The 144,179-nt window shown below is 37.9% G+C and overlaps 3 protein-coding genes across 3 annotated transcripts; 1 reads left to right on the top strand and 2 right to left on the bottom strand.

Moving 5' to 3' along the window:
* Window positions 1-13,546: 13,546 nt before the first annotated feature.
* On the bottom strand, window positions 13,547-15,619 carry LOC149847662 (xyloglucan endotransglucosylase protein 7-like). The gene is made up of 3 exons (XM_090009102.1): window positions 15,275-15,619; window positions 14,835-15,028; window positions 13,547-14,100 (listed from the first exon to the last, which is right to left on the bottom strand). Exons 1-3 carry the CDS (start codon window positions 15,533-15,535, stop codon window positions 13,719-13,721), a joined length of 837 nt encoding a protein of 278 aa, XP_089865228.1. The 5' UTR covers window positions 15,536-15,619; the 3' UTR covers window positions 13,547-13,718.
* Window positions 15,620-33,578: 17,959 nt separating this feature from the next.
* Window positions 33,579-35,439, bottom strand: LOC149847661 (putative xyloglucan endotransglucosylase/hydrolase protein 23). The gene is made up of 3 exons (XM_090009089.1): window positions 35,026-35,439; window positions 34,668-34,861; window positions 33,579-34,170 (listed from the first exon to the last, which is right to left on the bottom strand). Exons 1-3 carry the CDS (start codon window positions 35,305-35,307, stop codon window positions 33,792-33,794), a joined length of 855 nt encoding a protein of 284 aa, XP_089865215.1. The 5' UTR covers window positions 35,308-35,439; the 3' UTR covers window positions 33,579-33,791.
* A 45,789-nt stretch (window positions 35,440-81,228) lies between these two features.
* On the top strand, window positions 81,229-141,001 carry LOC149847660 (hyperosmolality-gated Ca2+ permeable channel 2.1-like). The gene is made up of 11 exons (XM_089985956.1): window positions 81,229-81,348; window positions 82,851-83,293; window positions 86,111-86,266; window positions 87,410-87,473; window positions 87,602-87,811; window positions 100,218-100,409; window positions 126,658-126,956; window positions 127,264-127,540; window positions 133,084-133,356; window positions 140,003-140,236; window positions 140,319-141,001. Exons 2-11 carry the CDS (start codon window positions 83,013-83,015, stop codon window positions 140,589-140,591), a joined length of 2,259 nt encoding a protein of 752 aa, XP_089842082.1. The 5' UTR covers window positions 81,229-81,348; window positions 82,851-83,012; the 3' UTR covers window positions 140,592-141,001.
* Window positions 141,002-144,179: the final 3,178 nt, after the last annotated feature.

Below are 144,179 nucleotides of genomic sequence, written 5' to 3'. Positions count from 1 at the left end.
GTAAAAACTCTGAATCAGGCTCCACAACTCTTCAAGTTGAATGATGCTACCTACGATGGAAGGAGCCCCCAGTCCCCTCTCCCGTAAGGGTAAAAACTCTGAATCAGGATCCACAACTCATCAAGTTGAATGATGCTACCCACGCTAGGAGGAGCCCCCAGACCCCTCCTTCTGTAAGGGTAAAAACTCTGAATCAGGATCCACAACAGTCAATGTGCAGGTCAGTCAGTGCTTGATGGAGCAATGTAGGATCTTCTGCTGGATGTGCACATAAGCAGAAAGAGAAGGGAGAGAGAGAGTGAGAGGGTTGATGTTCATGGCTTCCTCTAGGAGAGATTTCTTTCTCGGATAATCCTGCAGTGCAGAGACTGGGTCTTAAATAATCATCTTTAGGGCACTTAAGTCTTTACAATCACTTCTTTTCTAGAATCGTTGTTTTTTTTTTGCACCAATGGAGGAGAGGGTACTTAAGTCTTTGCAATTGCATTAAACTCCAATGCTAATTAATGCGAACAAACATGGGGATACGAGACACACAAGCTTAAATACGTGGTGCTTTTTGGGACCCCCGAGCATGAGATGCCCTGTTCGGGGGGGGGGGGGTGAACATATAACCTGCTTCAGTCATTCATCACCTTATCATCGTAATCATCATCATCTAGTCATATCGTTGTCCACGTGGGGTCGGCTCTATTTCTGCGTTCAGTCGGTAGGATTACGAGATCATGTTTCCCTGTCTTCTACTGACCTGGCTGAATGCAACATATGCTACTTTGTAGGTACCGTTCATCACTTGCTCCTTTTCTTGTAGAAAAGACGTTATTGTTTTTTTCTTTACTAGATTTTTTATTTTTTTGTGATCATTTCAATTGATTTGATGTGTTTTTTCTTGTGTCAAGGGGCTTCTTAAAATGAATTCATATTCGACCTTGATAAATGTAATTGTTGGCTTAAAATGGATAGTGAAGGAGCCACTTATCATATGTGATTTTTGACGAACGGTGTTTTAATGGATGCAAATGGTCGAGGTTCTCTTCAGTCAATCAACGCCTCAGTTGATCATCTTCTTGAAGCATATATACGAATTCTTAAATATAAAAGAAGGAAGGAACTAGCTAAGAGGGCACGACAATGGAGGATTTAAATTAAATAAAATAATTAAAATAATGAAAAGAGAAGAAGAAAAGCTCACCTTGGATCTTCAATGGAGGCAAAGCATGGGTTGACCCCCCTATGGGGCTCTATTTATATTTTTTCACGGGCCTTAATTAGGGTTAATTAGAGAGTTCCACCTAAGTGGGTTCTCTTAATTAGCTAAGAGATAAGGGAGAGAGAGAGGGGGTCGACCCCCTCTCTTAGAGAGTCCTAAAGTTAAACCAAGTGTTGACTTTGACCTTAATTAAGAAAATAAAAATAAAAGGAAAAAGAAGAGAAAAATCCATGTGGTGCCACTTAGGCGATCCACTTGGAATTTTAAAAAAGATTTTAAAAGCTTGAAAATAAAGAGTTAAAGTCAAGACTTTCAAGAGACTTTGAAAACACTTGAAATTACTAAAATTTTATATTTTTGAAATAGGCAAATAACATAAAATTGGATAAAGATTGAAAAATTAGTGTTGGCACCCCTTGTAGGGTGGGCCTTACTTGAAGAAAATTGGTAAAAATTTGAAAATTAGTTTAAAAATCAAGTTTAAAATGAATCTAGATCATTTTTCTAAAGAAATACATTTGAAATAAGGGGATATAAAGCCCTGGAGGTTGGCCAAATGGCGAAAATTGGTTCTAAAACCCAGGTTTTTGAAATTGATTTTGAAAGAAAGGTTTTAAAATCGAGTCTAAATTTGATATTTTGAAAACAAGAATGTTGGATCTCGAAAATGGTATAGAATGATATTAAATGCAATAAAATGACATGAAATGACTATGAAATGCAAACCCTAGATGAGAGATTTGAAGTCCCAGACCCCTGGCAGAGACAAAGAATTGAAAATTTCTGCCTGAGGACAAAGATTGATATTTAGACTTGAGCCAAAAGGAAGACTGAATTTTGATTGTAAAATGAAATATTGGACTTTGCTTGAAGATTCGGGCTTCGAATGACCCTGGCTCAGGTATCGACCAGCTAGTTCCCTAAAGGATTCAGAGAGTGGGCCCCAGTGGTAAAATTAAGGAAGTTGGGAATGAAGGTGAAAATTTGAGGTGTTTACACTCTTTTATCAATACTACTGAGGCAGAGTTCTACCCAATATGATGCTTTTTTGACATTTAACGAGCCCATTGTTTTATTGTGCACCTAGTTAGTAGCTTTTAAGGTTGGGTCTCATACATGTCAACACTTTGTTATGTCAACTACCATATGTTGTGGGGCTCGCTAAGGGGTTTAAGGTAGGGGTGATGTGTCGTAGTTCTATTTTGATAGGTGATTATTGTTTCAAGACCCAACATTGTGTATGGGAGGTGGTGGTCACGTGGAATGGTAATGTGGTGATCTATATGAGAAGATGTAGTGATTTGGACATGTATAGTGATGTATATGCATGTGAGATGTGGGATGGGATGTGTTGCACATTTGTGTGTGGGTGGTCATAGATACATGGATGGTGGTGTGATGATCTACATATGTATAGTGATGTATGTGTGTGGGATACAATGTGTATATGGGTGTTTACCACAAGACATTGATGAAATAAAAAAAGGGTCAACAATGGGTGTTGTGATGGTATGTCGTGTATGGATGAGCATAATCGCAAGTTAGTTAGCACAAGGCTCTATCATCTCAACCACAAACTGATCACCGACTAATTTGAGTCACACACTATTGCCATATTGTATCACCTCAGCCACAAACGAAACATTGGCCAAACATTGTTGTCACGTTCTATCACCTCAACCACAAACTGATCATCGACTAATTTGAGCCACACATTGTTGCCATGTTGTATCATTTCAACCACAAACAGAATCTTGGCTAAATATTGTTGACATGTTCTATCACCTAAACCACAAACTCATCACTGACTAATTTTAGGCACGCACTACTGCCATGTTGTATTATCTCAATCACAAAGTGATTATATTAATTTGAGCCATATTGATGCAGAGCATCCTGAAGATTCGAGCTTTGAAGACGAATTGAATCCAAATTCAATTCCCAAGATCCAATCTAGGATGCGATCCATGGCAAATCTAATCGAGCAGGATCATCTAGGTCCAATTGGATCTCAGTGTACCCAGATCCATTTTTAATATCGTGCTGCAATATCTGAGATATTTTGTATATTTCTCAGAGATTGTAATTTTATATTTCGATTCTATTTTGTCATATTACATAATCATATTAAATTTATTTTTGTTTTTATTTTTATTTTTATTTTTATTTTTATTTTTATTTTTATTTTTTAGATGTCAGATTCTACGGATCCAGATAGTTCTGGTGCCCTGTAGGATTCCTTTGTGGCACTAGAGGGTTTATAGAGAACGCAGATAATTTTTTTATTTTTCACAATTACATTTTTCTAATGCATTTTTATGCAGGATCCAATTTGTCGCATAATTTAGATTCGGATCTTGATCCATTTCAATGGAGCCCTAGTTGGCGCCATTTGAAGTGGACCATCTTGGCCTTGATCCAAATTTCAACATTGACAAGTCCAAGTCAATATGGTTGTTGGTCACTTAATGCACTTGGCCAAAATAGCCTAGTCAAAATTGTGGGTTGTGCTATGTTTGGGAAGACCATTTTACTCTTTAATGTGACTCTTCCCCAAGCTTCAAGCCTATTAATGAAGGGAGGTCGATCAAGGGAAGGTGGCTTTTGTTTTTGAAATTTTGAAATTTTCTTGGTGGAAAAGAAGTGTTTGAAGGGTGAAGATAGTCTCAGTATTTTGATCGTATCTCCCTAGATACCAATCCAAATTGCATGAACTTTATCCTGTTGGAAAGCTAAGATCTTGTCCTACAAGTTTGTTGTTTACCATTTTGCATGATTCGACTCTGTTAAACTGCTAAAATCCCTGACAAGTTTTCTACTGACAACATTAACCCCTTTGGCTGGTGGAAAGCTCGAGTTTGTGAGTTTTTTTTTTTTAGAATCTCTTTGGTGAAGATCGACCTTGTCGTATTGTGAAAGCTTGAGATTCGTGGTTGCTAGCTCTCAAAGTGATTATTCAAGCTGTTGTTTGTGAATCCTCATTGGTGTCGGTTGCTTCCCAACGACATCCATTACCATCTTCATTCCAAATAAAATTGTTGGTTCACTTGTTCTTACAATTTCAATTTTTTTTCATATGTGTTTCTCTTTAAATATTGCTTGTAAGTTGCAATAGGGTATGTGTTGTTTTTTGATTGAATGAATAGAAGTCTTTCATGTTACGAATTGGTTCTACTGCTCAAAAAATATCAAATTATGTCTTTGATATTATATAACTCAGTTTCCTGTCAAAACCCGAATTCTTGAATCTTGAGTTGTCTAGAATGACTCCAAAGAAATGATCGTATCGGCCTCGATACTAATCATTTTCTGGCATTTTTTAGCTTCCCAAAAAGCTAAGACGATTATCTACAACTTTATAGTTGAGTTCATTGCATGAATCGGCCTTATATACCCTTAAAAAGTGTTGTTAAAGTGTCAAACTGATAGGAATCCACTGTCACATGTTTGGTTCAGAACACACTCGGTGGTGTTCGGTATTTTTTAATTATCTTGAGATTCCTTGCTTAAAAAATTATTTTGTTTGATTATGTGAAAAGCTAGAACCTAGATCTAAAACTTTTATGTTCAGAGTCATAGCTGAATCCTCGTTTAGGTATCTCAAAAATATCAGTCTTTTTACTGGTCTTGAATAGTTGGAAATTCAATTCATTTGATAATATTTCATATAATTTCTAGAATTAAAAAATTTGTAGAGACTCATAGAAAATTCATAAAAATATAAATCTTAGGTCATTGGAAAGGTCTAGATCTGACCTACGTTTTTTTAGTTGATGGTTTTCGCAAACTACATTGTCTGAAGGGTCTAAAACTCCTTCAAACAATCTATTTGCAAAGTTCAAAAGTCTATCATAGGTTGGTTTGTCTGTCCCAGTCCTGAGTCTGTGGAATGAACACCTCTGATCTGAATCCAGTGATTTCAGATTCGTTGGAAAGGCGTGTGAGTCATGCACAACTTTTATTTGGATCACCTCTGTCGAAACAGAGCTCATAAGTCCCGAAAAACCTATTTTTTCGAGTCCTATTCAGTCTCATTTTCGTGAAAAGCTTCTGCGCGAGTTAAGATCCATTTGGATCTTGGATCTTGGATCATGGATCAGAGTTCACCAAGTCCACATCACATACACTGCTGCTACATTGTACCACCTCAACCATAAACTGAACACCGACCAAACATTGTTGACATGTTCTATCACCTCAGCATCAAATTGATCACTCACTAATTTTAGGCACGCACTACTGTCATGTTGTATTATCTCAACTACAAAGTGATCACTGACTAATTTGAGTCACACACTGCTGCCATGTTATATCACCTCAACCACAAACAAAACATCAGCTAAACATTGATGCCACCTCAACCATAAACTGATCACCGACTAATTTGAGCCGCACACCGACAAAACAACCTATAAGGCATATCTACGTGTGTGACCACATGTTCATAACTAGGTATAGAATGGAAAGAGAAAGGTTAAGAAGAGTAGAAGCTCTTCTTTTTTTTAGGCAGTGTGTGGTTCGGATATTACTGAAAGAAAGAAAAGAAGATGAAGGAATTGTATGAAAGTCATGCAGCTTGAGTATTTCTTGGATTTTGAATTATTATATGCTTTGTTATTTTTGGCTACCTTTGTAGATCTATTGGTCTTGTAATCGTTCATTACCTTGATGTATCATTTATTTATGAAGCTTTATTGAGTTCTTGCAAGGTGGGTTTTTGGATTCGAATTATTGTATGTTGTGTTGTTTCTGGAATCATTTTTGGATCTCTTCACGTTTTGTTTGTTTGTTGATTAGTTCAATCTTTTCTTTGTGAAGTTTTATGGGGTTTTAATACGAAGCAGGTTATATGTTCCCCGTCGAATACACAGGTGTATCTTCGAGGGTCTGAATGAGCACCATGTATGTAAGCACGTGGGGCTCGTATATCCCCATGTGTCAGTTAGCATCAGAGTCTGGTGCAGTTGCAAAGACTTAAGTACACTTTCTTGCCATTCTCGCCATAAAATGATTATTCTAGAAAAGGACAAAGTTGTCCTCCATCCAAAAAAGGGAGAATGATCTTAACTTTTTAAAGTCCAAACGTTCTATTTTTGCCCTAAGCACTAAACTCCTCTTATGTAACAGGAGCTCCTCGCAATATTTTGCCCTAAATATTTTAGATCATCCTTTGACAATGCAACATCTCTTGTAACAGGTGCTCCCTTTGATGACACACCGTTTATCGTCGTCTGCTACTGCCAGAACACCCTTAGTCATTGTCTGCTGCCATCGAAGCACCCTTTGTCATCGTCTGTTGTTGCCATCGTCTATTGCCACTGGAGCACCCTTTATCATCGTCTGCTTGTGAGAAATAGTTGAACTACCAGAGGCATCAACATTCTGTCTATTATTCATCATGATACTAGAGTGCAAGCATCGAATTGAGTAGACAAAGAATAATAATTTACAGAAGAGATAATGGTGGCAGTGTCGAACTGAGTAAACAGAGAGCAACGATTTATAAAAGAGATCAGATTATAGAGTAGCGATTTACAATAGAAATCAAATCAAAGAGTAGCGATTTACAGTGAAAATCATATCAGAGAGTAGTGATTTATAGTAAAAATTAGATCAGAGAGTAGCAATTTACAGTAGAAATCAGATTAGAGAGTAGCGATTTACAATAGAGATCATATCAGAGAGTATCGATTTATAGTAGAAAGTAGATCAGAGAGTAGCGTTTACAGTAGAAATCAGATCAGAGAGTAGCGATTTACAGTGGAAATCAGATCCGAGAGTAATGATTTATAGTACAAATCAGATCAGAGAGGAACAATTTATAGTGGAAATCAGATCAGAGAGTAGCGATTTACTGTAAATCGCTACTCTCTGATCTGATTTCTATTGTAAATCGCTACTCTCTAATCTGATTTCTACTGTAAATTGCTACTCTCTGATCTAATTTTTACTATAAATTGCTAATCTCGGATCTGATCTCTGTTGTAAATCGCTACTCTCTTATCTGATTTCTATTATAAATCGCTACTCTCTAATCTGATTTTTATTGTAAATCGCTACTCTCTGATCTGATTGTCATTGTAAATTGTTACTCTGTGATCTGATTTCTACTGTAAATGGCTACTCTATGATCTAATTTATATTGTAAATCGTTACTCTCTGATCTGATTTTCACTGTAAATCGCTACTCTCTGATCTGATTGTCATTGTAAATCGTTACTCTCTGATATGATTTCTACTGTAAATGGTTACTCTCTGATCTGATTTATATTGTAAATCGTTACTATCTGATCTGATTTTCACTGTAAATCGCTACTCTTTGATCTGATTTCTACTGTAAATCGCTACTCTCTAATCTGATCTCTTTTATAAATCATTGTTCTCTATTTACTCAGTTCGACGCTTCCACCGTTATCTCTTTTGTAAATCACTATTCTTTATCTACTCAGTTCGATGCTTGCACTCTAGTATCATGATGAATAATAGACAAAATGCTGATTTTTCTGATAGTTCAACTATTTTTCACGAGCAGGCGATGACAAAGGGTGCTCCAGTGGTAATAGATGACAACAAAGGGTGCATCGTTAAAGGGAGCTCATGTTACAACAGATGGTGCGTTGTCAAAGGGTGATCTAGAACATTCATAGTCGAGTTCATTTCCCGTTGCAAAGCGATTATATGTGCAGTTGAGGATACATCCTCTTCAAGCAAACAAGCTCATTAGTAATGGCAGGCTACTGCACTATTTTTCTTGGACTGAGGCTGATTCTTAGAGACTCTAGCAATGGTGCACTCTTGAAAATATGCTTCACAAACTTCAGCTCAGGCACTGTACTCTTAAAGGAGCTGATGGGCTCCGACTCAGGCAATGATAAGAGTCACGAGAATATGCAAAGCTATTTACGTGAGGACATTTTAGTCAAACGGATATCTATTTTATCAGAGGACATTTCCGTCAAATGCATATTTACCTTTTTCATATGTTATTTTATTATAAAATCATCATGGGTAACATTGGCATATGAATTATCATGGGTCCCAAGATATTTCTCCGTACACACTGGAAGACATGAATTTGTCTTTAGGGGAGAACACACAACACCCTCCCATTTTAATAGGATAACGTCTGTGGTTTAGTGTTTTATATGCATGTTTTGCTTAAGTGAATATTTTATTTATGAACTATTAAGGGGTTTTACTATTGTGGTGCGTATGGTTGGGTGTTTTATGAATAGCTTTATTGGCCAGCATTCTCCTTCGACTATGAAAGATGTTGCTAATGAATAGTCCCTTGGATGTTGTTCCAGCGTTGTGGTATGAGAAGTACCTCTCCAATGAATTCGAATAGAGAGGTAGGTATCTTGGTTTTTTAGGTGATTATTGTGTGTGTTTTCGTGGGTAGTGGAGTTTTGCCATTAAACTGAGCAATGGAGTTTTAGTGTGACGGTTTTGTCAAAAATAGAGATTCGCCTAATGTGTTTCGGTGATTTTTCGTTGTAGTGGAGTTTCACAATTAAAAATGGTATGGATTTCGTTGGTTGTTTTGGGGTGTTCATTTCTGTTTACTTTTTCACTATTTTTATACTACTTTGGGGAATGGTCTACTATTTTTTTCTTATATTTCGTGGCGAATGAAGTTTCGCAATTGGTATATGGAGTTTCATCGTAGTAGTCCTTGTTTGAAAATCAGTAGGTGTATGTGGTGATCCTTTCTGTTTATTGTTTTACTGTTTTCTGTACCACTTTGGGGAATGGTCTACTATTTTTCCTTATATTTCATAGCAAATGCAGTTTCGCTAGTTGTATATAGTTTCACCACATATGTTTTTTGTTTGAAATTCAATAGGTGTTTTGGGGGTGATCTTTTCTTTTTACTGTTTCATTGTTTTATGAACCACTTTGGGAATAGTCTATTGTTTTTTTCCTACATTTCAATGCAAATGAAATTTCACTAGTTGTATGGAATTTCGCCATAGATGTTCTTGTTTGAAATTTTTTTAGTGTTTTGGGGTGATGCTTTCTGCTTACTATTTTACTCTTTTTTGTATCACTTTGTTAAATGGTCTACTGTTAATTGTTGTTGTTTTATGGAACATTGAGTTTCGCCATTGTTCATTAGTGAGGGTGTGAGGTAGACATGACCCGACTAAGGAAGGTCGGCTCTAGCGAATGCGCGTACATGCCAAGTGTACAATGTTAAATGGGAAATAAGCTTTGAAAACGAATATATATTTCTATTGTTTTTCGAAAATAAAGCAAAGACTAACTATGCTAACTCACCTAAGACTAACTATATATATATATATATGCTAAAACTGAATTTTAATTGACTAAACACAAGTAAAAGTTCATTGAGCAAACGCAGTTTATTCACTCGAGTAATCAGTCCGCTCAAGGAGTTCAGTTTGGGTGACCCGTAATGAGCACAAACAGGGTATGCAAGATTGAAATTTCAGATTTATGTATTATCGCATGGACAACAAACAGCACAGAGAATGTGCACAGTACAGACAATAACGTTTTTCGCTTTTTTTTCGAAGGTTGATATTCAAATCGGAACCCAGATTGGTGCAGGTTCGAAACTAAGTTCAAGGGGCGTTAAATCAGACCAGCCCCATGTGCATCAGCCAGCCACATGGTATGGCTGACGCACAATGCTAATAACAGAGTTTTGGCATCAAGGACGCCAAATCAGAATCTTTTTGCACAATGTTTTAAGAACACCAAGGTTTAATATTTCAGAAATTTAGTTCTGAAAATAACAGACAAGAATTTATAGTTAAAGATTCAGTTCACACACTATGTTCTACAATATTTCAACAAGAAAAATGCATGTAGAACAATGGACGGTGCACAATGAAAACAAGGGCTGAAGCAAACACCTTTCATGCTTCAATACTATCGATTTCAGCACTATTCAACGGATCTTCGAAATTTCTAGAGTAATATGTTTGAACAACAAATATTTCTTAGAAAAAAAAATCAAGTTCAACTAGATGAAATCAGTCTAACACAAATTAACAATAGAAATTTCAAATAGTATGGACAAGCTCGGCACAACAATGACTTCAACCACTTAGCATACACACGCAAGATTCAATGAGGACAAGAGAGAAAGTTGTGTATCTTGTAATAACGTTGGTATAAGTGTTGTTCCAGTTGCAACCGTCCACCAACAATGGACAACTCGAGGGCTGGTTCAGCTGGGGTTCGGTCCACACCTAGCCACCAATCCTCCAACACGTCACAAGTTCAGTTTGCACCACCCACAATGGACACGACTGGATCAAAGGACCACGCTCAGCTTCTCCAAGAAGCTCCACTCGGCGGGTTGAAGCAAGGCCACTCCAACACGCAACAATGTTCAAGAGGACAGAAATGACGTCCCAAGCTTTTCAAGCTTGGATGTCTCCAAGGCCATAAAACGTCCACCACGAGCTTCTCGAACTCACCCACAAGGTTCAAACTCTCTCCAAGTTCACGCCTAGCCTCCAAGGCTCACATTGTCCTCTCATTTCTTCATTTTTTTTTCAGAAAAAATTCAAAATAGGCAAAGACCCTCTCAACGTTTTTGCGGGAAACTTGTTTATATGTAGGAGAATAGTAGCATAGCTTCTCATTGGCCACGAGGGAGGCTAATGAGGGGCCATCATTAAAATGTTTGTCTCATTCTCTTCTTGTATGGTCAATGAAGAGCCAAGCCCAAGAGAAGGATGGGTCAAGGTGGGCGGTACTTCCTCTAACGATGCTTGAGGAGAGGTGGCTAGCCATGGTTGACCACTTAGGTGGTTGCCTTCCTGATCACGGCCCAATCGAATTCAACCATTTGTTAAGTAGGGTTCACTCTTAAAATTGGATTCGTATCTGGATTTATAAATAAAAAAACTACCCATGGACCCGCTACACCCTTTGGTACTACAAAATAGATCCTACTAGGTACCAAAACGATTCAGATCCGTAAGATCTGGCCCCTACCAAAAATAAAAATTAAATGAAATGAAATTAATACAATATTGTTCGAGGTTCCAAAATTTGTAAAATAAAGACTAAACATCAAAATAATTATTTTGTAACATATTACGCAAAATTCTCAGAAAATTATAATGGATAAAATTACCAAAATACCTTTTGGTTCTAAATTGACCTAAATAGATCGAAATCAGATCAAGTATGTTTGAATTTGCATTTTGAATCAAAATTTTAGATTTGGATCTCTCTCTCATTCCTCGCAGTGGGGCACGGATCCTGATGCTCCTGTATTAGGGTGTTTCACCATAATAGTTGAAATTTGAAATGAATCGATGGTTTTGTGTGAAGATGTCTCCAAAAGGTTAAGGCAAGGATAAGATGTCTAATAATAAGTTTTACTCTTTAGGAGATATAGCCTCTGGTGCAGTGACAGTTGGGTGAGGATTATAAAGATGAAATAAATAACAACTTAAATGATAACATATTTGTGACTGGATCTAAATGTGATCATTATGAAGAAGAGTTAAAAAAAAAGTGCCAAGAAAATTCCTGAGCAGGTATTTGATATAGAGATTTTGTCCATAGTGAATTTGGGCCCAAGAAAGCTAGATGCTGCTACTTTGAATTTAATCTCACCAGTGGATTTGGGCGACTAGCTATAGATAGTGAGGATATTTGTCCTTCAGACAATGACACTACTTGAACTATAGCTAGTATGGCTTTGGGCCCACTAACTCCAAGTATTCTCCATGTTAACGATGATTGGCTACAATATTTGACCTCCGTAACAGAGGGTGGGGAAAGGACCTCGATTATTATAAAAGGCAAAACCATGGACTTTAAGTACCTTCTAATGGAGTTTGCATGGGTGGAATCAGAGGACATTAAGGTGACCAAGTTGGACAAGGAGAGCTAGCAACAATAGTGGCACAGCCTCAGAAGTCAGAAGGAATACACAGATAGGTACAATGCATCTATGTTAGTGCATACAAGAGAAGATACATCTATGTTGTATCCATCTTTGTATGTGGGTGTGGAGGGGCGATAGTGACACGAGGTGGAGGAATCACCAGAAGATGAGCATACAGGAGGAAAAGATGTTAAGAACATCACGACACTTGTCCGCAAACCACCTAGGTTAAAGAGCATTCAAAGAGAGAAAATAACGTTAAGTTTATCACAACTTTCTATCGTTATTGATTGGCTCATTCTATAATTAGCTAACTAAAATTATCTAACTAATGATGCCAAGCATTGTTATATTTGCAACCACTAAGGGTTCAAATCAAGGCACATAGAAGCATATAGGAAGTAGCCTTTTGGAGTCTTTTTCCATGACAACCCTCGTGACAGGCATGCATGAAAGCAACCCAGCACTGTAAGTTTTGAAGTACTTTCATATTTTTTTAAGATTAAGTTTATATGTTTGTGTTTATTAAGTATGTTACATATTCATGTGATATTCAAATTTCAAATGACAGAAGATTTTCAAGCTTTGATATAAATATAAACGATTGCAATCAATGATGAAGAAAGTCAAAGCTTAACTAAGGCAATTGGGTGACAGTGAGGTGTAAGATCACTCATATGATGCCTTGGAAGACTCTGAAGACTCCAAAGACTCGGAAGACACATCTCACTTCATTTTCAATAAAAAACTGTTGATCCATCTAAACATTTCAATAACTATTGAACATATTATGTGTTTATTATGTATGTATATTTTCATAATTGTTTGTTATGTATGCATGTATGGATGTACATTTTTATATTGAAACATGTTACATGTAGTTTTTTTGTACATAACATAATTTCGCTATTCTGTTGACGAGTTTCGCAGGTTTCAGTTCTATGAACCATTTCCGCAGGTTTCAATTCTGTGAACAGAGTTACATGAAGTTTTTTGCACAAAACTGAGTTTCACTATTTTGTGGGTTCTGCAGGTTTCAACCAAACTAGATTTGCTGTTTCAATTTTAAGTGAAACTCATTTCCACCTAAACGTAGAGTTTGGCTGGTTTTTGACAGTGAAATCCGTTGTTATTTTTCAGTGGAAGGGCGTTATCATCATCAGGACTCTGTCATTGTACTTTTGTTGTTTAGTTATTTGGGAGAATATCAACTATGCCTTAAATTCAGAGTTTAGCTAGAAAGAAGTTTCGCTAGAATATTTGGAAGCGAAAGCCGGTTATTTACGTTTTAGCGGAAGGGTAAAACCGTAAAAAAAACCAAATTCAGCAAAAATCGAGCAGGTGGTTATGTGGGGAATATTGCGATATCTTTGGGCCATTACGTAAAATAGCAATATTTTCAAGGTTAGTATGGTCATTTTCTATAAAAAAATCATGCCTTGTAAGTTAAAAATTAATCAAGATATAAAATACACGAATTAATATAAAAGTTCATACATAATACACGGAAATCAAGCATTTATTCTACATCTTCGACAGTTTATTATTGTATGAGCAAGAACGAGACGTGCTTGGTGACAAGCAATAATGAAAGAATTTCATAAAGATGAATGGTGGACGCGTAGGTGGTCAAGCTAGAGAGCACTCAGGTGGGAGACCCTGCGGGAACCTCTGTGAATCCTTGCAGTAGTTGTAGATCATGTAGTTCTTCTGCACCCAAGCCAGCTTCTTTAGGTCCGAGGTGACCACGGCTTGGTTCATCCAAGTTGAAGATGAAGCACTGCATGAAGAGCTCGAGCCGTTCCACACACAGCCATTGATGCTAACATCACTAAAGGTGGCCGTGAAAGGAGCCAGCGTCCAGTCGGTCTTGACGCGACCACCCTGTGTTGCCCAGTCCTCAGCATCCCACAGGCTCGAGTACATTCGCATGGCTTGCCTGCTTGGGTAGGCCACTCCTGACTTGTCGTGGTTCCTAAAAACTCTTATGAGGGTTCCGTCCACGTAAAACCTTCATCCAATGCAAAATAACATATATAAAAATTAGCACACAAAAAAGCATGAATTACTATCATTTTATCGTTTGATTTAACAACTTTCTTTCCAGCTTCTCCCATCTCTACCATCCATTTGGGAAATGGATTGTTGATACTAATTAGATTGATCATGACATAATACCCACCATCCATTTGGATATATATATTCGATCCACACCAACATCTCACTGAGATGTGTGTGGGCCCCATTCTCATAGTTCCCTAAGTGAGGTGGTGGAAATTGAATATAACCAATGACAGGTTAATTATATATATGCAATATGATCCCTGATCTGTCGCCGAGCTAGGAAGGACAAGCTCGAGCTGGCTCATTTAAGAAAATTAGTTTTTTCACATACAATTTGAATAAGAATTGAACACCTAACTTCATTCCAAGCCACCTATCCCAACTGATCGACCACTACACATTATGGTGACATGTATATGAGATTATATTTCTAATGAGCCTAGACGAGCCGAGCCGATCACACACCCCATGTTCATATACAGCTCCTAAACTTCAAGAGCTGCTTGTGGCTCGGTGTGCCAAGCTCAATTTATGATCCTGAACAAGCCTCTGACGAACTCAGCTGAGCCGAGCCACGAGCTGCTCGTCTGGTTTTTGAGCCCTATTAGCTCAAAAAGCTAAGACATGTATGTATCTATATTTTTCGTTCCGGGCATTTAAGGTATGAGGAGTTTGACTTACATTACTTGGCGAGGGTTCCAAAGAATGGTGTAGGTGTGGAAGTCAGCAGTTGGGTCGAACCACAGACGAAATTGTTGCTCCCGATTGCCCTTACCCTGTGTGTACATGTTTGTGTGCAGGGTGTAGGGCTGCCCACTTGCGTTGCCCAGGAACTCCATGTCTATCTCATCGTGAAGTGGTCCTTGAGAGGATACCTGATCCAAATTTGCGAGCCAAGTCACATGGGTATACGTTAAAGTAACAGATAAACCATGAAGCATCATTCTTCATTTCTAGAATCAATCTCTAGGCATCAAATCTCCACCATTATGATGTATAGAATAGACTATTGCTAGTGCAAAGCAACACATATATATATGGTCATATAGGTGTAGACCATATGCAATATGGCTTCCTTTGAATCACTTTTATGTATAGAAGAGATCGATGTTAGGACTTACATAGTAGGCAGTGACGGTGCCGGCCGAGTTGCCCGGGACTAGCTTTATTTTCATGTCGAACTTGCCAAACAGAAACTCATTCTTTGATTGGAACCCTGAGCCCGACGACTTGTCGAGAGACAGTTGAAGCTGCTGTCCATTGTTGAGGATCATGGCTCGCTGCCCACCCCATGTGATATCAACATCTGACCAGAAGTTGGCCATGGATGCACTGCACAAGCTCAGCAGCAATAGAGCTGCAAGAGTATGAGAGGAAGACATCTTCTAAGGGAAAGAACTCAATTCAACTCAACTAGTAATATTAGAAGTATAAGATAGAGCTCCTAGCAATATATATTGCTTTCGTAGTAGCAATGTCAAATGATGAGAGTGACTCAACCAAGGCCAAGTATTTATAGCTACCGATGAGACTACAATGCCATAATTTTGTATATATAAAGAAAGAAACGTCCAAGCAAGTGTGCAGAGCCAGCTAGGCGTGGGTTGTCATGGGCCCACACGCTCTCATGGTATTTATCTAAATTTCTAGAACCATTTCTTTCTTTTTGCCTGTTTTGTACTAATTGAAAAGTCCAAAGTGGAAAGTTTTGTGTTTGTAGCTTGATATCCAGCTGTTCGTCATGCTAAAAGCCCATAGTATGAGATATTTATTTTGCTGAGCTAAACTTGAACTACTCTTAGTTTTGTTAGGATTACAATTAAAAGGTAAGGACTTATGATGATTTCAGATAAAAGTAAGCGTTTGTGCGGAGTTTGTTGTTTTGCAAAAACTTCTAACAGGAAATAAATCTATAATCATGGAAGCAGCTAGCGAACCCTAATTGATAGACATATGCTGATCGGTTCGGAGCAGTTGATTCGAGTGGAAATTTGTTTATGACAAAGTTCCCCACTGAATCTGGTAATCTTCGGATGAGGACTCCAACAGTGAAAGGCACCTGCACACCTGGTGGGAATCGAACCTGAAACCAAAAGGGTCAGCACCTTTTTCCCAGACCCGCTACCATTCGAGCGACCCGGGCGGGGGAAGTATTCGAGTGGAAAATTGAAACCATCTATCGATGCACCACATTGAAAATGAAATTCATCCTAATTGATACAGTTATTAATTATGTTTCTTAAGTTGATGCATAAAATGGGAAATTATTTAAAGAAATTCTCATTCGTGTGAGAACATTTTAAAATGAAAGATGCATTGTGTTAACGCGTGTTATAGTTCACATTGTTTATATGTGCTTTAGTTTTTTTTAAGTTAGTCTTATCTGAGGGAAGCCTTTGGTCATATTCATCATTAATTAATGTGAAGGCTTCTCCACAACAAAGTCAATTTCCTATACCAAAAGGCCATGCAATCACGAACCTTCCTATTTTTTAATTGTAAGACCACTTTGTATTTGCTTTAACATTTACAATTAGACCTGGAGTAGTAGTATTTGGCCGTTGGGCTCAGGGCCATTGTTTTTTGACTGACAAACTATATATACCAGGTCCGCTACCTCAACTAGACCTTTGAGTCCTGGTCAAAGGCTTTGGGTTAACTCAGTCCTGATCGTAGCTAGTCATAACCTCGGGAGAATCTTGGCAGGGGAAAATATCTTGATATTTTACAAAATCTGGGTTTCCTAAAAAAAAAAAACTTTAGAAATTATCAGCATACAAAAATATATAGAATTATGTAGTAAACCTGTAAATAATCTAAAAAATCTTCAAGAAAAAAGATTTTAATGCAAATTCAACATGTTAAATGTGATATTTTGAAAATACTGTGCTTTTAATGGTAAAATAATGGTCATTGAAAATATTCTGTTAAATTGGCAATATTTTGAATATATAATGATAGCAACTGGCCTGGTCCCTATGGAATTATTCAAAGGCTATGAAACGACTTTTTTCTTAATAATGGCAAGCTAAAGCACACACGGAACCCCAACTAGTTTATCCAAGTATTAAGGATTTCTTTATTGTTGATTTGTCCTTTCTTGGGACCCAGGAACCAAGTGTTAATCTTCATTCGTTTTTTTTTGTTTGTTTGTTATGAGAGGAACCACCCTAAAGACCCTAGGTTACTTGGCCACATGGGTTTTGCTCATCCGGTAAGGGCGAGTTGTGAATGTCACCAAGTTGATGGGACGTCACAAGTTGGAAACCCATGGATGGCGTCCCTTGCTGCAAGGCCGGATCTGAGTCACCCAATGGGAACCAAAAGGGCTTTACCAACTCGAGGCCATCCAATCTGCAGTTGGTGATTTTTTTTTTTGTTGTTGAGGGAAGAGGGGGGGGCTTTGTTCCTTGATGAAGGTAACCCGTATAAGTCCGCCAGGATCCACCACAAGAAAGCAACATGGCAGGCTCCTACCCAGCATTACTCGATCCCAAACTCCTTCAACCTCAGAAGCCCTTCAAGAGATCCCGCTGGCCAGGTGTCGTCAACCTGCGGGAATGTTAATCTTGTTTCGTTACTAAACATTTTAGTAGTGATTCGAATCCTTATAAAGTTTAGGTATTCCTTAAGCATGTAAGCTCTGCTGCTCTTGCCATCATGCAACTTTCTTTTTGCTTCAAGTAATCTGCCAAAGAATATAACATGGTACGTAGTGTTAGCAACTATTTATAAAACAAATTACTAGATAATCCTTAGTAACGCAGTTCTTGAATATAAAAGATCTGATGCTGTTTTCTTATCCAACATGATTACAGCTAGCCATCCTATTTTTGTGAGACACACGCCTCTTATGTATGAGTATTCCTAATTAAATGTAAACAACTACAGTACTACCTTGCGTTTTGGCATCTAATATTTGATCAAATATCAGCTTAGTTTACTCATGAACCACCAAACAAACTGAAATCCCCATAAAAATTCTGTGAAAAAAAGCAAAATCATATGCATTTTTTCTTTTCTCAATGCCATTTCAAGAGATGTTGTCAGAATCTGTTTATGAACTGAATTATTTTCCAAAAAGATTCAGAACATTAGCCTGGACCAGAACTAATCCAATCTATTTGAATCAGTCTATTTAAAAACCTGTTTTTTTTTAAATGAAAAACTTCAGGGAAAATATCAAAGACAAGGAAAATCGTAAATGATGACTTGTAGGATACAATCAAATCATAAAATGCACATTTAATGCCTAAACATTATGATAGCAAATGAATATCATAATTATCACAAAAATTAAATAAAAGAAAGCACTGATTCAAGCCGATTTGCAATTAAATTAGTGAGGTGTTGATTCGAACGGAAGCTGATAACATTGGTTTCAAGCATACACACATTTAGATGGGAGGGTGGTGCATGTTCTCCGCCGATGATTCACTGAATCCCACGTCTGTGTTTGGAGGTCTGAATGAGCACCACGTATACAAGCACATGGGGCTCGTATTCTAGTGTATGTTGACATCACTTAGCATTGGAGTCTGGGGTGGTTGCAAAGACTTAAGTACCCTTTCTTAGTATTCTTTTCATAAAATGACGGTTTAAAAAATGACAAAAATGCCCTTCATTCAAAAAAAAAAAAACAAACGGTTTAAAAAAAGGACAAACATGTCCTCCATCCAGAAAGTCGAGGATGATATTGACTCTTCAAAGTCTACACAGCGAAACAAACATTAATCGTTTCGCCGATGGCGATCCGGCGAAACGATGGTGAGCTGACGATCCGATGGTGAGTCGGCGATCCGATGGTCATCCGGAGAAACGAACCTGAGCCATAAAAAATGTCTGTTTGAACTTTTCATCGTCATCTTCTTCTTCTTCCTTTTCCTTAAAACATTGTAAAACCTTCTCTCTCTCTAGAGAAGAAATCAAGGGAGGCAAAGAGTTCTCCCTGGAGGAGGCCATGAACATCAACCCTCTCACTAACTCTCTCTCTTCTCTTTCTGCTTCTGTGCACATCCAGCAGAAGATCCTGCATTGCTCCATCAAGCACCGACTGACCTGCACATTGACTGTTGTGGAGCCTGATTCAGAGTTTTTACCCTTACAGGAGGAGGGTTTGGGGGCTCCTCTCAGCGTGGGTAGCATCATTCAACTAAATGAGTTGTGGATTCTGATTCAGAGTTTTTACCCTTACAGGAGAGGGGTCTGAGGGCTCCTTTCAGCGTGAGTAGCATCATTCTACATGAAGAGTTGTGGAGCCTGATTAAGAGTTTTTACCCTTACAGAAGAGGGGTCTGAGGGCTCCTCCCAGTGTGGGTAACATCATTCAACTTGATGAGTTGTGGAGCTTGATTCAAAGTTGTTGCCCTTACAGGAGGAGGGTTTGGGGGCTCCTCCCAGCGTGGATAGCATCATTCAACTTGATGAGTTGTGGAGCCTGATTCAGAGTTTTTGCCCTTACAGGAGGAGGGATTGGGGGCTCCTCCCAACGTGGGTAGCATCATTCAACTTGATGAGCTGTGGAGCTTGATTCGTAGTTTTTGCCCTTACAAGAGGGGGTTTGGGGGCTCTTCTCAGCGTGGGTAGCATCATTCAACTTGATGAGTTGTGGAGCTTTATTTAGAGTTTTTACCCTTACAGGAGGGGGGTCCGGGGGCTTCCCCCCCTGGCGGGGGGCTCGGGGGGCAGCGCCCTCCAGACCAAATTTTTTGGGGCCTTGTATATTTTTTTTATTTTCTTTTCCTCTTTTAACTATAAAAAAAAATCAATAAAGTGATTTGTAGTGTCTTTCACAAATCACTATAGCGATTTGTAGTGTTACTCAATAAGCAAATCGCTACCCGAATTAGAACCAAATTGTCATTGTCATATCTCCCTAACCGGAGGTCATATTCCAAATTCGTAAAAAGTGGTGTCTTTGTTATTTAGTTTAGTTTATTCCTATAAATTTTTAACGATTTCTATGGTCATTTCATTCCCTATTTTAACTAAAAACCAGATCCATATTATTCTGTTTTGTGCAACCCAAAAACATTACAAATCGCTATAATGATTTGCGGAAGACAGTACAAATCGTTGTTGGAAGACTAGATAACACTATAAATCGCTGTGAGGCTTGTTGAAGACCCGAAAACACTATAAATCATTGTAGGAAGGCTCGTCAATACTACAAATTGTTGTTGAAAGACCAGATAACACTATAAATCATTGTTGGGCTCGTTGGAGACCTGAAAATACTACAAATTGTTGTATGAAGGCCCGACAATACTACAAATCGTTGTAGGGGAGTCATTGAAAAAATTGTGGCAAAGAAACAGAAAAATTGGTCTTTCAACAGCGATTTGTAGTATTGTCGGGCCTTCCTACAGCGATTTGTAGTGTTTTCAGGTCTTCAACGAGCCCAACAATGATTTATAATGTTATATGGTCTTCCAACAACGATTTGTAGTATTGACGAGCCTTCCTACAACGATTTGTAGTATTTTCGGGTCTCCAACAAGCCCCAAAACAATTTATAGTGTTATTTGGTCTTCCAACAACGATTTGTAGTGTCTTCTGCAAATCATTATAGTGATTTATAATATTTTTGGGTTGCACAACACAGAATAATATGAGTTTGGTTTTTAGTTAAAATAGGGAATGAAATGACCATAGAAATCGCTGAAAATTTACAAAAATAAACTAGACTCAATAACGAAGATACCACTTTTTACGGATTTGGAATATGACCTCCGATTAGGGAGATATGGCCATGACAAGTTGGTCCTAATTCGGGTAGCGATTTACAGCGATTTGCTTACTGAATAACACTACAAATCGCTATAGTAATTTGCATAAGACACTACAAATCGCTTTATTGCTCTTTTTCGATAGTTAAAAGAGGAAAAGAAAATAAAAAAAATTATACAACACCCCAAAAAAAATTAGTCCGGGGGGCGCTGCCCCCCGAGACCCCCGCCAAGGGGGGGGGGAGCCCTCGGACCCCCCTCCTGTAAGGGCAAAAACTCTAAATAAGGTTCCATAACTCATCAAGTTGAATGATGCTACCTACACTGAGAGGAGTTCTCAAACCCTCTCCTGTAAGGGCAAAAACTATGAATCAGGCTCCACAACTCATCAAGTTGAACGATGCTACCCACTCTGGGAGAAGCCCCCAAACCCCCCTCCTATAAGGGCAAAAACTCTGAATCAGGCTCAACAACTCATCAAGTTGAGTGACGCTATCCACGCTGGGAGGAGCCCCCAAACCCTCCTCCTGTAAGGGCAAAAACTCTAAATCAAGCTCCACAACTCATCAAGTTGAATGATGCTACCCACGCTAGGAGGAGCCCTCAGACCCCTCTTCTGTAAGGGTAAAAACTCTTAATCAGGCTCCACAACTCTTCAAGTTGAACGATGCTACCCACGCTGGGAGGAGCCCTCAGACCCCTATTTGGTAAGGGTAAAAACTCTTAATCAGGCTCCACAACTCTTCAAGTTGAATGATGTTACCCACGCTGAGAGGAGCCCCCAGACCCCTCTTCTGTAAGAGTAAAAACTCTGAATCAGGGTCCACAAGTCATTTAGTTGAATGATGCTACCCACGCTCGGAGGAGCCCCCAAACCCTTCTTCTATAAGGGTAAAAACTCTGAATCAGGCTCCACAACAGTCAATGTGCAGGTCAGTTGGTGCTTGATGGAGCAATGTAGGATCTTCTGCTGGATGTGCACAAAAGCAGAAAGAGAAGGGAGAGAGAGAGAGAGGGTTATGTTCATGGCCTCCTCCAGGGGAGATTTCTTTCTCGGATAATCCTGCAGTGCAGAGTCTGGGTCTTAAATAATCATCTTCGGGGCACTTAAGTCTTTACAACCACTCATTTTCTATAATCGTCATTTTGTTTTTGCACCAATGGAGGAGAGGGTACTTAAGTCTTTGCAATCGCATCAAACTCCAACGCTAATTAATGCTAACAAACATGGGGATACGAGACACACATGCTTAAATACGTGGTGCTTTTTGGGACCCTCGAGCATGAGATGCCCTGTTCGGGGGGGTAACATATATATAACCTGCTTAGCATTTAGATGCTCATGGTGCATGTCCAATGTGATAGCTGGAGTAATATCGAGCTTGTTTTGTTCAATTAATAATTAATTTAATCAATTTGTTTAATTTCAAGTTGCAAACTGCAAAGTCCAAAAGTAGTAACCTGATAAGCATTGGAGAACCGTGCTTGCATACGCAAACTCTACCAGTAGTAGGGTTCTGGCGTGTAAGCTATATATACAAATTCTGAGGACAGGGAAAATGACGTGCTTGGAATTGTCCCTGTGTGGAAAGGTTGCCTTTCTTTCTTTCTTTCTATTTTTGTTCTTTTTTCTTGATAGTCAAGCTGGGGGATAATTAACTCTCGTGCGATCGGAACAAGCTGAGACATCTCAGTTTTAATATAGTGACCTAACCATGCAGCAATCGTAGTCAGGGCCGAAATCATGTTCGAGCTAGGCTCAAGGGAGAGCTGAGCTTGAACAGCCTTGTTCAAGCTTGGCTCGCTCGGCTCATGTGGGGGCCGGCTGTTGCTTGGTTAAGGGAATATGTTTATTCTTTTTTATAATAAACAAAGCATGGTCATTAGAGATTAAGCTTCAACCTGGACTAAGGGACGCGTATTTGGTTTTTTTGTAAAAGAGCCGAGCTAGGGTTGTTTGGACTCAGCTCATTAAGGGTGAACCCTTGCTTGTTTTCGGCTAGTGAGCTGGTTGTGTGCCGAGCTGTGCACTATGAGCGGATCATGTGCTGACTCGTTTGTTTTTTAAAATGCTTTTAAAACTTGACAGTACATATATATATATATATATATATATATATATATATATATATATATATATATATATATATATATATATATATATATATATATATATATATATATATATATATATATATATATATATATAGATAGAGAGAGAGAGAGAGAGAGAGAGAGATTGGTTTCTCCTAACCATGCACACGGTATGAATAATGTTGAATTTTGGTTCTGCAATCTATTTGCTAGGAATCATCCATTGGATAATGTTTTTTAATAAAAAATGTTTTTATGAGTTTTTTTAATTTGTAAAAGTTATGAGTCATCTATTTTTTATGCTTTATAAGAACCTGTTCACATGTCATAACCAGATGGTCCAGCAGTCCATATAAATAACATTTGCAAGATCAAATTTCAAAGAAAATTAAGACTGTCCGCACCTTGCTATTTTTAGGAGGAATCAATTTCTTTCTCTCGTAGTCATTTTTCTTTTTAACGAGTGCACAGTGGAAGAAATACTCTTTCACTATTACTCACATCTCTCTCTCTCTCTCTCTCTCTCTCTCTCTCTCTCTCTATATATATATATATATATATATATATATATATATATATATATATATATATATATATATATATTTGAAAAATGGTAGCTATCTACCAGTTTTTTAGCCTACCACCAGCGAATAGGTGTTTTCGGACTGTTTTTCGCAAATCTGACCGTGCAGATGTGTTTGTCATGGTCGATTTACTAGGAAATGATACTTGGATCATGTTTTTCGATAAAAATATGATCTTTTAAGTATTGAATATTTATGAAAATTGATGTGTTGGAATGGGACAATCCAAGAATCAATTCCTATAAAATCAAACAGGATCACATCTATATGGTCGGATTTTTTTAAAAATATAAAGAACCCTTCAAAAGCAGCTGGTGGTAGGCTAGAAAAGTAGTACGCTGCTACCACCAAGGGTAGAGCCACATTAATTAGTGCCAGGGTGGGGAAGTGCCCACCCTGTCCCTGTGAAATGTTGGGTCAAGGTGGTAGTGCCCATCCTAACCCGGACCAGACTTCTAAATGCTCCCTTCCACAACTCTCTCTCTCTCTCTCTCTCTCTCTCTCTCTCTCTCTCTATATATATATATATATATATATATATATATATATATATATATATATATATATATATATATATATGCGTGTGTGTGTGCCTGAGATCCGATGCTCTTGGCTCCCCCTCTTGGATGTTTAAAGAAATAAAAATAAAAATAAAAAGTAACAAAGATAGGAAACTTATAGCTTTTAACAATATTTTTTAATGAAAACATAAAAACAATTAAAATTTTAAATCAAATAAACCAAAATAGAAAATATACTTAAAATATACATAATAAAACTTTTCAATATCATGATATTATTGATATATTTATGTTATAACCACTATTTGAAAATATCATGATATTTTCTATTGAATATAAGTTATTAAGGTTTTTTTCCTTTTTACTGTACATTTGTGCCCTCCCTAATTTTGATTCTTAGCTTCCATCTTCTCTCTTTCTTTTATATATATAGAAAAAGTGACAGCTGCTCAACCTTTAGGTGCGCAACTACCAGCAGACTCACGCTGGCCATCCATCGTGGCCTTGATGGATGAGAGGGTGGTGTATGTTCGCCCCCGATGATTCACTGAATTCCACGTCTGTGTTCAAGGGTCTAAATGAGCACCACGTATACAAGCACATGGGGCTCGTATTCCTGTGTATGTTGACATCACTTAGCATTGGAGTGTGGTGCGGTTGCAAAGACTTAAGTACCCTTTCTTGCTATTCTTCCCATAAAGAGATGGTTTGAAAAAATGACAAACATGCCCTTCATTCAAAAAAGAAAAAACAAACAGTTCAAAAAAAGGACAAACATGTCCTCCATCCAAAAAGTCAAGGATGATGTTGACTCTTCAAAGTCTACCTAGCGAAACGAACCTTAATCGTTTGAGAAAATGAAAAAAATGCCCTTCATTCAAAAAAGAAAAAACAAACAGTTCAAAAAAAGGACAGACATGTCCTTCATCCAGAAAGTCAAGGATGATGTTGACTCTTCAAAGTCTACCCAGCGAAACGAACCTTAATCGTTTCGCCGATGGTAATCCAGCGAAACGATGGTGAGCCGACGATCCGATGGTGAGCAGGCGATCCGATGGTCATCCGACGAAATAAACCTGAGCCATAAAAAATGTCCGTTTGAACTTTTCATCACCATCTTCTTCTTCTTCCTTCTCCGTAAAACACTGTAAAACCCTTTCTCTCTCTAAAGAAGAAATAAAGGGAGGTAAAGAGTTCCCCCTGGAGAAGGCCATGAACATCAACCCTCTCACTCTCTCTTCCTTCTCTCTCTACTTCTGTGCCTGATTTAGAGTTTTTGCCCTTACAGGAGGGGGGTCTGGGGGCTCCCCCCGGCGCGGATTTGTAGTATTATCGGGCTTTCCTACAGCAATTTGTAGTATTTTCGAGGCTCCATTGAAATGCTATATCGATTTGCGGAAGACACTACAAATTGCAAATCGCTATAGCGATTTGTAGTGTCTTCCGTAAATCGCTATAGCGATTTGTAGTGTCTTCCGCAAATCGAGATAGCGATTTGTAGATTCTTCCGCAAATCGCTATAGCGATTTGTAGTGTCTTTCGCAAATCACTATAGCGATTTGTAGTGTTATTCAGTACGCAAATCGCTGTAAATCGTTACCCGAATTAGGACCAACTTGTCAGGGTCATATCTCCCTAAACGGAGGTCATATTTCAAATCCGTAAAAAGTGGTGTCTTCATTATTGAGTCTAGTTTATTTCTGTAAATTTTCAGTGATTGCTATTATCATTTCATTCCTCATTTTAACTAAAAACCAGACCCCTATTATTTTGTGTTACTTGAGTTGCACAACACCATTCTCGCTTGACATCCACATCTTGATTCTAGCATGCTCCTTGGTAGATTTTTCATTGATTTCTTCCAACCTTGCTTGGAAAAAATATGTCTTTCTCACCACGATACCCTGTGCATTTTTTACCACGACACCCGGGACCCGTTCCGGGGGGAGCCCCTGGACCCCCCTCCTGTAAGGGCAAAAACTCTAAATCAGGCTCCACAACGAATCAAGTTGAACGATGCTACCCACGCTGGGAGGAGCCCCCAAACCCTCCTCCTATAAGGGCAAAAACTCTAAATCAAGCTCCACAATGAATCAAGTTGAATGATGCTATCCACGCTGGGAGGAGCCCCCAAACCCTCCTCCTATAAGGGTAAAAACTCTTAATGAGGCTCCACAACTCTTCAAGTTGAACGATGCTACCCACGCTGGGAGGAGCCCTCAGACCCCTCTTCGGTAAGGGTAAAAACTCTTAATCAGACTTCATAACTCTTCAAGTTGAATGATGCTACCCACGCTGAGAGGAGCCCCCAGACCCCTCTCCTGTAAGAGTAAAAACTCTGAATCAGGGTCCACAACTCATTTAGTTGAATGATGCTACCCACGCTGGGAGGAGCCCCCAAACCCTCCTCCTGTAAGGGTAAAAACTCTGAATCAGGCTCCACAACAGTCAATGTGCAGGTCAGTCGGTGCTTGATGAAGCAATGTAGGATCTTCTGCTGGATGTGCACAGAAGCAGAAAGAGAAGGGAGAGAGAGAGTGTGAGAGGGTTGATGTTCATGGCCTCCTTCAGGGAAGATTTCTTTCTCGGATAATCCTGCAGTGCAGAGACTGAGTCTTAAAAAATCATCTTTGGGGCACTTAAGTCTTTACAACCACTCCTTTTCAAGAATCGTCATTTTTTTTTGGCACCAATGGAGGAGAGGGTACTTAAGTCTTTGCAATCGCATCAAACTCCAATGCTAATTATTGCTGACAAACATGGGGATATGAGACGCACATGCTTACATACGTGGTGCTCTTTGGGACCCCCGAACATGAGATGTAGCTAACTCCCCTGTTCGGGGGGGGGGGGGGGGACATATAACCTGCTTCGTTGATGGATGGCCAGCACAAAAAAAAGAAGCTAAAACGCATTTTTTGCGGATTTTAATTAGCATCTTTAGCGGGTCTCAAAGGGAAATGGAACTTTTAGCGCGATCAAAAAGACCTATCACTAAAGGTCTCAGTTTCTGCTGGGACAGTGATAGGTTTTTGACCGCCGCTAAAGGTTTCATTTTTTGCTGGAACGACGGTAAAAAAAAATGTTGCTAAAGCCTAAAAAAGATAAACATTTTTTCAGTGTTTTTTTTACATTTTTTTTAATGGCGATCCTTCAAAGCCGCAATGGATAGCCCGGACTCCACTGGTAGTTGCGCAGCTACTCTCTCTCTCTCTCTCTCTCTCTCTCTCTCTCTATATATATATATATATATATATATATATATATAGGCGTAGTTGTTGTTGTTGTTGTTGTATATATATATATACACACACACACACAAGCTAAGACTAGCTGAACACTCTTTGTTCATGCCCGGCTCATGTCTGCTTTATAAACTGCTCATGGCTCAGCTTGCCGAGCTCACTTTACAAGTCCGAACGAGTTTCGGGCCAGCCAAAAATACTCACGAGCAGCTAATCTCATTTGCCAGCCCTAAGAACGACTCAAGGTTGATGACCCTTAGATGTGTGATCATGTACTTTGCAGCGTTCTCATAGTCGGAACTATGGTTAAGTGAGTTTTAGTTAACTCGATCGATCGTGTGCCAAGTGCCAACTACGCGTACCCTTATGCAACAAAGAGGAGTCAAGTCGAAAACTACCTGCCCCTAGCAGTTAAGGATAAAGATCATAACAAGCTTGAAATATTGAATTCAAGAAAGCATGGATCATTGCCCAAGGAGTTTTCCATTGCAATTAAACTGTAATAAAAAAGGTAAAACTGAAATCTTATCTTGAATCTTTTTAATACATCTTGAGACATATCCTCACCCCTTAGGGCACCACCCCTACCACATAAGCGTAGCCCTAAGGGGCGGTTTTCTCTGAGTTGCCACCTGTCTCTATAAAAAAAAAATCAAGTGTCCCAATTATATGATGCAACTTTAGGCCCATAATCATATATTCTGAATGCAAGGTCACCTTGAAACTTTGGTGGAGATTGATGAAAATGGGCCAACCACACAAGTGAGTTGAACCACATCTGTACACGTTAGCTTATCTTGTTAGCTGTAGCTTGGCATTCAAGTAACAACCAATGACGCGTTTAGCCCTACCCCATGGATTCTCAATCGTTCATGCTTTTTCTTAGCTGTATTCTACTGTTTAGCTATCATCATCTCATGAAACTCTTCTACCCTCCTTTAGGTCAGTGATGTACATCAATAAAACAGCTTCCGTATTGAAATTTAAGAAGCTATTTGTTTGAGTTTGATATTATAGGAAGGGCTATTTTGATGTTGATGCTCAGTGACTTAAGGATTGCTACTTCTAAATGAAGAATACAGGCTAATAAATTCATTACAGAGTTTGAGATCGTTGTTATCATGAATTTTCTGTACTTTATCATGACTTGTCGTCTATACGTGTCATTTTTGCCTTTGACTCCTTTGTTTTTTTTTTAATAACAGGAAGAGTTTAGACGTCTCCTTCCAGGCTGATAAGTGTGATGTCCACAGTTTTAGAGTACTCCCTTGAAACCAATGAAGACAGTTAAACGTAAGCCTTACTGCCAAAGACGCAGACCTCGATGTTGAACTTTTATCATCCTTCAATTTAAAACTTTAAAGCCGACCTACCTGGCCAGGTGTGCAGAGTCTTTGTTGGCTTTTGCCTTTGACTTGATATACGGTATTATTTGATAAAGTTACAGCATTTCATTATTGGAAAGAAGGAAATAGTCTCTTATCTGTACCAACTCATCAGCTAGTAAAATTTTGATCCATTTTAAGCTTCTCTTGGAAACTGCATTCGAAATGAAAGCATGGTTGAATTTGGAGTGATTAATTATGTCTGAAAATTTTAATTGGATGTTGGATAATTTGGAACCAAATGTACTTTTGATTTGCTTTTTCTAATATGCAAAGTGAACTCACTTTTTTTTTAGAGACAATAAAATTTTATTCATCTATAATGATAGGAAATATTAACACACTATCAGTAAGACATGCCGGTGATGAGGCGTCACATGGAGAGAGAGAGAGTAATTTGTCTGTCCAATCCAGTTTATATATTTCTGTTTACACCCAAAATTCTTAATCTACATCAATAAAGCATGGATTTAAGTGCAAATTCTAATGATATTTCTAAATCATTATGGTTAAAAACATCAAATAATAAGCCCAGCTTGAAAAGTGAAATGTAATGCAATCAATGACAAAATTTAAAAGAAAAAATGAAAGCAAATGCAAAATATACAGTCAACATCATAAAAAATAGATGAACTTAGGGACATGGTTGCCGAGTATGCTATGTTTGTCCAATCACTAGAAACTAAAGTCACACAGCCTAGGTAAGTATGCAAGGGCCTAGTCAACCTAGTAGCAAGTAGGAGACTAGGTGAGTGATTTAGTATTTCATATATCATTCTTTCTTCCCCCTGTTGTACCAGACTTCTAGGTGATGCATGCTTAGGTGAGCCAGGTGACTGAGCCCCAACTGCTTATGTATTGCCTGGTGCTTTTGAATATGAAGCTTGTGACTCTGAGGCTCAAAATGAAGCACGAGAAAGGAGGGAAAAGCCGACTATGAAAATGAGATAAGAGCCACAGGGAGAAAAGGAGTCGGAAGTTCTAGTAAGAACGATGGCTCTTTGAGTTATTTTGAATGAATAATTCCAAGATCAACTTCAACTAGAAAGCAATCCTTGATTGTTAAGAAAAAATAGAAAGGGATGACAAAGATGATAGCCCCCAAGGCCTAAACAAAAAAAAGGGGAATATGTGGGACTTCATCCAAGGTTGATCTGCTCCTCCTACTTAATATTTGCCTTGGTTTGAATCTCTTATTGTAACAAATGCATATCCATGAAAGTGAACTCACTTTTCAACTGGTGTACTGGGTGTCTTGAGAAACAGAACCCAACTTTTCCATGATTCTTTATTACTTTAGGAACCATTTATTGGTGACAGCCTAAACGAGTTATGGCGATAGTTGAGCTTGCATAAGGATATTTATTTCTTTACTTAAAAATGATACAACACATGCTTACAAAGCTTTACTCGGTGCAGCTCATAACATCGCCAAGTTGAAGGGATGTCACAAGTTCAAAATCCACGGTATGCAATGTTATTGTACACTTTCAGTGTGCTGTTGCACCTGGTCACCCACCATCTTTGAGATACAACAGTCTGATGGTGGGTGATCAGGTACAGCAGCACACTTAAAGTGTGCAATCACATTGCACCTGATCTCAATTCTACAGCATGGACTAAGCTGCGTGTACTCCCCAGTGGGCAAGGGCGACCTGGGGTTTTATGCTAACAGACGCTGTGAACAAGGCAAAGTCAACTGTTATACTTCACCCAGACAGAAAACCAGCAGCTTTTCTCCAGCTATCAAAAAAATTACAAAATGATAAAAGACTCACCCGGGAATGAATTAGGAATCTAGGTCATAGATCTCATATGTTACTTACTGATAATTATTCCTTCCTCCACTGTAACTATTGATCAAGTTGGCATTCTGAAGACAATCTTGACTGAACCAATGGAAAATGACAAAATCGAGTTGTGCCCATGTCCACCTAGCTTCCTCATTGATAAGGTCTGTCCCAATGTTGTCAGCATGAGTGCCAATCTATCTGAATCGTCCGATTTGCATCATATCGGTCAGAAATCAATGTGATTCGGCTTATTTTTTAAAAATGGTTAAAATTATTTTTTAAATATTTCTGTAACACGTGTCATGTTCCGGTTAACAGTTAGCTTATTCAATTCGATTCAGCTCTTAAATATGGGAATCGGCCGATTCACCTCCCCTTAGGATCCTCCTTATCATGTTCCGTTTGTATGGTTGATGACTTACCTAACGGTAACTTATACTAGGTTAGAAGTACGTATATGAAATTATTAATCCTGGAAATATATATTGGAGGAACTTTTCAATGAGGGACCACTTTTTGCTTCAAATTAATTTGTGCTTTTTGAAATAATATTTAGTACCTAAAGTTTAGGTAAAAGAGATGGTTAGACTTATTCTCCATCGCCTGCCAAGATTTTAAGCCTGGATCTGTTAGGTACCAGGCCGAAACCTGACTTGTTATATATATGGGACGGGGTCGGGCGGTCCAATGGGCCTGAGTTAGTTATTATTTTTTAATAATATATATATTTTTAAAATAAACTTGGTAATTATTACTATTTACCTAATCAGTTGCATTAATTTTATGAAAACTAAAAAGATAACTAGTTGGGTACACGAGAAGTTGGAGACTTGTTAATTATTACGATATATTTACAAATAGATTTAGATTGGGCCAGGCTGGACCCGACCTGCTTCACATTAGCTCGTTGTGCCAATGAGCCGAGCCATGGGCTGCTCTTCAAAACCGTGTCCATTAAGAACTGGACCAAACCCCGGCTCGTTAGTAAACGGGCTACACTTAAAGCCTGGCAGGCCGAGCTCTAAACAGGCTGGGGCCGGGCCAGCCAGATGCCACCCCTAGCCTCTCAGGGTGAATCCATGAAAATACTATTCTGCCCATCATATAGAAGAGATTCATTAATTTACTATTTGATTTTAGGTTTTCCTCTTGGAAAGGAATATGTGCTTTTAGGTTTTGTTGAACTAAAACAAGTAATATGATTCAAAAAGTTGGATACCATGAACCGTTGAATGTAACTGACAATGGTTAATTAATGAGATGGACCTAACGGGTCATTTTTTGCCATTTTCGTTAAACTTCAGGTCCCAATAATTTTCTTCATAATTTATTTCAGGAATTTCAAGGACAAGGTAGGTTCCAAAAAGGAGAGTTCATATTTGCTATATTAACTGGTAATTTAGCTATGGAGGTATCCCTGTGCAGAGTTTGGGGTGTGAGTTCAGTGCTACGGAGCTGTCCTAACTCAAAATTCGTAGGAAGAAAACAAAAACCTCAGGTTGGTTCAGCTAAGACTTTCAAGTTCGACCAAACCGAGTCACCCAGCTTAATTTGAAGTCGGTCCAGTCTAGTTTTTGGTTGAGCCAAAAGGAATGTGCATTCTGCAAAGCTTGTTGTTTAAAATTTTAATTTAGATCATTGGATTGAATGTAATTTAACGGCCCAGATGATGTGACATACGTTGAATGCATTGTATATACTATATAGTGATTGGTAGCAGCTCACACATTAAGTGCTAAATGGGTTTTTCATTTTTTTATTTTATTTATAAATTCTGACCGTACAGATGTGATCTATGTACTTGATTTGATAGGGATCAGCTCTTGAAGTGTTCTATTTCGACACATGGGTGGGTTTTTATAAGGTTCTAAAAATCAACGATCTAAAATCTTTATAAATTTTTGAGGCTCCAAATATCATTTTTTTTTCATCTAAAACACGCTGAAACTAATAGAACTCAGCATAATGAGGGCATCTCAATAGTCAATACCCTCACAATCCCCCCCCCCCCCCCTCACTGTCCATGTGGCGACCCCACGGTAGAGGGCATTTCAAAATTTACCGCTATAACGTTAAGCGTGTAGCACACGATTTGAGGGTATGGTTGGGCATCAGGTCGGGTACCCAAACCAAGATGGGCCACATTTGCAGCCCGTGCCTGATAAGAGACGGGCTCGACCAAGCCTACTACTAAGCAGGTTGTGCCCTGGTAGGGGCAAAGGAAGATCATAATGGAACCCAGTCCTGGCTAGGCCCGTTTCCTAGCTAGTTGGACCTAATCGGACCCACTTAGCCCTCAGCCTAGTAACACTCAAGCCTGACAGGTGGGGCAGTTCTTTGGCGGTCCTGAATCTGGGTTAGGCTTGTCAGGGCTTAACGGGCCTTGGGTCGGATCAGCCCGAGCCGATGCCCACCCTTACTTGGGGAAGGCTGGAATCCTGATTTTAAATGTTACAAGTTGTCCTGAAACTATCTGCTCGTTGAATCAGTCAAAAAAGTTCACTTTACCATCTGGGTAGGCCCACTTTCCCTTTCTCCTTCTTCTTATACGCCCTGTTTGACACTAAACTTGTTGGTGTGTTGGTGGCGGTAGAGACTTCGGTACCAGCACTCATCTCCTACGTCATCCCCCATCTTCATATCCCTCTTAAATCTTATGATCTAATTTGTTTTGATCGAATTCAACCCTTTATATCAATTTATCATTGTTGATTTAATAAGAATCGACCTTTAGATCATATTTTTTCAATGAGAAAAATATGATTCTTTAAATCACAACATTTTTGTGTTTTATCAATAGTTGATTTTTGAATCTCCAAAAAATCCAGAACACAAGTAGATTTCAGCGATTTAAATGCCAATCTTCACTAAATGAATGGTGTAGATCACATGTGGAGTAGGATTTGATCAAAACAACTTGCATCATGAGTAAAATCCCAATGAAGGGTATGAAGATAGGGATGACAGAGCATGAGGGAACCGATTTGGTGGTGGTAGGCAAGCCCATACCAACTTAGGTGCACAACATGTACCAAAAGTGTGAAGGATATTAATTAACAAGCCTTTGTAGCACCCTTATTATCAAAATATCTTCTTATTGATCAACTTTTACAGTCCATATGATGTGGTAATAAGCACAAAGATCCAAGTCAACATCTTTCAATCATTCTTCACCTACTAGCTGAAGCAAAACTATGGGAAATGAACAAAAAGCAACATATCTACTACAAGAACGAATGAAAGAATTCAGCGGACAAAGATTTTTATGTGTAGGTGTGCCCAAGCAGCTTAGAGCGAGCACTCTTGTGGGAGACCTTGTGGGAACCTCTGTGCATCGTTGCAGTAGTTGTAGATCATGTAGTTCTTCTGCACCCAGCCCATCTTTTGTAGGTCCGAGGTGACCGCGGCTTGGTTCATCCAAGCAGAAGTTGAAGCACTGCATGAAGAGCTCGTGCCGGTCCACAAGCAGCCATCGATGTTGACGCTGCTAAAGGTGGCTGTGAATGGGGCCAGGGTCCAGTCGGTCTTGACACGGCCACCCTGTGTTGCCCAGTCTTCTGCATCCCATAGACTTGAGTACATCCTCATGGCTTGCTTGCTTGGATAGGCTATCCCTGACGACTCATGGTTCCTAAACACTCTTATGAGAGCTCCATCCACGTAAAACCTTCATTATGATGCAGAACAATGCGTTAGGTGTAAAAGAATATATATTCAAGATCTTAGACAAACTTGGTTTTGGTTACCCATATCTGTCCAGCCAAACAAGGTCCAGTGCAACATCCCTTTTTTTTTATTTTGATGAAGAGGAACACTCTAAGAACCGGCCGGGTCACTTAATGGGCCTGTCCCCGAGTGGGGTCACCCACACCCAAGTTCTTACAGAGCCCATCAGTTAAAGGCACCCGCACACCCTGTGGGAGTCGAACCCGGGACGAAGGGATCAGCACCTTCTCCCCAGGCCCGCTACCATTTCGACCTAGCTAGGCTGGTGTATTCTGTTAAATCATCTTAAGAAGGGACCGCTCGTGAACAGGGTGATCACCTTGGAAAGTGATCGCTTCAGTTGCTGGATTGTGCTCCCATGGTCCTGTTTGGACCAGGAGAATAGCATATGAACATAAAACTTGAAATTCCTATAGCTCTGTTTGGAGTGTGACTTACATTATCTGTTGAGGGTTCCAAAGAATAGTGTAAGTGTGGAAGTCAGAGGTTGGGTCGAACCACAGGTGGAATTGTTGCTCTCTGTTGCCTTTTCCCTGGGTGTAGACGTTTGTGTGCAGAGTGTAAGGTTGGCCACTGAGGTTGCCTAGGAACTCCATGTCTATCTCATCATGAAGGGGTCCTTGGGAGGATAACTGCAACAAACATTGCAGAAACATCAATACATTGATACATAAAAGAGTAGGTAGACTATACATTTATCTAGCAGGAAATCATCCTGCATCATCATCATCTATATCGTTCAATATACAGAACTTGATCTATATCATTGCATATATAGAAGGAATTAAACACTTACATAGTAGGCAGTGACTGTGCCGGCTGAGTTTCCTGGGACCAGTTTCATTTTCATGTCGAACTTGCCAAAGAGAAACTCCCGTTTTGATTGGAATCCCGAGCCTGAAGCCTTGTCTAGAGAAAGGCTAAGCTGCTGACCATTGTTGGTGATGGCGGCCCGCTGGTCTCCCCACGTGATATCCACATCGGTGGAGAAATCCGCCATGGAAGCAATGAAGAAGCTCAGCAGCAGCAGGGCTGCTAGAGTATGGAAAGAAGACATCTTGTGGGGTGCTCTGAGCATGAACTCAAGTAAACTCTCAACTCAGACTGACCAAAAGTATGGACACGGATACAATGATTTAGGTATCAATTGCAGCGGTTGTAAGGAACCAATGCACAAGGAAATGAGAATGTGTTCTGATGTTGGTGTGAGAGAAATGGTTCCACTGAGACAAGTATTTATAGCCTCTCAGGACACTGAGAATGTCACCCTTCGACAAGAAGCGTCTGAGAAGGCGTGAGGACTAGGAGCCAGCTAGGAGTGTGTTGTCATGGGACCCACGCGCTCACTTACCCAACTTGTAGATCAATTTCTCTGTTTTGGGCATTGTCTTTTTTTTATTTTTCCCTCTTTTCTGTAATAAATAAAGCTACATATTTAAACTGGATTGATGCAACTCTGCTTTGACTTCCAAATTGGTATGCTACTTTTTAAGTCTGTCCATATTCCTTCCCTCCGGCCACTTTTCTGAGAAATGATGAAAATGGGTAGCAGTGTTGCCACATAGTGCCACAAATGTAAATCATTGCATTCTGGTGAGCTCTACATGAACAGCTGTTAGTTTTTTTTTTTTACTTTTTTCTAATCAATCAAGGGAAAACCATTCCTCACCAACCGCACATTGGCAGGCTTCTGTTTGGCAAATTTCTTGAGGTCCTCCCTACCTGCCCAAAATTATGCCTAGTTTCCGCTTTGCAAAAAGGGACTCTCCCAGCAGTTTTCCAATGTTTGACATCCGGTTACAAACCTTTGTGACATTCACTAGTCGCTCCTACCAGATGAGCGGAGCTCTTGTGGGCTGCAGCTGTTGCTACTGTTACTTTCGTTGATGAAGTTACTCTAATATTGTTTATGTTTAAATCATCTTCCAATGTTCTTCTTCTTTTTTAGTTGGATACAGATATTTGCCTGTGCAATTTATGAGATTTGCATGTCTACTTTGTACATTTATCTGCATTTACTTAACCAGTGCAGAAGATGTACACATTTAGACTTTATAGAAAGAAGAAAAAGAAGCAAAAAACACCCACTGTAGATGGTGGATGCAGACCCATAGGAGCCAAAGATATTTTATTACTGATGTTTGCTATTCCTTCTAGGAAATTATTATTTTATGTACATTGGTGTCCTTGGAGGAGCCCATGGCAAGCCTTTGATCATATCTGCTAGGGGAGACGGCTGGACAAAAGAAGTGCAAGAATGGTGATGTAATTTTTTTTTTTATAGTGGTCATGTCACATCATGAGCACCAACAGTTGATGAGAATTTCTAGAGGGCCCTCCATGTTAAGCCAGTTAAATATAGGCCCTTATAAATTAGAAAACTTCTCTTCTGTTTCTAACTTGCAGCATCACTAACCCTCACTCTCTTCCACTTTACCAAGGCAATGGGCCTGATCAATGACTCCATTCCTGAGCTTGACTAGAGCAGGTCATATCATCAGCTATAAATTGAGCCATAAACTAGGCCAGACATGGGGCCAAACAGACAACAACGATGCTCTTTTCCGTTGGCTTCCATGGCGAACAAGTAGTTGATTGGATGGGCTTCATCACCTTGACTAATACTTGAATGTAGAATCCCCTCTGAATCAGATCCAGTGATCGGCCAAGTACCTTGAAAATGCATTAAGCCCAATGATTGGATTGGACCGACGACGTCGCGAGGTATTCGGTCTGGTTCACTGGATCTCCTCTCCTTTTTTAGTAGTAGATAGGTGGCAGTAGACGAGATGGCTGTAAATGAAACTTGGTTCCTAGTCATTGAGCCCAATCAACATGGTAAAGATGTAGAGGACTGAAAAACTTGTTTTTTTTATAGTCTTGTAACCAAATCGTCATTAGCAATGTTGTCAGAATCGGTATCGGCCCTGAATTGATTTTCAGAACAATTCAGGGAATCAGCCGATTCCCACAATTTTAACCAGCAGATGACACAGGTCACAAAAAATATAAAAATAACATTAAAAATATCAAAAATTATTTTGAACCATTCTTAAAAATATTTAAAAATAAGCCGAATCAACTTGGTTTCGTATCGCTTTCTGGACGATACGATAAGACTTAACGATATACTGACAACATTGGTCATTAGAAGTACGGGAATCCTTCTAACTTTGGGTGGTCTTTGTGTGAAACCAATTTTATTGAGTCCCTACTACTAAAATTTTCATATCTTAAAGGGCCTCATCTTAAAAAAAAAACTTTTCTTTTCTTTGTTTTTAAGAATGGAATCCTGAAGCAACACTAGATTCCAAGTTTAGCTAACCATTGGAGATTTATTTATTCTCAACTTCTTCAAAGCCTTAGCTGTCATACTAAGGTAAGTGCTTAGACATGAGTACATGAAGAGCCCAGTTGGGCACTATTGAGTATTATCTCGTTTTAATACGTTTAATTTGTCTTCTCCTTTATGTATGTACTTATTCTTCTACCACTCAGATTTTGCACCTCTCCTGCTAGAATTCACGTGAAGGGAATTTCTTTATAATAGATTGTTGCAGTCGTAGGAGAGCTGTGCTTCTTTCTTTTTCCCCTTATGCTGATGATGGTAGCATGCTAGCTAGAATTAACACATATTCTTGCACAGATCGCTAGATATTCTTTAATTAGTGGCACTGCTTGATCAGAGGGTCTCCAATGGCGTTTTTGGGGCCAACATATGAAGCTTGTTAATTTCTACACCAGCATCTTTGTTGTGATGAAGCCCACACTGATAATTAGGATGATGCTTCACAAAGCTAGCTACCATCTTCCATTATTGAGCTACTAAGAGCAGATTCTAAATATTAATTCTATGAAAATCAAGCGACAAAAAATAGCCTTAATTTTCAGGAAGATGTATCATTGTCACATGTGATAAAAAAAATGGAGATATTAGCACAATACAATTGAACATGGATTGAAACAGAGATTGTTTTTAAATTATCGATCGTTTTACATTATCATGATATTTTTCCCAATATTTTAAATTGTTATTTTATTTTTTTGCATTTTGAATACGTCGTTTATAATTTCTTTTTCTTTCAGTATTTTAATGTTTTAAAATTTTATAAAAACAAGTAATTTTATGTTTTTACTAATTTTTATTTTTAAGCGTCAAGACTTTTGTCAAGATTTTATTAAAAAACCTATAACATCCCAAGATTTCATTGCCAAGATAAATGGTAAGACCGATACATGTGACTACACGTGAGATGCACCAATCATCCTTAATCTTTCTGCTTTTTCACTCTTATGTCGAACCTTTTTCATTCCTACTAATTTTAGCAAATTTCAGCTTGCTAAGTTAGGAAAGGCCATCTAGTAAAATAGAATAAATAAGGGACTTTAACTGATACAAGTTTCGTCTCATCAACTTAACCTTATATCGAGAATTGCTTGATGCAAAGTAAATCATGACATCATTAAAATGTATCCAATCTCTTCATTTTTAGCAAATTTTAGCAGGGGATGGCTACCAACCCCAAGTGGAGCCCTTACTCCTTTTTCCTTTGTTTTTGTTTTTTTTTCTCACTTGTAGAGTCTGCTAAGGCCAAAAGTCTTGGTTCATAGGAAACACATGCTTGCATACCTCGTCAAAGCTTGCTTAAAAAGTAGCATTCAGATTTCAGCACCCAACAAAAAAGGTGGGGCTCATTTATTTGGAAGGAACTGACCGTGTGCATGGGCTAAATAATTAGGTAGAATCATTCTTCTCATGTCCTTTCATGTTTCATGCTTGACTCAGAAGGCACTGGTGTTTGACCATGTCATGTAATATTTGATCCAGTTTTCTTTTCATTCTTCATTTTGTTTTAGTGGGGTTGTGTCTTTTAGGAGAAACTATAGCATAGAGGTACCAGGAAACGAAATGGATACGATCAACCAATGTCAGAATTGGTTTGAATGGGCCTGAATCGGTCGATTCAGACCGAATCAGCACTTGGCCAATTTAAAAAAAGGGCAGATTCGGCTGTCATTTCAACATACAAATTTGTAATATTTTTAAAGGGTTAAATTAATTACTTAATAACACGTGTCAAATTATGGTAAAAAGTTGCTGATTCACACTCGATTCGATTTGATTTGCTTCAGGGGCTTCTTTAGGAAAATGATCACCTAGTGAATCGATTTTAATGGCAATGCAAGAACCAATGCATGAAGCAGAAGCGGGAAAGCAAGTGTTGAAAAAGAAGAATAAAGGGAGAATCTAAATACAGTTATCACTACAAGAAAATTGTTAATTAGCGACGGAAATTTGCGACGGATTTTTTCCGTCGTTAATTAGCGACAGATTAGCTAGAGAAACAATCTGTCGCTAATTCGCGACAGATTAGCGAGGAAACAACTTTTATCGCTAATCCGTCGCTACTTAGCGACTGCAATTTTTTGTCGCTAATTCTTATTACAAGAACACCATTTTAGCGATGGATTTAGAGAGGAAACTCTGCCGTCGCTAATCCGTCGCTAATTAGCGACGGCTTAGCGACAGAATATATTCCGTCGCTTTTTTGGTATTTTGATTTACGATGCCTTAGCGACGGAATTATTCTGTTGCTAAGCCGTCGCTAAATGTCGCGTAAATCACTAATCCCATCCCTCTTTCTCTTTTTCCTGTTTCGTTGTCTTGCGCCCGTCCGCCGCCCTCTCCCTCCCGCCGCCCGTCGGCTCTCGCCACCGCCCGGCCGCCGCCGCTCCCCGTCCACCGCTCTCCAGCTGCCGCTCGCCAGTCGTCCACCGCTCGCCAGCCGCTGCTCCCCGTCAGCCTCCCGCCACCGCCCGGCGACGCGCATGTAATCATTTCCGGTACGGTAAGTCATCTTCATTCTTATTCTTCTCCCGCCCCTTTTAGTTTTTCCGGCAGGGGGTCGGCCCCCCTGCCTCGTTAGTTCCACAGAGCCTGGTGCCAACATTCCCTTTTGTTTCCACAATTAGGAATTTGAATTTTCAGATGAGCCCGTTCCTACTGGATGGTGTTGAATCGAAAAACATGATCATTGTACTGGCATTTACCTTTTACACCGGTGACTTTGATCCTTTGTTGATTTTTTAGAGTGATTAAGGTGTGCTAAAATTATCTTGAATTCCTACTTTGCCAAACATCATTAAGAACGATTGGATTTCATGTCAAATAGATATTCTCTGAAAGCAGAACAACCCATCCATGGTGGTCAGATGCCATTCATTCAGAACTGATCCATGGTTGTTGTTGTTTTCCATATTTTACACGAGGAAACTGCAGTCTTGGGTCTGGAGATGGTCGCTTTCTCGGGGCCATAAAACACCATGGCTAGTACCCTTGAACCCATGGCCTATGCTGGGTTCGGCTTATGCAAAGGAGATAATGGCCACAGGAATTGAATCCAAACTGCCTGTCTAGCAGCTGGTTCTGTTCCAACTCCGCTAACCGCTAGGGTCATTGGTTGTTGATTCATACAATGATGGCATCCATCGCTGAACTGCCTTTCTTAAGCTTCAAAGAATTTTGTTGAGCTCTGGCTGAGAACCAAACAACCCATCCATGGTGGTTGGATGACATTCATTGCATTAAGGAATGACAGCTGAGGGGGATCCTGGCGGTATCATAAAGAGGGCCTCGTTAACAACTAGGCCCATGCACCCTTGTGCCCTAGGCATGCCAGGCAAACCGGCATAAGAACTTGTAGCACAGGAAGCCTTCTAATTTTTTTCCCTGTTTCCCTCCTTTTTTGAGGACTTCTTTTTACGTCCAACACTCGGGTGACTTCACGTTATGCTTCCAATTCTTTCATTCAAACATGGTTACTATACAATATTCAATCAGTCAGACCTTACAAGATGGATCCATTTACTACATTATTTCTATATCAAAGCAAAAGCAACAAAAAACTTATGTTTCCACACCAAGCCACTGACCGTTCTCTTCCAGAAATGGTCTTTAATATCATTTAATTATTGAGAACATGTAAATAAAGCTAACAAAACATCTCAACTATATATATATATATATATATATATATATATATATATATATATATATATATATATATATATATATATATATATATATATATATATATATATATATATCATGAAACATTAAATATTTCAAAAATAAACTATATCAGTTATATATTATGGAGAGAAGATGGCCAAACACATCACAAATATGATATATAAAAAATATTTAATAAGACAATTTAACATTTTTAAAAAATCATTAATTTTTCAAACACAATAGTCACCACATTAAATAAATGATTTAATTACAGAATAAATAAACAAACGACAATACACTAAAACACACACAAAAGAACCTAAAAATACCCATCAATACTCACCACATTGAAAACATCTCTTGTCTACCTACAATGATACTCAAAATAAGTGTATAAGCTACTAGAACAAGAGTATAATTATAATGTCACTTATGAGCTAAACAAAACACACAAAAACATAACTATTATAATGTTAATCTTTTAGTTTTTCATTCTTATAAAAGTTCTGTTTAGTCTTTTTGCTTCCTTTGCATAAGTGTTTGTGTTTCCCTAATTAGCTTCAATATTCATTGTAGTACATTACTTGCACATTTTATTTCATCGCATTTCATCATTAGATATATCATCATCAGTTTAGTTGTTTTTTGCATTGCATAAGTGTTTGTGTTTCTCTAATTAGCTTCAATATTCATTTTAACACAGTGTTTTTTGCAGATTTCTCAACGAAACTCACTTGTGCCCCGCCACCCGTGGTAAGTAAGTGACAAAAACAATGCAAATCGGGTAAATACCTGTGGTGAGTAAGTGATGCAAGCGCATCACATGTTATTTAATTTATTGAATGTAACACTTTATTGTTCACACACTCACTTAGTTGTTGATATCTAGGACTGCTTTGTTGGAGTTCGGAGATCATGCTGAGCATGATTTTAATGTATGAATATGGAAGTATTCTTATTTTTGGAGTACGGAGTCCATGCTAGGCATGGTAGTAGTTAGTGGGATATTGAAGTGTGTTTGCTGCAGGTACATGTTTGACATTTGTTTGATATGAATTATTTCGATGTATTACAATGTTTGATGTGATGGTATTCATACTTACATGTAGTTATTTTCAATTTGATTATGTCTTCCATATGAAATTGTATACTGAAAGCATGCTTCAAATGAATGTATCGTGTCATGAATAGTTTGCACATGAAAATATTAAGTTATCAATGCATGCATCATAATTCTTGTGATTATATGACATCATATATTGCATGATAAATTTGATATTTTCTTCATCATATCATTCTGATGGTTCTCTTTTAACTGCTTAGGATACTATTTGTAACATCATACGACAAAATGACTGCAAACCGTGAATGGATGTACCGTAGAATAGTGGACAATGAGTTATCGCATGAATATATGGATGGTGTTGACAGTTTCATTGAATTTGCAACGGCAAGTGTCAGTACAGTAGATCCCACAGGTCGGATTAGGTGTCCCTGCAAGATTTGTAAGAATAATCGATTTGTAGAACCTCATGGTGTTAGACATCACCTATATAGGAAGGGTTTTGTGAGTGATTATCAGAACTGGACGTTTCATGGAGAAGAATTTAGAAATGATTTTAATGCACGGGTGAATGTGGTGCACGATAATCCATATACGAATTTGATATTTGATGCCGCAGAAACAGAACTGGGTTCTGCTATGAGTTCTAGTGATGTAAGAACTGTCGTAGATGAAGAATCACCAAACGATGCAGCTAGTAGATTTTATGATTTACTTAGAGATGCTGATGAGCCACTTTGGAACGATTGTGAGAGTCACACTATCTTGTCTGCAGTTCTTCAACTAATGAATTTGAAGTCCGAGTATAATTTGATTCAATCATATTTTGACCGTTTGTGCATGATTGTGAAGAGTATGTTGCCCAAAGATGAGAAATTGCCACAAAATTTCTATCGTGCGAAAGTTACGGTCAACGCTCTAGGTATGGGTTACAAAAAGATTGATGTTTATCCAAATCACTGCATGCTGTATTTCAAGGAGCAGGAAAACAACATATCATGCCCGTCATGTGGGCATCCTCAGTTCAAGCCAAAGACAAGAGGCAATGGTAGCACGAGATCAAAGGAAGTTTCATACAAGTCGCTCCGCTACTTTCCTATCACTCCTAGATTGTAGCGATTGTATATGTCTTCAAGGACAGCTAAACACATGAGATGGCATGCAAATAAAGTTCGACACGATGAAAACAAGATCACGCATCCTGTTGACGCTGAAGCTTGGAAGCACTTTGATCGTACTCATCAGAACTTCGCAATGGAAGTGCGAAATGTTAGACTCGGTCTATGTACAGATGGATTTAATCCATTTGGGGGTAGATCAACTCCATACTCATGCTGGCTAGTATTTGTAACTCCATACAACCTTCCACCAAGCTTGTGTATGAAACGTCCAAATCTTTTCTTGTCTCTATTGATCCCTGGTTCGACCTCACCTGGCCAAAATCTTGATGTATATCTAAGGCCATTGATTGATGAACTAAAAGTATTGTGGGATGACGGTGTTACCACGTATGATGCCCACAAAAAACAAAATTTCAACATGAAGGTCGTTGTTCTATAGACAATCAGTGACTTTCCTGTATATGGTATGTTATATAGTTGGAGCACACATGGGAGGTTGGCTTGTCCGTACTGCATGGAGGATTCCAAAGCTTTTAGATTGAAGCATGGAAGGAAGCCTTGCTGGTTTGAGTGCCATCGTCGATTTCTACCCAGCGATCATCTGTTCCGACGTCAAAAGAATGTGTTTAAAGCAGGTACAACTGAAACAGAAGGTTCATCCTCAAGATTGTCCGGCATAGAGATTCTAAGAAGATTGCGATACTTTCCAGATGTATTAACAGATGCCCGCAGTCCTACACCCTTCTGTGGATTTGGGAAGGATCACAATTGGACAAAAAAATCTATTTTTGGGGAACTACCATATTGGCCGACCCTATTGATACGACATAATTTGGATGTGATGCATGTAGAGAAAAATTTGGTTGATAATGTGTTCAATACAGTAATGAATATTAAAGAAAAAACGAAGGATAATCTGAAGGCCTGTATGGATTTAAAATTAATATGTAAAAGACCAGAATTGAAACTCAAAGAGTATAATGGCAAAGTACTGAAACCAAAGGCGAAGTACGTGCTCAGACCTGATCAAATAAAACATGTATGTCAATGGTTGAGACAACTGAGATTTCCAGATGGATATGTCTCTAACATTGTTCGGGCTGTGAAGATTGACGATGGACAGTTATATGGGTTGAAGAGCCATGATTGTCATATCTTTATGCAACGATTGATACCCCTAGCATTCCATGATATGTTAGACAAACCTATATGGGGGGTATTGTCTGAGTTGAGCGGATTTTTCAGAACATTGTGCGCATCGGAGGTCGTTGTATCAGATATAAAGAATCTCGAGGACTCTGTCATCACCACTATTTGTCTGTTAGAAAAGATATTTCTGCCAACATTTTTCAATGTTATGGAACATTTGATCATACATTTGCCATATGAACTAAGGGTTGGTGGCCCTGTGTAATATCGATGGATGTACCCATTTGAAAGGTATATGTTTTTTTATATTTGTCTCTTTAATGACAGATATTTAAAATTTGAAATGTATATTCTTGTCAGATGCATGTTCGACCTAAAAAAAAAGGTTTGTAATAAAGCAAGAGTAGAAGGCTCTATTTGTGAGGCGTACACTTTAGAAGAGATTTCAAATTTCTCATCTATGTACTTCGAACCTCATATTCCAACACGTTACACATGCCCGCCCCGTAACGATGATGGAGAACAAGTAACTGTAGCTGACAAGCTGTCGATATTTCAACCACTTGGGCATGCATTTGGTAGTTGCCGATAAAGGCTATTAACAGATCGAGAGCAAGATGCAACACACATCTATATTCTTTTTAATTGCTCAGCGATCGACCCATACATCGAGTAAGTATATGTATATGCAACTCAATTATAAATCCTTTTATGTTCTATATGTGGATACATGGCTCGGTAATATAAGTATTTGTGGTTTGCAGACAATTTGATCTGGAGTTGCAAAGCGAAGTTTCACATCTCACTAATGCAGAAGTACAAAAAGAACGTGAAACTAAGTTTGTGGAGTGGTTGAAACAGTTGGTAAAGAAGCTAACATAAATTTTGTACTTATAAACAACACTAAGTTACTTAATTGATCGTGATCACAATCATTGTTTATGTTTGTGCGTAGGTTCGCCATGTTGATGTTAAAGATCAAGGAATATGTGATTTAGAAAATGGTCTGACCAAAATTGTGCAATGCTACAACGGGTATATCGTAAATGGTTATCGATTCCATACAAAAGACTACGGTATAAACAAATCAACGATAAATAGTGGCGTGTGTGTCAAAGGTAGCAGCTACGGTGAAAATGAACATGATTACTACGGTGTTATAGAGGAAATAATGGAGTTGACTTACTTAGGCATGAATAACAGGGTTACGATATTCAAGTGTCATTGGTTTGATCCAACTGCAACAAGACTCGACAAAGCTTCAGGCATTGTGGAGGTGAATCATAAATCCAGGTTTAGAACATATGAACCATTCATATTAGCCTCGCAAGCTCAACAAGTTTATTATACTTCATATCCGAGTATAAAAAAGTCAGATAGAAATGAATGGTGAGCAGTTTGCAAGGTGAAGTCCAAACTATACCCCGAGTATGATCAGTTACAGGAAGATGAGTTAGATGAAGACAGCGATTACTATCAATCAAATGATGTCTATGACTTCGCTTATGGTCACGATGTTGCGCATGATATGCATGTCATATCTCCATTGGCCGATGAAACATTCATAGAGGAATGTGATCCAAATGATGTACCAAGTTGATGGGCAAACAATGAAGAAGAAGAAGAAGAAAGTCAAACTAGTGACGAGGAAGAATTCTCAAGATAGTGAGCAAAATCTTATACTACAAACCTCTATTTAAATGCATTGCAGTACTTGATGTGAGTTGTATTGCAATACTTGGTGTGAATGATTAAAAATTTTATTTGAATGTATTGTAATACTTGATACGAATGATTCGAATGCATTGTAATACTTGATGTGAATGATTTCAATTATTTGAATGTATTATAATTTATGCAACAAATGATTTGAATTATTGCAATACTTGATGTGAATGATTTGAATTATTTGAATGCATTGTAATACTTGATGCGAATGATTTGAATGCATTGCAATGCTTGATGTGAATGACTTGAATGCATTGTAATACTTGATGTGAATTATTTGAATGTATTGTATGACATATGTTATTTGTTAGAATATGGTTCGTGGAGGTTATAGTGGTCGCTCATCCAGTAGTAGCCAGGCTCAGCCTTCATCTTCACGGGCTCCTGTGATAGGTATATCATATAACTAATTGGATGCTTGATTAGTTCAAATGCGCATTCTGAGAATTTCTAATATATTTTTTTACAGATGATGTTGCGCCTGTACACGACCCACCTACACCAGTTGATCACACAAGTCAACAGCCAACACAGGAAATAGGGTCTTCTCAGGCTGGCACAAGAAGACTCATTCGAATAGTGTATATCGATAATCAACCGTAAGTATTTTGTTTTCAATTATTGCATATCTTTTAAATATTTTATATTAATATTTACTGTGTAACAATTCATGTGCAGCACGAAGTTTGAGCCACAAGAAGTAGTACTCGAGATTAGGAATTTACTTCTTCAACATCTACCAGGATCAGTTGCTCAATGAAAAGAGTACCCAAAGGAGGTGTTAGACATATTATGGTCCTCATTCATGGTATACAGTTGTTCCTCATAGTTAATGTGTTTCATATTTAATTTATTTAAGCAATGTCTACTAACTTTCTGAAAATATTTGTAGGCTTCGAATCGCTTCGCAACTACGGTGGAAGAAAATGATGCAAGGAAGGTGTGGCAGAAGGTGGCTGCTAATCGATTTGCAGACATGCTACACACTATGAAGACTGCAGCAAAAAAAGCATCTGGCGTAGTAGATGGTCCATTACTATGGAAGGGCCATGGTCCTATTACTATCAGGAGAGATTACTGGGATGAAATGTGCGATAAGTGAGCAGGAGATGCATTTAGAAATTGCTCTGCGAAGGCTGCACAAAATTGATCGAAGATGCCCGAAGCCTATCTACACACAGGTGGATCTAGGACATTTGGGAGTCACCTGAAGAAAATGGTAACTCATTAATATATAATATTAATTTTATAAGTATTGTTGCAAACTTGTGTACTAAATCTTTTGTTATTTAACTTCGCAGGAAGCAGAAAAAGGAGGCAGTGTGCCATATAAGGATGTGTTTGTTGAAACACATAAACGGAAGACCACGGGAGTCTTCGTATCAGAGAAGGCGAGAACGACAACGGTCTGTATGAATTCTATTAATAATCATTGCAATATATATGCAAGTTATCATAATGTTATCATTAATTATTAATGAATACTTTAAACATTATTTTGTAGGAGGCATATGAGCAACAGATGGTAGAGCGATATGGTGATGACGCTACTCAGCATTCATCATTTGATCCTACAGCATGGGTGACTACAGCAGGTGAACCCAAAAAAGGTCGCGTGTTCGGGTTTGGGAGTAATATGAACACTTCACCAGTTATTGGTTCTTCCAGTTACGGCTCACCGACTTCTTGCGCTGACATAAGCTCCAAGCAGCCGACTATTCTTTCCGGTGATGATGTACGCCAGATCGTTAATGAATCACTGAATAACTACTTCCAATACACTGTCGCCCCCTTTCTCCGAAATGAGATCAAGGTCGCTGTTCTAGAAAGGGGATCTTCGATTCCAGGTCCCTCTCAGGTATAATCACATATTCAGTTTTTTGTCTGCCTTAGAATACATATGAGCATAATCGAATCACATATATAACTTTTTTTCTTCCTAAGAGCACATATGAGCATGCTATAATAACATATATAGTTTTTTGATTGCCTTAGAGCACATATGAGCATGCTATAATCACATATAAAGTCTTTTTGCCTGCCTAAGAACACATATGAGCATGATAGAATCACATATAAAGTTTTTTTGACTGCATTAGAACACATATGAGCATGCTATAATCACATATTCAGTTTTTTGACTGCCTAAGAACACATATGAGCATGTTATAATCACATATTCAGTTTTTTGACTGCCTTAGCACACATATGAGCATGATAGAATCACATATAGAGTTTTTTTATTGCCTTAGAGCACATATGAGCATGCTATAATAACATATAGAGTTTTTTGATTGCCTTAAAGGACCTATGAGCATGCTATAATAACATATAGACTTTTTTTATTGCCTTAGAGCACATATGAGCATGCTATAATCACATATAAAGTTTTTTTGCCTGCCTAAGAACACATATGAGCATGATAGAATCACATATAAAGTTTTTTTGACTGCATTAGAACACATATGAGCATGCTATAATCACATATTCAGTTTTTTGACTGCCTAAGAACACATATGAGCATGTTATAATCACATATTCAGTTTTTTGACTGCCTTAGCACACATATGAGCATGATAGAATCACATATAGAGTTTTTTTATTGCCTTACAACACATATGAGCATGCTATAATAACATATAGAGTTTTTTTATTGCCTTAGAGCACATATGAGCATGCTATAATCACATATAAAGTTTTTTTGCCTTCCTTAGAGCACATATGAGCATGCTATAATCACATATTCAGTTTTTTGACTGCCTAAGAACACATATGAGCATGTTATAATCACATATTCAGTTTTTTGACTACCTTAAAACACATATGAGCATGCACAAATCACATATAGAGTTTTTTTACTGCCTTAGAACATATATCATTTATGATAGAATCACATATAAATTTTTTTGCTTTGCCTGCCTTAGAACACATATGAGCATGCTATAATCACATATTCAATTTTTTGACTGCCTTAGCACACATACGAGCATGATCGAATCACATATATAGTTTTTTGCCTGCCTTAAAGCACATCTGAGCATGGTAGAATCACATATAGAGTTTTTCTAGCTGCCTTAGAACACATATGAACATGCTATAATCACATATTCAATTTTTTGACTGCCTTAGCACACATATGAGCATGATAGAATCACATATATATATATATAACTTTTTGTCTACCTTAGAGCACATATGAGCATGATAGAATCACATATAGAGTTTTTTTATTGCCTTAGATCACACATGAGCACATGATAGAATCACATATAGTGTGTAATTTATTTCATTATATTTTGTTTATCAATACTGACTGTTCTTTTTTTGTGTAGGCTGCTAGCGATAATCAGTGTAGTGGAGCTGAAGGGACAGATAAAGACAATGAACAAGAAGACGCACAAAATCTTGGCGATGATTAGAGAACTGTGTTGAAGAAGTTCTATTTTTTTATGTTTCCTAATTATAATTGTTGAATTATAAATAATTAAACTTGTTAATTTTAAGGTGGAACGATTAATTGTTGTAGATTCTTATCATATGAAATTTTTTGTGTGGTTTGTTTTTTATTTACAGGAAATATAAATTGTACAGGAAATATAAATTGTACAGTTCTCGGTATTTAATTTTCAAATAATTTTTTTTTAAATTTTTTTTCGTGTTTGCGACGGATTAGCGACAGAACCATCTGTCGCTATTCATATTAATCTAGCGACGGCATAGCGACGGAAGTAAATCCGTCACCAAGCCGTGGTCGCCGTTTAGTACCGGCGGATTGGCGACGGAATATAGCGCTCGTTAGTCCGTCGCAATTAGCGACGGACCTGGCGACAGAATAATTCCGTCGCCAGTTAGCGTCGAAATATTCGCGACGTAAGCATACTGTCGCCTCGTTGTCGCTAATCCGTCGCTAACATGTGTAGCGACAGATTAGCGACGGAATGTGGTCGTCGCTAATCTACTGCTTTGTTGTAGTGTATGAAGGGATTATGCAAGTGAAAGAAAAATGAAAAGGAAACACATAGAAAGCAATTGAATATGAATCACAGGTGGAAACAAATAAAAAATGACAGGAACACAAGCATAATACCATATAAAACCAACATGTAAGCTTGTAATACAAAATTTATTATTTTTTAATATAAAAAAAACATAAGAAGTTAGCGAGAAGCCAGTTAGAAGTGATAAGAAACGTGAAAGGAATGTTAAGAGAGCAAAAGAGATTCGATTTTGAAAATGAAGAGAAAGTGAGCTTTCCACTGATGGAAATCGAGTTTCTCATCTTTTTTTTTTACTTTTTGAAAGAAAAATATTGTTGCATCTTATTTCAGATAGGAAGTATGAATTTCTCATCTTTCAAAAACAGGTTTTTCAAAGTTTTCTCTCCTTTAGAGAAAGAAAAGAGTAATTTACCGCTTCAGAAGCGAAGCCTCTGCATGTAACAAGAAGCTTCCAGTGACTATGAGCCGCAGAGCTCACCAACTCCAAGGGGTTGAAGCTTGCAACTATTCAACGCAAAGAGTAGGGCCCTTTTGTTTTAGTCAGTTTTCATATGAAAGTGTCACACCGACACTTTAATTGCCAACCATGGGCCGGTGAAACAAACACTACCCAAGCAATGTAGCCACCATGTTGGTTCAAGTGGGCCCTAGTGTTTCAACAACTTGATGGCTTCATGGATAAATCCATTCTTACTTCTGCCCCATCCAGAAGACGTTTCATGAGAAAGCCACTCTGGCAAGAGTTTTTAGAAACTTGTACCATTTTTTTTTTTTGGAAAGGCAAGCTGGGGTTAGTCACTCCCACCAGTTATTATTCAATGTTACCACTGGGGTTTTGAACCTGCAACGTCCTACCACAGGGAGACGTGCACTGACAGCTCCTACCAACCAGCCGGAGCCCCATGTTGGTAGAAACTTGTACCATTTTCCCATGAAATGGTGTTCCCTTCCATGGAGAGGAAACAAACAGGCCCTAAGGGCATGTATAAAAAATCGAGTAAATCAAACGAATCGATATTAGATACATAGAACCAGTAAGGGTTCACTTTCGTATTGGGCATCCTATGGAATACATGCTAAAAAATTTCATGATTGGGTGGTGAAAAGAGATAGATTATGGGTAGTATCGTAGCTAGGTTAACACAGGAATCTGAATCAAGGAGCCCATTTTTTGACTAGGAAGCCGATCGGCCTAACTCGGTTAAAGATAAGAATGCACTAAAGAAAATTTCGATATTAAAGTTTATTGGTATAGAAGAAAAAGTTTAGTTATAAAACTATAATATATGTGTGAAAATTTGATTAATCATTTTATTTTTTTTAATGAGCCTCAAACGAAAACAACTAAAATAATTTTACTGAAAACATTAGGACGCATGCGTAGTAATAATTAATCCAAACAATGATCAACTAAAAAATCTTTCAACAACTTAAAAAAATGTCATTTAAAAAGAGGAATGGTGGATAATGAGGGTGGTATTTGAAATTTCAGTCGTTGACATTTTTCACTAAATTTTAAAACTTCAAAACTCAAGTAAAATTGATCAATCCATTAAATCCAACGACTCACTAGCACAGAAGCATAAGCTATGGCATGACAATAGCCAAAGGAATTTTATGTTTCCTTTTTAATTATCCAAGTCAGCGCAGTTGTCCTTGGCTCGATGGATTACCTAAGTCCCTGACTTGATGGATTATCTAACTCTCCGAGTCTGGATGGTCTCTAGCAAAGAATCTGCATAAAATTATCCCATATTATCACAAAGAACATGTATGATAAAAGATGGTGCTTTCATGGAAGAAGAATGTCACTTGGCAAAAAAACTGCTTCATGGTCATTCGAACCTCAGCATTAACATTAAGGCTATGCCATACATCTTAAGGTGCTGCTAAATTGAAGGATCTTATCAATAATAATGATAAATCTGCACAGTTCAAACTGCCTAATTGAAAAAAATGCAATTTGATTCTATCATATACCTTAGAGTAAGATCATGAGCAAGAGATAAGCGGACTCAAACTGCCGACATCTGCCATAGGCAGTAGTGGAACCACATTCAGGCCCCAACAGGGGGTTACATTGGCCCTGGGTAACGTCGCGTCGGGTTAGGGTGGGCACACTTGGCCTGACCTTTTATTTTTACGCTCCCCACCAACCCAACCCCGACTCTCTCTCTTGATGGAGATGGCCAACACTCGTTACACACCTCCGACACCGGTGACATACCTCCGGCAGATGGTGAGACTCTCTCTCTCTCTCTCTCTCAACAGGGGGTTACATGGAGTTGTTTCGTGTTTTTCTGTTATCTTTTTTTTTCATTTTTCTTTTCTCTTTCTTCTTTTTTCCTTCGTTTTGGGGCTCCTTGGCATGTCTTGGGCCTGGTGGGTTATCTGGTAGGTTCAATGTTGGTTGAACCTGTTTCCTAATGTTGATGGTTATAGTTCGGCTCTCTCTCTCTCTCTCTCTCTCTCTCTCTCTCTCTCTCTCTCTCTCTCTCTCTCTCTCAGACCATCCTCCATTGAGCAACATCCACGGTGCATGCCCCTTGGCCCTAGTGAGTGGGTCTTCATCCTCTTCTTCTTTCTATTTTTTTTTTCAAAAATGCTTGATAGGGTTTTGATTTTACAGGTTTTATTTTTTTTTCAATTAGCATAATGTATTGTTAGGGTTTAGGTTTTTATTTAGTTCTTTTATGAAATAGCATGAACGTTTAATTATTGTTTTAGTTTTTTTTTTAATTAGCATTACACATGAATAATGAATGCTTGTTTTTTGTTAGAATATTAAGGGTTTTATTTGTTTTATCACTTAGGATAAATCTATGATATTTTTAGGATTTGGGTTATTTCATGATTATGTAATTAGGGTTTTAGGAGTTTTTTGTGTTATTTCTTTTCAATTATCATTAAGCATGATCCCATTAATGAATTCTTATCAAACCCTTATATCTTTGATTTAAGATTTTATTTTGGTTTTTCAAATGACATAATATTTAATTAGGGGTTTCATTTTTTCAATTAACATGTCTATGAATGATATTTGTTAGGATTTAAGGTTTTTATTTGATTTTTTAGAATGGCATAAATGTTTAATTGTGGTTTTAAGTTTTTTTTTTGTACTTTGTTTAATTAGACTTTGTGTTTGTGCTTAGATTCCTAGCTCTGCCACCCGTCACAGGGTAAACCACTGCCTCTCAGGCCTCCCTGACCAATTGTACCATAGAGGGTACGTAACCAAAACATGAAAACAAGGATGCCAATGTTTTATATTCGATCCGGATATCTAACCAATTCTGAATCTGTTTAGTCAGATTCTGTAACAGAAGCAGTACCCAAATGATAATCAGATCCAGAATGAGTATAGAAATTTACAACTGTCTGAATTTGAAGCGAAACTGAGATTGAATTCGACGGACATTTGAATCTGAATATATGTACATGCTATATCTGATTAGGCATTTAAGCTAGTTAGATACAGATCGGATTTAGCTTGTCCTATCCAAATCCAAATCCAGTCGTGTAACATCTGATTAGGTCAAATTCAATAATGCTTATATTGGAACCGAATCGACCCGCTTACATCCCTACTTGAAACAAAGGAATACCATCCCGGTCATGCCCTCTGATAGGCAACTTGGGTTAAGCATCCAAAGTAAGACAGGACACGTTAAACAGCAACGTAAGAGTTTGATTGGATAATCTTGCAAAGTTTCTAAAGACAAACAAATTGCCCACTTTCAAAGACCAACTTATTGCACAGTCTAAGTACTGTAGGGTGACTTGATGCCACTAAAACGCCAAAATAGAAGGGACGGGGACACAATAATTTCTGCCAAATGGCCTTTTTTTTAAGATTATCATGGATGGATAGATTAAACCACTAGGTCACTTTTGTTCTACAATAGGGAATGAGTGCTTTTGCTTGTTTTGAATTTTTTAAATATTCGATATTTTAGGCATTAAAAAACTTTTCAGGTAACTGCATTCATTTAATCACGTTAAAATTTAAAAAAATAAAGACAGGTGAACAAATGATCCTTTTGATGATGAAAAACCATTTTCACAAAACACTACAAGAATATAGGTCAATAGCGCCGACAAAAGTCGCCACTATTGCTCTCTTTGTCGCCGTTATAGGCCAATAAAGGTGACAAAAAGTGGCCATATATATAGTTTTGGCCTCTGTTGATTAATAATGGTGATATTTATATGTCTCCATTAAAGGGTACACCCAATAGTGGCAACTTATCCTATAACAACAACGACCCTATAACGGCGACTAACCTATAACGGTGACAATTAAGTCGCTTTTATAGGATAAGTTGCCGTTATTGGGTATACCCTTTAACGGCGATATATAAATGTTGTTGCTATTAATCAATAGAAGCCAAAACTAGACGGCCACCACTATAGGCCAATAACTGTGAAAAAATATATATATTTATTGCTAAAATTTATATTTATATATATATATATATATATATATATATTGTCACACTTTTTTTAAATGATTATCTCAAAGGTTAAATCAAAGTAGCTAGAATATGGATTTCGTTAAAAAAAACATTTTCTTTTCAATTTTGGAAACAAAATTTAAATTATTACCAAATCAATGATCTCTTGGAATCATACAAAAATGTCGACACTGTCCAAATTCTGATGATTGCTAGAATTATGAATCAACTCTGAAACTTTATTCAGACGCATCGGCACAGTAAGCAAATGAATCACAAGCCATCCACCCACCCAAAAGAAAAAAAAATGGAAATAGAAAATGAGCATAATTCCTCAACACTTGAAAATTTGTGAAGAAAAAAAATTGTGGGGTGTGACAGAGAATGTGGGCGAGAGGTTGGGGTGGACCTGTTTCGCCTATTTCCCAAAGACAAAGTGTTGGGAAAAATCGTGTGGGCCTACATATGTTCAATCACATGTTATAAGTTGTCTAAGGTTAAGGCCCGTATTATGTGATCTCATACGGTTGGGCTATGCAATATCTCATATGGAATGGTCTTATTATGTGTAGAGACCTCATGTGCTCTTATCTATCAATTTTCAATTTTATGATGGGCTAAATTTAGGATACAATCAAAAAATAAATTTAATGAATATGTTGGAAATAAATATTAAATTAAAAAGTGAAAATAGGCTGCTGAATAGGCTATTCTATACCTGTCACAGTTTTAGATCTGAATAAAATATCAAATAGAAATAAAAATTCATGGATTTTTTCAGAGATAAACTAAACATGACAATGGAAAGATTCCTTTTTATGGATCAGAAAAATCATCTCCGATTAGGGAGATATGATTTCGGAAAGATGACCCTGATTTTGAGCAATGTCTGACGATTCAAGAAAAACAGATTATAGTTCTTGATTAAAATAAAATATCAAATGATCAGCAAAAATCACCAAAATTACACAACAAAAACTAGACATGCAGACAGATAGATCACTTTTTATGGATCGGAGAGATCATCTTCGGTTAGGGAGATATGACTCTGGCAAGATGATCCGGAATCTGAATAAAGCTTGATGATTCAAGAAGAATAGGTTCTAGTATTGAGATAAAATAAAATAGTAAACTACTATTAAAAATCACCAAAATCACACGACAGAAACTAGACATAAAGACAAAGAATCCACTTTTTACGGATCTGGAAAAAAAATCTGATTAAAAAGATATGACTCCGGCAAGTTGCTCATGATTCTGCATAGCATTTTGATGATGCAGAAAATAGGTTTCGATTCTTGATTTTAAAAACGGGTCATCAGATGCCCAAAAATTATAAAATTTCACCAGATTCATGAAAATATATGGATATAATCCTCATAAGAAATTCTGATCGAAATGATGAAAATACGTACATAAAATAATGATACTAATGTGTGGCCAAAATCAAGATTCCTGCAGAACTGTCGAACAAGATTAAAGAACTTGATCTAACATGCATAAAATGAAGAAAAAATGAAAACACAAATGTAATATTTTTTATTTTGCATGGATGAAATAATATAAATCTAAATCTAAGATGCGCATAAATAAAATAAAGTAAAGAAAATGAAAACTGCATGGGTTTCACTTTGATATAGTCGATTGAAGGTGGGATTCGATCTATAAAAGGTCGAATCTCCATCTTCTTGTTGGCTGAGATAAAATCAACAACTAAGAATAAAAAATATGAAAGAAAGGCATGAAAAACAAGAGTTTATCTGCAGCTAAATGAATTATGGATGCCCTCACATAAAGATCGAATGAACAGGAAGAAGAAAAGAGCAAAAGAAGGGGGCGACACCATGAAAAAAGAAAGAAAACAAAAAATAAATAAATAAGAGAGGCGGAGAGAGATTTTACCTTGGACTGGAGGAGGATCCAAGGGAGAGAGAAAGCCTAAGGGTTAGGTGGCTGGATGTCCCCCCAAGGGGCTTTATTTATAGGAAAAATATGGGAGGAGATAGGGATTCTAGATTGACTTAATTAAGGAAAATTAGGCGGGGTGATTTTCTCTAATGGAGTCCTATTTGTGTTTTGGTTTTTTACTTTTCTCATTTGACTCTAACCTAATTAGAATTCTAAACAAATAAACCCAAATGTGGCACCACCCAGGTGGGTCCCACTTTTGATTTTAAAAATAATTTAAAACAAAAGTTAAAAAGGTTAAAAACAAGAGATAAAAGTCAAAATCCTAAATCAAATAGATTTCTAAAATATCAAGAAGGACAAAATGAAAAGAGGAATCCATAGGTGATGCCACCTATGGAGGGTCTTTTGGATTTGTATTGGATCTAAGATCCACTTTAAAATTCGAGCTTGATAAAAATCCACATCAAAAATTTGATCCGGATCCAGATCTGATACATTGAAAAAGATATTTTTTTGAAAAGGGCATTTCAAAATGTCAAATGTAAAGCATTGAGTTTTAGATTTAAAATGTAAAAATCAATTTTGAACCTAGGTTTAAAATTGGAAGAAAGCATTGAATTTAGATCTGGATCCAAAGTTTCAAAATGATTAATGAATCTAGATCTCAGACAATGAGTCTGATCCATGTTTTTTAAAAATGATAGACAGATCTTGGATCAAAGATAAAATATTTAAAATGGATCCTAGATCAAAGATAGAATTAGAAAGTAGATCTGGATCAAGATAGTGTGATGGAAATGGATCCTGAATAACAAATGATGGAATCTTGGATATCTGATGAGATAATCCAAGTTTAGAAAATAAATCAGATTCTGGATATAGATAACAAAATGAATTAAATAAAAGATTCAGGTCCGGAGATAGAAAATGGATATTGGATATCAGATCCAATATTGGATCTGATGTCCAAATTGAAGCTTGAGTTGGATCTCGGATATAGATATAATCTCAGAAAAGAAATTGATCCGAGTTTGAACTAGAAATTGATTGAATGACCACTTTGAATAGAAACGGCCAAGATCAGAAATGATTTTGCCCTACAGGGCAAAGAGTGACACTTGGAAGACTGGTTTGAACAAGGTTGAGCTGAATTGAGCTGAGTTCTAGGGTTTCTAAACTCAGATGAACTAAAAAGACACTTATTCAACTAGACTCCTAGATCAGGTGATCGAAAATAGAAACAATTCTCAGTGAAATGATGAGAATTTCACTGTAGAGTGAAGTGAGTGACGAAAATGTGCTGAGTGTGAGCTAAAGTAAAGGTCACCTGAACTAAGATGAACTAGATCTGAATCTCAAACACTAGTTAAGTTGACTAGGGTTAGCTCAATTTTAGCTGAATTGAGCTAAAATGAATTCCAAGAATGTGTAAAACAAGCTTGAACTAGAACTTGACCACTTGAACTTCTGATGAGCTCAAGTTAGACATAGAGAAATAGGGTCGACTGAAATTAACTGACTCTGGGACAATTGACTTGAATTCGAGCTAGAAATGACCTCATTTCACTTGAAATGAACCAAATTTAGCTGAAATAAAATGACATTATTCTTCGTGAGCTTAGGGGAGCTAGAAATGACTGACATTCTAGTTATTCTAAACTTAAAATGAGCTTGGCTGGGTCTAATTGACAAGGGTCTAAGGTGACCTAGGGGTGAAATGGTAATTTTACTAGCAAAATGTGGTGAAATAATACGTAAGCTGGAATGGACTTAGGGGTTAGACTCCTACACTGTACTACAGGATCGACATCTGTGAAAAGGGGTGTCCAAAAGTTAACCTGGAAAATTTGGGGTGTTTACATATATTTAAAATTGATCAATTCATTGAAGCATCACAAATTCATGTTGATTCCATTGGTAGAATATGATGCCTGTGTCGGGACTGCAAAAATAAAAAATATAATATTGTATCAATGATCAAACTATACTTGATTAGACGTGGTTCTACCATGAAATATATTCAGTCTCATGTGAGTGTGGCCCAAACCCATGTAGATGCAGTAAATATACATCATGATGAGCACAAGGATACGATAGAGGTTCATGATCGGGTCGAAGAAATGTTGAACGATGTTATTATGGGGACAACATTGGATCCAACTGCAGACGATAATGGTGAATGCACACCCCTTCAAGACTTAATGGGTGATGCTCGAAACGATCTATATTCATATTGTACAAAGTTAACAAAACTAACTTCCATTCTCAAGTTGTTATATATCAAATCAATGAACAATTACAGCAACAAATTGTTTAGGCATTGCCTGAGTGAAAAAAATTGTCAAACTCTTATTATGAGGCAAATAAATTTATGAAATGCACCTACTTTGGTTACGTGAAGATAGATGCATGCATGTTTTTCTTAAAGAAAAATAAGAATAAAAAAGTATGCCAAAGTGCAATGCTTAAAGTTGAAAACCACACAAAGGCAAAAGAATAAAAGTTCTTTAAAAGGTGTTACAATATTTTTTTATAAAGCCGATGTTGCAGCGCTTATTCATGACAAGAGAAACAATATTAAATATAAAGTGATACAAAACCCGATATACAAGTGATGAGAACATATTAATTCATCCATCATATTCTGTCTTGCAGAAGGAGTTTGATAGAGAACATATATCTTTCATGGAAAAAGTTCACAATGTTTATTTCGGCTTGGCAAGCGATGATTTCAATCAATTCAAAAATATGAGTCTGTTATATAACATGTAGCCCGTAGTATTATTGTCATATAATCTGACTCCATTGTTATATATGAAAGATCATTTCATGCAACTTTCTCTACTCATCCCTGTATCAAAAGCACCTAAAAATGAAATAATTGTTTATATGCAATCGTTAATCAAAGATTTGCAAGAGTTATTGGATGAAGGCATTAGCATGTACGACGCATCAACTAAATAAATATTTCAAATGCAAGCAGTGATAATGTGGACTATCAATGATTTTTCAGCATATGCCAACTTATCAGAGTGGTCTATGAAGGAAAAGCTTGTGTGTCTAGTTTGCAACATCGATACAAGGTCAGATAGATTAAAGTTTGGCAAGAAAATGTGTTACATGACACACCATCGATTCTTACCATAGATCACCCATGATATCGTCAAAAGAAGGAGTTTAATGGTAAAATAGAACTTAGAGGGTTACTAAATGAATTATTTGGAGATGAACTAGAGGTTCAGTTAAGTAACATTATTGTTGAGTTCGGAAGAGTATGGATTGGTTGAAAAAGAAAAGAATGTGATGACAACAAACAATATCTAAATTGGACAAAAACATATATATTTTTTTGACTACCATATTGGTCATCACTGAAGCTAAGACACAACTTAGATGTGATGCATGTTGAGAAGAACATATGTAACAATATCTTTATATGCACTGCTCGATGTGAACGGGTAAACAAAGGACAACAAAAATGCATAGAAAGATTTAAGACTTAGAAAGATACATCGTCAACTACACTTAGACAGAAATGATGCAATACCAAAGAAACCACATGCACAGTACATATTTTTTAGTACGCATAAGGAGTTTCTTGATTGATTGAAAGATGTGAAGTTTTTTTACAGCTACACATCTAACATTGGGTGATGCGTAAACATAAATGATGCTAAATTTTGGGGAATGAAGAGACATGATAGCCACACTTTCTTCCAGTGCCTACTTCCTATTGCAGTTCATAGATATCTAACAAAGACGATCGGCATGCCTCTAATCCGTCCGAGCAATATGTTCAGATGGTTGTGTGCAAGGACGTTGAGAAGAGATGCTTTAACGAAAATGGAGAAAAATATTTCAATAATTTTATATGCTTTGGAGAAGATATTTCTACCCACATTTTTTACTATCATAGTGCACCTAGCCATTCATCTACCATGTGAGGCCAAACTTGCTAGACCAGTACCATATTGTTGAATGTATCTGATCGAGAGATTCTTTAGTAGATTAAAGTGAACTGTGAGGAACAAAGCATGAATGAAAGCTTTCATTTTTTAGGCATATAATTTAACAGAATGTTCAACCTTTTTGCTCAATATATCTTAGTGGTATTGACATTAAATTTAACGATCGTAACTGGCATGATGATAAGCCCAACATGGCAAGGACAACCGATTTATCTGTATTCACACATGACATCATCATGAAAGCCGAAGGCAATTTACTACTTGTACTTTCATATTCCGAATGTGCGAGAGTTCATCGATATATACTCAACAATTACGTTGAATGTGAGTCATATCTAAGAGAACACAAACAAATAATCTACAACTTGTGCAATAATGTTCAGGAAGCTACAATACGACATGATCAAGCGTTTGCAAGTTCATAAGGGGTGAGTTTTGGGGGGTTTTGGCAAATTTCAAGGTCCAAAATACCTTTTAAGTGAGAGCCAGACCTAAAATTGGCAACACTAGCCTGGGCGGCACCTAGGTTGCTTGGGTGACAACCTAAGTTGTTGTTTTAGTGAAGTGGGTTCGGATCTAGTATAGATCCATTCCTAAGAATAATAATTAAATATTTATGGGTGACAACTCAATTTGGATATGATCTAGATCCAAATAGCACGGGTGACAACCTAGCCCGGGTGACAATTTGGTTCTAGATCTAAATAGCACGGGTGACAACTTGGTTCCAGATCCATATACTATGGATGATAATGTACAAGCAACAATTCAGTTTGGGCGACAACCTAGAATGAATCTGAATTGAGAACCAGTTTCGAAAAGCTTGAAATCTTTTTTTTTTTGCCATAACTTTAGACCTTAATGTCGCTCTATGGTGATTTTTGATGTGTTGAAATGCTTATAATGTCCTATTTAACTCTTCTTTTGTATAAAAAACTTAAAAATATTATTTATTTAGGCAAAAATATATTTGAAAAAGATCCAATAAGTTTAGATAAAAGACACCAGTGTTTTGAGAAAACAAACATTTGGACAAAAATCGGTCAAAATTGAAGTTTCTACAAAATCCTTTCTTTGTTGCCAAGCGAGGGAAGCTCAATCAATGACAAGGAAGTAGACACACTGATTTTGAAAGACTTTGAAAGACAGAAGATAGTTTTGAAAAGCTTGGCAACCGACATGTTTTTAAAAAGACTTTTTTGACAAATTTAAAAGCGAGTGCACGTCATAGCTTAGCTTAGCCACATGTGTGGCTTTACACGAGGGCGTCCTAAGCTTTGTGCCTATATATCTACAGGAGGTCTTGCTGAAAGTTCTCCCTAGTTCTTCACCTTTGGTCATAATTTACACGACCAATTATGGGTTTGTTTTTTAGCGTGAGAGTCTATTTCAAAGTAGCTTTTAAATTTAATTTAATTTTGTATTACATAATTTTCAATACGTTGGTGGATCGATTTATGGCAAAATTTGCCCGGGCCGATTCTACCGATTTGGCGAAAACCCGGCCCATCTTTTAAGGGGACCGAATTGACCACAGTATAGTTTCAAAGAAGGACCTATTCCCTATGAATCGGCCAACTCGGACAGTCGGATTTATTTCAACAATACTAATCAAAACACTGCAGTTTTTGGATCTTTGGGTCATTTCAAGATTTGGACATTGCACGTCACATGATTACAAAGCTCAGGCTAAATCACATAAGTGGACTCGTAAAGGGCCTGTGATTGGACATTGCAAAATATTCCAACATATGCTGGTGATGGACTTCAAATTTGGACTGATCCACGGATGGTTTTTATCGTGGTAGGCAAGAATGAGCTAACAGTGTATATTAATGTTCAAGTGGTGGACGTAAGCTGCTTCTAATCTATCAATAACAAGTTAAAACACAGGCACTTTTCATTAAAAAAAAAAAAAAACTATGTCCTTACCTTATACATTAAGGGCTTATCCAACGTTCTCCTTTGCCTCTTTTAAAAGGATTGGAAGAGAAAAAAGTGGTGATGTGAGGATGGGGTTGGTGGGGTTGGGAAGAAGCTAAGAACCATTGACGCTTTAAGACCTGCCCCATAGGCTAATGTCATTGTCTTAATTAGGTGTAATCTACCTTCGTGTTGTTTTGTTTGTTTAATAGGCAAGCTTAGGGTTAGGCAGACCCTTATATAAAAGAAATCATCAATCCAGAAGGGGATGCCAATCAGCTCATCCCGACCTAGTCGAATTAGCTAGTGTCCTTGCCAAAAAATTGATGTAAGAAAGGTCCCATTAGATTGGTGTAGGTTTTATATGCTGCTATGAAATTACTGTTCCAAAAACACGTACAGCAGCAGTTTTCAAAAACCAAGTGCTATATAGTTAGGGATTGTTGGATTCTGAAACATCATTAAGAAGTTAATTTATAAGCATTATTGTCATCACGAATTTCATTACTATGTTCTGAATCATTACAACACCTGCACTTCTACCCTGACTACAATGTTTCACATAATTAAAGCTTAGTTATGAATCCGGAAAAGTCTTCTGGTGCTTTTTATGCAGTTCCGGCCCTATAAATGTGTTGGGCATAGTATATTTACTAAGAATCCACACTTGGATCATGTGTTTTCGATGAAAAAATGATGTTTGAAGCCTCGAAAAATTACAAAGATTTTAGATGGTTGATTTTTTGAACTTTATAAAAACCCACCCATGTGTTAGAATCGAATGCTTCAAGAGCTGATCCCTATAAAATCAAGTGCATAGATCACATCTGTATGGTTAGAATTTAAAAATAAAATAAAATAAGCTCAAAAAACCTATTTAGCACGTGGTTTAGCACCGACCCATTACTCTCTCTCTCTCTCTCTCTCTCTCTATATATATATATATATATATATATATATATATCATGTTTTATTATTATTTTCATTAGTATTCAACATGAGTTAGGCATTTACAGCACTTTTTTCACAAATCTGTCCCTACAGATGCATGCATTCAGTCTGCATGGTCGTTCCATTGGTTAGGAATGGATACATGGATCATGTTTTTTCAATGAAAAAAATCGTTTTGGAAACTTGGATATTTTTAAAAATTTAGATCCATTTAATTTTTCAAATCTTATAAAATAAAAAACTATTCATGTGTCTTAATTGAACGGTCAAAGAGGCGATTCATGTAAATCAAGCATGTAGAATACATCACCCTATATTTTTTTAACAAAAAATTTAATAAAAGAAAACCCTCCGGAAACCCAGTTTATATGGAAGTAGGGAGGATTTCATCACCCTATACCTGAATATCTTAAATATGATTGCTGAGGTTACCATAGGAATATAAAATCATAAATGATGTGAAGTTTTTGTATTACAAGTGGACCGGCAATAATTATGGTCAGCACAAGCTAGAAGCCAGGACAATACAGTGCAGCTTATCTAGAACATTGCTTAAGATGAGAATGCCTTAAAATAATTTTCATGTGGGATTTGTCCATTTTCCAAAGTTGTTCTTTTCATACTAGTTCAAAATATAGGTTCCTATTGACAAGGGTTGGAAGCATTCACTTGATAATCAATGAATGATTTGCAGATAATGACAGCAACCATTATTTGGCTATGAAAAATGAAAGCATAAAATATTATTTTCATGTAACAAGTAATGAGCTATGAAGGGAAAAACATGGCATAGGGCGCTCAATAAACATACGTGTCCATATGAAGCACATTTAAAATACGTAAATGACGTGAAATTTTGCAATCGTGGGGCAGCCCCAACAATTTCCTTGAAATTTCTTTGTTCTTATCCTTAAACACATGAGATTAACCTTGTGATTTTGTCTAAGGTATGAAAAACAACCAAATCATGAAGTCGAGAAATATTACATGGATTTACCAGACAGTCTGAAGAAGCAGTGCCGACCCAGGAGTAGGGAAGCGCATTTGCTAAATGAAAATAAGTTTGTTTTCACCCCCTTAATTTCACATGAAAAAACGCCCTCTTTCTTATCTCTTTCCCACAGAGGGTGAAGCAAATATAGGGTGGACCTACATATTTAATGCCAAAACCATGTTTTCTTATGAAAAATAGGTTACACCTCCCCGTCTCCCCCCATGGGAAAGCAGCTTATCACACAGGCATGCCATTCATGATAAATTTGCTCCTAATGAATTGCGCAGTCTGCATGTCATATTTAGGTGGTAAATGAATTGCCAGATCAAGATGTATAGGAACAACTAAATACATGGGAGAGTCGGATTTGGTTGGATCTGGAACCTTAAAAAAAAATTGCAAAACCTCCATACTAGTTCCGAACCATTTGCATTAGTCACAAACTCTTGGCTGCCTACCACTACACCTCCTCTCCTTGTTTCAAGTCCCCAGTAAAACATAAAACAGACTGAATAAGATGTTCAGGGAATTCCTAAATCAGCTACAATGCATTGCTTGAGGATGATATTGATTGGCTTCCTAAATCGGCTTTTTGGATCTCGGGAGCCTCTCACTACACCAAAATGAGATCCTGTGGTGACGGCTCTAATACTTCACGTAAAAGGCTGGAGCCGTCACTGTAAGTAATAGTGATGACTTAGTGTCCGACACTATAAGTTCCGTCACTATTACTTATAGTCCAAGAGCTAAATTATTCTCTTGGGTTCTTCTGGCTGGTCACACCATCGATCCATTGCAAATGTTGGGTTTTCAAATGCCAAACAAGAGAGTCATGTGCGAGCAGAATCACGAAATTAATGGTCCCACCTATTCGGGTCCTGTCCATTCTTTCAACTTCTTTTTGGCATGGGCCTGGCCCAATGTCCGAATTGGCATTGAACCACCGCCCTGCTTTAGACAACTGGTCCTTGGACCGCAATTCCTTTGTCGGTCCAAAAGGTGGATCCGCATTTGGACATGGTGGATTCTCTTCGCTTGGTGCATGGAGAGTGTGGAATGAAAGAAACTCAAGAACGTTCTTGAGTTTCTCATTCGAGTTCACGTCCTTCTCTCAGCTCGATCGCTTCGTTTGGCCAGACTCGGATCTTTCTTGGCTTCAATCGACATTTGCTTGCCATTTTGCTTCTTCTTCCAACGGACGACTCCTCATCTATAATCTGTATCCCTACTTCTTTACAATTAATAATTTTCCTTTTTCCCTAAAAAAATGGCCGCATTTTTAAATTCTCACATTTTTTGTGAGATTTTCAAAAACTAATGCAATCCCCCCAAAATGCATTATTTTTCAGAATATCACATATGTTAAAATATTATTAATGCAATGTTCACATTTTTATGTATTTTTTCTTATATTGATATATTTTTATAATTCTAAATTTAAGCATATAGTCATTTTTCTGAGACTTTCCAAAAAAACCAAAAAACAAAATTAAATTTATTGTGAGATATTCCTTTGTCAAGAAAATCCCAAAAATGAGATGCGTTTTTTCATTTTTTTTTTTAATGCTAATGAGGTGATTGTTCAACCCCTCGTACTCACAATGCCTTAGGGTATATATTTAATATAGTTAATTGCACATATAATCTACTTGGAATCTCACATTGCAAGTTGTTTTTGACTCAATTTAACCATGGTGGGTTTAGTGGGAATTCACCCTTAGATTATATTTTTTTGAGTCGAGAAAACTAGATCAATTTTTGCATTGGTGAAAAAAACCTATCTAAGAATAACCTGTAGATGACATCCATGTGATCGTTTTGACAAAAAAAAAAAAAGTTTGCTAAGTCATTTTTACATACAAATGATTGTAGCAAACTTTACGCAAATGTTTTATTATCCTTTTCAATTGAATATTTCATTCTTTCCCTAGCTACACAATTGAGGATCCAACTCGATGTGTTACTAGCCAACCAAATATGAGAGGGGATCCAAGATTCCAAGGAGTGCTTAAGTGCCCTAATTAAAACGGGCAATTACATAAATGACCCTCACTTTTATCGGTAATACCATTGCTAACCGCATGTTAGATAATATAACAAATATGGCTAATTTACTGCTCACTTTATACTTTTGTCTTCTGTCGCCTAATATAGGCAAGTTAGATAATATAACGAATATGGCCAACTTACACAGCGCCTGATTTTTTCAATTACATTGGGCATAGTTTTCTTAGGCGACATCAAAGACAGAATGGTTTACAGAGGGGGGCTACTTTTGTAGGCGATAAGAGGGCAAAAGTGTCAAGTACACAGTAAATTGGCCATGTTCGTTATATTTTAAGTAGTAAAATATTTTTTCAAGTTGCGGTCAAAACTAGGGTTTGTGCCAAAAGTGAGTGCTATCAAGGTCATTGTTGGTAAAAGAAAAAGAATATGCTTTGTTTTTTAGGCGTTTACCTCACAAAAGGGTGTGTTTTTCATTTTTTTTATTTCCATAAAAATGAGTTTCGATTGCCCAACATGAGTCACCAGATGTGCACAGTCAAAGCAGTAGTTAACAAATTAATGAAAAAGTTTTGACTTCTCAGAAAGTTACACTAAACCATTATAGGTTGTCACAAGGATTCGTGGTGCATTCGAGGATGCGGGGATTTCGGATTCGACTGAAAAGTTTGATTTTTTTTTTTAAATGCGACACGATGACATGAAAGTTTTTAATCAATAAAAACTATTTTTGAATATTTTAACAATAAAATAACTTTTTATTGAAATAAAATTGAAATCTACTAAAATATTATTAAAATAGTTGTGTACGTGTCAGCATGTTCGCTCATGTCAACAAGGTCAGATGGCTAAAATGGCATGTTCCTGTGACATAGATTATAGGTAAGGTTGTCAATGGATTGGATTTTTCCCGAAACCTCTCAAATAACTAGTCGGATTTGGGTACCCAATCAGATTCATGACCGATCGACGAAACGAATCCCAAACCCAAATCATATAATTTAAAGGGTATTTAAATGCCTATTTCACTACAAAATATAGGTCGGATGTCTATAACAAATTATATCTCAAACCTGACCCACATATATATTACTTTAGTTGGGTTCTGGACAACTGATAATATTCGAGTTAAATTTTTTCACGCCTATATATGGAATTCAGATTTGCGTTATCTGATACAAACCTGACCCGTTGGCAGCATAATTATGCGTGGCAAAGTAATTTGCAAGATTTTTTTTCTTACTTCTTGAGTTAGTAAAGAAGGCTTCATTTTCTTATTCTTTTTTTTATAATCCAACCCCCCCGCTTCCCACTGCCATCTATTTTCCATTATGACATACTCTCTTTTAGCAAAACATGGTATTTTTTATACTAAATGCTGTCATCGACGTTTCTAGTGTTTTCAAAAGCGTTGTATCATCCAAAAGCCGATAAAATAAATTTTTTATTTAGTAAAAGAATGCTGATAAAACAACGATAAGATGTGATATTTTCATAACATGTATATATAGGAAAACCGGTAACAGTGGATATTTTCCACATGACGAAGGACAGGCGCCTTGTGCATCCGATTTGCGCAAAATCAAAACAGTCACGACAGCAGCTAATGTTCTGGGTGGAAAAAATAGGCATTAAAGGCAGTTGCGACAGCCACTAATGGCCGTTTTAACTTTAAAAAATGTGCAGATCAGTGGCAGAAAATCGCTCACTGTTATAGGACACTTTTGTGCTGCTGATTGCGTGTGGATCAGCGGCGATTTTTTTTCTTTTGTGTGTGAAAACAATAATTAATAGTGGTTGTGACCACCACTAATGGTACAAATACAATACATGTGTGTCCAGCAATATGATCGTCCGACGTTAGGGTCTTTCGTATATATACGTGTGTGCTTGTGTGTGTGCTACAGTCATTTATAGGTGCAAACTCAACCAAATGATCCCCTTGTTTGGATTTTTTTTCTCACATCCAACACTATAGATGTGATCTACACTACAAGAAAATTGTTATTTAGCGACGAAAATAATTTATCGCAAAGTTGTGACGGATTAGCGAGAAAAAACTATTTGTTCCTAAAATTAGAATCAGTTACGGAATTAACGACGGAAAAATTCTGTCGCAAACGCCATCGCAAATTTGCGAAGAATTAGCGACAAAAAAATTATGCTTCACACTTCGACGCAACTTCGCGACGGATGAGCAACACCATTTTTTTCGTCACAAATTTGCGATGACGTTTGCGATAGAATTTTGCCATCGCTAAATTTCCCGTAAAACCCTAATGCGAGACCCCTTTCTTTTCCCTTTCTGTTTCATTCATCGCACACCCCGTTCTTTCTCTCACCCCATTGCTCGCCCTCCCTTCTCCCCCTTCCGTCGACCGCCTCCCTCTCCAACAACTTTGTCGGTGACCTTTCTCTCACCCCCTCTTGCTTGTCTCCTCTCTCCTTCCCTCTTGCTCATCTGTCAACGCCGGCGACCTCCTCCTCCAGGTATGTCTCCTCCCTTCCCTTCTTCTTTCCCCTTATCTCTCTCTCTGTCGTTCTGCCCTTTGTCACCCAGCGGGCCGGCGGAAGGGGTCGGGACCCCCCCCCCCCCTCTTCCGCCAGTTTTGGAGATTCCGGAAGGGGGCTTTGGCCCCTACTTTGTTTTTCAAAATCAGGCAGGGGCCAATGGCCCCTTCTCCAATTTTCTTTTGAAGTCGATAGGGGTCATCGGCCCCTGCCCCAATTCTTTTCAAGGATGACAGGGGTCATTGGCCCCTGCCCCCCCCCCCCCCCCCCCGCTTTTTTTCTTCTTAGTCTGGTAGGGGCCATCGACTCCTATCGCTCTTTAATTTTTGGCAGGGGTCAATGCCCCTGCCCCTCTCTCACCCCCGCACTTTCCCTTGCTTGCTCGATGTAACCCCAGCCTCTGTCTCGCTCTGCAGTCGACCTGCAATCAGATCCCCTTCGTCGGTGAGTTTGAAGGTATACACTGCATCTCTCTTTCTCTCTCTCTGTCAAGCGGTTGCGGAGCCCCTGCCGCCTCTTGTTGGGTTGCTACCTCTGTCGTATATAAATGTGCTTTGTAGGTACGTAGCTGAGCTAATTGCATAATGTTTTGTGCTAAGCATCGCATGCGGCTAAAAATGCAATGGAAAAAGAAATAAGAGAAAAATGCAAAGGCAATAGCATGCAAATCGGGTAAATACCCGTGGTGATTAAGTGATGCAAGCACATCACAAGTTATTTAATTTCTTGGATGCAACAATTTTTTGTTAACACATTTACTTAATTGTAGATATCAAGAATTGCTTTGATGGAGTTTGAAGATCATGTTAAACATGATTTTAATGTATGAAAATAGAAGTGCTTTTATTTCTGAACTTTGGATTTCATGCTAGTTATGGTAATAGTTAGCGAGATATTGGAGTGTGTTTGTTGTAGGTACATGTTTGACATTGTTTTGATATAAATAATTTGAATGTATTGCAATGTTTGATGTCACTGTATCCATGCTTGCATGAAGTTATTTTCAATTTGATTATGCCTTCCATGTGAAATTATATCATAAAAATATGTTTCAAAAGAATGTATCGTGTTATGAATGGGTTTGCACATGAAAATGATTGATAAGTTATCAATGGTTCAAACATGCTTCAAATGAATGGTTTTATACATGAAAATATTAAGTTATCAATGCATGCATCATAGTTCTTATGATTGAATGACATCATATATATATATATATATCAAATCATGACATCCACCATGACTGCATGATAAATTAGATATTTTCTTCATCATAGCATTCTTATGATTCTCTTTTAACTGGTTAGTATAATATTCGTAACATCATAAGATAAAATGACTGCAAACCATAAATGGATGTACCATAAGATAGTTGACAATGAGGTATCACTTGAATATATGGATGGTATTGACAGTTTTATTGAATTTGCAATGGCAAGTGTCAGTACAGTGGATCCCACAGGTCGGATCAGGTGCCTATGTACGATGTGTAAGAACAATCGATTTGTGGAACCTCATGGCATTAGACATCACTTATACAGGAAGGGTTTTGTATGTGATTATCAAAATTGGATGTTTCATGGTGAAAAATTCTAGAATAATTTTGACACACGGGTGAATGTGGTGCACGATAATCCATATGTAGATTTGATATTTGATGCCGCAAGACCAGAACTAGGTTCTGTTATAGGTCCTAGTGATGTACCAACTGAGGTAGAGGAAGAAACAACAAATGATACAACTAGTAGATTTTATGATTTACTTAGAGATGTTGATGAGCCACTTTGGAATGGTTGCGAGAGTCACACTATCTTGTCTGTAATTCTTTAACTACTGAATTTGAAGTTCGAGTATAATTTGAGTCAATCATGTTTTGACCATCAATGCTCTATTGTGAAGAGTATGTTGCCCAAAGATGAGAAATTGCCACAAAATTTCTATCGTACGAAGGTTACGGTCAATGCTTTAGGTATGGGGTATCAAAAGATAGATGCTTGTCCAAATCACTGCATGTTGTATTTCAAAGATCAAGAAAATAGTAGATCATGTTCGTCATGTGGGCATCCTCGGTTCAAGCCAAAGACAAGAGGCAATGGTAGCACAAAGTCAAAAGAAGTGTTATACAAGTCGCTCTGCTAGTTCTCTCACCCCTAGATTGCAACGATTGTATATGTTTTTGAGGATAGCTAAACACATGAGATGGCATGCAAATAAAGTTTGACATGATAAAGACAAGATCATGCATCTTGTTGAAGTGAAAGCTTGAAAGCACTTTGATCGTACTCATCAAACCTTCGCAATGGAAGTGATAAATGTTAATCTCGGTTTATATACAAATAAATTTAATCTATTTGGAGGTAGATCAACTCCATGCTCGTGTTGGTCAGTATTTGTCACCACATATAATCTTCCTCCAAACTTGTGTATGAAGCATCAAAATCTTTTCTTGTCTCTATTGATCTCTGGTCTGACCTCTCTGGGCCAAAATCTTGATGTATATTTAAGGTAATTGATTGATGAACTGAAAATAATGTGGGATGACGGTGTTCTCACGTACGATGCCCAAAAAAAAATAAAACTTCAATATGAAGGTTGTTGTTTTATGGACAATCAATGACTTCCCTATATATGGTATGTTATCTGGTTAGAGCACACATGAGAGGTTAGCATATCCGTACTGCATGGAGGATACAAAATCGTTTAGATTGACGCATGGAAGGAAGCTGCGCTGGTTTGATTGTCACCGTCAATTTTTACCCAGCGATCATTTGTTCTGACAACAAAAGAATGTGTTTTGAGCAGGCACAACTGAAATGGAAGGTCCACCAACAAGGTTGTCTGACATAGAGATTTTAAGAAGATTGTGATACTTTTCATGTGGACTGACAGATGCCTGTAGGCCAACACCCTTTATTGAATTTGGGAAGGATCACAATTGGACAAAGAAATCTATATTTTAAAAAATACCATATTGGCCAACCTTATTGATAAGACATAATTTGAATGTGATGCATGTGAAGAAAATGTGTTTGATAATGTATTCAATACAGTAATGAATGTCAAAGAGAAAACCAAGGATAATCCGAAGGCCCGTATGAATTTAAAAGTAATATGTAAAAGACCAGAATTGGAACTCAAATAGTACAATGGCAAAGTACTGAAACCAAATACAATGTACATGCTTTGACCAGATCAAGTAAAGCACGTATGTCAATGGTTGAGACAGTTGAGATTTCTTGATGAATACGTCTCTAACATTGCTCGAGCTGTGAAGATAGATGAGAGACAATTATATGGGTTGAAGAGCCGTGATTATCATATCATTATGCAACAGTTGATTCTCCTAGCATTCCATGATATGTTAGATAAACCTATATGGGGGTATTATCCAAGTTGAGTAGATTTTTTAAAACATTGTGTGCATCGGAAGTTGTAGTAACTGGGGAAAAGAATCTCGAGGATTTTGTTGTCACTACTATTTTTCAGCTAGAGAAGATACTTCTGCCATCATTTTTCGATGTTATGGAATATGTGATCATACATTTTCCATATGAACTTAGGGTTGGTGGTCTTGTGCAATATCGATGGATGTACCCATTTAAAAGGTATATATTTTTTTTATATTTTTCTCTTCAATGCTATTGAGAATTTATTGTATTACGAGATGTATATTGTTGACAGATACATGTTTGACCTTAAAAAAAAGGTTCAGAATAAAGCAATCAACTTCTTTGGCAGTTGCTGGTCAAGACTCTTGAAAGATCGAGAGCAAGATGCAACACAAATCTATATCCTTTTTAATTGTTCAGCGATCGACCCCTACATCAAGTAAGTATACTTAATATGTAACACTAAGTTCTATATGTGCATATATAGTTCGGTAACATAAATATTTGTTAAGTGCAGACGATTTGATCTAGAGTTGCGAAGAGAACTTCCACATCTCACTGATTTAGAAGTACAAAAAGAACATGAAAATAAGTTTGTGGTATGACTGAAAGAGTTGGCAAGGACGATGACATACATTATTTCTGTGTAAACAACAATAAGTTACTTAATTGGTCATGATCACAGTCATTATTTATGCTTGTAGGTCCGCCATGGTGATGTTAATGACCAAGGAATATGTGATTTACAAAATGGTCTTACCAAAGTTGTGCAATGTTACAATGAGTACATCATAAATGGTTATCGATTCCATACAAAAGACTACGATGTAAACAAGTCAATAGTGAATGTTAGGGGGCTTGAATGACCCAATAAACATATGTTTCTGGCAAATATGATTAGACAATATAAATTAGATATCTTATGTATTTTATAAACAAAAATAAAGGTTACAAGAACTACTTTTTTGAATAATATTTGGAGGGGTGTTCTTTCGAATTCATTCGGTCTATGAGGAGGTCGAGAGGAATATTGGTGACCTGGCTGGCATGCAGGGCAATGTTGTACAGAGGGGAAGATTCTCAATAACCATTATCTTTATTAAGACATCTCAAGAAAGCTTCATGCTTACTATAATGTATGATCCTACAACTTCACCTTTAAAGAGGATATTCACCCTGGGGCATGAATTTTGATAACTGGTGTATTGCAGGAGATTTTAATAGCTTTCTTTACTCCCATAAATCTAATCGAAAGCAAAGGTACACTAGTATTGAGGTAGTTCACCAATTTTATTGATGAATGTGACCTAGTAGATTTGCATATTTTGGGACTATTCACATGGTCAAATAAAAGAGATGAACATTGTATGAGAAAACTGAATAGGTTCCTAGTTTTGAGAGGGTGGTGAGAGTGCATGCACGATGAAAGGGTGCTAATGGGGTCAATCACAATTTGAGGCAATGCACCAATTATACTTGAATGGGGGGAGGGGGGTATGTGTGTGTCCAGTAAAACAATAAGGTGGCAGTTCAAAATGAAACTATATAGTGGATGTGTGAATATGATTTGATTGACAAGATTAGCGAATGGTAGAACGAACCACAAATGCTTTTTGGACAACACTAAGGATGGTTATGAAAATGGACCATGTAAGAAAAAAGCTAATTGAGTAGTTGAAAAGAGAGGAAGTTACAAGGTTCAAAAACATTAAGGTCTGGGATGAAGAGTTATTAAGGCTACAAGAAGACTTGGCCATCGAAGGATTGGCCCAAGGGAGGAAGAGGGAGGAAACAAGAGATATAGTTCTTGGTTGATAGTATATTGGAATGGATGTGAGACAAGAAATTTGATGGAAAGAAAGGTCTAAGGTTCATTGGATAAAGCACAGACAAAAATAATAAGTTCTTTCATTTATATGTATCAACTTGAAAAAGAAAAAACTTTCTTCACACAATGGAGATAAGAGGCTGATTTTATGAGAATGAGGACATTATAAGTGCAAGAGCACTTTTGAGACATATTCACATCTCCATTGGTTGACGAATCCTTTGATTTAAGGGAGACATGCATGGGCTCCTTTGATGCTAGGGCTTGAGCTTCTTTGACTGTATCATTTTTGTCGGATGAAATGAAATAAGTAACATGAGACACTACAAGAAAATTGTTAATTAGCGACGGAAATTTGCGACGGATTTTTTCCGTCGTAAATTTGCGACAGATTAGCTAGAGAAAACTAATTTCATGAATCCGTCACTAATTAGCGACGGATTAGCGATGAAAAACTTGCATCGCTAATCCGTCGCTACTTAGCGACGGATTAGCGACACCAATTATTTTGTCGCTAATCCTCAATATAAGAAACCATTTTAGCGACGGATTTAGCGAGGGAAAAATTCCCTCGCTAAATCCGTCGCTAATTAGCGACAGATTAGCGACGGAAATTTTCCGCCGCTAATCCGTCGCTAATTTTCGATTTAAACCGAGCGCGAAATTTTCCCTCTCCCCATTCGAAATTTAAACTTACCTCGCTCGATTTAAACCGACTTCGGATACTGAAGCAAGGTAACGAGAGAGAGAGAGAGAGAGAGAGAGAGAGAGAGAGAGAGAGAGAGAGAGAGAGAGAGAGAGAGAGAGAGAGAGAGACCCGGCTTCAGACTCATCGGTCTCGTCGGCGACAAGGAACTCCACGATGCCGAGTCGGAGGCGAGAGAAGAGGATGGGAGGGAGCTCATGATCGGCCTTCTTCTTGGGGTGGTTGGAGCGCTCGACCTCCTCGGCACCGAAAGCCGCATTGTAGAAGGCGACAACATCGGCTGGCCTCGGCGCCTGAACCACGAGCTTCGGCCTGAGCATCGAGAACTTCGCAGCGGATTCGCCGTCGCTCTCTGCTCCGCTCCCGTTCTGGTGTTCCCCTCCTTCCTGCGCCATCTCTCACTTTCCCCTTCCCCCGAATGCACGAAATGAAACCCTAGAAATGCAACCACAACGAAGAAGAGGTAAAGCGAATGCACGAAAATGAAGAAGAAGAAAAAAATACGAACTAAGCAAACGCCGGTTCATAGAGGACGGCGATGCCGGAGAGCACGCTACTTAGCGACGGATTTTTTTTTTATTTTGTTTTTAAAATTTAGCGACGAATTAGCGACGGATAATGTCCGTCGCTAATCTATCGCAAATTAGCGACGCCAATAACGACGGATAAGGTTTTTCGCTAATTAGCGAGCAAAAATTCGCGATGGACGCTGTCCATCGCTAATTCGTCGCTAATCCGTCGCTAAACAGTTTAGCGATGACTTAGCGACAAATTAGCTATGGATAGCGTCCGTCGCTAATCCACGATTTTCTTGTGGTGAGAACTTTCCAACAATAAGGCCTTGGGAGTAGATGAGTTTCTAATTGAATTTTTCAAGACAACTTGGCAAGCATGCAAGGATGATTTTATAGCAGTTTTAAATGACTTTCATGTGAATGCAAGCTTACCTAGCAGGGTGGAAAGAATCTATCATGGTATTGGTTCTTAAGGAGCGGCAGGCAAATGAGATTGATAATTTCAGACCAATTTCATTATTGGGGACACCTTTTAAGGTAATTACACGGGTATTGGTCATACACCTAAAATATGTGGTTTATAAAGTAGTGAGCCCGTCATAATGTGCTTTTATGCCAAAGCAAACAATTCATGAAGGGTGTCTTCTAAATCTGAAGCAGCAAAATTCAAAGAAATCATTTTTGCTTAAGTTGGAAATTCGAAAGACATTTGACTTGTTAACTTAGAACTTTCTTCTCAAAGTTTTGCATAAGGTGGGAGCTGGGGATAGATGGGTAAGATGGATAAGAGCAATACTAGAGTCTTCCTCGGTTTCATTTACATTAATATCCATCATAGACCTTTCTTTACGCCCATAAAGGTGTTAAGACAAAAGAACCCCATTTCTCTCATTCTCTTTATTATAGCCATGAAGGTGCTCAGTTCCTTATAAAGCAAGCCAACACTTGTGAGAAGTTCAAAGGGGTGAAATTACAAAGGCATGAAATCCTTCTCTTGCATTCTCTTTGTAGATAATGTCTTAATCTTTTGTGATGCTTTTGGATGAAATATGCAATGTTTGAGGCTTATTATATATTTTTTTTAAATTTCTGGGTTGACAGTGAATTTGAAGAAAAGTAGCTTAGTTCTATTAAATGATCGGGGCAAGAGCATGGAGGACACGAGGGTTTTTGATAGAAAGAGGAGGGAGTTACCTATGAATTACTTGAAAGATACCATTGCATAGAGGGGTGGCAAAAGCGAGTTTTTGGATAACAATAGTAAACAAAATATATAGTAAGGTAGAGTCTTGGAAGGCAAAGATACTATTAAAAGCTAGTAGATATATCTTGGTTAGGCATATCTTTGCCATGGTTTTTCAATACGTTATGGGGCTTTGTTCTATGCCTAAGTTGGTTCTTAAGAAGATCAACAAGGTACTCAAAAGGTTACTTTAGGAGGGCCATGAAGATAAGAAGCCTAAAGTTTATGAGGAGCAACTGCAAACTACATGATTGACCTAGGTTGAAAATTCTAAATGAAAGTCAGAGTTTGGTTTTGGAAGGAGCTACTAAATGAGTTGGAGTTTTTTATTTTCAGCATTAAGGTGAAGGTTGAAAATGAATGCAAGACTTCTCTTTGGAGGGATGCATGGCTTGTGGAGGTACCTTTATGACAGAAGTACACAGACCAAATATGTAGATGCATGCATGGGGATCAGAAGAGTAGGGAAGGCTTGGTGGAGTGAGCAACAATGGCAGCCCCATGTGAGACATCGCCACACCAACAGGACCTAACAACAGCTGCAATTGCTTATAGGTGAGTTGGAGGGTGTATGATTGTCGGAAGCACGAGAAAGATGGGATCTTCTTGGTGGCATCCTCTTATCATGTGTAGGGACCTTGTTCGGTTACTCGGTTGCGTAGCCACAGTATCTGGGAGGCGACATGCCTCCAAGATCAACACTTTTAGGGTGGGTGGTGCTACACGGGATAGCGACTATCGATTCCTACCTCAAACAGGGTGGCATTTGCTTGGCTAGCAAGTGTCGACTGTGTCAGCATGCTATTGAGACTACAACACATCTCTTTGTTGAATGTGAGTAAGTTTAGAAATTGCAAAGGTGGTCTTGGAATCATAGTCTGCCTGTGTATATTCGCAGCCCACATGACTTGTTCCTCCACCTTTGGCAAAGTAAGGAATGGTGGGGGGAGGGGTAAGAGGCTTTGATTGGAGGTGTTGGGTTGTCATCATGTGGAAGCAGGTCTGGATGCATAGAAACAAGGTTCTCTTTGAAGGTTCAGCCATAAATATAAAACTCATTCAACTTCGGGTCAACCGAGAGTGCAGAGAGTAGGAGAGGCTCAAAGTTGAACCCAGCCAAAACAACTTGCCTCATGTCATGCAGATTTAGGGGGGCTGCACGCCTTTTTCACAGGCCCCGGGTGATCTCATGACCCATTATTGGCCTGAAATTTTTACTTTGTACTACCTGATCATGTACTTCGTAAAGATTTTTATGAATAAATCTGAATTGCCTTTCCTCTAAAAAAAAGAGATAAGGGTCCTTTAATGATCACTGACCACACATTAATTTTCGTTTATCAGTTTTTATCAAATTTAGACGTGGAAAGTTGGAAACTCTGGTCACATGGTGAGTACCGAATCTGGATATGATTCGACATTCTATGGCCTACATTTAGTTAGATAGGTAATCTCCAAGACTTGTACATAGAAATAAGCTTACCGGGTTGGGTTATACCTAACTCCACCCGGATCCAATGTTAATTTGTCACTGAAGTTGGGATCCAGGTTTCGCCATAAAACCAACCATATCTCTTCAGGACCCGAAATTTTATATGGATGGTCTGTATCTAAATAATATGGATTGGATCTTGTTTTAACCCGGCTCAGAATCGATCCACTTGCACCCCTCCGCTCCTGTTCCCCATCGAATAGTATAAGAATCTTCAAATGATTTGGCAATGCGTAAGGCTCCATTATGAAAAGTGCACACGCAACTCGATCTCTCATGCGTAAAGTGAACGCAAAAAGAAAGTGGCGTACGTTATATGAAGATTAGTATCTGATTTTCGAGTACATGCAGAAGTCAAGCTCTTCAACATCTGCTGCCAGTTGTACAGAACCAGACGAGTTCTCGTGGCCAGATAGCATTTAGGACTTAACCTTTAAAGTTTCCAATGGGTCACGAAATTGGTCCACCAGGCATGCAAAAGCAATACGTTAGCGGAAAAGGCAACGGTTCTTATGAGAAAGATAACTACAAAATACACACCAAAACTTTTATCAAATATCTACAAACTAGTGGAAAGTTTAAGCAATTATTTTTTCTACCGTTGGAGTTAATGCTAAGTTTATTTAATGTTACCATACTATCCTCACAAATATGAAATGTATAAACTCTCCCTTATGTTTCATATAAAAATGAGAGATCAGATCAGATGATCTGTTCCATTACTTAATCCCACAAGATCCTTGTGTACATTGTGGATTGTGATGATGCCAAATCACTTGATCCTCTCTTGGGACGTTGCAAAATTTTGAACCCCATTGGCCATTGGTATAGGCAGGGGTGTAGCTAGGATTCATGTGTGTGTAGCAAAAAAAAAAAAAAAACTGTCCGGGGGGCGCCCCCGAAATTTTTTTTTTGAGATAAAATAAAAAATGGCTACAATTATTAATAAAAATCTATTTCATATGGACAAATCAAACTATTTGCTGCAGTCAGGGCTGGGCTAGGACTGGGCTACAAAAATGGATAAAAATCTATTTCATATGGAATCAGGGCTGGGCTTTTAAATTGTTTTTTTTTTTAACTGGGCCTAGGTAGTTGTATAATGTAGCCACCAGTAGGGTTTGTCTACTGAAAAGGAGGGAGGCCTTAATCCCTCAGTTAATTTGATCATTAAAAAATAAATAATTTATTGTTAGTATTAAACATTGCAGTGTTAAATAGCTTAACACAAAAGCACTAAACTTTTACCATAGTTAGCTTTTACTGCTGAAGCCAGGGGCGAAACTACATATTGCCCACCTTGACCTGAAAATCGCTAATAAGAGGGTGGGGAGTGCCCAACTGATGTACGTGCTTAAGTTTTATGCATCTAATACATGAAAAAAAATTATGTATGCACGTCATGCATTGAATCAATAGGAACGTGTGCAGAACCCTGCACACCAAGTGTTTGCCTAAATGCCTAAGAGAGGCTGCAAACACGAGCAACAAAAATGTACCTGGCTCCTGTGGTCTTGGTGTTCAAACGTGGCTCTAATACCACTGATAGCACCAGCTGGTGCCTAAAACTGATTTTTGGAATGTAGATGGCTTGCTTCTGGAGAGCTGTAAACATTGCACTTTATCCCTACGGTAGAGACCTTGGGCTGAATAAATTTGTTGTGTTGCCTTCTGCCCAGATCACCCACTCTTTTATCATGTTCCATTATCCAATGACCACCACCCATAACTGCATTCCAAGGGCCCATTAACTCTAGTGGTTCATTGGATTCTTGTGAGACCCAATAACCATTAGTTTAGACCCAAAACCTGGATCCATAATTTGGATCCAACACTTAGATCCATTCTTTGGATCCAACACAACCTAACTAAATGTTGTGCCCTTCCTAAAACCACCCATCAACCCTCTCTCAGCTGTCCATTGTGAGACACGCACACACACCTGTCACCTGTGCCTACCTTAATTTTGATTTCTGGAGTGAAGGCACCAAATTTTCAAGTGCTAAAGATTGTTGGAGCACGAAGTAGCTTTTAGTCCTCGATAGGTCATACCGCCTTAAACCAGGAAATGAGGACGAGGTTGGAAGAAAAGTAGTCTTAATTATTTTATAAGCACAAACAAGTAATTCTAATATAGAAGCTATGACACAGTGGCGTGTCCTTGGTGATACGAGCTAACATGTAGACATGGACACTGCACGTACAAACAATCTTTTCATATTATATGGGTTTATTTTAATAAGAAATCATTTTTTAACATTATAATATCAAACAATTATTTTTTTATTAAAAAATTATGTGTCCGCGTATTTATTTTCAAGAATAAATCGAACTTGCGAGCCAAACCCACATCATGCATCCTCATGTCCATGAAGGAGCATAGTGACAAAAATATATTTTTTTTGAAAAAAAAAACAAGCAAGAAATTGGTTAGCTGATATCTGCTGATAAAATGCTAAAAAATACATTTTTTGTTTTTTAGTTTCGTATTTTTTATTTATTTTAACTTTTCTTTTATATACAATTGTTTTTTCTAATTTTTAAAATATACAAGAAAAAATAAAAATTCAATTTATCACGAGAATTTGGCTGTCGAAATTTAATCCAATAAACGATTTGTCAGTGTGTCAGGGTCAGGGAGTGGCACCTTCAAGGCGGTTACCTCGTAAGGCTATTTTGCTTAACCTAGGTTAAAACGTTTGGTCAGCATTTTGCAAAATGTGAAAAGTTTGGATGAAAATAGTAATTAGCGTCAAAAATTAGGTGCTTATTTGAGAGTTACCCACAAAAGGAAAGGCGTGTAAATTGTCTGCTGGCAGATGGAAGTTACGATTAGTGGGCCACGCTTACGTCGGCACCAGTAATACAACGCCACGTGTCTTAAAAACACTCGTAGCAAGACGCGTGGGCCTGGCTGTAAAGAGCCCTGCCATGCGGGAGCATGTGCGCGTGGCACGAGAGAAAAAAAGGAAAGGGAAAGGGAGGGAAAACCCGAAGAAGGGAAAAAAGGGTGGAAAAGAGCATTCGCATTATTTCTTTTATTGTTCCTTCCTCTTTCTCTCTCGATCATTCTCTGCGATCTTCTCTCCTTTCCCTTTGCTCAGGTTGCGTGAGGATCGCTCTGTCGGGGCGCTGCTCCCGAGACACTGTCGAAAGGTTAGTTTGCTTGCTTCCTTGCGGTTCCATCACCTTCAATGTGATGAGGTTCTTGCGTGTTTGTTTAATCATGTAGAACAATGACTTTGCAGTGTTCTTTTCCGACGGAGAAAGGAAAGAACGGTGAGATTTGCGTTTTGTTGAGTGTGTTGTGCACTCTGAATTGCGTCTTGAATCGTTGTTTTATTGTCATGGGTGCGAAATCTTTAGTCTGATGATCCCTCTAGTAGCTGTTGCTTTGATTTGTTACATTTGTTTTTTTTTTTGTTGTAGAGTTTTAGTCGGTTGTGTTTTCAGTGGATTTTTGGGATCGATTATGGTTGTATTAGTTGTGAAGATTTCTGCAGATTGGATGCGACGAAGTTCGTCGCCGTCGGATAGCTGGTGGATGAATGTAAGAACGTTTTTCGTTTCTGTTTTCTTCGTCGGAAAAAAAATTCTGCTGTAGTGCGATCTTGAATTTGAGATTGGATGAGCCAGCTTGCCCCCTTGTTCGGTGTTGGCTTTTGGTTGTTTTCCAAAAATTTGGATGCTTTAGGTGAGGATTATGTTGAAGCTGGAACTTATAGGCCATTCAATTCCCTAAACTTGGATATCGTATAGCCATAATCTTGAATTCCGACCTGTTTGGCACGGAGTCAGAAACCTAGAATTAATGCTAATTCCAAATGGCCAAGTCGCGTGTGGTTGGAATTCCTGTTCTGGAATTAAAATTTCAAGCTAATCCATGGGGAACTCATTGTGCAATGAGGGTCGCATGGTTGTTCGGTTCCATTTTATCGTGTTGCATGGCTCCTCCATTTGTTTTCTTGGTATTGATTTCTGACATATGACCTTGCTACTGTTTCAACTATTAGAACATACCTCTCTTCTTTAGATTGGGCGCTTATGTAGAGTTCTGCATGCTACTGTCGAATCCAAGAGTGCAACCTCCTCTCTCTCCCCCACACCTCCTCTCCAAACAGAGGAAGAAAAAGAGAAAAGAGAAGATGAAGTGTGTATAATAAAAAGAAAAAAAGTGACTGAAAAAAAGATAAATCAAGGAAACAATGAACAGTTAACTAGATTGGTGTAGAATAGCTTAAGAAGTGATAAGAAGCATTCACACATAGTAACAGACGACTAACAATAGAAAACTTTCTTACAGAATCACTTAAATACCAAAATATAAGTGGAAAAAGAAAAAGCGATAATGTATACATTATTCCTCTAATCAGGCATCATAATCTACCATCATTTAATCAGTGTCGGAAGAAATGTGTCATCCTTAAAATAATTGTCACATTCCCCTGCTCCACCTCTGCGTTTCATGATTCTGTAAGATTAGAACCTTTCTGTCAACACTCACTGAACTATGATTGTTGTCTAGCATAACATGCTTCTTGTAGCTTACCGTTGAGGATATTCAATTGGGAAGTGAATATATGCCTGTGATCTGCAACAGCTCTTGTTTTGTCTCTTCTTTTTTTTTCTAGGGTTCTTATATTTGTTCTGTTATGCAGAATCTTACTTTGTCCACTTCACAGAATTCTGATATGGTGCTGAGGATGTGCTGAGCAATGAGCATTACAGCACGTGGCTCATGAGATATGATCTCTGAACAATGTTAAGTGGATGCTATTGTACATGATGAGGATCAACTTATTTGTCCAATTTGAACAGAGATGAATGTCTCTTCTCTTTTAACTTCTGCTGGCATCAATATAGCTCTTTGTGCACTGCTTTTGTCACTGTACTCCATCTTGAGAAAACAACCAGGCAACGTCAGTGTTTATTTTGCACGTAGGATTGCTCAGGAGCACATTAAGAACCAAGATTCTTTTAGTTTTGAACGGTTGGTGCCTTCTCCTAGCTGGATTGTGAAGGCATGGGAGTCATCAGAAGATGAGATCTTGTCAGTTGCTGGGGTGGATGCTGTAGTCTTCCTCAGAATCCTTGTCTTTAGGCAAGTTGAATGCTTTCGTACTCTGTTGAAAGGAGTTTTTTCTTTTTACGTGCCTTTATGTGTTACTCTTTCCCTGTAATGTGTCTTGCTACTTTCTCACAATTTTGTGCTACCATCATAATTTGACTTTCACGTGATGAGTTTTATAATGGCGATGAATTGCATTGCTTCAGATCATCATTAGTATGTGAAGAGTTGATGAATGAATTCAGACACATTGGGAAGAAAAAGAAGCAAGTGTACTATTTTTCAGTTAAGGAACTATGGAAGGAGCATAATTTGATGCTTTGGTGTGACTTGTGTAAGTGTGTGTCTAGGAGTACCAAGGCGATGTATGATATCATGATGGCATAATGAGGTCACTGATTAAGTTGACAAGCAGAAGTGCTCTAGTAGTGACATTACCATATATGCTGAGTAACGATCAGTCTTGGATGTGTTGCCAACTGTTTTTTTTTTTTTGAAGTCTCTGTGGAAGAAATGTTTTCTTCTTGCAACTTTGTATCTTCTCATGGGCTTTTTAGGAGTTCAAGTTTGAATGCCCTACTGGCATACCATAGTCAAACATTTTTTATTTGTAATGAGTCACTATAATGGCTTCTTGTTTTCTCATACTGCTTTCTCTGGGTAGGTAAGCTAAAGCAATTTGTCTACTTATGGGAGCTTCATTGTCCTATCTTAATTAGTGAAGCAGATTCTTTGGTTAAAGGAAAATGCAGTGGTCTTAAGCCTCTTACATTTTGTACCCATATCTCTGGTCATGGTTGCATATTCTAATGTAGAGATGGATTTAGCTGCATGCCAGTGAATCATGTTCCAGTATTTACTTTTCTTCTTTAGTTACCGAATTATCTGCTTTCAGATGAGCACCATGGATACCAGTCAAGCGTCCTGGGGTCTATCTGGTTCATAGTTAGATGATTCTATCCTAATAGTTCAAATTTCTCCACCTTAACATAGCAGATCATTGAGCACCTAGTGATTCACGCCACTGGCAATTATGTCCTCATTTGAGATGATGTCACATGGATACGGCCATCTTTGTGAAGTTTCCAATATGACTAACATATAAGGGACACAGAACCGGAGTCAAATTGAAGTATCCCTGTGAAATGTTAACGGAGATCAATGTGTGTTGCTAATAATGGATGGTTGCATGATCTACCCCATATAGGGCTATCACTGTTATTCTCATGGGTCTACACTAGCATTTGATAATCAGAGCTTCATCTCCTTATGTAATTTGATTAGCATGCTAATTTCCAACACATAAAAGTTGTGGTTTGCACTATGTTTTTGTGTGGAAGAAAATTGAGTATAAGCATTAAAGCCTCAATTTATTAGCTATGAAAACCATTTGATGGTTGTTTTTCTGAAATCTCCTGTAAACATTGTTGGAATATCAGGACAAAGCTGTACATGTTTTTCCCTATGTAATCTGATACTGTGGTAATGTAGTACGCATATAATTTTATGTTTCTTGCTTCATTCATATGCCTTTCTGGTTTTCCTGTCATATGCATCGTATTTCATATGGAAAGGTACCATATTAAATTTTATTTTTGTTGGGAAGATGGGGGCTGCCCCTGGTTGGGACCTGAGATTTTGTACAAATGTGTGAATAGGTACTTTAAACGTTTCACTTGCCATAAGTATGGGATGCTTGCTTGAGTTCATTTGACTTGTGAATGCTAGTTTTCTTGTCTTTGCTATCATCAATTCCTCGGAAAATATTGTAGGTGTCCCATGCTTAATAGGATATTGCAGTTGGTGGTTATGTTTGATATGGTTGCTCATGATATTGTTTGCTGATCTGGTGCACTTAGCATTCGAGTGTATAAACTCATTTTGATAAATTCCTTGAAAATTATACTAGGTGGTATCAAGCTATTATCAGTACAAAAGGAAAATTATGTTTATTTTTCTATGACACATTTTGCTTAACAATCATATGCTTATAGGATTTTCTTGCTGCCACTTTCCCATTACTCTTGTCTCCAGAATAATGATTTTCATCTTTGAGAATTTGGCTGTTGATTCTGCTGGAAGTTGTAACTTCAACAACATCTTAGTTTTTCCTCAAAAAAATTTTGAGTGCATGTTTGATTCATGAAGTTGGTTTTTCCATCATATATAAAAAAACTCTTGTTATATGTGGAAATATGTTATATTAAAGATTATTTTTTTACATAAATTTGGAATTAACAGTTGCATTTGAACTCTAGGCTTCCAAGTGGGCAAAGCCACATTGGCAAAAGGTTGGCTTGCCTGGTTCGAGAGAGCATTTTGAGCCCTTTTGTCAGATAGTGAACTCAGCATTTACAGAAAATGAGGGAAGCGCTATGATCAAACACAAATTCAAAAAGCTGTTGGATAGAGTTGGATTAGACACAGAAATTATTAAAGGGGGAAGAGATGTCTATCTCAAATTTAAGAAACTATTAAAAATATTATGATAATGAATAATTAAGTTGTCTTAACAAACTTGCAGTGTTATAATTGTTATTTTTATTTGCTCTGATAGATGTACTAGTTTTGTTCTTTCATTGTATTACTTACTATTTGAGATATTTTCTTGAATTATTCAATCATTGTACTGCAATTTCTCCTTCAAGAATTTATTGACTATACAGACTAATTGCAAAATTTGAAACTTCATCATTTTTAAATACAAGTATACATTCTTATCGTTTCCATCTTAAGTGTCTTATAGTTTAGAAATGATAAATACTTCTTAAAATGATTCCTTATTGGTTTTATTCCTTATGGTCTTAAAAATTCTTTTTTGGCTTATCAAGGATTTGCTGAATTCTGCAGCATTCGAATATTCTCTATTGCTGCGATCATCTGCATGTTTGTGTTGCTTCCACTAAATTATCATGGACAAGAGATGCATCACCTACATATCAAGCACATTTCTTCAATGTCTCTGGACATGTTTACCATTGGAAATGTTAAGGCAGGATTTAGATGGTAAACTCTAATTTTTCCTTGCAAGTGTATACTATTAAATATAGCTGCATGTCTGATGATCATTGCATTGTCTGTCTCGACAGGAACATAGTAGTGCATTCTCTCACAAAGCAGTCATTGTGTATTGTTTGTAATGAATTGGACAGAACTATCCTCGTAAAATGCCTTCCTGAACTTGTTGTGGGTGAAATAATTAGAAATCTGCTACAAGTTAGTTCATCTGTTAGTTGTAACTTAGGTGCTATAATTTTTCCTATTGCTGTGGTATATATTTTTGCATATTGTTGCCATAGCTGCTACTGCTTCTGATGTTGTTATTTAAGGTTTTATCATGAACCATGAATATCTTCATAGTATCTAGGATCAGGACCGAGATCTATCTATTTTTGGTTACTATAATGTTCCTGGAAAAGACACTCATGCAGTAGTTAGAAACAACTTGCTCTTGTGGTGTCAACTACAGGGTGTGAAGACAGGTAAAAGGGCTACAATTTTAGTGGAGATTTCATTAGATAGGCTTCGTGCTCTTCTTTTGTGTCAAAATAAGTTGACTATAGCTATTGTGAAGAAACTCACACAATTACTGCAATAAGAGATTACTCAGTAGTTGCATGCGAACATGTGTGTTAAAATTTTTGCATCTGAACTTTGTATCTCAATGTAGCAAAGTTTTTTGTGAATATGGGCATCATTAAATGTTGCACCATGATTGTGATGAAGCAAGGTAGGCCATATTGTCCTGGTAGTAAGTGGCCGGTATAAAAAGGGTGACCACTATAGGCAAGACTGCTAGTTGATATGTATCTTCATATATATGTAACGTTGCTGCAGTTTTCTTGTTCTTCAAATCATGTTCCTCCTTCCGTATCTAAAACTGACAACCAAGATGCTCCTGATGTTGCTAATGCACATTCCGCCAATGCAGGGCTTAATGCAGTCACATTTTAACTCTCTTTTTTTTTCATATTGGTTGTTGGTTTTTCTTTTTCCAATTCCATTATGCTTTCTTACAAGTTGCAATAATTGTTTGTTGACTTTCTTCTACCCTGTTCAGATTTTATTTAATAAAATCATCTCTAAATGTTCGTGGTTATTCTGCTTATAGAAATAGACTCATGCAATTAATAATGATTTCTGTTGCAGGCTATGGGTTCACTGCCTTGCACTTTACATCATATCTTTTTCAGCTTGCATTCTTCTTTACTTTGTAAGAATCCTTTTTCTTTTCCCTTTTCGTGGCAATTCACTCATCTTGTTTCTTAGGTTCTTTATTTGTTCAAATGAGCTGCATCTATCATAAACATATAAATTTGTTGATGTTATATACTTTTTCAGGAATACAAGAGCATTTCTAAATTGAGGCTTGCACATCTCATTGGATCTCTGCCAAATCCCAGTCATTTTACTGTCCTTTTACGGGCAATACCCAGACATGGAGAAGAATGCCTCAGTGATACCGTGAAGCATTTCTTCACAAACTATCATTCATCAAGTTACCTAACACATCAGATGATTTATCGGGCAGGAAAGGTTCAGAAGCTGATGGTGAGTTTATATTGTTTCACTCTTATGTCGCTTACATTGTAAAATTTCACTTTAATCATTTTTACTGTGTGCTTTATTTACGTGTTCATACTTAATGTTTTCATCCTTGAGTCACTAACAATATTGACTTGTCAAAATTAAAAGCATTGAATTTGATCTTTCTGAGAGTTAGAAAGGAAACAATGTAAACACTATTTATGGACTGAACTTGTCATTTCTGCAATTTTGAGGAAAAATAATGTTCTTGAAAATGAATGAAAAAGTTAGAATAAAAATGGTGGAATTCATTCTACTCGGTAGGGTTATGTAGATATACTGCAAAAGCTTAGAACTTGACATGTAATTAAACTTCTTGACCATCTTCTTGCTGTCCTTATCTTAATCAGCTAAAAAGTCGGTGGTGGATTGGATAGCCTTTTCGTGGTCATCTTTTGGTAGCAAGGTCACCTTTTGTTTTCCTTGGTTCTTCTTTTCTGTCACTGGGTTTGACCTATTCTCTATAGTAGACTCTATAGTATTTTTTTATGCTTTTTTGTTCTTTATGAGCCAAGGAACCTTTTTGAAGATAGGTAAAGGTAGGGGAGCCTCGCCTGTGCCATAGCTCCGCTTGAGCTCCTTATACTAGGCTTGAGCTTCGGCCAAGCTCAAAAGGTTATGTTTGAATGGGGTTTGATTGAACTCAAGGGAAACTGAAGCCTTAAATTGCTGAATTGAAATCTTCTTCTTTTATTTCTTTAAATTGTTATTTAATGTGGAGGAAGAATGTGAAAATTGTACCTGACATCCCAGATGTGAATTGGTATTCCACTACTCTCTCTCTCTCTCTCTCTGTACAGACTATATGCTGATATGCATAACAATGTATAATTAAATGTAATTGTATAATTGTTTGTTAGGTGTATGTATGCCACTCCACATATTTAATTGGTCTGAAGACTGACAACGCAGCCCGTGTAAGTGAAAAAGGTGCATAGGATCTGACTCGATCCATGTACCCGATCCATGTAACTTGTAACTATTTTTACATTTATCGGGTCTGGATACACCAGACCCGGACCCATACTGTAATGTAACTTAAATATACAAGTTAGGTCACGATTTCATTTTACTGAAATCGTGACAGCCGTAATTGATCTCTCTCTCCCTCTCTCTCTCAACGCAGGTGCAGAGGAAAACTTTCATGGTATCAGAGCTTAGATCCATCTAGGGGTTGAGGAGGATTCCAAAGGTGCGACATATCAAAGGTTTGAGGTTTCTTTCATCTTCCATCTTCCATCTTCTTTTCTTCTTTAGTTTTCTTCTCTCTACCTCCATTCTCAATCTCCATCTCTCGTTTTCCCCTTTTCTGTTTTTCTCCAGTCTTTTCTTTTCCTTTAGTGGATTCACGCCTCACGTGAATTCCTAAGCTGTTCACGAAGAGCTCACGTGAATCCTGGTTCACGGTAATCCTGTACATCAAGAAAACTGGGCTGGATCCCACTTCTGACACCAGCCTGTTTCACGTGAATCCCTTTTCTGCGTATCCCTTCAATTTTTTTCTTCTCTTTTCTGCGTATCCCTTCTTATATTGGGTTGGATATCGGGCAGATCTGCGACATCAAATCTGGGATTCTAAACCCCTTTGATGTCCAGCCTGCTGTGTGACAATCTCTTTTGATTCGACTCTCAGAACCCCTTTCTCGTATCATATTTCCTTCTGACTGTTACGAGTGGGATCCACATTGAAAATACAGTCTGTTTTTTAAAATACAGTCTGTTTTTTTTCTCTCTTTCCTCATTGCTTCCACATTGAAAATACAGTTTGATTTTCTTTCCATTGCTTAAATATCCGACCTTTCAAAAGTAGAAAAGAAAACTCAGTCTTGGAATACAACCTGAATTTCTTCTGACAGCCTCTGGTCGCCGATTTTTGAGTTTCTCAGCCGTAAAAAAAAAAAGGGACGATCAACAAACATCTCTGGCTGCAGACTGAACACTCTGTGGATACTCTGGTAACACAAAAAGGGTTCCTTTTCTTGTTAAAACTCTTCCTCATGGATATTCATTCCTCTTCATCCAATCTTTCTTCAAGTTTTCTCACTCAACTCGTTTCTGAAAAGTTAACTACCTCAAACTTCTTGATTTGGAAGAGACAAATCATTCCTTTTATAAGGAGTCAAGGTCTCTTAGGTCACCTTGATGGAACCACTCCCGCTCCACTCGAATTTGTTACGAGAGAAGAAAAAGATGACAAAGGAGTAAGTTCAATTGTGTATGTCAAGAATGTAGAGTACCTCAACTGGGAAAGGAAAAATCAGTCGGTGGTTGCATATATCACTTCCACCTTGTCCCAAGAGGTCCTTGTTGCAATTCCCGATAATTGTACTGCTCTGCAACAACAACAACAACAACAACAACTACGCCTTCATCCCAAAACAATTGGGGTCAGCGATATGAACCAAAAAAGAAATTCATTTTGGGTCTTCCACATGAATCCTTTTCCTCCAATCATTTCTATCCAACGCCATGTCCTCGGTGAGGTTCAAAGCATTCATATCCTTTCCTATCATCTCCATCCAAGTCTTCCTAGGCCTACCCCGACCTCTTTTAACTAATATATTTTCCCATTTCTCCAACCTTCTAACTGGAGCATCATTAGGCCTTCGCCGAATATGTCCAAACCACCGTAAACGATTCTCTCGCATCTTATTTTCAATGGGTGCAACACCTACCTTCTTACGTATCTCTTCGTTCCGAATCTTATCTTTTATTGTATTTCCACACATCCATCTAAGCATCCGCATCTCAGCTACACTCATTTTTTGAATATGATGTCTCTTGGCAGCCCAACATTCCGTACCATATAGTAAAGCGGGTCTAATAGTCGTCCTATAAAACTTTCCCTTCAACCGCAATGGCATTCTACAATCGCACAGCACTCCAGTAGCACTTTTCCATTTCATCCACCCAACCTTTATCCTATGATTTACATCTCCATCAATTTCTCCATACTTTTGAATGATGGATCCCAAATATTTGAAATAATCATTCACCGGTATATCTTGCTCACCAAGCTTCACTACACTCCCATCACTACTTCGTTGCTTACTAAACCGACATTCCATATATTCAGTCTTACTCTTACTCAACTTAAAACCTCTAGCTTCCAATGTCTGTCTCCATAATTCTAACTTAGCATTAACCCCAGCTCTAGACTCATCAATCAAAACAATATCATCAGCAAACAACATACACCACGGTACATTTTCTTGAATTGATCTCGTAAGCTCATCCATCACTATCGCAAATAGGAAAGGGCTTAAAGCAGATCCTTGATGTAACCCAACCGTTATCGGAAAATTGGTTGTCACCCCTCCACAAGTGCGGACATTGGTTACTACTCCTTCATACATATCTTTAATTATACTAATGTACTTGAGAGACACACCTTTCTTCATCATTGTCCACCAGAGAACGTCCCTAGGTACTCTATCGTATGCCTTCTCTAAATCAATAAAAACCATATGCAAATCTTTGTTCCTCTCTCTATATCTTTCAATAAGTTGTCTAAGAAGATGTATAGCTTCCATAGTTGATCTTCCAGGCATAAAACCAAATTGATTCTCCGATACCATGACAACCTTCCTCAACCTAGACTCAATCACCCTCTCCCAAAGTTTCATAGTATGACTCATGAGTTTTATACCACGATAGTTTATGCAATCTTGTATATCACCCTTATTCTTATATAAAGGCACCAAAGTACTCTTCCTCCACTCATTAGGCATCTTATTTGTTCGCCAAATCAAGTTAAAAAGATTTGTCAACCATTCTAAACCTTTCTCTCCCAAGCATTTCCAAGCCTCGATAGGTATACCATCTGGGCCAACGGCCCTTCTTGATTTCATTTTCTTCAAAGCCTCTGCAATTTCTTTCTTTTGAATCTTGCGCATGAAGTCACGATTTATCTCATGAAAAGGAATGGAGAAGTCTCCAAGATCTTGAGCATGACTATCATTAAATAGCTTATCAAAATAATCTTTCCATCTCTCCTTAATCTCCTCATCTTTGACTAAAACCCTTTGCGTTTCATCTTTGATACATCTAACCATACCCAAATCCTTCGATTTCCTATCTCTCATCTTTGCAAGCCTATAAATATCCTTCTCGCCTTCTTTGGTATCCAACTTGTCATAAACCTCCTTATATACCTTAGCCCTCGCGTTTCGAACAACTTTTTTAGCTTCCTTCTTTGCTATCATATACTTCTCCAAATTCTCATTATCACGACTCTTACTTAGATTTCTATAACACTCTCTTTTAACCTTAATAGCTAATTTGACATCCTCGTTCCACCATAATGTATCCTTACCTAGTGGTGCACCGCCTTTAGACTCACCCAATACCTCCTTAGCTACTTTTCTCATACCACCCGCTATCTTATTCCACATTGATTCTGAATCCTCCTCGAGACACCAATCAACTTCCTTAACTACCTGCTCTACAAACATTCCTTGTTTAGCTCCTTTCAGTGCCCACCACTTAATTCTAGGATCTATCCTATGTCTATCCCTTTTGCGGCATTGTCTAATTCTAAGATCTAAAATTAAGACTCTATGTTGTGTAGCTACACTTTCTCCTGGTATAACCTTACAATCGATGCAACAACTCCTATCTCTCTTTCTAAGTAGGAAAAAATCTATCTGACTCGTATTAACCCCACTTTTAAATGTTACTAGGTGAGACTCCCTCTTCCTAAACCAAGTGTTTGCTAAGATCATATCATAGGACAAACAAAAATCTAAAATCCTTTCTCCACTTTCATTTCTTTCTCCTATACCATAGCCTCCATGGATATTCTCAAATCCATCCCTACTAATGCCTACATGTCCATTAAGGTCACCGCCGATGAAAAGCTTTTCTCCATAAGATGTCTCTTGTACTACTCCATCTAAATCTTCCCAAAATTGATGCTTAATGGAATCATCTAAACCTACTTGAGGTGCATAAACACTAATAATATTAATAATATCCGTACCTAATACTAATTTAATAAGTAAAATTCTATCACCCTTCCTACGGACCTCAACTACATTATCTATAAACTGACGACTCATAACAATCCCTACTCCATTTCTACTCCTATTTATTCCTGTATACCAAATCTTATATCCCCAAGGTTCTATCACTTTAGCTTTCTCACCTACCCATTTGGTCTCTTGAAGACATAAAATATCAATCTTTCTCCTACACATAACATCTACTAACTCTACCAACTTACCAGTTAAAGACCCTATGTTCCAAGTGGCTAACCTAATTTTATGGTCTTGGACTAACTTCTTTACCCCCACCCGTCCCACAAAGTGAGGGAACCCTTGCCTATTTGACACCACACCCGGGCGCCGGTGTGACGCGTCGCTTCTGGGCGACGACCTAGCAACCCTTGCACATTTATCACTGCCTCCGGGCCTAGAGAGTACAGCGCGTCGCTCAGTAGGGAACGCCCCAACGAAATTCTCATATTGGTTCATTTTCATAGGATATGACAAAGTTTTTATGCTGGCTGTCACAGGCCTACCGCAACCCTCCTCCTTTATCCGGGCTTGGGACCGGTAGTGTATAACTACACAGGCGGAGTTATTGTACTGCTCTGCAACTTTGGGAAAAATTGGTTCAAACATATTCACAAGTTTCGCAGGCACGAATGGTTTTTCTCAAGAGGGAATTTCAAATGCTGAGAAAAGATTCCATGACCATCATGGAATATCTGAACAAGATGAAGACTATCACAGACCAACTTGCAGTTATAGGGTGCGTGGTGAGTGACAGCGATATGGCACAACAGACTCTGAGTGGATTGGGATCCGACTACAATATGATCGTCACTTCACTATTGTGTCTCCCTGCTCTTCCTACCTTTGATGAGTTGCGAGCAAAATTGATTAAGTATGAGATGACTCTGAAAGGGTTCTCTGAGGAATCTCACATTCACACAAATTCTCAGGAAGTTTTTGCCACAGGAATGACTTATGGTAGAGGACGAGGACGAGGAGGACAAGGGCGAAGTGGACACGGAGGGCGTGGTCTGCTTCCCACTCCAAATACGTTCGCTCATGCGCAGGGATCAAGATCTATTCCTACTTGCTTCCTTTGTAACAAAAATGGGCATATCAAAGCGAATTGTTGGCATAATTCAGAGAATAAAGGAAAGGGTCCACAGACAGAAAACAAAAGGAAGTTCTCAAATAATGGAGAGATTAAAGATCTGCTGATATCTGCGTTGTCAGAGTTGAAATTGAAGCAGAGTGATGAAGGCACTTGGTTTGTCGACTCAGGGGCAACCACTCATGTGACAGGTGATGCAGGTAAGATTTCTAATCTCATTCCTTATTTTGGAAAAAGTAAGATTGTCACTGGAGATGGATCCCACCATCCTGTTTCTCATGTTGAAAAAACTGTCATTCCCATGTTATATTCCACTCGTACTCTTTCAGACGTTCTTCATGCCCCTGACATTAAGAAAAATATTGTCTCTGTTTCCAAACTTATTGATGATAATAATGCTTCAGTTGAATTCACTCCCTTCTTTGTGCAGGTCAAGGACCTACGCACGAGGGAAATATTCGCTGAAGGAAAGAGACGAGGCAATATGTATGTCTTTGAAGAAGCTCATTGTCATGCTGTTCGCCCTGTCCACCTGAATTCAAAGCCCTCATTAGAGTCGTGTTTATCCTCTTCTGCTAATGTTTTTAGTATTTCTGAATGTAATAAGTCATTCTTATGGCATAGTCGGTTAGCATATTGTGGGAGTCATTTTATTGAGAAACTTGTATCTAATAATCTCATTCCAAAAGAAAGTCTCAATAGGGATGAGAACAGTCACATATGTTCCAATTGTCTTTCCTGCAAGAGTCATGTATTGCCTTTTCATTCCATTAATAAGAGAGCTTCAAAACCTTTTGAGATAATCTGTTCTGATGTATGGGGACCCGCCCCAATTGCCTCTGGATCTGGAAGTAAATACTATCTAATATTTGTTGATAACTATTCTCAATACACTTGGATATATTTCATAAAAAATAAGTCGGAAGTCTTCTCTTTGTTTCAAAATTTTCTTTCCCTTGTCAATTCAATTTTTCCAATGTGATGGAGGTGGGGAATTCTCATCCCGTGATTTTATTTCTTTTCTTCAAAATAACGGAATAGGAAGAAGGGTGTCCTGTCCTCACACCCCTCAACAAAATGGAATTGCTGAATGAAAACACAGGCATATCGTTGAAAGTGCCATGAGTATGCTCCATGACAACAATCTTCCCATCAACCTATGGACAAAAGCTTTCCATTCAACCGTGCATGTGATAAATAGATTGCCTATGATTGTTTTGGAAAATAAGTCTCCTTATCACTGTCTTTTTGGAACTCATTCTAGTTATTATGATCTGCGTGTTTTTGGATGTGTCTGCTATGTGCATATCGATCAGTCTCTGAGAAACAAGTTTCAAGACAAGGCCCAAAAGTGCAGATTTATGGGATATGCAGATGATTACAAAGGATATAGGTGTTATGATCCTACCAACAAACGCATTAGAACCTCAAGAAACGTTGTCTTTGATGAACAAAATTTTGATCACGGAGCTGACACAACGAATATGCCAACTGAAATTTACTATCCTTGGCTGAGCTCAGAACTTTTTGCCGGCTCCAATGAAGCATGTTCCTCAGATTGTGTGCAACAAGAATGAGAGGTGTTTGAGAACACTGGGACGTCGGGGTCACAGAATGCAGAGGAAGTACCGGGCAGATACAAAGGCATTGTCTATTCTAGACAGAGACCGACAACATCAAGCCATTCAGATCATGTCTCAGTCGCCAATTCTGCACCTTCTCATACTCTTGCAGCCAGAAAATCAAATCGCATACGACATCCTATTGACAGGTGGGTTAGTTATAACAACTTCTTGGATCTTCAATTGTTTTTAATTGCCATCAATAAGGACGAAGAGCCCATCATGTATTATCAGGCAACCGCTTCTATGAAATGGGTAGAAGCCATGAATGATGAAATGCAAGCCTTGCATGAATGTAGAACATGGGAAGTTGTTTCCAGACCACCTGATAAAAATGTTGTCGGATGCAAATGGGTCTACAAAATCAAGTACAAACCAGATGGAACCATTGAACGATATAAGGCCAGGCTTGTAGCAAAAGGATTCACCCAAGAAGCAGGGCAAGACTATGATGAGACTTTTAGTCCGGTTGTAAGAATGGGAACGATTCGAATCATCATCTCCCTGGCTGTTGAACATGGATGGAAGTTGAGTCAGCTTGATGTAAAAAATGCATTCTTACATGGGAATTTGAAGAAGGAAGTATACATGGAACAACCCCCTGGATATCAAGAACAAAATTGTAAAACCCATGTATGCAAGCTAAAAAGAGCCATCTACGGCCTGAAGCAAGCATCTCGCTCTTGGTTTGATAGCTTCTCGCTAGAGATTTAGAAGCATGGATTTTCACATTCCATGCTGGACCACTCATTATTTATTTTTAAAAGCCCGCCTGTGACCACTCTATTATTAATTTATGTCGATGATATCATCATCACAGGAAACTCTGCGGACCATATCCAAGAAATAAAAGACTTATTAGGTCAAAGGTTCAAAATGAAAGATCTTGGAGTTCTACGCTGTTTTCTTGGTGTAGAAGTTGATAACCAGGCTCATGGCTTGACACTCACTCAACACAAGTACACCGTAGACGTTCTCAGCAAGGCAGGCATGAAAGACTGCAAACCTCTGGGAACTCCGAGTGTACTTCATCATAAACTTAGCGCTCATGATGGAGATCTGTGTGATGACCCCACCAGGTATTGTAGCATAATAGGAATGCTACAATACCTCACATTCACTAGACGTGATATTGTTTATTCAGTCAATCAAGTGTCTCAATTTATGCATGCGCCACGTACTGGACATATGAAAACAGTCAAGAGGATCCTTCGATATCTGAAAGGGACTATTGGAGATTGATTGATATATTTACCACAGTCATATGGCCAAGACGAGCATGAAATTACTGTATATTGTGATGCAGACTGGGCAGGAGATCCTGACGAATGAAGATCTACATCAGGATATTGTGCCTTCATTGGAAGAAATTTAGTCTCTTGGAGCAGTAGAAAACAAAAAACTATCGCTAGATCAAGCACTGAGGCTGAATATAGATCCATGGCTGCTGCCACTGCCGAAGTCACATGAATCAGGCATCTTCTAACTGAAGTAGGAGAAAAGATCTCCCACACTACCTTGCTCTGTGACAATCAAAGTGCCATCAACATGTCTTTCAATACGGTACATCACAGTCGTGCCAAGCACATTGAGATCGACCAACATTTTGTGAGACAGAAGGTTGAAGAAAAAGAGATTGAGCCTGAGTTTGTCAGTACTGAAAGACAGGTTGCAAACATATTTACCAAAGGGTTAACCAAGGACCGCTTTTGGATGCTTAAAAGCAAGTTGTTCATGGATCAAAACCATAATCAACTTGAGGGGGGTGAAAAAGGTGCATAGGATCTGACCCGATCCATGTACCCGATCCATGTACCCGATCCATGTAACTTGTAACTATTTTTACATTTATCGGGTCTGGATACACCAGACCCGGACCCATACTGTAATGTAACTTAAATATACAAGTTAGGTCACGATTTCATTTTACTGAAATCGTGACAGCCGTAATTGATCTCTCTCTCCCTCTCTCTCTTCTCTTTCTCAACGCAGGTGCAGAGGAAAACTTTCAGTAAGCTCGTGGTCGGCTTACTTACAAGACAATATTTAAAGTTGATCACAAACTTGGCTTATTATTACATAAATGAATATGAGCTGAACCCAACCTCTATGTGTATGCACATGTGCATGTAATGAAGTACAAGAACAAGAGCCACGAAGGGCATACAATAGCATAAACACAATGTGCACAGGCACGTGAACTATGGTACAATACAAAGAGCCAACAAAGGCTAAAGAGAGCACAAAATATAAAAATAATCTCTTTATTGAGCAAATGCTTAAGCACCAAGCATTAAAGAATAGGGAGGGAACACACCCCTATATATACAACTAAAAGAGAGTAGAGGGGGACCATTGGGAGCTCCCAATAGAGTCGTTGATAGCTCCCAATGACTCTACAGTCAATTTGACCATAGAGCTGACCGTAGAGCCCCCAATGGTATTTTACAAAAAGGATAATAAAATAAATAAATAAATAAATAAATAAAAACTGTTTATTACATATTATGAAAAGACAAAAATACCCCTATAGGGTATTTACCTATATAATTAAATATATGTATATATAGATATATATGTACATGTATACATATATTTTAACCCTCTCTCTCAAACTTACAATGAAAGAACCAAAAGTTTGTTAAGGAGAAACATAAAATGAGACGCAGGAAGAGCTTTGGTGAAAAAATCTGCAAGTTGGTACTTTGATGTGACATACAACATAATAGTTCATCTCTGATATTCATCTCTGACATAATGGCAATCCATCTCAATGTGTTTGGTACGCTCGTGGGAGGTGTGGTTGCTTGCAATGTAGATTGCACTCTTATTATCACAACACAAATTCGAAGAAATTGCGATGATTACTCCCATATCTTTGAGAAGACTTTGTAACTATATAAGTTCCATTATTATTGTGGCCATTGCCCGATATACAGCTTCGGTTGAGGACAAATATACATTTTGCTGCTTATTGCACCTCCATGAAATTAGAGAATCTCCTAAAAACATAGAAAAACTTATAGTTGAGATTTTATCATTGGGATTTTCTCCCCAATCAACATCAGTATAAGCAAGTAAATCCAGAGAAGAAGATGAGGATAAGAAAAACCTTTTTGTTATAGTATTCTTGATGTATCTGATAATTCTTAACACAACACTCATGTGTACAGTGATTGGATCTTGCTGAAAACTGACTTAATGAATGAATTACATGAGCTATATCTGGTCTGGTGATTGATAAGTAGGTAAGTGCCCCCAATTAGTTGATGATAGGGTGCAGGATCTTCAAGAAGAGTCTCATCTTCAAGTCATAATTTAGTATTTATCACTTCTGGGGTTTCTACTTTCTTGTTATCTGAAATGCCAGACTTAGTGCAAATGTCGGCAACAAGCTTCATTTGAGAGAAAATATACCCCCTTGGAGAGTAGGCAACTTCGATGCCTAAAAAATATCTCAAAAAACCCAAGTCAAACATGTCACACACCCCTTTATATACAACTAAAAGAGACTAGAGGGGGACCATTGGGAGCTCCCAACGATCATATTTTTGACCGTTGGGAGTCCCAACAACTCTATGGTCGATTTGACCATAGAGCCCCCAATGGCATTTTACAAAAAGGATAATAAAAAATAAAAATGAAAAAGAAACTGTTTATTATAGTTTTATTACATATTGTGAAAAGACAAAAATACCCCTACAGGGTATTTACCTATATAACTAAATGTAAGTATATATGCATGTATATGTAGATATATATGTACATGTATACATATATTTTAACAGTGTGTGTGTGTGTGACACCACATCTTTAACAAGCTTAAACTGCTTAACCCATTTTAGCTTGGGCTTGGCTCTAAATATTTGATATCACTTTCAGCTTAATAATGAAGTAGATTGGTCTGAGCCCTCACTTGGCGGGCCCCTGCTGCCTGTGAGCAGCTCTGCTTATCCTCCACCACCAGCAAATGTTCTGCTTGAAACCCCAAGTAAGAATGAATTCCAATAATGGAGGTGTCAGATCAGAAATAAAATGAGGCTAGAAGAACACATTTGATATAACAAAATAATTACGAGAAAGTACCATAGAAATCTTAATAAAAGAGACTCCTGGGGAGGCTAGAAAGGGTGCGGAGCAAGCCTTCTTTTCCTTAGAAAGCTACTTCATGAAGTGTTTTTCTCTTCTTTGCATGTGGCTATGATGATGATTTGCTTCCCATGATCATAACATATTGGGTGATGGTGCGAACCAATTGAAGAATGAGAAGAATCTGTGGTTCTACAGGTTATACTTGACCAGAATGTCTTACATCTTGTCTCAACTAGACCAACATATCTTGATGATCAGACTGTAGGTGTTTCATATCCCCCATTTTTCTTGCCGAAAGCAGAAAAAATGGTGAAGCGAAGCAATAAGACATATGTGATGCCACTAATTGTATTCTGCTAGCACGTATATAGTTGTTTCCTACTTGTTAATAGGATTTTTTTTCTTCAACACAGGAAGTGATGCTCCTTTTCTATTTTTTCTTTTCTTTTCCCTTGTTTTTGTGCGTATGTAGTCTGGACTCTATAGTCTACATGGTATAACTTCATTTTCTATCGGGTTCTTAACTGTTCTTTCTACTGTTGTCACAGAATAATGCCGAGAAGATATATAAGAAGTTGTCAACCTTCAATTCAGCTTCTTTCGACCAGATGTGTATACCCAGTCGAGTAACATGTCATCTTTGTGGATGTGCTGCGCCTGTCAAGAATTATACTAAGGAGCTTGAAAATGTTGACCGGAAGATCGATTATCAACGTCCAGGATTATTTGAAGAACCAAAGGTTATAACTTCCGGATTTTGTTTCTATTATTAATTGATATTTAAATAGTTTAATTCTCATCTATTTGTTTCTGTGCTTGGTTTCATATACCTCATGCTTGCTACTGTTTATGGCCTTGAACCCAAACAAATATGAATCAGGTATGCATTAGGTTTCGGTTGTAACATTTATTTAATTGCCCCTATATGGTCATCAGGTTCAGGTATAAACAGATGGAGTAAATAATGATTTGAGCGTTTAAGGGGTTGGGTTGGGTTTGGTTTATCGGGTCTATAATGATGTGGGGCTAAACACTCTGGATTTGGTTTAGTTCATAGATCAATTGGGAAGCATGATTTGATTGGGCTTAATCTGGGTTATGAAGGTTAAACTTCACCAGCGAACTTCGCAAATTTAGGGGTAACTGGTGTTAGAATAAAGATAAAGTTGTTAAGATATACATATACATATACTTATACTTATATGTATATGTACTCAATTGTAAACCAAAATACCCATCAAGGGTATTTCGGCCCTTTTACTGTAATAGGCATCAGTCCATTAGGGGCTGACAACATAAGTTTCTTTTTGTTTTTTTTTTTGTATTTTTCATTTTTTATTTTTTGAGTTTTATTGGGAACAGCTCCAAAGTAGCTGTTGGAGCTGTATGACCATTGAGAGCAACCCAACATTCACTTTGGGCTGCTCCCTTTGTGGCCCTTGTATTATAAATAGGCCATATGGCCCCTTGTATTTTTTCAACTCTTTCTCTTAGTGTTTATATGCAATAACAATTTGTTAGACCCTTGTGTGGGTGATGTGTTGATTCAATCAAGTATTCTACTTGATTGAAGGTGTGTTCTTGCATGTGTATTGGATTCAATCCACTTCGTTACATGGTATCAGAGCCTTGGTGTTCCAAAGGGTGCTTGTTAGAAGAAAGATCGTAATCAAGAGGATCGTGGACTTGGAAAAATTCAACAAAATTCCGATTGTTACATCAGGAAGTGACCATCTCCAAAAAGTCTTGTATTGCATTTTCTCTCTCTTCCTCTCTCTTCTTCTTTTCTTTTCTCTTATTGTAAATGGAGAATGAGAGGGAAGTGATAGTTTTCATTCTCGTACGTCTAAATGATACCAACTATGTGATGTGGGCATCCATAGTAAAATATAAAATATAAGAAAAAGGGCTTTGGGGGTTGGTTGATGACACCGAAAAGGAGCCTAAACTCATCCTTACAAAAATTGAGAATAAAAAAAAAGTTGCGCTTTGTTGAGATTAAGAGGTTTTAAGTTTAAGTTTTCTTAAACTAGAGGTCATTTGATATTTAGTGTTTAATGAGGGACTTGTGTGTAATTTTTTACTTTGGCCTCTCTCTATTTAACATAGAGATTAGCCCTAATCTAATTAACGAGTTTTTCTCATTTTCACTGTCGTCTCTCTCTCTCTCGATATTCAACATGGTATCAGAGTTGTACGTTCTTGGGAACATGTGAAGGCAGAGCTCGTGAAGAAGATCGGGCATAAAGGTGATTGCGTGAAGGCTGATCGCGTGAAGGTGATTTCTGATTGCGTGAAGGCTGATCGCGTGAAGGCTGATCGCGTGAAGGTGATTTCTGATTTTTTTGTCTGCAGAAGATCGGGTAAGTCTTTCTTTTTTTTTGGTACAGATCTGTAGTATGACAAATGTCATAACTCAGATCTGTAATTAGATCTGCAAGTCGTGATGAATCCATGGGTTCCCGATCTGGTGAGTGGTATGGATGTTGCGCAGACGTCGTGAAGCAGAGTCGCAGACACTGAACTTAAGGGTTTCGCTGGTAGCGTGAAGCATGTTTGTTTTTCAGATCTCAAAGTTTATTGGCATCGTGAAACAGATGTTGTCATCTATATTTATGCTTTTAGTGGAATGAAGGCTTGGAGCAGACTGATCTAAAGTTTTTGTTGGCAGCGTAAAACATACGTTATTTTGTGTTTATGTTTTTGATGGAATGACTGCGTGGAGCAGACACTGGTATCAAAATTTTCTTTGTTGTCGGTAGCATGAAGCATATATTTTTTTTGTGGACCTGTATCGGGTGGAGTTTTTTGTGGACACAAATTATTGTCATCAATCTGCTTATTGTGCAACAGTTTTTTTTTACCTGCATAGTGTGGAGTTTTTTTTGTCGTGGTGGAGACAAATTAGTGACATCAATCTGCTTATTGTGCAGCAGTGATAACTGTTGAGTTTCTTTTGTTTGGAAACCATTGTTAAAGTTTTTTTTTTACTATGGCTGATGCTTCAAAATTTGATTACAAAAATGAGGCAATTGGAGAATACAAAGCCTTTGCCAATCCTTTCTCGTATGGTTCTTCTGTTAAGTTGAATGAAACAAACTATGCAAAGTGGTCCCGGATGTTTATGATGTCGGTGTCTGGACATCGTAGGAAGCATATTCTTCTAGAATCTGAGCCAAATGACAAAACTGAAAAATCTAATACTTGGGAAGAAGATAATGACATTGTTATGTCATGGATCATGAATAGCATTGAACCTCATATTGCAGATGGCCTTATTTATTATTGTTGAAGTTCTGAAAATAAACACAGAAATCTGGGTAGAGAGAGAGAGAGACGACAACTTAGAGAAAGGAAAACTTCTAACTTTCGATTAGGGCCAATCTCTATATTAAATAGAGATAGTCCAAGGAACAAAATTACACCCAGGTCCCTCATTAAATATTAAGATTCAAATAACCTCTAGTTTAGAAAAACTTATTTACTAAAAGCCTCTTAGCCTCAAAACTTATTTACTAAAAACCTCTTAGTCTCAACACTCCCCCTCAAGCTGGAGCATAGATATCAATCATGCTCAGCTTGTTACAACATTTTGAGAAATTTGGTCTCGCCAGGGCTTTGGTAAAAATATCAGCTACTTGATCTTCGGAAGATATATGATCGGTGCAGATATACCCAGCCTGAACCAAGTCGCGAACATAGTGACAATCAACTTCAATATGTTTAGTCCTTTCATGAAACACTGGGTTGTTGGCAATATATGTAGCAGCCCTATTGTCACACATCATCAACATAGGTAGGGATACTTTCTCCTGAAGCTTGGTCAGGACTGATTTTACCCACATAATTTCAGTTGCAGTCTGAGCCATTGCTCGGTATTCAGATTCAACACTCGACCTGGCTACAACGGTTTGTTTCTTACTCCTCCAGGTAACAAGATTTCCTCCCACAAACACACAAAATCCAGATGTTGACTTCCTATCTTCAACAGATCTTGCATAATCTGCGTCAGTATAAGCAACAACGTCCAAAGATGGATTTCGTTTGAACAACAGACCTTTACCAGGAGATGCCTTTAAATACCGAAGAACCATCATAGCTGCATCCCAGTGAACTTTTGTAAGTTTGTCCATGAACTGACTGATTTTACTCACAGCTAATGAAATGTCAGGTCTAGTAACAATCACATATAACAACTTACCCACCAAGGATCTAAAGGTGGCACTATCCACATAGTCAGACTTCTCATCGAACATGTGAGTTTTGGGATCCATTGGAATATTAGCTGGCTTAGCTCCTAGCATTCCAGTTTCTTTTAATAAGTCCAACACATACTTTCTTTGAGACAACACTAAGCCCTCTCTGTTTCTTGCAACCTCGATACCCACAAAATATCGAAGGTGACCAAGATCTTTAGTAACAAAGTGCTTCTGAAGATGATCTTTTGTTGCTAAAATATCTTGGGCATTGCTCCCTGTTAATATGATGTCATCGACATATACCACCATAACAACAATTCCAGCACTGGTTTTCTTGATTAACAAGGAGTGATCTGAAGCTGACCTGACAAATCCAAAGCTCGACATTACCTCAAATAATTTGTGAAACCATGCCCGCAGACTCTGCTTCAGGCCATAAATAGCCTTCTTCAACTTGCACACCTTCTGACACTCTCCTTGAACCTCGAAGCCTGGGGGTTGTTGCATGTAGACAGTTTCATGCAAATCCCCATACAAAAAGGCATTCTTGACATCCAACTGAAACAAGGGCCATCCATGGTGCACAACAACAGAAAGAACGAGACGAATAGTGCCAAGACGAGCAACTGGGGAGAAAGTTTCAAAAAAGTCAACACCATAAGTCTGAGTGTAGCCTTTTGCAACCAACCGGGCTTTGTACCGTTCAATCGACCCATCTGAGTTATATTTAATGCTATATACCCATTTACAGCCTACAATATCTGCATCTGTGGGAGGATCAACCAAGTCCCAAGTGCCTCGAGACCATAGGGCATCCATCTCATCACGCATAGCTTGCATCCAGTTGGAGTCGACTAGAGCTTGACTGTGATGAAGCGAAACAAAGGAGGCAGACAGAGCAGAAATAAAATTCTTCATAGATGCCCCAAGATTAGCTTCTGATACAAATTGTGAGATGGGATAAAGAGTGCATTGTCTCTTTCCCTTGCGCAGAGCAATGGGAAGATCAACATCAGATTATAGGGACAACAGTTTGCTCAAAAATACTTAACTGAGGAGAAGGAGGTGATGGCGGCATGGAGGTAGGAGGTACCCTGTGAGTGTATACTATGGGAGGGTTTCGGAAGCGAGACACACCCGACGTTGGAACCAAGGACTGAGGAGAAAGCGACTCTAATGGAAAGGGCGGAATCGGCAGAGGAAGGATATCACCAAGGTTCTCCTGTAGTCTTGGAGTAGTACTTGAAAAATAAGGAATAGACTCAAAGAAGGTAACGTCCGCACTAACATACTCTTTATGAGATATAGGGTCGTAGCAACGATATCCTTTTTTGTTCTTAGGATACCCTAGGAAAACACATTTAATAGCCTGCACAACAAGTTTATCTCGATCCGGACCTAGCTTATGCACAAAACACACACATCCAAAAACTTTAGGGGGGATAGGGAAGAGAGGAGCCTCTGGATGGAGAATTTGAATAGGAATCTGGTCTTCTACAGAGCTTGACGGCATGCGATTTATAAGAAAACTGGCTGTCAAAACCGCATCGCCCCAGTATGAAGCAGGCATATTGGATTGAATCATAAGGCACCGAGCAACATTAAGGATTTGTCTATGTTTCCTCTCAGCCACCCCATTTTGCTGGGAGGTATGGGGGCATGTAAATTGAGGTTTCCCATTAACAGAATAGAATTGAAGTAAGTCTTTAGATTTGAACTCAAGAGCATTATCAGTGCGAACAATTTTAACACAAACATCAAATTGAGTTTTTATCTCTGCAATTAAAGATTTAAGAATGACAGGACCTTGAGACCGATCTTTTAACAGGAACACCCACGATAACCTTGAGAAGTCATCAACAATAACTAGATAATAACGACACTGAGACCTATTCGGAATCCTACTCGGACCCCACACATCGACATGAAGAAGATCAAACAATCCTTGACTTGACGGACTCTGACTAGAGGGGAAAGAGCTTCGACAATGTTTTCCCAATTGACATATTTCACACTGAAAAGATACTGAGGGAGGTATATGAGGAATGACACGACAAAGTTTTGTCACTGGAAGGTGACCCAAACGATGATGCCACAATAGAGGACTTGAGGATGATGTAACAACAGAATAGGCCGAAACTTCTGGTTAGTGTAGGTAATACAGACCACCTTCCTCATAGCCGCCACCAATCATTCTCCCCGTCAGCAAGTCCTCAAAGGTGCATCCCATAGGATCAAAAATCACTCTACAATTCAAATCTTTTGTCATATTCGACTGACGGATAATAAATTCTGTGGAAACGAAGGAGCATGAAGAACATGCGACAATTGAAAAGTAGGGGTAATAGACATGTTTCCCTGCCCTACAATTGGGGAAGAGCTACCATTAGCAAGACATACCCCTTTTTGACCAGTCACAGGTTTTAAACTCAAAAAATTACTCGAATTTCCGCACAAGTGACCAGAGGCTCCAGAATCAATGACCCACCTATCACCTTGACCAGATAGGCCATCACCTGTCGAGCACACAACCTCCGCAACAGAAGGCTTTGAACTGGATGAACGTAAAGCAAGGAGCTCGTCATATTCAGCCCTGCTAAGAGTAACATAATCATTGGAGGAATCTGCATCTGATTTAACCACTTGGGCCATAATATAAACTAATTGAATTGATTCACAAAATGCAGGAGCAACCACACGCGCACACCCACAATCAACTACGAACCCGACTATATCAAGTTTTGACTTCACCAATGAAGTTTGAGAAACACGACCTTCGACTATTCAGATCCAAACTTCAAAAATAGTTTTAAAGAAACTTGACCAAAACCTTTCACCTCAACCATGGATGGCTATATCTTGTTGGTTGCAAATCAAGATCACACAACCAACAAGATATAGCGTGTGTGATAACCCCACATCAGGTAAGTCCACGACTACACAAGCTGTCACACCAGAAATGAAGTCTTGACAACAGTACTACTTGAAATGAATGTATCCACACAGCAGCAGTACTAGCAAAATGTCACAACACAGCAACCCATGTTTCCACACAGCAGGAATCACACCTGCGAAAACTGCTGTTAACAATTTGTTTTCCACAACACTCCTGCTACAACTGAAAAGAAATATTTCACGACACTGCCTGCTGCTCACGCCTGTTGCTTCCACGAACAGAAAATTGCTGTTAACATTCTGTTTTCACAACACTCAAGCTACGACAAAAAAAAATGGTCCATAACAGTCCACGAACAGAAAACTGATATCTGAAATCAAATAACTCGGTTCCACGAACACAGCATGTTGTTTCCACGAACAGGAAACAAAAAAATCCCATGACACAGTAGGAATCACGCCTGTTGCTATTTATGTTTTGAGAAATGAACAACCAACTGAAATCTGAGAGGAACTCGACACTCAGATTCACTAGTAACGGCAGCATGTTACAAAAAAAAACTATTTCACGATATAGCAGGGAATCATATCTGAAATCAAACACCCAAATGGATTTTAAGGACTCGGCACCTAGATTCACGACCCACGATAACATGCGCACACAGATGCATAGAGATCACGACCGCTGCTCCCATATAGATCACGACATCCAGAACTTGGAAGAAGATTGATCACGCTCCCAAGATCAACGCTCTGATACCATGTTGAAGTTCTGAAAATAAACACAGAAATCTGGGTAGAGAGAGAGAGAGACGACAACTTAGAGAAAGGAAAACTTCTAACTTTCGATTAGGGCCAATCTCTATATTAAATAAAGATAGTCCAAGGAACAAAATTACACCCAGGTCCCTCATTAAATATTAAGATTCAAATAACCTCTAGTTTAGAAAAACTTATTTACTAAAAGCCTCTTAGCCTCAAAACTTATTTACTAAAAACCTCTTAGTCTCAACAATTATAACATAACTAAACAGATGTGGGATAATCTTCGAGATACATATTCTCAAGAGACGAATGTGAGCCGCATTCTCCAAGTTGAACAGGAGATATATAACCTTCAGCAGGGTGATCAAACCTTGGCCCAGTATTATGCTTCTGTTAAGGCTGCCTTAGAGAGACTTAATGCTCACAGACCTCTGTGTTGCTCAAAACAAAAAGATCATCAAGAGCAGTCTATGGTCGCTCGGTTCCTCGCAGGCCTATCATCAGAATTCAATGTTGCTAAAGTCTAAATGTTAACCGGGTCTGATGTTCCTACTCTTGCTGATGCATATAATCGATTGAGCAGACTGGCCATCTCCCTTCCAAAAACTCAACCTACATCTCAATCATATGCTTTAGCTGTCCCATCGAGTTATGGACAAGGAAATATTTCTAATGTTAGAGGCAGAGGTCGTGGAAGAGTTATGAGAGGTAGAGGAAAATTGCAATGTACCTATTGTGGAAAATTTGGACATTTAGAAGATCGTTGCTGGGATAAACATGGACGGCCTACATTTCCTCCATTAAAGCCAAATGTTCTAAAAGCTAATGCTACAAAGCTAGAGGTGGAGCATGAATCGAATTCCCCTAATGAGCCTATCAGTCTTAGCTTCGTCATGTCATTCCTCAAATTTCATCTACTACATTATTCCAGTGTGAAGCATGTCAGTTGGGCAAACATCATCGGAGTTCGTTTCCTTCAAGTCAGAGTCAGTCCAGTCATAAGGTCTTTGAACTTCTTCATGCAGATGTATGGGGCCCTAGTAAGATTCCTACCAGGACCCAATGTCGTTATTAGCTTGTTATTGTCGATGATTTTTCTAAGTTGTCTTGGGTATTTGTAATAAAAGAAAGATTTGAAGTTCAAAATATTCTAAAATCTGTGGTCATTGAAATAAAAACCTAGTTTGAGTCAGTTGTCAAGATTGTTCGCACTGATAATGCTCTTGAGTTTAAAATAACTGCACTATTACAATTTTATCGGGATCATGGAATTCAACCTCAAACCTCCTGTGCCTATACTTCTCAACAAAATGGGGTGGCTGAACGAAAACACAGGCATCTTCTTGACGTAGCCCGCACCCTTATGATTCAATCTAATGTTCTTGCTTCATATTGGGGTGATGCAGTTACAACTGCTTGCTATTTGATCAACCGCATGCCTTCATCATCTGTGGAAGACCAAATTCTTTTACAAATTCTGTATCCGAGTGCACCTCTTTTTCCTCTTTCACCCAAAGTATTTGGATGCACTTGCTTTGTGCACAGACTTGGTCCTGACAGTAATAAGTTAGAATCTCAAGCTACCAAGTGTATATTTATAGGCTATCTAAAAAACCAAAAGGGGTATCGATGTTATGATCCAATTTCTCGTCGGGAGTATGTCAGTGCGGATGTATCATTTTTGGAGTCCCTTCCATACTATTCTAGTACTGGTACTCAACTGCAAACTGATCCAGATGACTCTTTTTCACTTCCTATTCCTCATTTTCCTTTGGAATCAGTGCCTGTATTATCGAATCCAACTCCTCCTACCTCACGGTTCTACAATCCTCCATTGGTATATGTGCGTAGAGCTCCAACTTCTCTGGTGCCTCCATCCACTTCTTCTCCTGAAGTAAGTACTACTGACAATAGTGATCTTCATGATGATGATAACAGGCCTATCGCTCGACGAAAGGGGACACGACAATGTACCTTATATCCCATATCTCATTTTGTCTCCGATGTCAGAATTGAAAATCAGATGAAAACTTTTATTTCGGCCTTATCTGCTGAAACTATTCCTCTGAACTTTCAACAGGCAGCGCTAGATAACCAGTGAAAGCTGGCTATGCAAGAAGAAATGAATGCTTTAGTATCTCAGCATACATGGGATCTAGTTGATTCCCCAGTGGATGCTGACATTGTTGGATGCAAATGGGTATATACAATAAAGTACAAATCGGATGGTTCTATTGAAAGGTACAAGGTCAGATTAGTAGTAAAAGGGTATACTCAGACTTATGGTATTGATTTCTTTGAAACCTTTTCTCCTGTTGCACGGATGTGCACCATTCGTCTTGTTCTCTCAGTAGTTGTTCATCATGGTTGGAGCGTGTGTCAATTAGATATGAAAAATGCATTTCTATATGGGGATCTATCTGAGACAATTTACATGCAACAACCTCCAGGATTCGAGGTTGAGGGGGAGTGTCAGAAGGTGTGTAGATTGAGAAAGGCGATTTATGGCTTGAAACAAAGTCCGCGTGCATGGTTTCAAAAGTTGTTTGAAGTGATGTCAAGCTTGGGCTTTAATAGGTCAGCGGCAGATCATACACTATTTATCAAGAAAACTAACTCAGGCATAGTTGTTATGGTGGTATATGTGGATGACATCATTCTTACAGGAGATGATGTAAAAGATATTAAAGCCACAAAGGCTCATCTTCAAAAACACTTTGTTACAAAAGACCTTGGTTCACTTAGATATTTTTTGGGTATAGAAGTTGCCAGGAGCCGTGAAGGGATGGTTTTGTCTCAACGGAAGTATGTTCTTGACTTATTAAAGGAAACTGGAATGTTGGGAGTTAAACCAGCAAATATTCCCATGGATCATAAAGCTCTGTTGTTTGAAGAAGGGGCAAAACCGGTTGATAGCAAAAGCTATCGCTGACTAGTAGGGAAGCTACTTTATGTAACTGTGACCAGGCCAGATATTGCTTTAGCAGTAAGCAAAGTTAGCCAATTTATGGATAAACCAACCGAGGTACACTGGAATGCAACTATAATGATTCTCAGGTATTTAAAATCTTCTCCTGGAAAAGGGTTATTATTCAGGAAAGGTGAAACTCTGGAGATAGTGGCCTATTCTGATGCTGAGTATGCATGATCTGTAGTGGATAGATAATGTACCACAGGATTCTGTGTGTTTTTGGGAGACAACTTAATTTCATGGAGAAGTAAGAAGTAAAATGTGGTTTCTAGGTCGAGTGCAGAATCAGAATATAGGGTTGTGGCCCAAACAACTGCTGAATTAATGTGGGTTCGTACTGTTCTTCATGATCTTCAGGTGAAGGTTTCCTCTCCTATGACCATGATGTGTGATAACAAGGCTGCCACGTATATAGCGAACAATCCTGTCTTTCATGAGAGAACAAAGCACATTGAGGTTGATTGCCAATATGTAAGAAATATGGTTCAAGCTGGTCATATCACTACCAAATATCTAAAGTCGGAGGACCAAGTTGCAGATATGTTTACAAAGCCTCTTGCTAGACCAAATTTCTCAAAATGTTGTGTCAAGCTGAGCATGATTGATATCTATGCTCCAGCTTGAGGGGGAGTGTTGAGATTAAGAGGTTTTAAGTTTAAGTTTTCTTAAACTAGAGGTCATTTGATATTTAGTGTTTAATGAGGGACTTGTGTGTAATTTTTTACTTTGGCCTCTCTCTATTTAACATAGAGATTAGCCCTAATCTAATTAACGGGTTTTTCTCATTTTCACTGCCGTCTCTCTCTCTCTCTCTCTCTCGATATTCTAACATGCTTTAAGGAGAGGAAATGGTTAAAGCTGTTTCCAAATATGAGAAAAGAGGAAGGAATGGAGGATGGGTCATTCCAAAATTATTGGATGGCTCATCAATAGTGTGGACATTCACAAGTGTTCTAGTTTGGCGAAGTTTGACTTCGCTAGTGATGCTTGGAAATATCTTAAAGACATGTATAGTCTTAAGGATATTGTGCATATATGTAACGTCCAAAACAAAGTAAGGACCATGACTCAAGGGGAGATGAGCATAAGGGAGTACTACAATGCACTATTTCTCCTTTGGGATGAATTGACCCTTCTTGAGCCAAAGTGGCATTGCCCACAAGATGTTGAGCTCCGCAAAAATCAAATCAAAGCGAAGCATTTCTATCAATTCATAAATGGGCTTAGGTCCAAATTTGAAGGAACTACATCCGCTCTTCTTCATAGAGAAGGGGTCTCCTCTATAGTGAAACACTTAAAGAATTAACTATGGAAGAAAATAGATTGAAAAAAACATCTACTTCTAAGGATGAAGAATCCGTGCTTGCTATGTCAAAGCCCGGAAATCATACCAAGAGTTATAAACCACCTCATTTTTTAAGAAATGAGAATGGTAGAAACCCCAACAACTATGAAAAGATGGGTGATCATGATTCTAAAAAAAATGGATAAATTATTTGCTACCATTGCTATGAATCGCGATACATCAAACCTTTTTGTCCCAAAAGAAAGGAGGATGATTATAAAGAAGACAAAAGAGTGACTTCGATTGAAATGAGTGAAGTGGACGACTCAAAATACATTGGTTCGCTCTCTTTAGCTCAACTAATGGAAGCGTTGCAACCTATGCTTAAAGCTCAAGCTTCTTATTCAGGAGTGACCATATCTACAAGTGACAACCATGGTAAGACTTCTTGGATCCTAGACTCCGGTGCTTCATTTCATATGAACCCTAATGAGTCCATATTGACTGAATGCAAGTTTAATTCAAATTATTCTTGTGTTTCAACTGCTGATGGCACTTTTTTGAAAATCAAAAGTTTTGGTATTTATCAAAAGACACTTATCTTTTACATACCAAATATTAGAGTAGTGTCAAAATTTAATCTAAATCTCTTATCGGTTTCTTAAATTGTGGACTATGGTTGCAAAATATTTTTTTATCTAATGATTGTCTAATACAAGATCTCCAGTCCGGGAAGCCGATTGGGCAAGGCCATAGAAGATGAGACCTGTAACGACCCCAACTCATGCCCAAGAAAAAAGTGCAGATTTTTTTTTAAACCATTGCGGAAATCTTCCTAGAGACCCAAGGCCTTTACAGTTCCAACACAGTTAAGAAAACCGATGAACCACATGGGATCTTACACCCATCATCAAAACCATAGCAAACCAACTTTATTAATTAAGAAATCCTAGAGTCATGAGACAATTAAATGAAAACATCAGAGTGCATAAAATGAAATAAAAAGAATGAGTCCCGCTGTCCGTAGAAGTCTACCAAGGAGTCACGTGGTTCCCTCGTAGCTCCTCTCATGAGAAAATCACCTCATTGGGCATTTGAGGTTGCGAAAAACACAAAAATAGAGTTGTCAAAAATATAAATAATTTTGTGTACAAATCCCTATAATAAACAAATAAGCATAAGAAATACAGATAAAATTCATGCAATAATTTAGAGGGACGCAATTATGACAATTTCATAATTTAAGCAATCATCTAAGCAACAAAGAACAAGTGCTAAACAAGAGGGAACAACTAATATCAACAGAGAATATTAAATATGCACTAAAAATATCTTATCATGTAATAGAGAGCACATGTCATGCAGTCACCCATATAACACATGTAAGAGAACAAGTAAATATGCACGATCTAATGCATAGCAGAAAAATTCATGATGTCAGTGCACATGTATGAATAATTTATTATCTTTAACACGTTCTCTTATTATATGCATGTCCCTATTAGGATACACACAATTTAAGTTTCACTTTTTATTATTATCATTGCCCGTTGATACTCAAAACGGGTAAGAATTCTCGAGGTTAAGTAGAATTTTCTGTATAACTTAGCATACAAGTTGTATTTTATTACTGGGTTCCAAACTTAGCCCTCGACCGATATCAGGAGACAACACCATCCATCGGAACATTAGAAATCAACATCTAATATCGGGACACCAGAGATATCAGCATCTACAAGTGTCACTTTCTTGGTATACCAAAATAACAGTTGTGTTTACATACCATCCTCAGGCAAAGTGACCAGAACTCTCTAAAATCGTGTCCAGGAGAAAGAACCTCAATATCGGGTTTAAGGGTACATCAACGCACAAAGTTTTTTTTATTCTCACGGTTTCCCAAAACCTCTATGTCCAAGATTTTCATATTATGGAAGAAACATCAAGGAAACATTAATTACACTATTCTTTTTCTTATCTTGTTATTAATACCAATTCTATAAATTTGCAAATCAATATGCAACATAAGATCACAACTCTTCATTGTATACCATCCGTGGCAACAACAAAACAGTGAAATTAAAACTACAATATCACATATAACTTTTTGCAAATGCAAAAACAAGTAAAGCAAGGAGCATACCGGCTCAAAGCATTTCACTACCCATGATGATCCACTTTGATCATTCATGCATTCATATGCAAAAATCATTAGGAACATGCCCATGCATTTATTACATGTCACATGCTTTCCAATGCACAACCATGCATGCCAATGACTATATCCTTAAGCATATATTCATATTTATATTCATATGTATGCATTCACGTACCCATACCCATAGCATGCTTTCATTCATGAACCAATTCAAGTAAACATGTGAATCAATGCATGCTTTTCAATCACGAATCAATTCAACTAAGCATGTGAACATTCATGTCGTCATATACATGCCAAACCTATCTATTTCATGTACGCACATACACTTGAAATAAAAAGTTTGTAATGACACCTTGAATTAAGCTTGACATACTATAGTCAAAAGAGAAAAAAAATCATGCTTAGCACGCATAAGAGTAAGGTGGTTATCATAAGCAAGTCTAAAAATCTGGAAACCTTACTACATAATCGAACCCATTCATTTTATATGTGGGCACATGCATTTGAAACGAACTTGTGATAATATAATACTAAAGCATGTCCTGTCAAGTTAAAACATGTGAATAAAGCATCATATTCTTAACATGTATTAAACTCAAGATACGTAACACTTAGCAAGATCTGGAAATTTTAAATACATAACGAAACATATATATATACCTCCCAACCGAGCCACTCTGCTGGGCCCCAGCAGCTAGGCCGGACCTGGCAGGCCAGGTCTGGTCAAACCCTAGCTGGCACTGCCAGCCCTGTACCAGTCCAGTCAGGAGGCTGGACTGGTCCTGACCGGACCCTGCCAGCCCAGAGTAGCCGAGCCAGCCCTGCTGACCTAGTCGGCTGTGCCTGACAGATCATACACAGGCCCAGCCTGGGCCTGTATGTGATCTGCCAGGGCCTGGCAGGCAGCCGAGCAGCACCCGACATTGACTGCCAGCCAGCTTTAAGAAGAGATTTTTTTTTCTCATAGAAGCTGGCTCAGCTAGCCAGCTGATCAGGGCTCAGTTGGTCCGCTGGCCAGCCACCACCCTGCACAGGCCGAGCCTGTGCAGGTCTGGCAGACCTTGACAGGCCAGCCAAGCATGCCTCGGTTGGGCTGCCCTCAATCCCAGTAACGACCAATAAAAAAAAATCCTGCCAATAGGAGTCTGCAGAAAAATTAAGGCATGAGCATATTAATTTTCTTTTGAGTATGCTTTGATTGGTCAAGCTACGAACATCTCCATAGAGATCGGTATGGAGATATGCATATTCAGCTTGCAGGTATATGCTTATCCACCAAAAGAATAGCCCATGCATATCCAGACTTTAAGCATGGTATGCATGGTTAGCCTTCATCCATATATGCATAGCCAAGAACACATACCTATATGGATTTTCTCAAAGTAATATGTATACATGAACAAAATTATCTTCTCTTATAAAACGTCACACACCCAACAGCTCATGCCATGGAAAATCAAGGGAAATCCAGTCTAACATAGAACAAGCACTCAATAGGCTATTTTAATCTGGAATAAATTCTGTTTTATAAAAAAGAAGTATGCACAGAAATTTATTTTCACAGAGGTGAATAACAAATAAAAAAATGCAGCTATGGAAGAGGATAGATCCTCTTTCATATATTTTAAAGTAGACATATGGATCTACACTTTTCTCATGGATTTCCATCAAAATCATGCATGAAAAACCCATCTACATTCAATTTCTCACTTAATTCAATAGAGGAAACCCGTACCTTATGCCAAGAAACTCCCTCTCACCCTTTCCTAATTTTTCAAAACTCTTTTAAAAATTGACTTTTTCAAAGTTTCCAAATTTTTAAAAGTCTCTTCTCTAACTTTCCTTAGTTTTCTTAGGTATGTTTAAGGACTCCATTTGGAAGTCCTAAACAACCATAAAAATAAAAATTCAGAATTAAGTATAATTTATTAATTATTTAGTATTAAATAATTAATAATTATTTAAAAGTTTTCAAAAATAGCCAAACTAACTAGGGAGGCATTTTAACCTTAATTAACTCCAATTTAAAGCTCTTAAATGAATTTAAAGCTATAAAATCGTTGGGCATGGATTTGGATCCATTTCCAAAAATCCAAATAAATTTTGGACTGGACTAAATCCATATTAACATAGGTCTTGGATAGAGTCCAGATCCATATTAATTTGGATCAAATCCATTGGATTCAGTCTGATCCAACTCTGGATCCAAACCGACAAACTACTCTTTTTTCGAAAAATATGATTTATGGCCAACCGGAACTCAAATTCAGAAAAGTAACACATCGTTGTGTTCGGCATTCCGAGACGCATCCAACGATATATAATATGAATATCAAATTTTGAATTTTGCCCAAAAATAATTCAAATTTCGCTTGAATTTAAAGGTAAAAAATAAAACTCTTTTCCACATTTCGATTGGCTTGTCTCGACCTTGTCGATGAGACCTGGGCCAAACCCAGACTCAAAAACATCGGTCTAATAACGAGGTTTGAATGATTTTTCTACCAGACTTGGCCAGATTTTCAACAAACTCATAAAATGACTAAGTACGAAAATATGTGACATTACAAGACCTCTATGTTATGGACAATCTTGAATTACCAAAACAACCTTTTTGTAATTATGTGGAAAAGAAAAATATAAAAAATTTGCACAAAAGACTAAGACATCTTAGTGTGGCCAAATTACAATTGTTTTCATTTTTTTCAAATTATAAAGAAAAAAAAAATTATGTGAAAATTACATTCTTGGCGAAATGAAGTCTTTACCTTTTGGAACGAGACACCTTATAAATAAGAATCCATTTGAATTAGTGCATTCAGATGTATGAGGACCTGCACCAGTCATATCCAAAGGCGGCATCTTCTATTATGTTGTGTTTGTAGATTATTATAGTAGACACTCTTGGATATTCTTTTTAAAACTCAAATCGAAAGTATTTGATTGTTTTAAAAAATTTAACAGTTATATAAAGAATCAATTTAAAACCAATATTCAAATCTTTAGAACTGATTCCGGAGGAGAATTTGTGTCAAAAGAATTTAAAAATTGTCTTGACTTAAATGAGATTATACATCAAAAATCGTGTCCGTACACCCCTCAACAAAATGGACTTGCCGAAAGGAAGCATAAACACATTATTGAGACCACTAGAACACTTCTAGTATCTAGAAATGTTCCAAAAGATTTTTTGGTCTGAAGTCGTACTTACAATAGTCTATTTAATAAATAGAATGCCTTCAAAAAATATTGAAAATGTCTCTTCTATTGAAAAACTTTGTAAAATGTCTCCTGATTACAAAAGGTTAAGGGTCTTCGAGTGCAAATGTTTTGTTCTTACCAATAAGAATGATAAACTCTCTCCTAAAGCCATTTCTTGTGTGTTTTTGGGTTATGCCGAAAACCAAAAAGGATACAAGTGTTATGACATTGAAAGAAACAAATTGTATATTTCTCGAAATGTTACGTTTCTTGAAAATGAAAAAGGTTTTAGCAAAGATAATATCCAAGAGAGTTATGATTATTTGTTCCTCTTTGACCATTGTTAATGAAAAGTATGAAAATATTCATGAGAACCAAGACATGCACGAGACAAATGAGAATGTGAGTAGGAATCTTGATAATGTAGACCTATCTCACAATCATTTACAAACCTATGCTCGACGTACCGAAGATCACCCACCATGTGTTTTAGAAAGATACTCCCAAAGTCAAGAAGAAGACTCTTCTAGCCTTAGAAAATCCATAAAAATTTCAAGAGTACCTAGTAGATTTGTATCATATGATTCCTTTGAACCAAGGTGTAGATCTTGCCTAACGGCCATTCACTCGTATTCTGAACTTCAATCATATCATGAGGCTAAACATCATCAAGAATGAGTTAAGGAAATGAACGATGAGTTAGAAGCATTAGAAAGAGAAAAAACTTGAGAGATCCTAACATTACCTAAAGGAAGAAAAACTATAGGATACAGATGGGTATACAAGGTAAAAACCAAGTACGATGGAACATTAGAAAGATATAAAGATAGGTTAGTGGCCAAAGGATATAGTCAAGAATATAGGATAGACTATGATGAGACTTTTGCCCCAGTCTCTCGCATGACTACTGTTAGAACTCTCATTGCTATAGAATCGATTAGGAAATAGCCTATATTTCAAATGGATGTTAAAAATGTATTTTTAAATGACAGTCTAGATGAAGTAGTGTACATGGATCCTCCACCTAGCTTGACTTTAGCACATGGAAAAACTCTTCGTAAGGCCTTGTATGGCTTAAAACAAGCTCCAAAAGCTTGGTATGATAGGTTCAGTGATGTGATGACACAATTTCATTTTAAATCATGCTTTACCGATACTGCATTGTTTGTTCAGTTTTTTGATGCATGAATGGTAATTCTACTATTGTATGTAGATGATATGATAATCACAGGAGATGATAAGCAAGAAGTTAATCATATCAAAGATGTGCTTAAAGCCAACTTTGACATGACAGATCTTGGTTTTTTATGATACTTTCTTGGAATAGAAGTTGCTTACTCTCATCGTAGTTATTTTTTGTCACAGACTAAATATGCAATGAAGATCATTGAAAGATCAGGACTCTCGGATGAAAAATTGGTCGATACTCCGTGTAGAAGGAAGGTCGATGAATCCTGGAGGGATGTAGAAGGAAGGTTGATGCACAACCGCCTGTGTAGAGAGAGAGAGAGAGAAAGAGAGAGAGTCGGCTGCACAGTAAATAATCTCGTTACTTTGGATTAGGGCTTCTCTCTATATTAAATAGAGAGAGGCTAAAAGAAATAATTACATCTAAGTCCATTATGAAAACAAAATTTCAAAAAAACTCTAATATAAAAAGACTTAAACTAAAAACCACCTATTCTCAACGCTCAGCTTGTCACAACATTTTGAGAAATTTGGCCTAGCAAGAGGCTTTGTAAACATATCTGCAACTTGGTCTTCCGACTTTAGATATTTGGTAGTGATATGACCAGCTTGAATCATATCTCTTACATAGTGACAATCAACCTCAATGTGCTTCTTTCTCTCATGAAAGACAGGATTGTTTGCTATATATGTTGCCGCTTTGTTATCGCACATCATGGTCATTGGAGAGGAAACCTTCACCTGAAGATCATGAAGAACAGTGCGAACCCACATCAATTCGGCAGCTGTTTGGGCCATAGCCCGATATTCTGATTCTGCACTCGACCTGGAAACCACATTTTGTTTCTTACTTCTCCACAAAATCAAGTTGTCTCCCAAAAACACACAGAATCCTGTGGTAGATTTTGTATCTACTACAGATCCAACATAGTCAGCATCAGAATAGGCTACTATCTCCTGAGTTCCACCTTTCCTGAACAATAACCCCTTTCCAGGAGAGGATTTTAGATATCTGAGAATCATTATGGCTGCATTCCAGTGTACCTCAGTTGGTTTGTCCATAAACTGACTAACTTTGCTTACTGCTAAAGCAATATCCGGCCTGGTCACAGTTACATATAATAGCTTCCCTACTAGGGAGTGATAGCTTTTGCTATCAACTGGTTTTGACCCTTCTTCAAACAACTGAACTTTATGGTCCATGGGAATATTTGTTGGTTTAGCTCCCAACATGCTCGTTTCCTTTAATAAGTCAAGAACATACTTCCGTTGAGACAAAACCATCCCTTCACGGCTCCTAGCAACTTCTATACCCAGAAAATACCTGAGTGAACCAAGGTCTTTTGTAACAAAGTGTTTTTGAAGATGAGCCTTTGTGGCTTCAATAGCTTTCACATCATCTCCAGTAAGAATGATGTCATCCACATATACCACCATAACAACTATGTTAGAGCTAGTTTTCTTTATAAATAGTGTATGATATGCTGCTGACCTATTAAAGCCAAAGCTTGACATCACTTCAAACAACTTTTGAAACCATGCACGAGGGCTTTGTTTCAAGCCATAAATCGCCTTTCTTAATCTACACACCTTCTGACACTCCCCCTCAACCTCGAATCCTGGAGGTTGTTGCATGTAAACGGTCTCAGATAGATCCCCATATAGAAATGCATTTTTCACATCTAATTGGCACAAGCTCCAACCATGCTGAACAACTACTAAGAGAACAAGACGGATGGTACCCATCCGTGCAACAGGAGAAAAGGTTTCAAAGAAGTCAATACCATATGTCTGAGTATACCCTTTCGCTACTAATCTGGCCTTGTACCTTTCAATAGAACCATCCGATTTGTACTTTATTGTATATACCCATTTACATCCAACAATGTCAGCATCTGCTGGGGAATCAACTAGATCCCATGTATGCTGAGATACTAAAGCATTCATTTCTTCTTGCATAGCCAGCTTCCAACGATTATCAAGTTCTACCTATTGATAGTTCAGAGGAATAGTTTCAGCAGATAAGGCTGAAATAAAAGACTTTATCTGATTTCCAATTCTGGCATCGGAGACAAAATGAGATATGGGATATAAGGTACATTGTCGTGTCCCCTTTCGTAGAGCAATAGGCTTGTTATCATCATCCTGAAGATCACTATTGTCAGTAGAACTTACCTCAGGAGAAGAAGAAGATGAAGGCTCTTGCGGAGGTGGAGCTCTACGCACATTTACCAATGGAGGATTATTAAATCTGGAAGAGGATGAAGTTTGGTTCGGTAATGAGGGCACAGATTCCAAAGGAAAATGAGGTATAGGTAATGGAAAAGACTCAGTTGGATCAACCTGCAGCAGAGAACCGGAAATAGAGTAATATGGAGAGGATTCCAAGAAAGATACATCCGCACTGACATACCCTCGGCGAGAAATAGGATTATAACATCGATAGCCCTTTTGATTTTTTGGATAACCTATAAATATGCATTTTGTAGCTTGAGCGGCTAATTTATCACTGTCAGGGCCAAGTTTGTGTACAAAACAAACACATCCAAATATTTTTGGTGAGAAAGAAAAAAGTGGGGCATTAGGTTTTAGGATATGTAATGGAATTTGATCACCTACAGAAGACGAAGGCATGCGGTTGATCAGATAGCAAGCAATGGTAATCGCATCACCCCAGTATAACGCAGGAACATTGGATTGAATCATAATGGTCCTGGCAACATCAAGCAGGTGCCGATGTTTTCGCTCAGCCACCCCATTTTGTTGAGATGAATAGGCACAGGAAGTTTGGGGTTGGATGTCATGATCTTGGTAAAATTGTAACATACCTTTTGATTTAAACTTGAGAGCATTATCAGTGTGAACAATCTTGACAATAGATTCAAACTGAGTTTTTATTTCAAGAATTAGGGATTTGATAATACTTGGAACTTCAGATCGTTCTTTTATTAAAAATACCCATGACAACTTAGAGAAATCATCAACAATAACAAGATAATAACGACACTGAGTCCTACTAGGAATCTTACTAGGACCCCATACATCTGCATGAAGAAGTTCAAAAACTTTATTACTAGACTGACTCTGACTCGAAGGGAACGAACTTCGATGATGCTTTCCCAACTGACATGCTTCACACTGAAATGATGTGGTGGAAGGAATTTGAGGAAAGACCGAACGAAGCTTTGACAAAGAAGGATGACCAAGACGACGATGTCACTGAACATGACTGAATGAGTGTTCCACTGCAGCATGAACATTACCCATTGGATGATGTAGGTAGTAGACTCCATTTTCTTCATAGCCTCCACCAATCTTCTTCCCCGTCAGCAAATCCTGAAAATGACAACCCATCGGATCAAATATTACTCTACAGTTTTGCTCTCTTATAAGGCAACTAACAGAGAGTAAACTTTGAGGAAAGTTTGGAGCATGAAGAACATTTTGCAACTGTAATGAGGAGGATATAAAAATATTTCCCTGACCAACGACCGGGGAGGAACTCCCATCGGCTAATGAGACAGACTCCTCGATGAGCATTAATATCCTTTATATCTGAGAAAACAAGTGAATTTTCACACAAATGTCTGGATGCACCAGAGTCAATAATCCACTTACTGTCAGTCGGATGAAGATGATTTCCGGTTGAATAGGCAACACCAGCTACAGGAGGAGTGGAACTCAAAGGACGAAGAGCTATCAACTCATCATATTCAGCACGACTGAGGATGATACTACGGTCACTTGCAGAGATATTCTCCTGTACATTTGTTGCCTCGATAGTAGTAACGTTTGCTTTAGGAGTATATGACTTTGATGAAGAAGAGGTTGGCCGACCATGCTTATCCCAGCAACGAACTTCTAAATGTCCAGATTTTCCACAGAATGTACATTGAAGCTTTTCTCTGCCTCCCATACCACGTCCTCGTCCTCTGATATTCTGAATATTTCCACGCCCATAACCAGATGAGACAACAAGAGCAGATGACTGAGTCACAGGCTGAGATTGTGGCAGAGAGATCTACTCAGACGATTGTATGCATCAGCAAGAGTGGGAACATCTGATCCAGTCAACATTTGAACTTTTGCAACAGAAAATTCTGAAGAAAGACCTGTAAGAAAACGAGCAACCATGGTTTGTTCTTGATGATCCTTTTGCTTCGAGCAACAAAGAGGCCTGTGAGCATTAAGTCTTTCAAACGCAGCTTTGACAGAGGCATAGTATTGGGCCAAGGTCTGATCTCCCTGCTGCAAATTATATATCTCATGTTCTACTTGCAGGATACGACTCACATTAGTTTCTTGTGAGTATGTGTCACGAAGATTGTCCCACATCAGTTTGGTTGTATTATAGTAGATCAATCCATCTGCAATATGGGGTTCAACACTATTTATGATCCATGACATAACTATGTCATTATCTTCATCCCAAGTAACATATTTTCCCAATTTTTCAGGGGGTTCGTCTTCCAACAGAATATGTTTTCGACGATGTTCAGATACCGACATCATAAAAGTTCTGGACCACCTGGCATAGTTGGTTTCATTCAACCTTACGGAAGAGCCGTACGAGAAGGGGTTGGTAAAAGCCTTATACTCCCCAATATGTTTCATTTTAGAATCACATTTCGAAGTTTCAGCCATACTGCTCACTTGAACAACAAGTATTCAAGTAAAATTTTCTAACACTGTAAGGAATCAACCCTGTTGTTTATAAAAAAAATAGCCCACAACCAGCAGGGAATCACTCCTGCTGCTTTCACGACAGAGGGATAACTTAAACTAACACAGCACGAAACAAAACTCGACACAGCAGGGAATCACGACCATTGTTGCGCCCAAACACACCACGACCAACGATAATATTCAGTTGCAAAACAGATGATCACGACAACTGTTGTTCTCCAAACATATAAGGCATAACAACCAATAAGTCTTCAGGGCACAATTAAATAGATCAATCATATCTCGATCACACGCAACAAGCACAGAAAATAAATTTCAGAATCACGGCAGGCACGCAATCATCACAGAAAAATGAAATCACGCCAGGCACGCAACAACACAGAAACTTGCTGCGTGACCCAAACAGCAGGAACAACCAACAATCACAGCAGGTATGCAACAGCAGGAACACAACTCATCAACAACCAAAAATCACGTCACGGCTGGAACAAAACTCGGCAACATCCAGGAAATCACGATAGGAGATCATGAAAAGAAAAAAAACTCCAAACTGAGGAGAAAAGGAGGTCACGACTCCAGGAAATCTTCGCTGGGAGCTCCATCCTTAGATCTGACGACAGATCTGGGTAACATCCCAGATCTGTTATCAGATCTTCCACAATCGTGCAACAACAAACCTGATTTCACGCAGTCGGGTTTTTTTTTCTCGTTGGTGAAGATCAGTCCTCTCGTGATCACGCTCCCGAGATCGAGGGCTTTGATACCATGTAGAAGGAAGGTCGATGAATCCTGGAGGGATGTAGAAGGAAGGTCGATGCACAGCCACCTATGTAGAGAGAGAGAGAGAGAGTCGGCTGCACAGTAAATAATCTCGTTACTTTGGATTAGGGCTTCTCTCTATATTAAATAGAGAGAGGCTAAAAGGAATAATTACATCTAAGTCCATTATGAAAACAAAATTTCAAAAAACCTCTAATATAAAAAGACTTAAACTAAAAACCACATATTCTCAACACTCTGGAAGTCATAAATGCCAAGATAAGATAGATGATTGAGAGCCTTTGCAAGATCCAATGCCCTATAGACAGATGATTAGGGCTTTGTCTTATCTTTCTATTACTCGCCCTGATATATCTCATGCTATTCATTCTGCTAGTCAATTTTAGTATATTGTCACTACAATGCATATGAGTGTTGTAATGAAAATTGTTAGATATATTAAAAAATCTATTAATCTTGGTTTGTTTTTATCATCCTTCTCCTCACTAGAAGTCATTGCATATTCTGATTCTGATTGGGGAGAGGATGTCAATGATAGACGTTCAACCACTGGTTTATGTGTATTTATAAGTGACTCTTTAATTTCATGGTGATGCAAAAAACAACAGAAGGTGTCACTCTCCTCCACCGAAGCTGAGCATCGAGCCATGACGACCACTACATCTGAGTTAGTATGACTGAGACAACTTCTCGAAGACTTGGGGGTTCATATTACAGAACCTTCAAAATTGTGTTGTGACAACAAGAGCGTTGTATACATTTCAAGCAATCATACGTTTCATGAGAGGACGAAACACATTGATATGGATTGCCACTACGTTTGTGAAGAATTTCTGCAGAAGACTATCACACTGCCTTATGTTCCATCATAGTATCAACTCATGGATTTCTTCACCAAAGCGTTATTGTCACCCAGATTTCATTTCCTACTTGGCAAACTCTCAGTAGTTGTACCATGAGTTTGAGGGGGGGTGTTAAGATATACATATACGTATATGTATATACATATACATATACTTATATGTATATGTACTCAACTATAAACCGAAATACCCATCAAGGGTATTTTGGTCCTTTTACTGTAATAGGCGTCAGCCCATTAGGGGCTGACAACTTGAGTTTCCTTTTTGTTTTTTTCATTTTTTATTTTTTGAGTTTTATTGGGAGCAGCTCCAAAGTAGCTGTTGGAGCTGCTCCCAACGGTCATAAATATGACTGTTGAGAGCAGCCCAACAGTCACTTTGGGCTGCTCCCTTTGTGGCCCTTGTATTTTTTCAACTCTTTCTCTTGAGTGTTTATATGCAATAACAATTTGTTAGACCCTTGTGTAGGTGATGTGTTGATTCAATCAAGTATTCTACTTGATTGAAGATGTGTTCTTGCATGTGTATTGGATTCAATCCACTTCATTACAAAAGTATCGTTAGATAACCTCATTGAGGATACGACTTCGGTGCGGACATGCACACCATATCAATGAATGAAGTTTCGCGTATTGATGCATCTTCTAGTAGTTCAAACCCAACGGTTGTGTTTGGCTGGTCCATTTAGTATAATCATGTTTTTCATTTAGCAATTTGGATGTAAAAAGTATGTGTACATTTATATTTTGGCTTGTTATAGACTTATTTTTATCATTCCTTAAATATATTTCAATATTTAAATTCACTGGTTCAAAGTATGTTCCTCAGTAAATGAAGCTTGATACGTCCATGTGTGTAGTCTGATATACTCAACAATTCATGGGTAATGAGATTTTACTCATGATAACAAATTTGTGATGTGCACTGAGTATTCTTTTTTTAATTTGTTTGGGTATGAAGCAGTTTTGAGTGTTACTGTTACAGTTATAAATCAGTTTAGATAAAAATGTGCTCGAGTGAAAATTGGATTTAGGTTTGGGTTGTTTCAAGTGCATATTGTAAAGAACCAATTGGGTGGGGTATGGAAATGGGTGAGATACAAACTTCTTCGGGTCTTAAATTTTCATACCCAAGAACTGATCCACTTTTTTAAATGTGTTTTGAACTGACCTGGCCCATAAGTCCATTCAAGTTGAGTTTAGATCAGGTGTGATTGGTTTGGCTTCTCAGCATAGCTCCAGTCTACCTGAGCCATTTACTCCCATAAACTGTAGTGGTTGTGGATCAGCGAAGGATTTCAAAGGACATTGTCAGCACTTTATTCTGTGCATCATTAGAGATGGCCATCAGTCGGTCTTATCAGGTGGAAATAGTCTTTGACCCACTTGGTTGGGTCTACTTGGACCATGTGCCAGATTTTGGAGTTCATGCTATGTAGATTTTTGTTTTGTTAAATTCTCATTGCAAAAAGTTATGGATGTAAAATACATTGTTCCTGCAATGATAATGTAATATAAAGTATAAACCATAAAACAAGTAATGCACACTTGAGCAATTAAGTCTATACTTTGGACTACCATCCGTCCAACTAGCTTGGGTCCTTGTGTGATGGGTCTTGTGTTGGGTTGGTCCATGCCTCAAAACTATTACCATAATGACTTGTATGCGAAGGAAAATTGATAATATTAGGAAGATTCTTGATTTTTTCGCAAGAATGATAGCCGAGTGTTTTGCAACAACCAGGTCTCAATGATTTTTCCTTCAGAAGGCTATTTGTTTGAATATTTATTTTTGGGCTTGTTGCAACTTAAGAACTCATGAACAGAGACATAAAAGAATTTGGATGTTTTGTAGCCATGAACTAATCGTTAACCATGCATGAATCGTTATTCCCTGAGAGTGTAGCTAATAGGCTTGCAGAACATTGCCTACATAATGATTCTTTCGCTGGAAAAACATACTCAAAAGGTCCTGATAGGCTTCTTTCTTGCATGCAGGAAAGCGCTGCTGCTTTTGTTTTCTTCAAGAATCGTTATTCTGCAATTGTTGCTGCACAAGTTATGCAGTCATCAAATCCCATGACATGGGTCACCGACTTGGCTCCGGAACCGCATGATGTTTATTGGTCAAATCTGTGGATTCCATTTAGACAGCTTTGGATTCGACGGATTACAACTCTTTTGGCTTCTATCGTCTTTATGTTTTTGTTTCTTATTCCAGTCACATTTGTCCAAGGACTGACACAGCTGGAACAGTTGCAGCATACATTTCCCTTTTTGAGAAACATTTTGAAGAAGTAAGAATGTACTGTTTATTTTACAGGTTGCATGTAATAACATTATTATCTCTCTTTCGTGATTGAGTTCACATGCTAATAGTCATTAGATATGTTTTACTTTTACATGTGGTTTATATTTATGATAAGGTAATCTTGATCATGCAGCACTGTTATTCTTCTCTATTGAAATATAAATTTGCAAATATAGATACCGGTGTCTCTTCTCTTTTTAGACATCATTCATAACCAAATAAGTCTCTGTCTTGTAAGTTCATTAATACCTAAAAGATGCTGTATGTTTTTCTGACTTCATGCATTTATGCAGGAGATTTGTAACCCAGCTGTTTTCAGGATATCTGCCTAGTGTTATCCTACAGCTATTTCTCTATACTGTTCCCCCAACGATGATGCTATTTTCAGCAATAGAAGGTTCAATCTCTCATAGTGGAAGGAAAAAAAGTGCATGCTGTAAGGTGTTATACTTTACAATCTGGAATGTGTTCTTTGTCAATGTACTCTCTGGTTCTGTCATTAGTCAGCTGAATGTAATTTCAAGTCCCAAAGGCATACCAATGCAGCTGGCCAAGGCTGTTCCGAGTCAGGTGACTTAACACTTTTTGCTTCCGACGTGCATTTTTTGGTTGTCTACTATTTGTGCCAGGTCTCTTTTATTTTTGCACTATCATTTTTCTTAGCATGGCGTGCACACACACACACACACACACACACACACACACACACACACACACACACACACATACAAAGTTACTTTTCTGCAAGAACACATAGGGCCAAAGAGTGAACCACCACAGAATCTACATTGGTCAAAAACAGGCAGCACTGCTGGTGTTGGTCACGGGCATAAAGAATCACACTCATGGAGTTTGGAATAGTAGATACTTTAGATACAGATGTGCATAAGTACATGCACGAACACAGGAAATTGCCTTAGAATAATGCCCATGCACTTGTGTGTGTATTGTTAAGATGTATATATATATAGTACAGTATATTTAGGATATAAATTGTTTTTTTTTATTTCTCTCTTTTTTATTTTTGTATTTTTAATGCCCTTCAAGGGGCATTTATGTCATTTCATTAGGCTAGACAACTAACCGTTCTAACCTAACGGCTAGTTATTCTAGCTGTTAGGAAGCTCTAACGGCTAGGTTTCTTTTCTCTTGTATATTTAAATGGGGCTAAGTCCCTTGGAAGTGTATGCATTCTTTGTGCATTGATTTATTAATAAAATATTATTTTTTTAATAGTGTTTGTGTGTGCTCTCTCTTTGCCCCTTAGTTTCTCTTGTGCTTGTGCCCATAGTGGCTTGTGTTTGTGCCTCTTATGGGATGTGTGGGCCCTTTCCCTATTCCATTACATGGTATTAGAGCCTTGAGCTCTTGATTCTTGGGATACTTGTGATCTAGGTGCTCACGTGGACGTGAGCTCGCGGATCGTGCGATCGTGAGTTCGTGGTGTTCAAAGAGCATTGCTATCCACAATTTATTCTCTTACTCTCATTCTTCACCAATATGGAGGACAACCATGAGTCTATCATCGCCATTCCCATGAAGCTCAATGACACCAACTACGTAATGTGGGCTTTTATTATGAAGCATCACATTCGGGGCAAAGGGTTATGGGGATTGGTTGATGGTACTGAAAAGCAACCAAAGCTTGTCCTCACAAAAAATGACAATGGAAAGGAGGTTGCACTTCGAGGAGATAATATGAATAAAGTTGTCGCCGACTATGAAAAGAAATAGAAAAAATGGAAAATGGACCATTACAAAATCATGTCATGGCTTATAAATAGTGTAGACATCAACAAGTGTGCAAGCTTAGCAAAATTTGAATATGCAAGCGATGCATGGAAGTATCTTCATGACATGTACTCGTTAAAGGATATTGCACATGTGTGCAATATTCAAAACAAAGTAAGGACTATAAGTCTATGACCCATGGGGATATGAGCATACGTGAATACTATAATTCTCTATCCCTATGCAGCTGAGATAATAGCTCGATCTGAAATTACTGATGAAAAGAGAGTTGATACTTCAGAAGTCATAAGTGAATGCCAAAAGGAAGAAAGACGATACAAAACCTTTGGATGATCCAACTCCATATAAACAGATGATTGAAGCACTAACTTATCTCTCTATTACTAGACCTGATATTGCACATGCCATTCATTCCTTTAGTCAATTCTAGGATTCCTCCACTACAGTACATATGAGTGTTGTAATAAGGATTATTAGATATATTAAGAATATTATTAATTATGAATTATTTTTACCATCTTCCTCGCTATTAGAAGTAATTGCTTATTCAGATTGGGGAGGGGATGTAACGTTACTCAACCACAGGTTTTTGTGTTTTTGTAGGTGACTCAATATCGTGGAAATGCAATAAACAACAAAATGTGTCTCTATCTTCAACAAAAGCAGAGTACCAGACTATGGTGACTACTACTTTTGAATTGGTGTGGTTGAAGCAACTGTTAGAAGACTTGGGGTTCACATCAGTGTTTAAAACTCGCCGAGTCAACTCGTTGACTCGGCTGACTCGCCCCTCCAGCGAGTCAACCCGGCAAGGCAAACTCGGTTTGCCAAAACTCGGGCTTGACTCGGCCTGACTCGGGCGAGTTTTGGGATGTTTGAAATTTGTTTTTTGAGTTTCAAATTACAGTTTCGAAATATATAAGTACATATATTTTAACAAGGGTTACCCCCAGATTTTGTATAAAAAAGAAAATAAAAATCATTTAAAGATAAAAAAACATTTAAATCCATAGAATAAAATCACCATGTTGTTCGAACTACTGTTCACCCTGTGTTATCAACTTATTCTAGCAAAATATTTTAAAGAAATGATTTTCACTATATATGGCGGGTCCATTGTGCCTATGGGAAGTCACATTTAGGTTTCATCGTCCATTTGTTATGTGAACAAGCATTGTACATATTCAAATATTAGTAGTCTTTTTATAGTTGTGCCATTAATATATTTCCTGCATAGTTTTATACATGAGAAAATTGCTTATTTATGTTGATATTGGGTATTTTTTAAACTTTCAATATGCACATATATCCCTGTTTTACATTTATGGATTTGTTAGAGAGGGAATTAAAACTTTTAAAACAAGCTAGCATATATGATTGGCCATTTTAGGAACCTTAGGTAGTAGCAGACTTAACTCATGGTGACCAAATCCTCTAATTCAAGTCATGAATTAGTCAAAGTGCTTTTATAGATATCGAATTCAATTATTCAAGCAAACCTCTATAGTTCTTTGCAGTTGTTTTTATATTCTTACAGACATTTGGAGACTATGTTTACTCAAAAACATGGTTTCAGACAAATTATATATTGTTTTTCTTTTAAAATCAAAAGTTAACAAAACCTGGTCCGAGTCACCGAGTTGACCCGCCCAGTCACGAGTCAATAAAGAACGAGTCGAGTTCCGAGTCACGGGTTTCAAAACCTTGGTTCACATAACAGAACCCTCAAGGTTATGTTGTGATAACAAAAATGTAATTTATATCGCTGACAATCATACGTTTCGCGAAAGAACCAGGCATATAGAGATGAATTTGTAATGAAATATACGAAAATACAAAACAAGAGCCTCTAAGGGCTTACAAGATCACAAACACAAAGTGCACATCCACAAGTTCACTATGGGACAATACAAGAGCCAACAATGGCTAAAAAAAATGTAAAAAATGTCTTTATTGAACAAATGCTTAAGCAAAAAATAGTCATTGGGAGCTCCCAATGACTCTTTGGTCTTTCAACCATAGAGCCCTCATACAATAACTAAATGAAGGAAAAAAAATAAATGTAAAGGACAAAACCGTCCCTAATGGACAATACCTATTACAAGAGTGAAAAAGACCAAAATGACCTTGATGGAAAATACAAATTACATAATAAGAAATATATATACACATATATATATATGTATATAACTATATAGATACATATTTTAACACTCCCATTCAAACTTATGGTGGCATCACCGAAAGTTTGTTCAGAATAAAAATGAACTGGGGGTGTAGAAAGAGATTTGGTGAAGAAATCTGCAAGTTGGTACGTAGAGGTGACATATGACAGTTCAATAGTTCCACGTAAATATTCATCACAAACATAATGGCAGTGTATCTGTATATGCTTTGGACCTTCATGAAAGGTATGATTGCTCACAATATAGATTGCACTTTTATTGTCGCAACACATCTATGGTTTTGAGATACAATTCCCAATGTCTTTAAGAAGGTTCCTTAACCATACAAGTTTTATTGTTGTCATAGTCATCGCCCAATACTCAGCTTTAGTAGAAGATAATGAGACCTTTTGTTGTCTCTTGCACCTCCAAGAGGTCACAGAGTCACCTAAAAATGCACAGAAACCAGTGGTTGAGATCCTATCATTAAGATTCTTTCTCCGGTCAGCATTAGTATAATAAAGTAAATCTAGAGTAGAGGATAAGGATAAGAAAAGTTGTTTGCTTATTGAATTCTTAATATATCTAATGATACTTAGTATTGCATTCATGTACAGCATGTTGGAACTGACTGACTGCATGGGCTATGGCAGGTTTGGTAATAAACAAGTATGTGAGAGATCCAATCAATTATCTATATGGTGTGGGATCTTCTAGTAATGTCCCATCTTTAAGCCTTGATTTTACATTGACAACTCCAGGAGTCTCCACCTTCTTATCATCAGAAATCTTCGACTTAGCACAAATGTTAGTTGTCAGTTTCATTTGTGACAGGATATAGCCTATGGGAGAATAGGCGACCTTAATACCTAAAAGATATCTCAGGAAACTCAAATCAGACATATCAAAATTTTCTTTTAAAACATTTTTAATTTGATTAACTCTCTTTTTATCACACCCTATAATTATCATATCATCTACATACAGTAACAATATCACGATATTTGTACCTGTATTCTTAACAAAGCGAGTAGTATAAGTATAACAAGACCAAAAACCCAAACTTTCATAACATTACTAAGTCAATCATACCAAGCCTTAGGGGCTTGATTAAGACCATATAATGCCTTTATTAGTTTGAAAATTTTTCCTTTTCAATATTAAATCCCGGCATAGGATTTATGTATACTTCTTTACTAAGATCACTATTAAGGAAAACGTTTTTTACATCTAATTGGTAAATAGGTCATTTTTTAATGGATACAACAACTATGCATGTAACTCTCTCTCTCTCTCTCATAGTTGAGATGATGGATAAAATGAATGAAACAAACAATCCACATTTTTTTTCTTTTTCCAAGCGAAAGTAAGTAAAAATATATTATGTTTCCTCTTCTTGAGAGTTTATCAATGAAAATAGTGAGCTTTAATAAATTGAGTAAATAGGACAACTGGCATTTTCTTTCGGAGGCAGATTTGTTTATTTGGAATCAGTTATGTTGGCAATTGTTTGGGTTCTTTTGATTTCCCAAACTGATGCACTGAATGGCTTTTGAATCTAATTAAGGCTGGCTCTTTTTATTTTTGCGCTGAAAATCTGCAAAGTGTGATGTGAATGATCTTCACTGGCTTTGTGAAGGTTATCATAATTCAACATTAGTAACTTTGCATATTTATTTTTTATTTCTTCTCATTAGTCTTTTGAGTTGCACAAAAGAAGTTCTTGAATGTCAGTCCTCACTCAATTGAGCAAGAATTGTCTCCTATTATGGGGTGGTTGCTTCTTATGGTGTTCTTTAATTGTTTGTGGTAAAAACTGTGATACCCGTACTAGGTTCTTCCTCCTTTTCTGATCTTCTACTGAGGCCATCTCAGATGATATTTTCAGAAACAAATATGATGGCAGTTGACTCATTCCTACATAGGATTTGGCTGGCATTTATGGCCTACTGCTGTCCAAGATTGCAAATTTGATCAAATAAGGCAAAGTGTCTTCCATGGCTTATACTTTGAACCGTGATCTCTAATCTCTTCCATTGCTTTTATCTTTTCTAGCAAAATTCTTATCAAATATTTGAGGACACACCAAATTGGCATGTGTTTTTGTTTCTTTCAATTTTTGGATCTGGAGTGGTAGTTTTGAGATATTTTTTTTAAGAAAACGTTGTGCTAAAGGGAGTTTTTTAAACTCTGCAGGCAACATTCTTCATCACTTACATTTTAACATCAGGTTGGGCAAGTTTGTCCTCGGAAATCATGCAACTCTTTGCTTTAACTTGGAATATGGTCATGAAACTGCTTAGAATAAAGGACGATGGGGTGTACATGCCATCCTTTCCATACCATACGGAAGTTCCTAGAGTGCTCCTCTTCGGACTTCTGGGATTTACTTGTTCAATTTTGGCACCTCTGATATTGCCTTTCTTGCTGGTATACTTTTTTCTTGGCTATGTTGTCTACCGTAATCAGGTACCTTATCTATACTGATGCTGTTTATTTTCAATGGTTTTTTTGTGCATATTATTTTTATTTAATTCTTGTTATAAGTAACTTTGCATAAGCCCCGAAGGGGTTTGGCGTAGTGGGATGGGACCTAGGCTGCTAGGCAGGTGGTCTAGGTTCAAATTCCATGGCCATCACCCCTTGCGCAAGCCAAAGCGTGGTGACTCCCTGGGGGCAAGGGGTAAGCCCACAGAGTTTTACGCTGCCAGGAAATTGATCATAAGTATGGCAGGCAAAGTTAGCGCGGCTAGGTCTCTCCTCTTGGGGGAGGTTTCTCTGTGTAAATATAAAAAAAAAAGTAACTTTCCATAAGGGGCAGCCTTTCTTTGATTTGTTAATTGTTGTTACTTTTCGTGCTCTCTTAGCTATTTACCTCCATCGCTCTGGTTTACATAGTTTCCCATTCAGTCCTTGTGATGGTTTTTATTTGACCTCAGTAATGAAAATTCTTTGTGCTGTTTTTTCTTTCTTTTGTCATTAATGGTTCTGTTTTGGGGAGGAAGGAGAAATCTGTGGAAGCCGTTCACTAAAGCAGTTGTATCATCATCAAAATGATATCTTGAAAATAGTCATAGCTGATAATGTTGAGCTTTCTCACAGTCTTAGTTGTCAAAGTCGGTAGGTGGTGAACCCCTAAAATGACCAGGTGGACTAGTCGGTACCCCAATTAATTTTTTTTTTAAAAATACACAAAATATGTAAACAAACTGCTAAAATTTATAACAAACATGTGTACAATATAAAATCAATCAACAATAAGCAATAGACAAAACACATGTCATCGAGCACTGTAAAGCAATTATATTAAATAACTTCAAAAAAATTAAGAATAAATGAACAATTGAATAAACAAACCATACAACTAACAATGTGAATAAACAATATACAAACAGATTATATATGAATTACACACACACACACACACACACACACACACACACACACACACATATATATATATATATATATATAAATGAAACACACACAGAATATATATAATATACATATTATAATAACTGAAATACAGAATATTATAATATGTTAATATATATAATTATATATGTTTTCACAGAAAACAGATATATATGTGTGCATCAGCATCTGTGTGTGTGCATGGGATGTGTGAAGTGTGAACTGTGAAAAAGATAAGAAAGCAAATTATATATGAATTACAACCAGAAATATAACTCTTTGTTTTTTAAAGAAAGGAAGATATTATTATGGATAAATAGCTAAACAGAAGTTACAATTGAAAAGAAGACAGCATAACAAGATCAGTTGTCTGCCCAAAAAACCGATGCTCAGCAACAAAGTGTGCCCAAAGACATTCGCACGCCCTGCTTACAAAGGTCAGCAGGCCCGAACCAACATGCTCCAAACCGCAGAGTTCCGAGTGGACTGTGCAGCACCCAAAAAATCCAATTCCTGAACAACGCCCCTGCAGCACAAACAGGGCATGTGCTGTGCTGAGTGATAACCAGCATCTCAGGTGGCAGCGGCTCAACCATTCCCTATTCGGTCAATGGGAAAATTCGGCCACTTGCGGCAGACTTGATCTTGAACCTCCCAATGCAGCTGAAGGTGAATTCCCTCAAGGTCGCAATTCTTACCATTAAAGACACGCTGATTTCTTTCCAACCATATAAGTTTCCATGCTATCAAGATCTAAACCTTCCAAACAAATTTACACCGGGGGCCTTTCGAATTCAAGTGGGATGCAACCAATATGTCTCTAGGAAAAGAAATGCTGTCCCAATTTGCAAAAAGATCAAATCTGGATGGGTGCATCAAAGTGTGGATGAAAACACAAGACCAAAAAAGGTGTGTTGATGATTCCTCCTCACAAAAGCAAAGCGAACATCGGCTAGCTAAGTGAAAACCTTGGTTCTTGAGTCTAATTTCTGTGCTTAACACATCATAGAGGATCATACAACTTATAAGGGATCCTCTAAGTAGGAGTCCAGCGTTCTAAAAAAGTATGTTTAGGAAGCCAAGTGGGTGAGCGGGTGTGAAAATGTCTTCAAAGAGACAATGTGCACAAAAAGTGTCAGCTCCTCAATGAGTGATGCGCACAAAGGCACAAGAAGAACACTTGAACAAGTGTGCTCAAAGGCACATAATAAATCACCAATGCACAAAGGCATAAAAATAATCAATCTTTATTGAATAGTGTAAGAGCTTTGACTCAAAGCTTAAGGAAAATACAAAGGGGAGGACCCCTATTTATAACACCCATATGAAGACCTTGGAGGGGCTCCATATAGACGTTGGAGCCCCTCCAACGGTCACAATTGTGACCATTGGAGGAGCCCAACGTCTATATGTGGGCCCTCCAAGGCTAGAAAAAATAAAATAAGTAAAATAAAAAGAACGAATAAAAAAATACAAAAAGAAAAGATACAATCATATTCCAAGTGGAATATGCGTAAAATGTAGAAATAACAGTTTTACCCTTAAAGGGTATTACAAAATTATATATATAATATATATAATACATTTTAACATCCCCCCTCAAACTTACGGTGTGATGACCAAAAGTTTGCCAAGAAGAAAATTGAATCTAGAGGAACATAGCACCTTAGTGAAAAAGTCTGTCAGTTGGTATGACATTCTTTAGATATTCTTCTCTAACATAGTGGCAATCAATCTCGATCTGCTTCGTGCGCTCATGAAAAGTGTTATTCTTTGCATTATATATTGCACTTTTGTTGTCACAACATAGCTTGGTAGGCCCTTGAACACGAACTCCCATGTCTTTCAATAATTGTTGAATCCAAACAATTTTCATGGTTGTAGTTGCCATGGCTCGGTACTCAGCCTCTGTAGACGATAGGGACACATTCTGTTGTTTCTTATATCTTTATGAAACCAAAGATTCACCTAAAACAATACAGAAATGAGTGGTGGAGTGACAGTTATTTTGGCCACCTCCCCAATCAGAGTTAATATAGGCAATCAAATTTAACTCAGAAGGTGAAGATAGAAATACTCTCTTATTTATAGACCTTTTCATATATATGATAATCCGAAGAACAACACTCATATGAACGGATGTAGGTGCATATTGAAATTAGCTTGCAACATGTACAACATGAGAGATATCTTGTCTGGTGATGCTAAGATAGATCAATGAACCAACCAGTTGCCTGTAGGGAGTAGGATTTTCTAAAGGAATCCCATCATCAATCTTATCTTTGCCCTTACTACTTCAGGAGTTTCACAAGTTTTGTCATCTGAAATACCTAACCTGTCAATGACCTCACTAGCAAGCTTAGTTTGGGACAAAAAATAACCCCTGTGAGAATAGGCAACTTCATTGCCCAAAAAGTATGTCAGAAAACGTAAGTCCGACATTTCAAATTTTTTCGTTAGAGTAGACTTGATACTTTTGATTTCCACTGCATCATCACCTGCGATCAACATATCATCAACTTATAATAACAAAATTACAATACCTACATCAGAGTTCTTGACAAATAACACAGTGTCAGTGTAGCATGAGACAAAACCATTTTCTACCGTTATGCTGGTAAATCGATCATACCAAGCCTTGGGAGCTTGTTTTAAACCATAAAGAGCTTTTCGTAAGCGAAGCACTTTATCTTTAGAAATCTCTATACCTGGAGGGCTATGTCACACGGACTCGGCTCCAAGGTCGACGCATCTGCGTCGACACACACAGACACGGATGCGGCTCGGACTCGGTCAACCCGACTCTGGGTCATTTTGGTTCATTTTTTGGAATTTTTTTTCAAAAAAAACTTGGGCTATAGAATTTAAAAAAAAATTGGGGGGGGGGCGCCCCCCTATAACCCCCCGCCAGGGGCGGGACCCCCCCCCCCCCTCCTGTAAGGAAAAAACCCTAAATCAGGCTTCACAACTCATCACCTGTCCTCTAATGGGCACAACTTTGACCGAGTCCCCGTGTCTAAAATTTTTTAAATTGCGCCGCACCCGTGTCGCACCCGCACCCATGTGACATAGCCTCCAATTCATTCAGTCGAGCATCGAGGCCATTCTCTGTTTGTAACCTCCCACCTTAATAGATCATGTAATGCAGCAGGGTCTATGTATATTCCTCTAAAAATCCGCTGGTTGCGCTCAGTCCAGATTACCTTCCAAGCAGATAACACCCCATACTCGCCAGATAAATTTCCATCTCTTACCTTTCCAGTTCATGTGTGCTGAAATCAATATAACTCTTGGGAAGTTGATGTTGCCCCAGTTGATTTGAAAGTCCTCCCTCCCAAACCTCATTGAGCAGATTTCTTATAAAAACACATTGACAAGGTGAGGCGCGCCTCACCTTGAGGCATACGCCTCAAGGCGTATGAGGCATTCACCTTAGGGCCTTTGTGCCTTATGCCTGTGCCTCAAGGCACAAAGCCCCTCGCCTTGAGGCGAGGCATTTTGCGCCTTGAGGCGCGTTTTTAATAACACTGATAGCCACCATCTTCTTCCATTTTTGCGCCTTGAGGCGAGGCACGCTTTTTTCTTTTGTTCACCCTCGTTGTGATTGCAATTTCTCTCCCTCTATTCTCTCTTGCTCTCTTGCACTCTGATTACAAGCTTCCGCGATCGGCAAGCGAGCTAACGAGTAGGCTTGCGGCGGTGAGGAAGGACCGTCGCGCCGCGCTGGCCCATTGAAGGAAATAGGCCCGTGACACTGCATTTCACACCAAGATTTACATCTATGGTGGAGTCCATGATATATGTTGGCGGGACTTCCTAGTTGTATGGCCAGGGCTGCAAAGGTAGTGCTGGTAAACGAGCTGAACAAACCAAACAGAGGGTGTTCAAGCTTGGCTCGTTATTGTGGAAAGCCGAGCCAAACTTGAGCTAGCTTGTTTACCAAAAAAAAATCAATTTTCAAAATAAAACTCAATAGAATTAGGCTTTAAACCTACCGAGCCAAGCTCAAACTGGCTCATTTGTAAAACAAATGCATTTTCAAAGATGTAAGCAAGATTTGAATGCTGAACTTTTTACTTGCAAGCCAAACACTTCAAGCATCTAACACTTTATGGTGTAAAATAAATGTAAAAAGATAGTCACAAATATCGGTATTGGCTACATCTCAGCGAGGCTATTTCTCACGATATTATAGGTTAGGTAATAAATCTCAGGAAAATCTCAGGGATTATTTTTTTTAATATAAAAATAAAAAAAATAAGTGAGAAAATATCATGTTTAGACAATAAAATACATATATAATAAAAAAAGTAAAAAATGTAAAAGAAATAAGAAAAACATATATAAGATGTAGACAATAAATAAAAACAGTAAAAATAATTGATAATATCATGATATAATTAAATTGACAATATTGTTAAAATATTACAATATTTTACCTTTAATTTATTTGCTGAAAATACAGCTATAAAAATATCGCTGATACCTGTGACTATGTACAATATAATTCTTGCTAGTTAATGAGCCTATAGGAGCCACACCAAACACTTGTTCGTGTTTGGCTTGGCGAGCCTATTTCATGAGTTTGAACCAGCTCTTTGCAAGCCGAGCCACAAGATGCTCATCTTGTTTCCCAGCCCTATGCATAGGGGTCCACAATTGACCGAGTTGTTCAAGCTCAATTTGGTAGACCTCAGCTTGAGATCGGTTTGTTCAATAAACAACTGAGCTTGAGCCCAATATGAAGCTCATTTAGTTATATGAGCTGAGCTTGAGCTACTGCTCATCAAAGCTCGATAAAGCTCATTTAGGCTCATCTTTTTTTTAGTTGAAAACCATCTGAGATGCTGGTAATCCATGGAACATGTATATGTAGTTATGTATAGTAGGGCCTTCATTTTGGAGGGTCATATCGGCATGGTGGTTTAGGTTGTCTGGCTAAATAATATGCTTTTCAAAACAAAATTTGAATGGGTCGTGGGTCAAACGGTGTAAATAATTTGAGGTGGGAGCACTGAAAGCATCTGAAATTTTAAAATCACTGCTGAGAGGTACAAGTGGATGATAAGGCTATAATAGTGAATACAAGTATTTTATTACTGTTTAACTAACCATTCCAGATGTGAAGAGAGGAATCATGATGGCAGTAAAAATTGTGACCCAGTAATGGGTTAATTTGCACTTACCTCAGTGTGGGTCATGCATCCCTTCCCCTGATAGGTTTTGGCCTCTTCTGTGGTATTTGTGGCGTATGCATGGAAGGTTGAAACTTTTAAACGGCTCTAAAATTTCATGCTTCTCCCTCGTGGCATTACCTTTTAATCCATGGCCAATGTGTCGAAGCAGAGTGATCTTTTTGGATCCACACTCTGCAATCCATGGGAGGTACAAGCATGATTGTGCCTGTTTTGTGGACCTTGCCCTTTGCGGTCTCAGTCTGAAGCTTGCTATATATATAGCAGATTTTTTTTAATATGCATGGTTAGAATGTCATGAATTACAATATTGTGAAGTTACTTTCAATATGTTTTCTAGGTAAGATGCATTTTCATTTGCATGGGATCATATGTCATGCATAGATGTTCAGCTTCTGAGAGAAAGGCTCCCGTTTTCATGTGCAGTCATTGAATAAGAAATAAGCAATGAATGTTTTTTTTGTTTTTGAATCATAGTTGCACTTAAGCATACTTGTATTATGCAGATTCTTAATGTCTATTGCACAAAATATGAGGCTGGAGGACAGATATGGCCTATAGTGCACAACACAACAGTGTTTTCTTTGGTGCTGACACAAATAATAGCCCTTGGGGTGTTCGGATTAAAAGATTCACCGGTTGCATCAGCCTTTACCATACCACTGCTTGTATGTACGCTTCTCTTCAATGAGTACTGCAGGCAGCGTTTCGGTCCGATATTTGAAAGTTACTCTGCACAGGTATTTTTGGTCTCATGCTTTCATTGTTCTTACTCTTTAGTGCAGTGGGCTGACTTTGAAGTACCAATATATTGTATTGTAGGAACTTATTGAGATGGACAGAGAAGATGAAAGAAAGGGACGGTTGGATGATATTCTTCAAAAGCTACCTGCAGCTTATTGTCAGCATATACCAAAAATAAGTGAGGAGTCCGAGGACGGTAGGGCAATCGGCTGCCATTGTTTGAAGGAGATGCATAAGTCGTTTGATCACCCAACGGTTGGTAGGATGCCGGTTTCTAGACTGCAAGAGGTAACTACTTGGGTGTCCATGCCCATCACAGTACATAACAACACTACTTCCACGAGCAGCTGAGTGAAAACACTCATCTTCTGTAAATAACTTTTAAGTGTGGGTTATGATACATAGCAATCGTACCACTGCGGGGGGTCGCCCGGCATGGCCAGCAGGGTGGCTATGAAGGTTCTGAGATGAAGGCACTGGATCAAACCCTGCTGGTGCACGGGTTTGTCCATAGCTTTTAGAGGTCAGCCACGTGAGGCAGGGTGGTCATGTGGACGCACCCGGGGTTTTCCTTGCTTCGGCGAGGGTTCTTTGTCATAAAAAAAGATACATAGCAATCATATTTCTCTTCTGTAGTCCTTTTAGTTGGTTCAGGCGGTGAAAAACTGGGTAGAGAAATCAAAGTAGGTTTGAGAAACTGATGTGAATAAGAGAAGACAAGGGCATGTTCATAGCAAATACTTTGTGCAGTTAAAACAATTTTATTCAATATTTAAAAGTGTGAAAAGTTCAATGGCCAGCATAAGATTTTCAAGTCTTGCATTTTCAAGAGTATTGTCAACAAACTTTTTCCCAAGGCTGGGGTTCTGTGCTTGGAAGGCTAGAAAATGCGCTGAACAGATGCTAATTCACTAATTTTGGTGCTTTGGAGAGGCACTGGTTTAGGCCCATGTGATTTTCAGGTGTGCTCGAGCTGTTAGCATAGGGATGCGAATTTGAGGCCTAAGGGTGACCACTTGCAGCCAATAAATGGTTAGACATAGGGATGCGAGTTCGAGCCCTGTGGGCGACCACTTCTCACAGCAAAAAAAATGGTTATAACCGACCCTGTCATCTCTCCAGCAGCTCAGAGTAGTGATCTCTCGGTAGTATGACCCCTTTAAGTGATTTCCTGGAGGATCTAAATGGGCATCTACAACTGCTTAGATAAAAGGGTTATAAATAGCAGAGTTGCAAATTAACTAGGATGTCATGTAAACAGAAGATGTTTTCCAAATTTTTAGGCGTGTAAAAGGATTAGGCTTTTGTTTGCTTAGCATGTGTAGAAGAATCCCTCAAAACGACAATGCTTTGGCTTTCGTCGATGGCCATTTATCACACTGCACCAAATCTCTTTGTTATACATGCAATTACTCCTAAACATTTTCTGGTCTCTTGGTAAGTTCTCATTTGCTGTGTCACTACCTTCACAAACATGGACCGGTAGAGGGATTAGAATCATACAATGTATAAGTAGCACAAAAAGGTGGATTGCTACTGGATCCAGCATAGTGCATTTATTGGCCAACTCTGTACACAGTAAGGCTGGTAAACAAGGTGAACAAATCAAAGAGAGGGTATTCAAGCTCTGTGCATTCTTATGGCGAGCTCAGCTGAGCTTGAGCTCATGGTGAGCTCGAGCTGGCTTGTCTACAAAAAAAATGCATTTTTCAAAATTGAAAATAGTAGAACTTGAACTTTAAACTGAGCCAAGCTCAAACTGACTGATTTACAAAATAAATATATAGTTTCAAAGATGTAAGCAATAAAATTTCAACTCTAAAATTATTGCTTATAAGCCATCTACATAAAATAAATAGAAAATGATCATATTGTACTACAAAAATGACATGTTTTCCAAAAAATTGTACAATTTGCCAAAATTTGCTGATGTACAAAATCACAAATAGCCAACTGTAAAAGAATCTTTTTAACCTTCCCATGAGCGAAACCTACAAAGTTTGTGTGATATATCGCTCCACTCATCGGGTATCGCAAAGGAGCACATTTTTTTGTGGACATCACGAAGTTCACATAATTATATTTGCGAACATCCTATCAAAACTCAAACCTTGAAACTTCGTAAATACTCAACCTAAGTTCACATATATATCCTCTTAAATATGCAAAGTTTCTCATAAATATATGAATTTTCTTTCAAATATGTGATTTTTTCACAAATATGTGAAGGTTCTCTCAAATATAAGAATTTTCTCTTGGGAGATTCACAAATTTTTGTCATGCGAATTTTACTGAACCACATTAATTGTGATGCTTTGATATTTAAAATAATGCTTCAACATGAAAAAGAGGCGGTTCACATTTTAGGGTTTGTTTTCGCCTTTAAAAACAACGATGGAGAAGATTTTAAAATAATAAGGGAAGGGTGCCATGGATGAGGTGGAGAAGATTTTGAAAAATACAGGAAGTGAAGATATTAAGGTGGTGAATGATGTTGATAGTCATAAGTAAAAGGAGAAGGTTCTGATTGTGGAGAGTGCACATAGGAGGCCGTTTTGCCTCAATCATTTGCTCAAGAGACGAAAAGGTATGTGGACAAAAACAATAATTCAACTAACATTAAAAAGCTAAAGATCGAACATAAAATATGATATAAAGTTGTGTTTGATTGAAAATGTACCCTTAAAAGAAAAGTACATGTTTTGGGATTAGATTATAGGATTTGCAAGCTCAAAAGACGGATTGTAGAGGAGGTTATTTCGCCTCAATTATTTGTTCGACTGAGGAGAGGGTCTGCGAACAAAAACAATGACCCGATCAACATTAAGAAGTTAAAGATCAAACCCTCTAATGTTGAGATATGTATTGTGAATGTTTATAACGTGTTCACTTTTTAAATGAATTGAATGAATATATGTATAAGCTCATTTTTGAATGATTGAAATTAATATATATACATGACCCAATTCATTTTTTAATGAACGAATATATATATATATATATATATATATATATATATATATATATATATATATATATATATATATATATATATATATATATATTTGTGTCTCTTCGCACAATTAGATATGTGATATTCTTATAAAATATATGATTTTACTGCATGATTTATGAAGTTACGATTAAAGGAGGTTCACATAAGTTATATTTGCGCTCTTCGTGAAGATCATAAAAAACAAGAAAAAAAGATGCAAATATACATTTAAGTGAGAGTTACATAAAGGAGAAAGAAAGAATGTTCACATGGTCTTCAACGCTTTTGGTATAAAATATGTGATTTTACTAAGGTATTTGAAATGTTACGACCATAAGGAGATTCACAAAACTTTTTTTTGTGTATTTCATGAATGCAAAAAAATAAATGCAAACATACATTTAAGTGATAGTTAAAGAAAGAAGAATAGAGGTTCACACTGTTTTTCGTGATTTTTGTATAAAATATACGATTTTACTAATGTATTTATGATTTTATGATTAAAAAAAAGCATATAAAGGCAGAATGATATATCGCATGAACTTCATAACGTTCGCATGTGCAAAGGGTAAAAATATCCTAAAAAGTTGTCTATTTGCGGTTTTGGACAATGAGCAGATTTTAAAAATTTTAGGACATTTAGAAAAATGCACCATATTTGTCGTATAGATCATTTTTTGTAAAATATATGTAAAACAAATTTATTACTTGTTAATGAGCCTATATAAGCAAAGTTGAGACGAGAACTCACTCTTCAAGTTTGGCTTGCTGACAGTTCAAACAAGCTATTTACAAGCAAAATACAGGGCAAGCCATCTCATTTCTCGGACCTAGTGCAGAGTAATGGCATCCTCCTGGATGCAGCTTAGTATATATGGAAGCCTGGTCAAGCGAAACAGGCAATCACAGTAAGAACATGTTCAAATGATTGATCCAGACTATCG

Source organism: Nuphar pumila, chromosome 1 (assembly GCF_984573655.1).
Source record: "Nuphar pumila chromosome 1, dmNupPumi1.hap1.1, whole genome shotgun sequence".
Lineage (NCBI taxonomy): Eukaryota > Viridiplantae > Streptophyta > Magnoliopsida > Nymphaeales > Nymphaeaceae > Nuphar > Nuphar pumila.
Note: the sequence above shows the minus strand (reverse complement) of the source record. Positions and strands in the feature narration are given on the sequence as shown.

Excerpts from the sequence above, each read along its gene's own strand:
- LOC149847662 (XM_090009102.1), bottom strand. The coding sequence starts at position 15,535 with ATGTCTTCCTCTCATACTCTTGCAGCTCTATTGCTGCTGAGCTTGTGC. Across the intron at positions 15,029-15,274 it reads GCACCGTCACTGCCTACTAT|GTATCCTCTCAAGGACCACT; the intron begins GTAAGTCCTAAC and ends AATTTGGATCAG. Across the intron at positions 14,101-14,834 it reads TGGAACCCTCGCCAAGTAAT|GTTTTACGTGGACGGAACCC; the intron begins GTAAGTCAAACT and ends CATTGGATGAAG.
- LOC149847660 (XM_089985956.1), top strand. The coding sequence starts at position 83,013 with ATGAATGTCTCTTCTCTTTTAACTTCTGCTGGCATCAATATAGCTCTT. Across the intron at positions 87,812-100,217 it reads GAAAGGTTCAGAAGCTGATG|AATAATGCCGAGAAGATATA; the intron begins GTGAGTTTATAT and ends CTGTTGTCACAG. Across the intron at positions 100,410-126,657 it reads GATTATTTGAAGAACCAAAG|GAAAGCGCTGCTGCTTTTGT; the intron begins GTTATAACTTCC and ends TCTTGCATGCAG.
- LOC149847661 (XM_090009089.1), bottom strand. The coding sequence starts at position 35,307 with ATGCTCAGAGCACCCCACAAGATGTCTTCTTTCCATACTCTAGCAGCC. Across the intron at positions 34,862-35,025 it reads GCACAGTCACTGCCTACTAT|TTATCCTCCCAAGGACCCCT; the intron begins GTAAGTGTTTAA and ends TGTTTGTTGCAG. Across the intron at positions 34,171-34,667 it reads TGGAACCCTCAACAGATAAT|GTTTTACGTGGATGGAGCTC; the intron begins GTAAGTCACACT and ends ATCATAATGAAG.